Consider the following 144179-nt stretch of genomic DNA (forward strand, 5'->3'; position numbering starts at 1 on the left):
AGTTCTGCAGAAATCAAAATTTGAAAAGCAAGAGCTCAAAACTCCGTGACGTTTTTGATGCTGGTTCAACATAATTCAAGTTACCTCGGGTCAACAGGAAGGAAATGACGTAAATCCACGATTAAATTTGTGTAGAGTCCTCTGGAAAGAAGTAAATGATTTAAGTCTAAATATTTTATGAGCCTAAAGGCTGAAACCGAGAAATATGATTTTGAAGAGCCAAAGCCATCAAAGAATTAATACTTTCATTTCTTCGGTTGCTCTTCTGAAAAGCCATTGAGAGATTATGGCCACACATCTGTGGTTGAGAGAAAAAGCCACTAAATGGGGCAGTGCCATACGACTTCTTCATCTTGTATATGAGCTGAAAGATGACCCTTGTTGAGTCTTCAAGACACAGTCAGTGGAAGACTCAGCTTGTGGTCTGATAAGGACAAATGTTCATTCACAAACTTGTGAATCAGTCATGCCAGAAGGGACAGTGTGGCTGATTTAAGTAGAAGCTGACTGCATTGAGGAAATTTTCAGCTGTAGGAAAACTAGGAAAAGGAGGGCTTAAACACCAGTGTGAGAGAATATTCAACCAAAGATTCTGTAAAGCAGGGTATTCGAAAAGTTTGAGAATGACAGTTTCGCTCTCGGTACTGGAAATGTTTGCCTCTGCACACTGATGTTGGAGGTATGCTGGACAGCATCCCACCCTCCTAAAGTTGTGAGGCTTTATTGAAATTAGGCCTGTAAGAATGACTCAGTAATTGTTATTATATGTACAGCAAAAATAGCCATTCTCCAGAGGCAATTATTCAGATTATCTTTAGATGCTCCTCTAAATCAGACAACTATGAAAGGAGAAGTCAGCCACTCTATCTCAGACACCCGTGATTTACTGATGCTTATTTTTATAACAAGATAAAATGGACGAAAGGTTTTCTGACCTAATCCTCTCTACACAGTGTTGCTTTCCTGGTACCTGAAGAAAATGCCATGAGTCAGTGTGGACTTTATGTGACGCAGTTTCATCATGTAAAAGATTAAAGAAAGAACCACGAAGAGACCAGGTCCACACTGCGCCTTATGTAGGACTAAACTTTGCTCTATCATCGACCCAGTTAGAATTACTTAATGAATTCACTTGATATATTTGTTTAAAAAAAATCCAGGATTATTGGTTTTAAGCATTAAGAGGTTCAGGTTCAAGAAATTTTTCACAACTGACTTCCTGCCAAATGGTTCATGAATGTGCAGACCTGGTCAGACACCAAAGTGGCGGTTCCTCTACGCAGCTTGGTTTGCATCTCCCTGAATGTTATCAGTGATGGCTCTGCACTGACTTGTCTATCAAACTAACCATTTTATGGGTCAGAGAGCTTTTCACGGAGCTGGGGCCACGTGGCACCTTCACAAGCTAGAGTCTTGGGAACTGTTCCTAGTTGTTGTTGATGGTGGGGTGGGAGGTGCTCCGGTCCTGCCAGCTGATCCACTTCCAAACAGCAGCTGAGGAGCTGCAGGTGGGGCCCCAGGTACATATTAGAGGAAGCCCTGGAAGAAGGCTTGGAGTAAAAAGAAGGAAAGGGCAGGCACATGAGGGGCAAATTTGACTTTGGGCGGCCTGTGGTTTCATCATCACCACCGCAGCTCTGCCATGGGGGAAAAATACATTCCTGCCGGATGAGAAGAGAACCTTGAATCTAACTCATCTTACATCCTACGTTACCATTCACATGGGCATCAATATGTAATTATTGAATGTCTGCTGGGTACACACACTTTATCTAGGGAATGTGCAGGGAAAACGATGGAGAATTTCTGGGACATTGAACAGAGAAATGAGTAGTCACAGATTAAACATTAAAAGTGTATGAAAATACACATATCCATGCAAAGTGAATGACTACTGATAGACAAATGGCCGTTTTGGCTTTGAATTAGTGTCCAGATTGAAGATGACACATTCCAACTGAGAACAGTTGATCAGCACTTTATCGTCACAGCAATATAATGAAAGCATTTTATAATGTTTTTCAATAGTTACTGAACTAATTACTGTGACATTAAGCTTCAGAAATAATATGCTCTTTAATAAAGCTCAGGGGTGAAGGTATTTTAGGTCCTCAGAGTACTGTGTTTTTTAAATCCAGAGTATTATCATGACACTTTCTTCCCACCAGTGGTCGCATGAATCTCTGGAACCACTCGGATAGCAGTGACAAACACAAGTCACTTAATATCTGTGGGCTCTCTGGCCTCATAATTATGGGCAAACTCATTGGAAATGAAAATATTAAGGACAAAGTGAACTACAGTTATGGTCCCTTCAGGATTCTGGATCTCTAAAGAGCATAGAATGAGGAGATTTGACTTGGTCTGAGGACTCAGGGAAGATTCAAGAAAGAGCAAGAATGGAGTGAGCACCAGGGATGTGTTGGACATGGTCTTCGAATATTTAAGAAATAGTGATTCTACATTAGGCCAGGTGTTGAAGGCCATCATCTAAACTCTTTTCTGCATGACTTCTTCTGCCTGATGTGGTCTTTGGACTTGAGGGAGCAATTACAATTGTCTTGTAGATAGAACAGTCAAGGGAAGCAATGCAATAAAATGAAAACTATTTAGCATCTTCTAAGACACTGAATTAAGATGAGTGATCAAACAATAGTGTCTAGTAAGTTTTATAAACTATGAGTCTTACAAAAAGGAAAAAAATTCCTAAATTCTGGACAGAAAAACATTATCGGTATTTAAATTACAATGGTCAGCTTAAAAAGAAAAGCAGAGTGGAATGTTTCCTTAAGGTAAATCTACGTGGGTGAACATATGAGGACATCTGACACACACACACAAAATCCAAAGAAAGACTACAAGCTATTTCTCTTAGTAAAGAAGAGAATGAGGTTATTTTTGGTCTAAGTCCTTGGCTTTTTGTCTACAGTGATCAAATGCAACTGATACACTGTGCAACTTTCTGCTCCCTTCATGCAGACTTGGAGCCACAGATTGGTTACAACTAATAGTGTGTACTGATGGGGAAGCGGCATCAAATTAGAACAACGCTGCACTGAAAAACAGGAAGCACTTTCGGAATTATAAGACACACAGGCGACTTTAGTAACATGAGGCAACATACAGTGTTACAACCAGGGGATATCGCACTGCTGGATGGCATCCAGATCCAAGAATAAGGAAACCGTGACCAACTCACGGGATTAAGAGTTGAGCACATCCAATTATCCTGGTCTAATTCCCCTGTGGTCTGAGAGCAGACATTGTATGGTTTCTTGCCTCTTGAATTTGTTAAGATGTGTTTTATGGCCGGAAGTGTCGTCTATCTTGGTGAATGTTCCATGTGAGTGTAAAATGATTATTCTATACAGATTTTTGTTTCTGTTATGTCTAACATGTGGATACTTTGGACTTGAAAACACAGGGCATTGACTAGATCCTTGATATTAATCCAGAACCCGTCTACTTAATCATATCTGCTACCAAATTTTTAAAAAAACAGTAATTATGGTTAAGAGTAGCTATTTACCCCATATTACTTTGACATATTAAACTGTTTTCCCATTTTACTTCATGATGGAGTATCTTAGTCTCCCCAAATTAAGATGCAATTCTGTAGAAGAAATAGATAAGAAAACTATGACTTTGGTGAAAATATTGCCTTGGTTAGTTAGGGCACGTGCTAAATTAAATATGATTTGCAATCAGTGCTCCAAGGATCAAAGAAAATGTTCAATGAGAGGAAGAAAGAAGCATGAAAAATCTATGTATAGTTAAAAATATTGATAGCAAAATAGCCATGAACATATTTCTTTTCTATATAAGTGGAAAATTCTACCAGTGGGTATAATCTTAATTATTATGATGATGATGCAATTTTCACTTCAATAGAAGTTACTGGAAATGTTTTCCAAGAGAGTTCTGGTCATTTTGACAAATGTCTTTTGAGAGGAAATAGTTTAACATTATGTTTTAGCTACTTCATTGTGTTAAGAGGAAGAGTATGTGCTTCTGGAAAGCTGACTTTTAACGTAGGAAAGAAGAAATGACAAAGCATTCCTTGTAAATATCACCCTTATCTGTTCTGACCTAATTTTATTATGATAAGAAAAGTCATATCCAACTCAAGCTAAATAAACATTAATATCATAGTTCAGTGATGACTGTTTTATAGAAATAACAATTCATCATTTTGAAAATGAAATGTGACACTATCTTAAGTGTAAAATAGAAAAAGCTAATGAAAATAGAAAGAAATACATTTGTTCAAGAAGCGAAGCATATTTTAATCATGCAGTGTAAATATCATGTTCATAGTGACAGGGTTTTATCATTGAGGCATTCTCATAGGCACCACATTGTTTTGAGACATAAAATCCACATGAAAGCAGGTGTGTATTCAGTGGGTGCTTAAAGAGTACCTACTATGTGCAGGCACTGTTAGGCACTGAAAATATGATTTTGGGCCAACAGAGTTACCGATATCTTGGGGATTGTAGTCTCCTACAGAAGAAAGGCCAATATGTTTGCTAGTTCTTAAATAGGAGGAAGTATGACTTATTAGAGGAACTTAAAGTTGGTCAGTGTGGTTGAAGCAGAGGCTGCAAGAGTGAATCTGAGGCTGGACAGAGGAATAGGCGGTGGTGTGATGGTAAACTGGTTCTCCCGGAAAAAGAAAAAAAAAAAAAAAAAGCCCTGCCTTGTAGCATTTGCCAATTTCCACAGGATCCATGTTCCTACCACATCCAACTTTAAACTGCCAATGGTTCAACCATCATTTGCAAAATTCCAGAAAATTTAACCATCTGCATGCCAGTGCCAGCCAGAATGAGCCAGCTCCAATGCACGCCTTTTCTCAAACAGAGGCCAGATCATTGAGGGCCTTATAGGCCATGATAAGGAGTTTATTATCTTAAAGAACACAGAAAGCCATAGAAGCAATTGTATTTTTAAAATATAATTTTGTCTATAGTATGGAGAAAAGTTTGGAGAAAAATAGGATAAGAGGTAATGAAATAACTTCTGAGGTTCTTGCAGGAGCCCGAGCGGCTGGTGATGGCGGGTTGGACAGGGTAATGGCGAATGGGAAACAGAAGTAGAAAAACTCAAAAATATCTTGAAGGTAAAATCGACAGGACTTGGTGACAGATGGGGGTGTTAAGGAAGAGGGTGGTGTCTAGTATAATTTACAGGCTTCTGACTTGGAAAACCAGATGGGTAGTTGGGTAGTAAAATCAAGACAGAAAACCCTGGGGGAAAAGACCATGAAGTCAATTTTGGATTTGTAGGTTCTGAGTTGCCTTTCAGGTCTCCAAGTAAGAGGCTGAGTGGGCAGTAAGATACACATATTTGGAGATTAAGAGAGGCTTGGGCTAAAGATAACCTTTTGGGGGTCAAGGGTTCAATTAGGTGATAATTGATACCATGTGTTTGTATTACGGCCTAGGAAGAAAATATAGAGTGAGAAAAATGAGGGCATCTCAGGATAGGCCTTGAGGACTTACCTGCATTTAAAGGTCAGGCAGAAGACACTGAGCCAGCAAGAGGGACCCCATGGCCAGCGGAGTGGGAGGAAAGCCGGACAGTGTGATGTCACAGAAGCCGAGAGACAGGGCTTCAGGATGGACAGAGGGGATAATATTGCTGAATGCGGACTGAGGGAAAAACTTGTCCAAAGTTACCCTGGGGATGGGGAGCCAAGTATCCTCACTCTGTGCTAGTCAGGAACAAAATTTTAGTCTAATCAGATCAAATAGAAAGATTATTACAAAAATACAAAAATGTTGTTGAGACATAAAGACTGGATCTGGGACTGATGAGAACTGGAACTGAAAGACGTTAACTTTTACTACACGTCATTTTATTTTATTATAAATGTCATATTGTACTTAATATGTTATATATAATTATATAGTAGTTTGTATCTGCTAATCCCAAAATCTTAATTTATCCCTCTCCTCCTTTTTCCCTTTCACAACCATAAATTTTTTTCTATGTCTGAGTCTGTTTCTCTTTTGTAAGTAAGTTCATTTGCATCATTTTAAAGATTCTACACATAAGTGATATCGTATGATATTTGTCTTCCTCTGTTTGACTTACTTCATTTAGTATGATCATCTCTAGGTCCATCCATGTTGCTGCAAATGGCATTATATCATTCTTTTTGATGGCTGAGTAGTATTCCACCAACTATACCACATCTTCTTTATCCATTCACCTGTTGATGGACATTTAGGTTGCTTCCATGTCTTGGCTACTGTAAATAGTGCTGATATGAACACTGGGGTGTGTGAATCCTTTTGAATTAGAGTTTCCTCCTGATATAGGCCCAGGAGTGGGATCACTGGATCATAGGGTAATTCTGTTTTTAGATGGGAATGTAATTTGGTGCAGTCACTATGGAAAACAGTATGGAGACTCCTTATTACATATAATTATATTATTAGCATGAATTGTTAGTTTACTATGGGTCAGATACTGCTCAGTACTTCACATATATATTTCTTTTGATTCTAACAACACTTTGAGAATGATACTACTGTTAGCTCCATTTTACAGATGAGAAAATTGAGTGTTAAAGAGGTTAAGTAATTTGTGCAAGTTCACACTAGTGGATAAGGAGCCAGTGCTCAAACTTAGGTTTAACCGATTCTGAAGCTCATACTCCTGATTAATATATAGGTTGGCATGAATCAAGGTAGCTGCTCCCTCCACTGCCCTCCCTTACAGGGGTCCACTTCTGCTTCTCTCTTTAGGAGTCTTCCAATCTCTTCTTTTTTATGTATATATGTATTTTTTTGTTGAAGTATAGTCAGTTTATAACGTGTCAATTTCTGGTGTACAGCACAATGCTTCAGTCATACGTGAACATGCATAGATTTGTTTTCATATTCTTTTTCACCACAAGTTACTATAAGATATTGAATATAGTTCCCTGTGCTATACAGTATGAAGTTGTTGTTTATTTTATTTATATTAGTATCTGCAAATCTCAAACTCCAATTAATTACTTAATTTTAAATTAACCTAAATTAATTAATTAATTAATTTTCATCTATTAAAAAAAAGGAAGTATAGTTGATTTGCAACATTGTGTGAGTGTCAGGGGTACAGCAAAGTCATCCAGTCTCGTCTTCAGGATGGCTGGCGTCCTCAGTTTCAGCTCGCAGACGGTCCATCATAGTCTTAGCCCTGACTCTTCACGAACCCAGTCTCTGCAAGTCTAAATTCCAAACCCCACAAAAGAATCTGATCAGACCAGCTCATCTACGATACAGAAGGAAGTCAGGTGCCCCTTCATGAACCAAACAATGCAGCCAGGGATTGAGGTCACAAGGACAGTAGAGATTTGAGGCAGGGACGGTTCCTTCAGAAGCCAGCTGTGGGCAAACAGAAACAAGATTGTCACCTGGACTACACTCATATTCTTGGTCTTTTGGTATCCTCAACCTTTCTTTTGGCTTCCTTTCCTAAACATGTAAGCATAGTGCTCTCAGTATTAATTGAACACTTTTAATGATAAATGACTGAAATGCAACTAGAATTTACTTAAGCAGGAAATTTTATTATAGAAGATTTATTTTTGCTAATTTTTTAAATTAAAGTATAGTCAGTTTATGACATTGTATCAATTTCTGGTGTAAAGCATAATGTTTCAGTCATACATACACATACATATATTCCTTTTCATATTTTTTATTATAGGTTACTACAAGATATTGAATATAGTTCTCTGTGCTATACAGTAGAAGTTGTTGTTTATCTATTTTATATATAATAGTTAGCATATGCAAATCTTGAACTCCCAATTTATCCCTTCCCTCCTCCTTCGCCCCTGGTAACCATAAGTTTGTTTTCTATGTCTGTGAGTCTGTTTCTGTTTTGTAAATAAGTTCATTGGTGTCTTTTTTTTTTTTAGATTCCACACATAAGTGATATTATATGGTATTTTTCTTTCTCTTTCTGGCTGGTTTCACTTGGTTTGACGATCTCCAGGTCCATCCATGTTGCTGCAAATGACATGATTTTATTCTTTTTTATGGCTGAGTAGTATTCCATTGTATACATATACCACAACTTCTTTATCCAGTCATCTGTCGATGGAGTAAATACTTTTTCTTGACAATCCCTTTCCTTTCCTCTGTTTATTTTCTGTTATATCTGCTATTTACTGGTCGTCTTCCTGTTATTCTTGATTTTCCAACTCAGTCTTCTTTCCCTTGGTCCATCTTCATTGTAGTCTCCAGTCTTCATTGTAGGTTCCACCCTGAGGTCTGTGCTTATGCTAAATAATTTACGTACGAAGCCTTGTCAATACCCATACTTTGAATGGCTACCTAATGCCAATGACTCAGAAACATCTCTAGTTTTTCTCTCTTCTGACTGCAGACCCTAGTATGCACTTGGCCTCTGAACGGTTTCAACATTCTCTTTATCGGTTCTTCCTCCCAGTTAGTGACCCCAGCATCTAGTCTGCTGTCTGAGAAAGAAGACTGCCTCCCCCTGCACCTCCCTTGTCTGCTCTATTTCAGTTTTTGTGTAACTGGCCTTCTTCTCTTATTCATGCTCTTTTTCGCCTGCTGTCAAAGTGGTCTTTCTAAAGGCAACACTGATCATGTTATGCCCCCAAATCATCAATCCTTTACTCTCTGTTGTCTGAAGCATCTGGTCCACTCACTTTAAAGTTGTATCATAGAAGTTTCAGGGATGTGCCTCTTCCTCCAGACTCATTTTTAACAACTTCTCCTTCAGATGCCCAAACTCCAACTACTCACAGCTCCCAAATAAGCCATGTGGTCTCTTATTTCTACCCTTTGTAGGTATCGTATGCTTTGAAAATACATTTTTCTATAGGGCATACCTCCCATCCCTATCTCATAACCAACTTCCACTTTTCCTTTAAGACACAGCTCAGATACTCTTTCCTCTAGAAAGCTTTCCCTGACGTCTTCAGGTATTTGAAGATTGATCCTTTTCCTCAAAGCTTTGATAACTTCCTAAATACACACAAGCCTGAACTATATCTGTTAACGATGCTAATCATATTGCTTGTATATCTGCCTCTCTGACTTGAGTGAGGGCTTATCTTCTTATACCTGGAGTTTTGTCTTGTCCCTGGCACACTGTAGGTTCTTGGTAAAGTATTAAAAGTATTCATTAATTTGTAAAGACAAAAACATAGGAAATCCAATGTTCTTTTTACAACCACATGAATCTGGAGCTTGATTATGATGTCACCAATAGCAGTAGATGGGAACTGGGGTTGCTGCCCAGTGCACAATGGTTCTCTGAATGACCTTGACCGTGTTCCCTCCCCTTTTGCTCTCTCCCCTTTATCCTTGGCAGAGGCTGTTAATCCAAAGGTAGAGATGATAACTGTGGTGGGGCCAATAGGTTATTCCCTCCCTAGACGTTTGCCGATGAATGGAGAGCTGCAGAAACTGACACTGCTCAGAGCTGCGTTATCTGCTGCGAGTGTCCTAGAGAGAAGGTTCATGGGCAACGAACTCTGATGATTTCACTGGACCTGTTCTGAGTTCTGTCCTCTGCAAGGTCTGTACTGCCCTTCCTTCGACTTTCTGAGTGACCCTTTAACACACTCTCCTAGTTCATTTGGATTAGCTGGAGCCAATTTTCTTTTGGCTTCAAATCCAAGAATCTTAACCAAAGCGCCAATTATAAAAGGCCTGTGACTTTGATTGGCAGATCCCCTGTTCTGTGGGTTAATGATTACACTCTCAGTAACCCACACAGAGAAGCTCTTGGAGCAGACAGATTTTATAGCCCTCTAAGAGATTAGATTTCACAGAAACTAAAGTAGACAAAGACACAGTCATCTTTCCCACAAACCATAATCACCTCAATTTAAATCTTGTTTTGTGTTGTTTTTTTCTTTTCAAGTGTCCCATTCTCAAGTTTTTCATTAAAGGAATATATTTTTCTCGTTCAAAAAGCTAACTTTTTTGCTTGCAATTTTGAAATGCCACGTCAAGTTAGTAAAGAATTTTGGCTTAATTTGTTCCTAGAGATTAGGTCTACTTTGCCTCAATGCCAATTAAAATGACAGTCTGACAGAAGGCAGTATCTGACGTTACATGGCGGCTGATACTGAGCAGCTTTGCTTACTAATTAGCCTGAAAGTACACCCTGAAACTCCCTCTACCCAAAGACCAGAGGTTAGAAAATATGGCCTCTTTGTAAATAAAACCTTATACGACAGGAAACCAAAAAAGCATAATTTATCTGGATGAAACAGAAAGGGGAAATGTGCTCAGCCAAAGCGTTCAAGCTGAGAGTTGGCAGGACACTGGGAAGAAAAGATCCCCTCCTGATTTGTTATCACCCACACGCTCAGTGGAATACTTAATAATTAGAGGGAATTAAAGGCTTGTTTTGTAATGCAGTTTGGCAATCCGCATCTCTAAGATCCAAGGTCTTTAAATTTTGTCACGAGGCGTGATTTAACACTGATTTAGAGGACATATCAGTCTGCTGATTCTGCTCCACCACTTCCTGTCAACAAGAATGCTAAAATTATAAAACCCCTTCACGTAACCCAGTGGTTATTTAACAAAGTAATCTCAGCTCTCAGGAAATAGAAAATAATCCATCAAGCCAAAGGGCTTACTGAGAATTCAAAGCTGCATCACAACACCCAGGTACTAAAGCTTACCCTGAGCTCCATTTACACTTCTTTTAGACCCAATTCTAACTGGTATGAAAGTACAGTTTTATTGCTCCCTGCAGGTGAACAGCAAATTAGATTCACTAGAAAGAAGCTAGAGAAAGGTAATAAAAAATAATTTCTGTGTGTAACTGACAGTGAGGGAGGGGGCAAGAAAATTAGCGAAGAAGCAATCATAAAACTACAAAACATGTGCTTGCCATGAGTCATTTCAAAGACTGGCAAATGGGCTTATTCAGCTTAACAGCCCTCTGGGCAATTCTGTATTATTATTATATTTGGCCTTTTTAATGCCTTTTTATATTCTGAAAATATTAGATAAGATACTAACTTTCTAACAGTAATATTTTTTAAAGTGGCAGCTATAAATTTAACTCCTAGATACAAGTGTATATGGTGCACTGAAAAGAAAAAAAAAAGGAAGGTGGAGGTATATCCTGTGGTAGAGCTCATGCTTAACATGCACGAGGTCCTGGGTTCGATCCTCACTACCTCCATTTAAAATTAAACTTTTTTTTTTCTTTAAGAAAAAAGAAAAGAAAAAAATGGAACAGCACCCAAAGAGAAGGCCATGGAGAGGGTAGTTGCACTTGGGTGGGTGCTGATGTGGGAGGTGCCCAGAAGCCGCAGGTGAGAGGGTCATGTGGCGCAGAGGGTCACGATTCCAGTGCTGACTGCTCTGCGGGCGCCCTCACCCCTCCTGGTGCAGGGAGATGCCCCCGTCCTTAAGGACAAGGCAAGGGCATGATGGCAGGTGTCCAGGTCCCCTGGGACCTCTCTTCATCTCAGACTTTGTGACCCTACAGATAGATATTTTTTTAAAAGGGCAAATCTTTAGCATAGAAATCAAGACAAGAAAACAAAATGGAAAAGCAGGTGATGGAGGAAAGGATCTCAGACCACAAAGAAGAGTTCGTTTATAGTCAACGTGGAAGTCTGTTTAAGAAGTTAGGGGAGTATTTATCTAACGTTCTGTTAGAATTTATCGTTAAGACTGCGCTGAGGCCTGGGGAGGGGAAGAGATTGAAAAAGTGGAGCGATGACTCCCAGGAAACAGAATAGGAGACGTGACTGTGGGCTAAATGGTGCAGTAAAGGGCTGGGAGAGGGAAGAGCAGAGGGAGCTGGGAGCAGTAACTGGAATTGCAAGCCCAGCACGTGAATGGCTCCGCAAGAGACCGTACAGTGCCCTGCAGGTTGACATGGAAGGCGGCGGTCCCCACTTATTAGAATTGATTAATCGGCAGCCAACTGTAATCTGGGGATAAAGTAAAATTATTTTAGTCATATATCTGTATTTGTCGATATCCAGTAGCAAATGTTTGATTTTCTTTTAAAAGCACGGAGGATTTATTTTCAGCAAACACTGTGCTGCGCACTAACGGCACACAAAGCCAATGAAGAGATGGCTTTCTCTTTCCAGGTGCTTTCAATGTAGTGAGTGGGACAGTCAGGTGCACGTCATTCGAGCGCAAGTCTGTCCAAAGGAGGTAGGAAAAGGACATTTACTGAGCTCCTCTTTGGTGCCAGCCTGTGTACTGAGCGTTTAGACATATTATTCAATCTGGATTCCCATAACAATCTTAAGAAGAGTTATCATTATCTCACTTTCCACAGATGGGGAAATACTCTTAAAGCTCGGTGACTTGCCTAGGGCCACAAAGTTCTGGAAATTAGGGAAGACAGATTCAAATTCCTGATCCTCAGACTCGTTTTCTCAAAAGCGTTTCTGCTCTAGCCAATTACTTTCTCAGTCTAAGTGTGTTTGCTTGTTGATGCCTCACAAGATTGAGCCACGTGTTTCTGAGGCCCTTGTCTGGTGCGCTCTGCCTCGCAGAGTCAAGGCTGTCTGTTTTGGAGGATGGAGTGATGATGTTAAGGGGGAGGACCTCCACCAGGAAAGGCCTCTCCACCAGGAATGAAGGGTGACCAGGGAGAATAAAGCCCATCTCCGAAATCATTGAGCACTTTGATTTTTTAAATGCCAACATCCATAGGCTTACAGAAGCAAATAACAGTCTTCAAGGCAGCCTTGTCTTAAAATAGTTCTCCGGAACTGAGAAGTTCTGGGGAAAGGACTTAAGACAGAAGGCCTAAAGAGCAGCCAAATCATGACCCGAATGTCCGAGAAACCTTTGTCTTTGATCACCTTGGGCTGGATTTGGTCTGCCTTCCAATGTTTAACTCAGGCCTTAGGACTGTGGAACTGGTTAATCTGAGGAGTGTCTCTTTTGGAATGATGCATTTGAGAAACATTTAGCAGCTCAGATTTATTGTTTAACTGCCTAGAAGAAGTGGGTGTCATGGAGGCATCACAGTGCCATTCAACGGGGAGCACATTTTCAGCATTCCTCGCCTTGAAAAAGAATTGCATAAGGACCGAGGTTTCATAAGACCCCTTGCGTTCACGGGACTTAGCCTGCATCTGGGCGAGGTTTGCTTAACCCACGTCTGAAGGAGTCCGCGATGGAGTGGCCCTCCCTCCCCAAGAGTTCCGCATTTAACTAAAGAAAAGAGTTTGTTTCGAACAGATGTCTAAATGCCACCTGACATCAGGAGACCATACTAAGAGTATGTAATGTGAAACCCCCAAAACAGTCATTTACAAAGATTTCAGATTCTCCTGTAATTGACAGTAGCCTTCTCTGAGTGCCTTTTTGTTCTTGATGGAATGGGTGGGGTGTGGCTTGGTGCCTGGTGGCTGGAGAGACACTGGTGTCAGGAATGTTGGGGACTTCGCAATTTAAACTTAAATGCCTTTTGCAGTTGTTTGAAATAACTTCCATCCCTCTCCTTTTTCTAAATATCATTCATCTTTCCCCCCTTAATATACCCGTGAATTTTAATTTTTTTTATCTACATGCCCTGAACCCTTTGAAGGAGAAGGATAACATAATTAGTTGAATAAACAAACAGTGCGTGGCAGAGTAAACCTCGCTTGATAATTCAGTCTCATGGTTTTTCTCTTTTAATACACTCCATAAAGGAGGGAGATAACCAGTTCTTTATATGTTTTAGACGCCTGTGAACTGCAAGGCGGGTGTTATGTGTTTGAGCAGGCAGGCAAATTGGGTTGAGAGTCATTACCCAGGTTTATCTTGGTATTCAGAGAACATCATAGAGCGATTCTGGTTGACTTGCCTGTCCTTCAAGTCTGTCTTTTGTAGACACCTGTGTTTGTAGACCGCAGGAAGCAGGCTCCATTTAGTTAAGCAGCTCTTGGCCGAAGTGTGTTTGTGTGATTGCGTTGGCTTGGCTTCTGACTGTGAGCGCTGTGCCAAATGTGACTGCAGGCAAAGAATGGGGATGGGTGCTGGGTGCAGATCCTGGGTCACTGTTTCTCCGTTTTGTTGCAAACTCAGGTGTGGGTGATGATGCAATGCTTGTTCCACATACGGATTTCCTTGCTCAGCAAATATGTGTCGGAAGCCTGCCATGAGCCGAGGGTCGCAGTACCATCCAGCGGAACCAGCAGGGCCCCTACCTTTGGGCAGGTTTCTGTGTTTTCCCTGCGTGAGGTGGTAGCAAGCTTTCAGATGCCGTTGCTTTGGCTTTTCTATCTTCCCAGGCACTGACAATGTCTGTGACCCAAGGGAAATGTATGGATCCCCGAACTAGTTATGTTTTGACTTTCCCTTCTATGAAATTAATTACACAAGGAGGCTGTTAGACTGAAGTGGTTCTAATACCTTAGCAGTGTTTGTAAGCAAACCAAAACCGAGGCCTATAAATGCCTCAAGGTTAGGAAGTCAAACCGAAGGGCAACCCACCCTAAACAACGAACCAGGCTTTTCCAAACAAGGCAGACACTTAAGCTGCAGACAATCAAATAATTTCCTTGCTTTGCTTCTTCCTTTTCTCCATAAAAGTCCATCCCTTAGCGCCTGTCGGTGGAGCATTTCTAACTACTTTCAGTTGGGAGCAATCCAGTTGGAATTGATTTTCCTTAAACAAACTTAACATTCTTAATATACTTCACTTTATCTTTTAGCAGTTCTGTGATTTGAACCTGTGGATTTTGCAGGTGGAAGAATTTGCACCTTCATTCATTAAACAAATATCTATTCAATGCCACCACATGCTAGGGTCTCGGCCAAATATTGAGTATACAGCAATGATGAAAATAATAAATTTCCTACTCTCACAGAGTATAGTTGGATGGGGAAGACCAACATTACAAAACAAACAAATACATTGATGGCTGCAAATTGTGGTAAAATCTAGGAGGTAAAGAACAGGATGCCTTGAGAGAGACAATACTTCCTTAAGATTGGAGGACGTCTAAAAACAGACTCATGGATGTAGACAACAAACTATGTTTACCGCAGGGGAAAGGGTGGGAGGGGTAAATTAAAAGTATGGGATTAACAGCTACACACTACTATATATAAAACAGAGAAACAACAAGACCCTACTGTATAGCACAGGGAACTATATTCAATTTCTTGTAATAACATATAATGGAAAAGAATCTGAAAAGAAAATATATATGTATGTATATGTATGACTGAATCACTTTGCTGCACACCTGCAACTAACACTATAAATCAACTACATGTCAATAAAAAATTAACAAAGAAAGGTTGGAGGAAGTCTTTGAGAAGCTGACCATGCATGCTTGTTGTGTACTGTTGGTTTGCTCAATTCCATAAATATGAGAGGTGCCCACTGGAGTTGGGCAACATGACAAAGTGATCTTGTTAACACCTGAAGGAAAGGGGTCAGCCTAGTGAGAATCGAGTGGGGAAAGATTGTATGTAGAGAGAAGAACATGGTGGACCCCAAATGGGAACAAGTTTGGCAGGGTATTGGAAATCTGAAAGGCCAGTGAGAAGGGGGTAGTGGACAGAAAAAAGCCAATGGGAGAAGACAATGGAAAGATAGCAAATCCTTTCTGGCTTATAGGTCATAGTAAAGTTTTGATTTTATTTCAAATGCAATGGGAAACCATGGAAGAGTTTAAAATAAATGGATGAAAAGGGCTTAGATCTTTAAAAGCTCTCAGTTGTAGTAGGGATAATGACAGACTAGAGACCAGTGAGAGGTTTATGAACCTCATCTACACAAAAGATGCTGAAGGATTGGATTTAGGTGGTGGATTAAAAAAATATTTTTATTGGCAGAACTGGGAAAATTTATTGCTGGATTGTATACGATTGGCGAGGGAGATTAAGATGTCATGATACAGCTTGATTATTCACATTTTAAATTTAAAACCTTAATAAACAAAACTGTGCTAACTAGCATTACAAATAACTTTATGTGCTTGGCACTCAGCATTGAACAATGGCAAAATGACTTTCAAAATTACACTGAGCATGGTATGGGCTGGTCCGCAGTTAAGGCTCAGTGTTTCAGTAATTAAATGATTTAAGTGATTAAATAAAGTAGGTAATGTTTCTACTGTTTCCATAATTTATAAGAGTAAATTAACATATTTTAGAAGTTCTTCCTGATTTCTCAAGTATTAGCAGAATAAGAAATACTATAATTGCCAAGGTTTGCATGAAATGCCTTGCCAGTTCGGTAGCTGTCAAATCCAGAACATTTGTTATCATTGGACAAGAAGGACACTCTCCGCTGGGCTGGGTAGCTGGTAGAATGTGACTCTGGGCTGTTGCTGGTCATCTCTGACACGACATGAGGAAGAAAGACTGTTATAATGATGAAACCTTTGAAGCCCTGGGTCCAGTGTCATCAGTTCTGCCAATTCCCAAAGACGTGAGATAGCAAGTTTCCTTTTTGTATTTTAAACTAGTGTGATAGGATTTCTGTCATTTTTCACAGAATATATTTGTACCAGAAAAGGACCTTAGTCTTAAACTGGAGGTAATAACTTAAAGAGAACATTAAAAAGTGAAACCATCACTAAGAAATTAGAATATATGTGTGTGTGTGTGTGTAATGGAAGTGACCTTGTTTTGACTCCTCTACTATTAGCTCTTCTGACTGTAGTGTCCTTATCTAGAAAACTAGTGTCCATTCTAGTTCTGAAATTCTTTTTTTAATGAAATATAGTCAGTTTACAATTTTATGTCAATTTCTGGTGTATAGCTTAATGTTTCAGTCATACATACACATGCATTTTTTCCATATTCTTTTTCATTATAGGTTACTGTAAGATACTGAATAGAGTTCCCTGTGCTATACAGTAGAAACTTGTTGTTTATCTATTTTATATATAGTAGTTAGTATCTGCATATCCCAAACTCCCAATTTATCCCTTCCCACCTCCTTGTCCCCCCTGGTAACCATAAGTTTGTTTTCTATATCTGTGAGTCTGTTTCTGTTTTGTAAATAGTTCATTTTTGTCTTTTCGTTTTAAGATTCCACATATAAGTGATATCATATGGTATTTTTATTTCTCTTTCTGGCTTACTTCACTTAGTTTGATAATCTCCAGATCCATCCAAGCTGCTGCAAACGGCATTATTTTATTCTTTTTTATGACCAAGTAATATTCCATTGTATACATATACCACAACGTCTTTATCCAGTCATCTGTTGATGGACATTTAGGTTGCTTCCATGTCTTAGATATTGTATATAGTGCTGCTATGAACATTGGAGTACATGTATCTTTTCAAATCGTTCTGAAATTCTAAGTACCCATTTGATGCCTGTATTTCAGTATCTAGCTTAAATCATCCATCTTATTTCTTGGTCTTTTTAGGGTAGATAACAATAGTGAGGAAATACAGACGTGTTTCTTAGATGGCAATATAACAGAAACATTCAGCCTAATGTACTAAAATTGTCAGATCAAGATAGGACCATTAAAGTAGATAGATTTACAGTAGAAAAATTAATGGATCATGAACATTTGTCAATTTATTTATAGAGATGCTGTGTTGATACGAGTTTTGAATTTGTGCTGTAAGACAGAGACCCAGCTCCAGAAACTGTGGACAATGCCTAGCTCTCAGGCACATACAAACCAAACTGTGCTGCCCAGATGTTCTGAGGCTCATAGAGGGCATCATAAAAGACAAAAATGGGCCCTGCTTGTCTGGCTTGTATTTCTCTAGAGGACCTACGGGTTACTCATCTGCTATCTTGCTTGATTAAAACAGTGCTTCCTTTACTTTCCACATCATTGTGGGCAGATAAACAACAGTATTTGCATGGCATGTGAAGTCAGCAGGGAAGCCTGCGGAGGGGCAGAGGAGCCCGGAGGCCGTGGGCACCCTAAGACTGCAGGGATCATCATCTCCCTACCCACCGCACCCACGCGAGGCACAACTGTGTGCTTTGACATACTGGCTGAGAAATTCTCATTTAAAATAACATGTGTGATTTTTATATCCCCATTAGTTTTTTATTTTTTAAATTAATGCTTAAAAATCCCTTTTCTTAAATTCGGGCTTTTGGCTTACATCAGTTGGCAGCATCGTTTGGTCCCTAAAACTTAGTGTAACAGGGTTGTTAGCACTTCACAAGCTTGAAAAGGGAGACTGTCAATTTACATCAGCTTTGTACAACAGGCAGACTCATTCATTGTTTCCAGTTAGTGAAAAAGGAGCTTTTCCTTTGTGCCTGCAACCACATTCATAGAATGCCAGAGGTGGGGGATCTCTTTCCATTAACCATTCATTGATTTTGAGATGAACTTTCTTAAGCTTTCTTAAGCTACACGTAGAACACTTACGTGTTCTACATTATCATGGTGGGTCCTTTGATGTTGAGCAAAAGCAGTCATACTGCCTTACCTTGGTCTTTGAGAGGTTAAAACCTGTTGCTTCCCTAGTGCCTGTGACTCACATTTGAAATCAGTATTAAATTTCTTGTTCTGAGTCTATTCTTACCTCATTAAATTTAGTGCTCAAATGGGTATACACTACTGGGAAAATATACGAGGAAAAACTTAGAAGAACTTAGAAGGAAAAGGTTAAAGCGTTAATTTGACTTAAAAAGAACATGCTTTTTACGAGTATTTTTATTTATTTTTAAAGAGTATTCATTCAACATTCACAAGGTATTTGCTTTTGCTTATTTTCCTCAGGTAAGTTGTCTGCTGAAGCAGGCTATTCTCCTGGCTTCAATCCAGAGCTAATTTTGAAAAAAGTCATTTTCTCTGTTGACTGCTGATTTCTGCTGTATTTTTCCAGCAGCATCCCTTCTGTTCTTGTTGCTGCCCCCCCCCATTTTAAAACTGCTCCTGTCTTACGTCAACTGATGCTCCCCATGTGGCTCCGGGAGGGGGCTGGCTAGCTGTGTGTCCAGCTGTTTTTGATTTATATGCACAATCACTCACTCCGCAGTCTTGCCTGAAAATGGCCTCATCAGCCCAGGACAGCACGGGCTACTTCCTGAATGTAAAGACGTACATTTCCTTCTAGGAAATATACCGATTTAAATTTCCACCTGCTCTTCCTAGATTTATAACATTTACTAAGGAGTTTATGCATCTGCCCTGCTTTTCCCCTTAGCTTTTCACTCAGCTTTAAGCAATAAAAGATGACTTTTATATAAATAAAAGCAGGTAGAAATGATTCATTTCCAGGCGCCATGAGGGAATGTGAGAGCGTAGTTTTCTTCTGTTTCACCGAAGGTGGAGCCTTAAAAGTAGTTTTTCCCATTTGATCATTCAATCCCGAAGGTAAGCCTCAGGGAATAGCAGCTGGTCAGCATTTATTTATGTTTTTAAGACTTTTTTTTAAAGCAGTTTTAGGGTTGCAACAAAACTGAGAGGGAGGTAGGTACAGAGATTTTCCCTATATTACCCACCCCACACACAGTCTCCCCATATCAACATCACTCACCAGAACAGTACATTTGTACCAAGGGAGAGCCTATATTAACACATCCTAATTACTCCATCATTTACCTCAGGGTTCACTCTTGGTGTTGTACATTGTATGGGTTTAGATAAATGTATAATGACGTACCTCCATCATTACAATATCATACAGAGTATTTTCACTGACCTAAAAATCCTCTGTGCTCTGCCCGTTCGTCTCCCCCTCTACCACCCCTGACAACTACTAATCTTTTCATTGTTTCCATAATTTTGCTTTTTCCAGAATGTCATCTAGTTGGGATCATACAGTTTGCAGCCTTTTCAGATTGGCTTGTGTCACTTAATAACATGCTTTGAAGGTTCCTCCATGTCTTTTCATGACTTAGTAGTGCTGAATAATATTCCATTGTCTGGATGTATCGCCATTGGTCTGTTGACCTACTGAAGGGCATCTTGGTTGCTTCTAAGTTTTGGCAATTTTGAATAAAGCTGCTACAAAATTTGGCTTACATCAGGCATAAATTTTCAGCTCCTTTGGGAAAATACCGAGGAGGAGGATTGCTGGGTTGTATGGTAAGAGTATGTTTAGTCGTGTAAGAAACTGCCGAACTACCTTCCCCAGTGGCTGCAACGTTTCGTGTTCCCACCAGCAACGAATGAGAGTCATGTCGCTCCACATCCTCGCCAGCATTTGGTGTCCATGTTCCGGATTTTGGCTATTCTAGTAAGTGTGGAATGGTATCTCACTGTTGTTTTAATTTGCATTTCCCTGATGACATATGATGTGGAACATCTTTTCATATGCTTATTTGCCATCTGTATATCTTTCTTGGTGAAGCTTCTGTTAAGGTCTTTTTCAATTGGGTTGTTTATTTTCTTATTGTTGAGTCTGAAGAGTTCTTTGTATGTTTTGCTAACAGTCCTTTATCAGATATGTCTTTGCAAATGTTTTATCCTAGCCCATCATTTGTCTTGTAATTCTCTTGATGTTGTCTTTTGAAGAGAAGAAAAGTTGAATTTTAATGAAGCCCAGGTAATCAATTAGATAAGACATTTCATAGATTGTGTCTCTAGTGTTTTCTCAAAAAAAGGCATCACCGTACCCAAGGTCATCCAGGTTTTCTCCTAAGCTGTCTTCTACAGGCTTTACAGTTCTGTGATTTACATCTTGGTCCATGATCCATTTTGAGTTAATTTTTGTGAACGGTGTAAGGCCTATGTCTAGAGCCATTTTTGGCATGTGGATGTCCAGTTGTTCCAGCACCACTGGTTGAAGAGACTATCTTTGCTCCATTTTATTACGTTTGCTCTTTTCTCAAAGATCAGTTGAGTGTATTTATAGGTCAGCAATTATTTTCAACCAATCTATACAGTTTTCACCTCCTTTTCTTGCAAAAAACTAGTAGCATTTTTTAATGCATTTGATGGCTATGTACATCAATGGTTTTAAGATGTAGCATTAGATGTTTTGGATTATAACTTCAATTTAGTATGAGAGCAAACTGATTGTGACTTCCGTCCCTCCAGCATCTCCATGATTGATGTGACTGAACTTGCTGGCCAGGTGGGGAGCCCCTTCCACCAAAACACCAGCTTCCATCCCAAAGTCACTTGCTCAGCTCAACAGGACGCCCTTGTAAGAGATGAAAAGGATGTATGAGTACCCAGATTCTACTCATCAAATTAAAATCCTTTCCAGTCTATTACTTTCTGTCTTTTTTTTTTTTTTCTTTTAATTAGATTCGCAGAGATTCTGATTCTGAGAATCTGGTCTGGGCCCAGGAATCTGATCTTTTTAAAATTTTATTTTATTTTGGGAGGGAGGTAATTAGGTTACTTATTTATTTATGTATTTATTTTTAGAGAAAGTACTGGGGATTGAACCCAGGGCCTTGTGCATGCTAAGCATGCGCTCTACACTTAAGCTATACCCTCCCCACTAGTCTATTGCTTTCTAATCTGTCATCTTTCATTCCTCAGCCTATGTAGTGGAGGTTTCTAATCTGAAGTCTGTAGACCTCTAGGTTGCTCATAATGGATTTTAGAGGGTCTTTTCAAACAGTATGCAAATTTTAGGTGAGTGTATAATGTCTATTATTCTAAAGGAAGGTGTCCATACTGCTTATCAGATTCTTAAAGGGTTATTTGAATCTGAATGATTAAAGCCACTGTTAATGACTTATGTTAAATTCAATGGCTCAGATAATGTTGATTTTTCACAGAATTACATCCAGCACAGGGCGCAGCTGAAGTGTGAAGTGTTAATCCTCTATGATATGATTTATGTTTACTTATTTGTATTATGTGGATCTTGCATAAATTTCCTCTGATCTTCCTACTGAAAAGCCTTTCTATTGTTCAATATAAACCACTAAGTACACTACCAGGGTGAATCCTTGAACACAACCATGTGATCTGGACACTGGGAGCTGGGATTGACGATCACGCCCTCTGCCATGCCTCCACACATCTTATACATTATTGAATTTTAAAAAATATCTAATCATGAAGATTACTAAAATCTTACCTATGTATTTCCTTTTAATTTCCACTTACATTTAGAATCTAAAAAAAAATGTTAAATCTTGTAGAAACAGAGGGTAGAAAAGTGATTGTCAGGGGCAGGGAGTGGTACAAATAGGGAGAGGTTGGTAAAAGGGTACAAACGTTCAGTTATAAGATAAATAATTTCTTAGAATCTGATGTATTACGTGGTGACTATAGTTGACAACACTGTGTTGTATAAATGAAATTTGCTGAGAGATTAGAAAGTTTCCACACTCACAAGAAGAAAGTTTTCAACTTGATGGGGGAATTCTTTCACAATATATATTTATATTAAATCATCATATTATACACCTTAAATATCTTACAAATTTATTTGTCAATTATACCTCAAAAAAGTTGAAAAAATTAAAAATCTTTTAAGTAAAAAAATTCTTGATGTGGCAGAAATGAACTGTAATATATTAGTATTTCACTCTTGTATTTAAATGCAAACCAGAGAGTTTATCATACTAACTGAAGTCAGTCAAACAGAGAAAGACAAATAGCATATATCACTTATATATGGAGTCTTAACAAAAAATGATACAAAGGAACTTATTTACAAAACAGAAATAGACTCACAGACATAGAAAACCAACTCTTGCTACCAAAGGAGGAAAGGGGAAGGGGCAGATAAATTAGGAATTCGTTAACAGATACACACTATTATATATAAAATAGATAAACAACAAGGCTTTACTGTAGAGCATAGACAACTATATTCAATATCTTGTAATAACCTATAAGGGAAAAGAATCTGAAAAAGAATAGATACATATATATGTAAAACTGAGTCACATTGCTGTACAAAAGAAACTAACACAACATTGTAAATTAATTATATTTCAATTCAAAATGAATAAACAGATAAACCCAAACTGAAACAAGCCAAAAATGTAAAAACAATGAACATCTTATACAATGAAATATGCATTCCATATTATGCAGATTACTAATCTCCACATTAACAGTTGAACAGAGAATGAACTGCTTTAATTTTAAAAGACCTACAAAAGAAGCATCTGAAAATGTATAAATTATTTAAAATCTAAAATTGCTGTTTGTTCAAAAAATGACAAAGGTAGTAAGGATTTTCACCTCTGGAGAGTTAGACTCAGTGTCAGTAAATCTGGTGCTGCCAGATATTATTGGAAAGCAAGATGCTACATTGTCACCTGAAGTTGCTTGTTCATATCTGGCTCTGGGGATCTTCAAATAGCATAGAGGTAGTCCCTCCAGCTCAGAGCTGAGACTTACTTCTAGGTGATATGTGCAGAAAACTGTACCTGCCCTGACCACCTGCAAAGGTGATTGGAGAGCGGATGCCTTAGACAGGCCACAAAAACCTGTCGGGCACATTCACTGGATGACTACCAAGCACCATTGTTCCATTTGTATTATTGCATAGAAGCACTCCAGACATAGTGGTTCGAAACAACAACCCTTTTATTTATGCTCAAGGATTCCGTGGGTCAGTAGGAAGGACTTGCCGAGGTAGCTCTTGCCTGGAATCTGACCTGCAGTATTTGGCTTGGGCCTTAGTATCTGAAGGCTTGACTTGGCCAGACTTCCAAGATGGCTCCCCCACACGGCTGCTAATTGATGCTCTTGGTTGGAGCTCAACTGGGACTGTCACATAACTTCGTCTTTCCATGTCGTGTGAGTGTCTATACTTGGCCCCTTTATGTGGCTTGACTTCCTCCCAGTGGGGGAGGCTCAGGGAAGCTGGACTACCTACACAGTAGTTCGGGACTTCAGAATCCAGTAAGCAAAGGAAGCTGCATTGTCTTGGAACTCATACAGCACTGCTTTTCTGGATTTTGTTGATTATGAGTAAGTCCCTAAGGCCAATCAGTTCACATTTAAAGAGATGGGACAAAGACCCCATCTCCTGGTGGGAGGAGTTTCAGAGAATGTGCAGACACGTTAAACCACAGCGGCTAGTCCTCGTGACAGCCGACTCTGTTGACTGGGAGCCTAGTCCTTGCTACCTGAAGTGGAGACCTAACACTTTCTCATTTATTTATTGATTTATTTTTAAAACTTGTTTCCAACATTGAGAACCACACTGGCTGGAACGTTAACACCATTCCCAGGGATACTGTTGCCGAAGCTTGGCCTCTGCACCCCGTTTACCGAACTGAGACTCGAGGACAGAGTTTTGGATGAAGTAGAAAAGGCAGCTCTATTTCTTTGCCAGGCAAAGGAGGTCACATTAAGCTAATGCCTTTAAGACGGTGAGCCTGCTGGGGAGAGAAGGCAGGGGGGTTTTACAGTAAGAGTTCAAGGGGTGGCACTGGTTTCCACAGAGATCACATACAGGGTAACAATGTGTTGCAAAGTTGTCTTTATTTTTGTAGATGCAGCAGTCCTTATTCTGCTGGGTATGATATTCACCTCGGACTTTGGAACGCTTCTAGCATCCTTGTGCCTAGACAGAGGTGCTTAGGAACGGGGTCTGTGGAAAAGTGCTCTAGAGAAAAACTTGTACAGTTTCAAGTCAGGTTGATACATGTGTCTGGTGTATTAGGCAGGCTGAGGCCTGAACCCTCTTACTGCAGAGTTTTCACGGACAGGGACAACAGAACACAGAGAAACCATAAGGGGCTAAAAGTAACTGCACAGTTGGGGTGAGTTGTGAACAACAAGATGCACAAAGCACCCAACTGCTGTCTCTGAGGTGTTGGGAGCAAAACGAGGGGGATGGGCAGATCACCCAAGTCCCCCCCCCCCCCACTTCCAGTCTAGTCCTGGTGAGCAAAAACAGGAAAAAAACCCTTTAAATTATTATAGAGTTAAGCAGTTACAGATACCATATGGTCACTGATGACAACAGGGTCCTGCTTGGTTACAATACCAGAAGTCTGCAATTGTCACAGAGCTACTGATATATGTTTACAGCTTGTCAATGATCCTGGCTTTTAAATGGCATTTTGTAGATCAGGTCAAGTGATAATCCTCAGGGGACAATTCCTTTCTAATATATCAATCGACCCTAGTCTCTGTGTGCATCTTCTTAACTTATTCTCTTTTCTTTCCAAAGAGAATTCCACCTTGCCTTCCCTTGCATAAGCCGCCAGATGTTGTCCATGTTGAGCAGTGCTCTGACCAGCTGGATTTCAATTAGTGATCAAGCCGTCAGTTGGTGGTGGAAACTGAAAACTGCCGCACAAGGTGACCGAGGAGAAAGCAGGAGAGCGGAAAGGTAATTGATGGGCAGCCAGACGGAATAATGAAGACGTAAAAGAGGAAAAAGAGGCTGGGAAATTGCTTAGGGCAGGTGGTTTGGCTCTTTTGATGGTTCCTGCATCCTATTTTCATATTTATAAAGCTCATACGTTTTACGACTCTGTGGCAATCCAAAATGACATCCGAACTCCTGGCATCAGCTCTTGTGAGACATAAGGGGGGAAATCACTAAGAATGATATGCTCTGATATTGTCACATATATTTCTCAGCAATTCTATTCCATACACGTTACTATTAATGCTGCCATTTGCTAAAGGGAAGAAAAAATGACTCAAAATGATCGAAATGAATCAAACAATACGGAGAATTTTGTCTGCTGCTGAAACTAAGACAAAACAGGGTGAAATTGCAGTTGTAATCTTCTGATAGCTACGTCTTGTCTGTGAGAGCTGACGTTATTAACAGCATTTTTTTTAAAGTGGCAGACTTAAAAATTACTACCACCGAAGCCCCTCCAATCCGATCGTCACCAAGTCTTTCTGTTACTGAGTCCAGACTTGCTCTGCTCTCCGCACAACAGGCCAGTACATCTGGAGACGTGGTGTTGGGGCAAGCAATAGTGATGTTTGTGAAAGCTGGCAGACCAGGAGGCTGGCAGATTAATGTCTTGGAGAACCATCCTCCCCCAGTCAGAATATCTACTCCTTTTATACAAAAAAAAAGGTGGGGGAGGGGATGTGATTGGTTGTTACAAACTTCTTGGTGCAGGAATTCTTTGTTCCTGCAGCCCTCCATGTGGGTCAGCTCATGGTGCTCCTGCAAAACCTCCAACAACGAATAACAAATGTTATTCTCTATTTTGCAACTATGTTCTCTTTACCTGAGTGCAGTGCTCGCAAGACTGAGCCTAGAAAACAGGGCACAGGGTTAAAGCCAAAGGAACAGATATAATATGGAGTCAGGTTTGTTCCTTTCTATTACATTTCTTCACTCTACAAAGACTTACTTAACTTTCTCAGTGTCTTATTATATTGCTGCCATGCTGGGGGGAAACGGTTAACTGAATTCCTCCACTGTGGAGCAATAGTTAGCCTTGGTCCAACTCACCCAGATTCAGAAGGGTTGTTTCCATTTGCTCTCAGCATCCCTAAAGCATTGTAACAAATAAAAAGGACTGCACATCTTCTATGGTCTCCAAATATCATGAGACATGCAGTTGCTACTTTTGACTCCCCTAGAGCACCGCTAATTCTCCTGACTGCAAAACCTTCGAGGTCTAACGATCCCTAAAGCATTGTAACAAATAAAAAGACTGCACATCTTCTATGGTCTCCAAATATCATGAGACATGCAGTTGCTACTTTTGACTCCCCTAGAGCACCGCTAATTCTCCTGACTGCAAAACCTTCGAGGTCTAACGGGTTCTTGCCTAGGATAACTGATAAAGGACTCTGGAACCTCTGAGAACAATGCTAAAGGGAGCAGGGATGACAAAGGGATGGGAGTGGCTAGAAGTCCGCATGGCAGCAGGCTGGAGAGGTGGGAGTCTGAGAGACTGACGGAATACTCTTGGGAAGAGGGTGGGAAATGGGTGGTGAGAAGCCTCAGCTTCAATCACTTAGAAAAAGAAACACATTGTTTTCTTTGTTGCTCTGTACTCTTGATTTGTTGGCCTCATCTTCTCAAATAGGAAATGTTTTTCAAAGGTCCATCTTCTCCAGTGGGGAACAGTCCCCTGAGGTATGACACAGAAGTCTGATCCCAGCAACCCTTATAAGCTGTAAGTTCCAGGCAGGTTCTTCACATTGCAGAGTGTGCGTCCTCTTCTCTGAGAGGGGTACTTTTTATTTATCTCTTGAGGGTACAGGAAATTCCTCTCTAGTCACACAATGATTAGACTCCGTGGCTAGGGAAGGGGTGTGGGGGTTGACATCTTCGTTACTTATATGGAGGGAAAGAGAGATGTGGCCGTGAAGGGCCCCCGCCCATATCATGCAGAGGTGGGTGGGAAGGGGCTTGGTCTGAGAACCATCAACTTTCTCTAAGTGGCTGTAATAGGCAAGAACAAATCTGACTCCATGTTTGATCTGTTCCTTTGGCTCTAACCCTGTGCCTTGTTTCTTGGGCTCAGTCATGCTGGTTCTGCACCTTTTGTAAAAGAATATTGCCTGTAGCCTGAAATAGACAGGCTAGCCCATTCTCAAGGCTCTGACCTTTAAGGGTAGAATACTTTCCTATTCATATAAAGATTAAAAGTTGCAGAATGGAAAATAACACTTGTCTTGTTTACAGGGACACCATGACCTGACCTTCATGGACAGCTGCAAGAACAAAGGATTCTGACACCAAGAAGTTTGCAACAACCAGCCCCACCCCTTCCCCTTTTTAATATAAAAGGTGCCTGAATTCTGACATGGGGAAGATGGTTCTCCAGGATATTAATCTGTCATCTTCTCGGTCTGCTGGATAAAGTTGTTATTTCTTGTCCCAACACCTCGTCTCCCAATTTATTGGTCTCTTGTGCAGTAAGCAGAATGAGTTTAGACTTGGTAACATTGCCTCTTTCCTATCAGCATCTTTGATGTCAACCTTTAAAGAAGCCCAGAGCCTTACCTCACCTTCCCGTACAGCAGACACCATAGGTGAAAAATGTACAATATTGGTGTCTCCTGGCATCCAGGACTCAAAAAGAGTGGCAGACAGCAGCTGCCTGCAGGGGCAAGTCGGGGAGGGTGCTTCCCGGACCAGAGGCTGCACATGGGGAGCAAGCTCTTTGGGTCCAGCTGAACGATCTGCGCTGGGGCCCTGCACAGGGCACCTGCCTTGATGCTGTCAGAATTAGGGTGTGGCCTGGGCCTCTTGCACTGGTGAGAGGCTGGGCGCTTGGCTCTCCTTCTGGCCCTATGAGCCCTTGTTCCACCTTATGCTTAAAAATTCCTATCCCTAAAATTGTGAAAATATTCTACCAAAAAAGTTGAACTTTTGCAGAAGAATTGGTTTACTTCTTGGTCTACGTGTCTAATTCTTGATACCAGCTTATGCATATTCTCTGTAAATATTCTCACTTAAAGAACTTTCAAGTATGTATATATGTTGAATTTTTAAAAATAGCAAATACAGATTTTCTACTTAGGAATTCTTTATTTTTAAAGAAAGCATTTGAGTGGTGTTTGTTGCCTTTTCTTTGTCTAGGGAGCCTTATGCATCAGTTGTACTGAGGTTTTACAGAGAATCCATATCCTGCAAACTGTCTCTGCGGTTTATGCTTCTGAATGAATAAAATACAACTAGTGGGGGTCGCTGTTTTCTCAGGAAAAGTATGAAGAAACTGGAAGAAAGAGACATATACTTTTTATTTAGAGAAAGTTGTGAGAAAATAAGTTGTAAGTCGTAGGCTTAACAACAAATCTAACACAACTTTCGTCTAGGGGCTATGGTTTGGAATTGTGGAGCTTTCCCAAGACTACCAGATCAAAGTGTATTAGAAGAATTACGGTATTTTCTGCCATATGCAATCCGTTGGCTATGTACAGCCTTGGGTTTTTGTTAACCTAGGGAAGAAACACAATTAAAAAGTAAAGCAGATGCTCAGTACTTGGGCCCGTGGGGAAGCATAGGGAAAGCAAGGGTAAAATTTTTATTACATTTGATTTTGAAAAGAACAAAACAAGAATAGGAGAAGTACCATAGGGTTAATTAAAATGAATATCTAAGGCCCAGTGAAGAATGAGACATAAGTGGGGAAACAAGATTTAAGGCTCCTGGAGGAAAATGAAACACTCTGTTTCGGGGTCGGTTTGCTGCGTTTCTGGGGGGGTCTGCAGTGAGGCTTACTTTGGTGTGATCTAGATCATATAATGCAATTCCTTTTATTCCCCTCAGTAACTTCCTCTTAATATTTATGACTTTCTGCATTGGAGCCCCCCCCCCCCACCCCGAACTGGGTTATAAGATTGGAATGTAACTGTTAATTTTAGCTCGATGTCTTTGTGAAATGCATTCGGCTATCCACACGACATTTCTCATTTCTTGCTCCTTCAGCTTTGTGTACGCATAAAACACACCGTAGTGGAACTGCCTGTTGAACGCCAGCACATTCATCTGCACCTGAGGAAGGAAAGGAAACATGGACCCCCGACTTCCCTGGAGCACGCTGCATTAGCAAGATGACACTAAGCTACAGACTGACTCGGGCTTAAGGGGTGCTTATCTGTATTTAAATAGACAATGTCCAAATCGGGTCAAACAGAGGAAAACAGTAGCAAATCTAAAGGGAGAGCTGTCTGCAGGCCAAGGCAGACAACAGGAGTTTAAAAGGGAAGTTTGTAAAACCACAAGACAAGCTCCAAATCTTAGCAGCACTGCTAGCACAGAGATCCTGGGAGGACTTCGGGCTGTGTGTGTGTGTGTGTGTGTGTGTGTGTGTGTGTTTAACTTTGTAGTAATACTTGTTTGGTTTCTCGCTAGTGGGCTTGTCTCATCTAGGTAAAGTAGTCTTCCTTGGCCTCAACTTTTAAAATTTTAAACCAGTTTTGGGGCCACTGAACTCCCTTCCAGGTCAAAGTCATGGACCTCTGGAATGTGGATTAGGTGATGTTATAAGTTCCCTTGGGATGCCCTGCAGTGACCTGACATACAGTTGAGCTGGTTTTTTCTACAGAAGGCAGAATGGTTTAAAAAAAATTTTTTTAACTGGAGTATAGTCTAGAATGGAACAATTCCCTTATTCTTTTCCATTTTGAAAAAAGAGGGTGAGGAACTGAGTCCCTCACACAGTTCTGAAAACCTCAGCAAAGCAGTTAGGAAGCAGAGGCTCCCTGCTCTGGAATAGACTCGCATTTTTCCTCCCAAGGGCAGCTTCTTTAACAGCTGTCTTCGCAGCCGAAGTGCAATAACATGGAATTGTAAAGCATCCTTACTACATAGGATAATTTGCATTGTTTTCATTTCTTTTGAAAGAGCTGTTGGAAAATGTCTAGAAAGAGACTTCCAGGAAGACCCCCACATTGCTTTCCAGAGCCAGTCTAACCCTCAAGTTTGGGTAAATTTCAGGGTTCTCTGTTAGTTCCAGTTAGACAGAGATGGAAGGACCGGCGGTTTTAGGGAAAGGAATAGAATACACTAGAAAAAAAGTCTCCAGGTTTTGGGGACCTTAAAAATGGTACCCATCCTTCTTGTTGAACAGTTCAGTGGCCCAGGAATAGGCTATAAATGGATTAAATATTCTTCTGCCTTTTTAGGGAAAGAAAATAATGTAGACTGGATGGATTTCCATACAAATAATTCCTCAGTGTTATAATTGTGTCCATGAGTTATATTCTAAGCATAGAGAAGTCATTCTTAAAGATGGGATGGATTAGAGACTGGGATGCAATGAATATAGTGTGCACCATGAGGACATGTCAAAATGTGATCATGAGAACATCTTAGCTCCGTTTCACTAGTTAATGATGGAGTAGCTGCATTATTTCCAGAGTTTCACTATGTGCATGTCTGTCTGGATAAGACAGTCTCACAAGAATCCATCACATGTGAACCACACGGCCCTGACTCTCCAAGGCAGGGATACTGATACCCATTCAAACTATGAATGTAACTAATCAATTGGCCCGATCAACTGTAAAAAGAAAACCCAAAGTAAAAAAAAAAAAAAAAAAAAAAAAAAAAATTAATTAATTATTATCCAGAGTAAGAGAAAAAGAATAAGCCAGGAGCATTTCCATTTATATCATACCTCACGCTCATAAAACACGTCCTCCAGTGTCTTTGCCCCGCTGCCATCACCCACAGCCTCAAACAAAGGCTTGTATACCTTAAAAACAAAGACAAGAAATTAGCTAACAAATTTTTATTTTTTTTTATAAATCTACACCATTTTCCCTAACAATGGAGAAATTATGCCTCTGCTTCAAAAAATCTATCCAGAAGGCCTGAATGCTTTTTCGTAGAATATTTAGCCTCTTGAGAAAATACAAAAAAATCCAAGCAATAAGAGTATGGATGGATAGAATTTCATCTTGTTGACTTAGTGAGGCCGACAAGACAAGAGGCAAACAGTTCTGCTCTGAATGTACAGAGCTAATCCCCGCATTTGATTCTTAGGGCTAGTTAGATACATTATAGTGGTTTAATGAGTGGCTGTGGTTTGATCAGCATGCTTCACAGGTTCTTTGAGGTGACAACTGATAAAATTCACATGGCATTTCGAGTGAGGAAGGGGAATTGGGGAGAAACTCAAATTTCAGTGTTATGCCAAGAGCCTCCTGCAATGACACATGAGATGTCGCAAAGCCCCATGCGTTGTTTGTTGGCTTATCTTTCCTGGAGGGCTTCAGAAATCCACAGACAAAGCCAAGAAGATTGTCCTTCCAGTTCTGGGGAAGTTACCTGGCGGGTCTGCGCGCTACCGTCTGCAAGTCAGAAGAAACGCTACCGGAGGATGGGATGTGTTACCCTGAGCTGAGAAGCTTTAGGTGCTCCAAGAGCAGTTAGATGCTGGAGCAGGAAAAGACACAGCGGCCCTCTTTCCTCTCCTGATTTCTGGCTGCTGAGCAAGGGGAGTGGTACAAACCAGTGCACCCAGACTCCCCCTTGTCGTTCAAGCACACATCCCGCCCCTAACCCTGTTTGCCCACTGGCCACTTGAAAGGACTCTAGGTCCAGCTGCTTTACATAACTTTGACATGAGCTCACACTTTCAGAGCAGTGCGCCAGTCCCTTGGGGAACTTGCTTTATCCAGCACTTCAGAAGAAGAAAAAAGAAAAAGCTCAAATGACCATTCCTTGGAGATTTAAACAAGTACTTGCTTGGCAGGGACCTTAAAAAATACCACTGACTTGGATTTGAAACTTGAACTATTTCTTTGGGAGAGACATTACAGCAAGAGATACTGCTTTCTTTCTACCTAATAAATATTAGGTGAAGTCCACACATCATGATGGAACGACAGAAGACAGTCAAGGAACCTGGTAGCATCTAATTGCTCTTGGAGCACCTGAAGCTGCTCAGCTCAAGGTAATACGTCCCATCCTCTAGTACCATGATCACATACCCCGTAATGATCCGCTACTCTCTTCATCTGCTCGAAGTCTTCTGCTTGGGCCAGCAGCCGCAGCCCCTCAGGGTAGAAGCTTGCCGCAGGTCGGGTAGAGGGTCTCCCGGTCTTCTTTGCTCAACTCAGTGCCAAAGGAGTTAAGAGTGATGATAAAAGCACGTCTGTCAGCCTCAAACTGAATTTGCAAGATGTGGAATCAGTGAAATCGAACCGTCTCCTAAAAGCTCTAGACAAATTCATCTCGAAATGATTGGCTTTCTCTTCCAGATCTATGTCTCATTATAATACAGACATATGTTATTAATGTTCCCTTTGCCTTTATTTTTAAACTTGAAATTTTTTTTAATTAAAAAAATTTATTTCATTTTTTAGGGGGGAAGGTCATTAGATTCCTTAAAAAACTAAAAATAGACTTATCATGTGATCCAGAAATCCCACTCCTGGGCATATATCTAGAGAAAAATATAATTCAAAAAGACATATGTGCTCCAATGTTCACAGCAGCACTGTTTACAATAGCCAAGACATAGAAGCAACCCACATATCCATTGACAGATGACTGAATAAAGAAGATGTGGTGTATACACACACACACACTGCGCATACACACAATGGAATACTACTCAGCCATAAAAAGAATAAATAATGCCATTTGTATCAACATGGATGGACCTGGAAATCAGCATTCTAAGTGAAGTAAGCCAGAAAGAGAAAGAAAAATGCCATATGATATCACTTACATGTGGGATCTATAAAAAAGGACACAATTGAACTTATCTACAAAACAGAAACAGACTCACAGATATAGAGGACAAACCTATGGTTACCAGGGATTAAAGGGGGTGGAAAGGGATAAATTGGGAATTCGAAAATTGCACCTCTTTGGGAGTGATGGAAATGTTAGCTATCTTGATTGTGGTAGTGGTTTCATTGGTGTATACATCTATCAAAATCCATCAAAGTGTTCATCTGAAATATGTATAATTTACTGTATAGGAGCCATACCACAATAAAGGTGTTTTAAAAAAGTGTTTTTGTTTTTTTTAATGGAGGTACAGGGGATTGAGCCCAGGACCTCATGCATGCTAAGCATGTGCTCTACCGTTTGAGCTATACCCTCCCCACTACTTCGCCTTTTCTTATGATAGAGTGACTCTGCCTGCCAGAGAAGGATCACACAGCAGTGACAATGGCCTGTGACTCTTGACATCCCACTGAACTTTCATTCCCAGGCCCTCTGCGATTACTCGTGTGTCTCTCTCACGTAGGCCCCCAGGGTCTCAAATGTCTCTTCCATGAAAATGGGAGTAACTCCTACTTGTTGGGGTCCATCAGAGATAGAACAAGACAACGTACAGAGGAGGGCCTGGCAGAGTGTTCAGAATGGAAAGTACATGCCATACGTGTTAACGTCCCTTTCTGATTGTTGACATCAGTGTGATTTTTTCACGTAGTGAAACCCTGTGCTGCTTACGATTTGTTTGTGCTTTCCTGGTTTTGGTTTTCTTCTTTAAAGTCCCAGGTTGGATATCCATAAATCTAAGTCTGTGGCTAAGAATTATGGGGCTCAGGACAAGTGATCTTCCTTTCAGAGCCTCAGTTTCCTGATTTGTAAATGGTGGGGTTTGGCCACACGATGTCTCAGGTGGGTCCCAGATACTCACGGCCTGACTTCTCTGTGCTGAGCACCACTAGGCACCTGAGCTCCCAGCCCCACGTCAGGGCTCTCTACTTCATCCAACCACCAAGTCCTTCCTGAAAGTTGTCTCCAGTCCTCTGGTTGCCATGTTTCCTCTGCCTGTTGGTCCTCCTCCTGCCTCCTTTGACCACTTCATCTCAGTCTGTCCCTCATGGGCACCTCCTCTGCCCACCACGGGAGTTTGTCACGGTGTCCTCGGGCTAAAAAAGCCTTCTCCATCCACCCAGAGCAACCTGCACTTACCATGTTATTTTAAAATCTGTGTGTGTGTGTTTCTCCCCACTACACTGTAAAATCTTTGAGGGATCATGTCTCTCTTGTACATCATTCATTTTTGAATAGCCAATGTCTGACGCATGGGAAGAACTTAACTGTTTACTAAATCCAACAGAATGGTCCACGGTTCTAGGACTTTAAAACTTCTCCAATACTCTCTACAATGTTGCTAATCAAGGGGTGTGTCATGGATCAGGAGCCCTGACATCACCTGGAAGCTTGTTAGAAACGCAGAATTCTACACTAATGAACTCATCTATAAAACAGAAACAGACTCACAGACACAGTAAACAAACTTAAGGTTACCGGGGGAAAGGAGTTGGGAAGGGGTAAATTGGGAGTTTGAGATTTGCAATATTCACTACTATATATAAAATAGATAAACAACAAATTTCTTCTGTACAGCACAGGGAACAATATTCAATATCTTGTAGTAACCTACAGTGAAAAAGAATATGAAAATGAAATATGTCTGTATATGTATGACTGAAACATTGTGCTGCACACCAGAAATTGACACATTGTAACTGACTATACTTCATGAAAATAAAAAGTGACATAAACTACTATGTATAAAACAAGCAAGGGTACATTGTATAGCACAGGGAATTATAGCAATTATCATAACTCAATGGAGTATAATTTGTAAAATACTAAATCATTATGCTGTACACCTGCAATTACTATAATATTGTAAATCAACTTTACGGCAATTTAAAAAAAGAGATGCAGGGTCCTAGGGCATCGTCCAGACCTACCTGAACCAGAATTTGCATTTTAACAAGATTCCAAGCACAGGAAAGCTGAAACAAATTGCTCTGAGGTATGATTTTTGACTAATTAACTAATAACAAATCCAGACCTGTGACAGATTTTACTGGAACTCTTTTGTCAGAACAGGTGTTTCCTATCAGTAGCGTGAGTGTTGGTTCCTTCTGATCCTTTTTGATTATTGCTCTTGTGAAAGTTCTGGGTAAGCCAGAAGCAGATGTGGAAGCAAAGGCAGCTGCCTCTGGCAACTGAATATAACCAGTCCTGTCAGTAATTTTAGACCTTCCAGGGGTAAGAGAAGAAATGCAAGAGGGAGATTGCATGGCAATAAGAAACCTGGAAATAACAGTTAGGGTAGGAGGAGCAATGGAGTTCATTGTCTCAGATGTTCTTCAAGGTACTTTCTAGTTCTCAGATGTTAGAATAATAAGGAGAGAAACAGGGTGGGGCAGTCACCACTGCAGACACGCAACACAGCAGAGGCCATCCCGGGGGGGGGGGGGAAGCTGCACAAAGCAAAGCATGACATTCTGGAGGACTGGCCATAGCTCAGGCACCAGGGAAGTGGCTGGGGAAGCAGCTGGGGAAGAGGGATGGACGGGCAGTCGGGGAGAGAACAGGAGAGGCGCCCCACGCCAAGAAGGGAGGACTCGGATTGATGCGGCTGAACCATTTACCCTCCTCCGTCATTAGATGCTGTGTCAAACCATCTGCTTAGGGATGGTCAGAGACAGGTTATCTGAACTCTCCACACCCTTTCCAACAATTCTTGTCCTTGTCAATATTCATTCCCTCTGCCTGCAGGGCACATACTCCACTCCACAACGCTCCGGGTTGAAATCTACCTGCAGTGGAGGGTCCCATCAAACACAACCTGTTTCATAAGAATCTCTTCTATTTCCTCCCTAATTGTACATGACTTCCTTTGACTCCTTATCATACTTTAATTTCCCTTTTATTATAATTGTCTGTCTACTACTATCTTCCAGTCTAGAGACTCTGTGTGTGTGTTCTCTTAGTGAAAAGAACTATAATTTTTGAATTGTAAGAGGGCTATCCTGTCTTTGACCACCCCTAAGCAGACGGTTTGACATGACATCTGATGATGGAGGAGGGTGAATGGTGTGGTATTAGCTTCCCGCGACCCTGTATCGTTTGCAGATGGTGGTCAGCCTGTGTGGTACAGCGTATGTCTTTTCCTTTTGCTCTTCCCTTCAAATACTCATGCATTTTAAAACTGTAACTTATTTTCTGTTGCTGTTGCAAAAGATAACCATGCCCTGTTGTTGTATTCAAAATCGTTATCGTGACAGAGCTGGGTGGATCAGGTCACATGTTCTTGCCAGTTTCTTACAGGAGACTGGTCTCCCTGGTGGGAGCAGTGGGCAGAGGAGTGGATGGCAATGGAGGAGAGTGAAGGGACGGGATCCAGCCCAGCCTGGTTCATGTGTGTACTGCTCCAGGGGAGGTGAAGCAAACACACTAAGAATAGTTGTCACGGTCTCCTTAACCTTACAGCCTGTCTGACAAGCAGGAATAAAAGGCAAACAATGTACTGCAACACATTTGCCTTGAACATAACTCAGTTTCTTTTTTTTTTCCTCAGGATTAAGTTACAATCTTGTAATTAGGTCAAATGTTCACCTGCAAGCCTGGGGTAATGCTTTTTTCCACGATAGTAAGTCTTTAGCGGTCTCCTGTCAAATGAGATCACATGAGAATATGGATGGAAAACCTTTATAAACTGTAACTGCTCTGCAACTGCACAAATAGAACAGGGAAATAATTACACGATCCGATATATTTATACAAAACTGACAAACCTCTTCTGATCGTATAAAAAAAGTCATAATTGCACACCATGCATAACTGATATTTCTATATAAATATATAAAGATAGCTAAGTGGATTTTTATTTTTAACACAGCTTGAAAAAAATCTAATCTAATAAGGTAGTATCATGGGGATAGGAAAGGGACAATGAGAACACAGCGTATAGGATAATTTTGACCAAATCCTCCTGGTGATAAGCATTCTTTTAATACTGTGCTGTCCTTTTTACATTACCGAGGATCACAAAGACAAAATTCTTATTTATTTCTGATTTTTTTTATAGCACATGCAGTATAATCTTGCTTAAGAATTATCACTTACCTTTATACAAAAAGAACTGTGCATGGTGAATCTAATGTAGAGGTAGCAGCAGAGAAATAGATAAGAACTGGAGACAAGCAACCTGGCTTCAAACCCTGACACTGTCACTTACTAGCTGTGTGACATCAGGCAACTTACTAGCCTTCTCTGTGCCTAAGCTGTCCCTTCTGTAAAAGAGGTACTAAGTTATCCATCTTACTGCGCTACTTTGAAGTCCAAGTGAATTGGTGCATATGAAACACTTAAGAGTATCTGGTACATGATAAATGTTGGCTATTAACAGGGCCACTATATACCTTCCGTAAGGTTATTCATTTTTTTCTTTTTTTTTTATTGAATGGAAGATTCCTTCACTCATATAGTGCTTAATAATTTTCAAAAGTTTCACACACATGATTTCATATAACCCCATAATAACCTGTATTCTCCCTACCCCTGTATTGTCTCTCCCCCTTTCCTCTCCCCGCTGGTAATCACTGGTTTGTTCTCTGTATCTGTGAGTCTGCTTCTTTTTTGTTTTATTCACTGGTTTGCTGTAACTTTTAGATAACTTCCTTCTTTCTTATGGCTGAGGAGTCCTCCATTGTATATATACACACCACACCTTCTTTATCCCAAGTGACGGACACTAGGTTGCTTCCTGATCTTGGCAATTGTAAATAATGCTGCTGTGAACATTGGCGTGCACATACATTTTCAAATTAATATTTTTTTTTCCAGCTATGATACCTAGGAGTGGAACTGCTGGGTCACATGGTAGTTCTATTTTTAGATTTTTGAGAATATTCCATACTGTTTTCCACAGTGGCTGCACCAATTTACATTCCTACCAACAGTGTAGGAGGGTTCCCTTTTCCCCACATCCTTGCCAACATTTGTTATTTGTGTGCTTTTTGACGATAGCCATTCTGACAGGTGTGAAGGTTATTAAATTTAACATAACTCTTTTTTCGCACATTTTGTGGTTATAAAGTACGTGGCCATTTCTAAAGCACAGGAATTATGCCATAGATAAGGTGGCTTCTTTTAGTGTGGCGAGTAGTTAAATCTATGAAAAGAAAGGGGATGCCTCACAGGGTCAGCCAGCTGCTTATGTTATGTGATCGGCGTATCTGAAAGAGACTAGCTCACTTTCTGATAATTAGCATGCTATGAAAAAAACTGCTATTTGTCAATGCCCACTTTCTGTGTAACAACAGACAAGGGCAAACAACGTTTTTGGAGTTCTCCAAAGAGTTTTCACTTCAAGGGCAGCTTTGGCTTTCCAGGTTTCAACAGGCGATAGCACGGCGTCTCTAACTGTAAAATTTTAATAATTAGACGTTTTGAGGGGAACTGATTTTATCAAATGCAGTTTCAGAACATTAGGTTAAAATATATGCAGATAAAGTTGTTTTTTGCCCCCCTCTTCTTGCTTAAAGGGTCATCCTTACCAGGCTTTTCTTGAAATCAGAAGTCACTGAACTATTTAAATATCTACCCACCAATGAAGCCACTGTAACAGATCATCTAATGATCAAAGATATTCTTTAGATATATAAAGATAAACCTTGGTTTCACAGGGCAAAGCAAGAGCTTTCTAAGCCCAGAATGCTATTTATTTTTCTTTTTTAAATATCCAGGTGAATTAGGAAGCTAGCAAGAGAGATTTATGTAAAATGCAGATGTAAACTCTACCCACAATTCCCTCAGTCCCTTCCGATCTCTGGCCTGAGTCTCCCATGCGTGTGTAGATCAACACTTGCAAGCAAGAGGGCCTCTGGGCACAGATGAAATCTGTGATGATAAAGAGGAATCTAAAAGAGTGTAACACCAATTAGAGAGGTAGGAACGAACGGTGGCATGTGGCAGGTTGTGAGGATTAAGTGGGCATGCCAAGTGGGCATCACCACCCAGAGAGTCTTCCTGCCAAGAGCTGGAATGAATGCTCAAGGGTTGCTCGGGGCAGCCTTTTTTAATTTTAGGATTTACATAAGGAATGCTACCCACAGTGGTGCCCAGTTGTGGGGGTTCCCAGCTGCCCAATGTTCCCTCATTGGAGGGAAGTTGGTGATTATTGTAAGAGTATCTATTGTGCACCACCTGTCCACAGCATACTAAATTTTCAGCTAATTACAACCTACTTTCTTCATACTACATCAAAGTGAATTATGATCAAACTTCTATAAACATTATTCTTTTTGAATTCCAAAATAACTCTTCCATGTAGAAAACTAGGAAAATATTACTTTTAACTGGAAGACATCAAATGATATATATATAATAAAATATATTGCTTTTTTTCCTAGATAAAGGAACTTCTCAGATTAAAAAACATTGGTAGGATTATATAAATAAAAAGTGTGCAAGTACATTATTGGACATAAAAAAAATTCAAGGACTCTTTCTTACCTCAAGAATGGGACACATAATTTCTGCTGTGACATCACCATGATTCTTACAGAATTTATAGAATGCCTCGATGTAAGACTTAAAAAGAAGAAAAATTATAAAACAATAAAATGAATGTATTTTCCTTTTGGAAATTTCTAGATCAGCTTTTCATGGCTTATTAAGCTTCTTAATGGAAATTGAATTAACTTCTCCCATAGGGAGATATTTTATAATAAATTTGGTGCAGACTTTCACATTGAAGCATACTGCTCAGCCTAAAAAAGGAACTCCAGAGAAGAACAGAATTGCACCGACCAGAGCTTATAATGACTTAACAAGCACTTTTTTTGGGTGGCTCTCGCATTGTTTCACATGGCTAATTCCTGCTATTCTAACAAGGGTGCCAAACTTTTTTATGAGCTCAGCAAATAAAGTCTAGATTAGGTCCTATGCTGACATGTAATCTCTCTTAGTGCTCAGGAGACACGTTTGGGAGGGCACTGAGCATAGAAATATACAAGAAAAGGCAAAGTCCGGGGGGTAGAGTCAGACAGCCCGTGTTCGAATCCCAACTCTCTGACTTGCTAGCTGACTGCTGCCAGGTAAATCTTACCTCTCCATGCTTCAGTTTTCTCATCTGAGGAATGGGGATGGCACATAGTTTTGCTGGGGGGATTGAGTTAACGCCTATAAATGCTTAGAATAGCGCCTTCTGTCAGCTCTAGCTCAGGGATGCCTCCTCTAACAACGTAAGTCTCTTTATATGAAAAGGAAAGTTGCCTGAAAATGCAATGCTTTTGAGAAATGTCCATGTTTCAGCATAGATGTTAAATATATGGCATGGCATATATATTACCCTATATATTCTGTGTTCATTTAGTGTTACTTCGTGGGAGTGTTCAAAGATGCAATGGTCATATAAGTGAAAATGGACAGATTTTGCTCAGCCCATATCACACAGAGCTGCTCAAATGGCGGCAGTGAAGCCCAGGCAGACAGCTGGCCGGATTATACAAAGTGGTGTCTATGATGTAGTGTCCACAAGCTGGTCATCTTGGTATGCTGCATGCTGTCAGCAGATTTAAATTGTATGGACGAGTAGCTTGTGAAATTCAGGGACTCTGAGGGTTGAGGACAGAGAAGGATGCTACATAACACAAGGTTCACTACGGATGCTGGTTGTGCTGAAATGGATTGATGTGGTTACCCCGTTCATCCATCCAGCCACCCACCTTCTATCCATCCATCTGATACCTCATATTCCAGGCACCATGTAAAGAGCTAAGGATACAGGGAAGGATGGGGTCCTCTCAAGAACCTTGACGGTTGGAGGGAAACTGACATACACGTATTTATCCTGGAAGACAGACCAGGACTATGAGCTTTGTTCCAAGTACTCACAGCTCCATCATTCAGAAGTTGGCTATGGGGCAAGTAACATTTGATACAGGACTCTGGTTATGATGTATTATGTAACAAAGAAGGACATAGTATTTGGGGAAGCAGTTACCTTGTACAGTTTATTGCGCAGTATTTCAATATTCAGCTCATCTAGAGTATTTTCAGACATACAGTCTTGAAAGAATGGAGCTGAAAGCAGAAATTAAAATACAACAGCAATTAACCAAAACATGATTATAAACTCTAGCAAATGTCTCTGGAATGCACCCCCCTTCGCGTGCAATGGCAAGCCACACGCTCAATGAGGCTAACAGTAGTGGTGACAGCAGGAGAGATTACTTCGGAAGCATTTGCTCTGTGCAAAGCCCTCGCTAAACACTGGATACCCTTTCACTTATTTAGTCCTCACAACCTTGAACTATTCACTTTCTGGTTTACTTTTTGAAACCTCCCCTCCCTTCGTTTATCTAACAATAATATTTACCATTTGTAGTTTTATTCTTTGCCAATCACTGACTTGTCTTGAAACTGTGTCTTATTTAATTTTCAAAGCTCTGTTATTGTAAGATACTCTTGTTTTTAAAATGAGGCAACTGAAGGAGAACGAATTGCTCCAAGTCACCTGATTGGGGGCAGGCAGAGCCTGGCTTCACACTCACGAATGTCTGCTTCCAGACTCACCCTCTTTCTGCCATGGGATTTTCTTTTAGTATCAGACACTTAATAATGATGTAATTTTTTTCTTTTTAAAAATCTGTTTTAAATGGCAACTATTTGGACGGAGGGTCAATAGTGAATTGCTATTATCCATGTTTCATGACAATAACTGTACGAAATTATCCCATTAGTATTTTAAATGTTAATGCAGTGCCAAATTATAATGAAATTAACATTTGTTTCATCATTGCTTCAGGTCATTTGACAGACACTGCTGAGCATCTCAGAAAAAAGGGCACACTAGACTTCCTAAATCAAAATGCCACCTATATGCAGTCGTATTTAGACAGAAATTTTAAATGAAATCATTTGAAATCCAGGTAGAAAATTAATTTTTTAAAAAAATTACAAGTTCTGTGATTTATCTGCTATGATCAGGTTCAAGGGACAAAGGTCTGGAAGCTGGGAGATGAGCACGTGCTCCTCTAGGCTACAAATGGTTTGTATGCCACCCCGCGTGGTATGCTTCATTTGCCTTGATCTGAAAAATGAGGGAGCTGGACCAGGTGATTCTTTGGTGTCCCTTCCACCTCTAGGAATCTGCATCGCATGACTGTACTCGTGGAGAAAATTGTGAACAGACAGTGCATTTTCTAATGACTGTGATCACACACATATGCAGCTGTACAACTCCTTCCACCTTCATACCTAACGGGGTTTCCACCAGGATGGCATTAAAGAGCTCCGAAGGCGTCTCTGCAATGTTGACGGCTTCCATTTCTGTGAAACGGCCCAGCGGGTGGCACTTTACCAGCATTTCTTTCACAGACTTTTTCTGTAACGCCCCGTTCATCAGTAGAATCACGTTGTCGATCATGTAACTGCACCTGGTTTAGAAGAAGGCGCAATCGTTAGGAAAACACTTGTCTGAGAATAAGAGGCATTCCGTGTGTGAAAAAAAAAAATGCACACAGTCCAGGCACATACTCCTTCATTAAGGAAATATGTGAGTCTCCTTTTATTTTAAACCCTGGGGTCTGAGAGATGTGGGTGGGGTAAATTATCTGACTCTCAGAGGGTACTATAGTTTGAAAACCCATATTCAATGTTACAGTAACTGAGTGGTGGGGGTACGTGATGATGACTTCCGCACAGGGACTGTCAGATGGGAGGGCACAGAGAGCACTGAGGGAGTGAAACTGATTTCTCATAATGGACTATAAACAGACCTAAAGTGTTTCACTTACTTTATGACTGTTTGATCATCTTTTTTAAAAAACATTAAAAAATTTTTTTCTCTTTTTTTTAGGGGGGACAGGTAATTAGGTTTTTTTTTTTATTTTAATGGAAGTACTGGGGATTGAACCCAGGACCTTGTGCGTGCTAAGCATGCGCTCTACCACTGAGCTATACCACTTACTTTAGAAATTGACTATTTAAATCTGTGATGAGCCCCTCTTTAAGGGTTCAAAGTTTTAAATATCTAAAAATAAATTAAAATTAAATATAAATATTTATTAATTTTAATATGAAAATGTTATCAAAAATTAAAATATTCTGTATTCTTTTTCCTCATTTAAGAGTAGATGGTGACATTTCTAGACTTTTCCCCCCTCCCAGAACCTCAAGGGCACATAGGCTCATACTTTATGTGATTTCTTTCTTCAGTGTAAGCTCTACCCAGGATATTCCAAGCAATTAGGTTGAGAAATGAGAGAGACATAGACACTTCCTTCACAGAGAACACAGAGCAAGGGAGGTACTGCACAAAGAACCCCCTGGCACGAAACGGCAGTGAAGCACACAGGCTGTGAAAGGAGATGACAGGGCGGTGTGGGAGTCAGAGCTGGGCACGAAACCAGTCTGGGATCAGGCTTCCTCGGGAGTGACATTCAAGCTGCAACTTGCACAACAAGCAGGAGCTGTCCAGGCAAAATCAGCTGGGAATTAGGGGGAAGCATGCTTCCAGGCAGAAGGAAGAGCAGCCCAGAGATGAGAGGGCAAGGGGTGAGGACGCTTTTCCGCCTGAAGCTGGGCACTGGAGGTGGGGCCGAGGCTCAGCGTGCAAAGTCCTGAAAGAGGAAGCTGGATGTTGACGGCGATGGGAGATACTGAATGCCTTTAAGCAGAGCGGGCAGTTATAATCTACATAGAGGGAGTGTGCATTAAAACAGGAGAAGAGGTGCACCAACCCTTGTACACTGCGGTGCTTTACAAAAGTCATATTATTTAATCATGATAATAACACTGCGATGGTAACAGTGTTCTTATCTCCACTTTTCAGATGAGGAACCAGGGGCCCAAAAAGGTAAAAATCTCACCCATAATGACACAGCTAACAAATGAGAGAGCTGGGAATCCAACTCAGTCTGCTTCTGGAGTCTTTCTCTTAACCCTCATATTATGCTGGGTTCACTTGTCAAGGATAGGACACGTGGTTTCTAGGTTAACAGTTAGATGCTGGCACCATTTCTTGAGTGGAGGGCACTGAAGGAAGAGCAGGTTGTAATGGGAGCAGATGTTTTGGACAGAAGGAGCTGAGATGCCTGGGAGGTGATGCCAAGCAGACCTCAGACGTCTGAGTCCTGAAGACAGCAGTGGACCAGAGACATTCAGGGGATCTGGGGAGACTAGCTTAAAAGTGGATGCAGACATCTTGGGACTGCTTGGGACCACATCCCAGAGTGTATGTAAAGAGTTCTGTCCTGAGAACTCTGGGGAACCCCAACAAGTAAAGGCCTTGCTGGAACCTGAGAAGGGATGACCAGAAGGAAGGGGGAAAACCAGGGGAGAGGATTCTAGGAAGTTTTGGGAAGAAGTATATAGAGCATCAAAGGACACAAGAAAATCAAGACAGACCCTGAAGTAGTATTCACAGGATGCAGCAGTGCAGGGGCCATCTGAGGACACAGTGGAAACACATTCCGTGGAGTGTGCTCATGGAAGGGAAAGGGGAAGAGGCAGGAACCCGACCACTGTGTGTTTAAAACGAGTGAGAAGTGAAGAGTGTTAAAAAAAAAAAGAGTTCCAAGTACAAAGAAGGGCAGGAGGGCGGGGGGAGGGTATAGCTCAGTGGTAGAGTGCACACAGGAGGTCCTGGGTTCAACCCCCAGTAAATCCTCCATTAAAAATTCTCCATTAAACAGCAGGTTTCTTCTGGATAGCACAGGGAACTGTATTCAATATCTTGTAGTACCCTATAATGAAAAAGAATAGGAAAAAGAGCGTATGTATGTACATGTAGGACTGCAACATTATGCTGTACACCAGAAGTTGACACAACATTGTAAACTGACTACACTTCAATAAAAAGGAATGCACCCTCCCCCCCCAAAAAAGAACGGAGAAAAAAAAAATTCTCCATTTAAAAAAAAAAACAAACTACAAGGAAGGGGAAGGTAACTATATGGAGACCTGGGGGCCAAAGGAGCTCTGGACTTTCAGTTTGGGGGTTTGTTTTATTCAGATGGGAGAGAAGAGAGTATGCTTAAGGGCTGAGGGGAGAGAGGCAGCTGAGAGCCCGAGGTGGCGGGTCAGCAGAGGGGAGGGACCGCTGATCCATGGGACAGAGTCCTCCAGGTTGGACAGTGATGGGCACTCAACCACCACACAATCCAGGCTGGAAAAGAGCGCCTCTCACTGGATGGAGATGAGCCTCGTCACTCAGCAGCATGTCACTGGAGTCCGGTGTCCAACTTCCCCTGGAAGAACGCATTTCCAGCGGCAAAAGTCCCCTTCACGGTGGAGCTTCCACAGTTTACCCCAGGGAAAAGTTTTATCCAAAGAAGCTTGGAAGCAGGCAATGATCCCTTTATAAAAAGCGCATGACTGTAAAGTTGCTTCACCCCCCAAACAGCAGGACCAAATTTAGACATTAGGGAAGTTTAGAATCCTTTTTATCTCTTGAAAATGATATTAAAAGGGAAGTGCTTGTTTAACTGTCCCTTTATGGCTCAAAAGCTATTACCTGAGAGGGGAATTACCAGCCTTTAATAATCCTTAGCAGACTCCAGATATTTTCATTGTCCCCCACAGCACCCCTGTAATATGAAAGCATATGAGCCTTCAACAGTTCCAATCTGCAGAGGGCTGCCAGACAAACATCAACAGGCAGCCAGGGTCAAGGCTGTAAGAAGTCAGCCCCCACGAAACAGTCAAGCCTATGCCTGGACAATATGCGTGTGGATGTCACGTGCGTGTATGGATGTCACGTGTGTGTGCTTTTTTTTTTTTTTGAACTAATAGAGGGCTAGGTCCTATCTTGACCAGAGCAAGGGCTACAGAGATTGAATTCTGTTTTATTTCAGCTTGTTATCTGAGTGCCCTTTGAGTTTCTAAGCTGGGACCACACCAGCAATTCTCACCATTTTGTTCAGGAAATGAGGTGAGAACTCAGGACGTGGCCCACGGCCGGGGAGAGGGGCCCCTTTCCCATCCCCTTGCTCATCTCCATCACACAGGCACCAGGTATATAATTACCCTTCTTTGGCAGGGCGGGGCAGCAGGCTAACATGCCCAGAAGACAGTTTACTCTCTCCAGACTGTAATCTTGCTAGAACTCCAGGGCCACCCCTCCGGTGGTGAGGAATGCGATCCCCACGGATGTTGCTTGAGTATTATTTGAGCTTCAAGACATCTGGGTGTTCACCCGGTTCAAATGCTTCGTGTTTTAAGTAATTGTGCTTATTAGTAGTAACAGAGCCAGGACTAGTGCCCACTCAGTTGGGGTAATTTTTCTCCTACTCATGGTCTAGACACACGACCTCACTTATAACCCCTTCTAAATACTTCTCTGATATTTAACTCTGATAATGGCACCTGTGAAAACCATCAAGTCATCGAAAATTGTGAGCATAAATGGCTTGATTTCAGAAATTTTAGATTGTAAAAAATAATAATTTAAAAAAATGCAAACACTGCTTGAATGTGCCAGGCATTGTACACACGTTCCCACTCGGGCCTCCCCACAGTTCAGGGCTGTAAGGACCACTAGGACCACCACTTTGCACATAAGAAATGGAGGTTTTGAGGGGTTCCATGCCTTGTCCAAGGTCACACTGATGGGAAGGGGCAGAGTTGGGACCGCAAAGCCCAGGCCCGGGCTCCATGCTGGATTCTCACAAAACAGCTCCAGCTAGAAGATACTTTAATGTTTCCTTTTGGACTTTGCGCCGTCCCTTTTTCTTTTGCTCCGAAGCTTTAAGGATCTTGAAACTAACTAGACTGTGTTTCCTATGTAATAATATCACACTCTGGGCTAACGTGACAGTCGCTGAAGGATCAGATAATGCGGAGCCATAGTATGGTGAGTTAGAGGAACTGTTCTGTGGATAAGGATTTTAAGTACTTAAGTGTCATTGGCAACAGCTGAGAAATGACTGTCATTCCCCAAGCACTCTGGCCTGAGATGGTCAGAGAGAGACAGAGGTCTTCTAAGAACATGGTTTAGGTGAAGTTAAAGTTCAGAAGAAAGGCGTCAAGTTCTCTTTGAAGACACAGCTACTATGGTGGCGGACACAGGTAAAAGCCAGAAGATTGTTACAAATCCTTTCAGGCTTCTCTGGTCAGATTTTGAGATGAGCCATAAAGGCCACTTAGTTTTGTTTTTTGCGAGGGTAGGGGGGCAATTAGGTTTATTTACTTATTTATTTTTTAATGCAGGGACTGGGGATTGAACCCAGGACCTCATGCGTGCTAAGCATGGGTGCTACCACTGAGCTACACCTGCCCCCAAAAGGGTGAATTTCTAAAAGTATATATATTTTTATTTTTATGGAGGTAGTGGGGATTGAACCCAGAACCTTGCACCTGCTAAGCACAGTCTTTACCACTGCGCTATACACACAACTTCTAGTCAGATTTTGGGCTAAGCATATCCATGCACTATTGGGCCCTCCCAAACCAGATTCATATTCAAGGTATATGAAAAGGAAAATATTCGTCTACAGAGTGACATGAGGGAAACAGAGATTTCAATACATTTCTAGAAGATCTAAAACAGTCTTACTGATGGATTATTTTATGTTTTCAATTTTTTCATTAAAGTTTTTTTTTCTTAGGGGGGGACTAGGTTTATTTGTTTGTTTCTTAATGGAGGTACCAGGGATTGAACCCAGGACCCACATACTAAGCATGTGCTCTACCACTTGAGCTATACACTCCTGCCTTATTGATGGATTAGAGCAAAAGAAGTCACTGATCAGAATGTACATATGATAAAGCATCTGCACAGTTGGGAAATTTCCATGAAAAGTGTGAAGCTTGGATTGATTCAGGAACAGAGACAAGGACTGGGCTGTAAGGCAAGGGGTGGGGGAAACTGACTACAACAGCTTTCTAGGGAAGAGAGCTCCCAGGTGGGCTGAGGCAGTAAATGTGAAGAGTGTTGCCCCGGAACAACATGAAACAATTGCTGAAACTGTGTACTAGCTCAGATATTTTAAGATGACATGTGAAAACTTTTATTATAAGTTTAAATACTGCAAAGACATTTCCGGTATATTGTGAACACCAGTATTTAAAATGAAACTGTGAAATCACTCAAATTAAATGATCCAATGAAGAATCTGGATACCCACTTGCTAGAGGCTGAATTTTGTCCCCCTAAAATTCATGTTGAAGCCCTAACCCCCAAGGCGATGCAATATAAAGATGGGGACTTTGGGGCTATTAATTAGGTTCAAGTGAGGTCATGAGGGTGGGGCCCTCATGATGAGATTAGTGTCCCCACAGGAACAGATTCCAGAGAGCTTGCTCTCTCCCTCTGCCAAGTGAGGACCCAGTGAGAAGGCAGCCGTCTGCAAGTGAGGAAGAGAGCCTTCAGCAGGGAACCAACTTGGGTGGCACCTTGGTTGTGGACCCCCAGGCCTCCAAAACCGTAAGGAACAAATTCTTGTTGTTTAAGCCACTCAGTCTGTGGCATTTAGTAACAGAAGCCCAAGGTCGCTAAGATACCCCCACTATTCAATTACAAATACATAAACAGAAGGAAATTATGTTGTTCCTCTTTTTTTTATTTTTCCTGGAAATGTTATTTCCATTCCAATTCTCTGATGAAATTTTACCCTAATGTAGCATTTGTGTCTTTATGTTGAAAGTCTTTCATGCCCCTCTTTAACGCTATAAACACATAATTAAATATAAATCTGTTTTCATTTCTTGTGATCACAGGCTTCAAATGTAAGAAGCAATTTTATGTGAGTTTTTATTACTATTTCTATTACGTGGGCACAACAATATTGTCTACATTTTTAAAGCTTTTTATCTTGAGATAATGATAGATTTGCAGGAAGTTGCAAAGACAGTACAGAGAATCCTGTGTATTCTTCACCCAGTTTCCACTGGAGGCTACACCTACCTAGTCAGGGTCAAAATTAGAACTAGACAACTGGTACTCTGTGTGTGTGGTTTGTTAGTTTATCCCACGTGGAGGTTTGCGTAACCACCCCCAGGGTCAAGATACAGGACTATCGTATCACCCAAAGATCTGTGTGCTACCTCTTCATAGTCACACCCATCTCCCAACCTCTGACAAACACTAATCTGTTCTTTCTCTCTATAATTTTGCTTTTTTTGTGAATAATATATAACTGGAATTGTATATTATGTGACATTTTGAGATTGGCTACTTTAATTCAACTTAATTTCCTTGAAATACATGTAGTACATACATGTTGTTGCATGTAAATGGTCTGCCCCTTTTTATTGGTGAGTAGTATTCCATAGGATGTGTGTATCTGTTTCACCACTCCCCTGTGGAAGGGATTTGGGGTTTCTCCCCCCAGTTTTTGGCGGTTATTAATAATAACTTTTATGGACACAAATATGTCAGTTTCTATGTGGACGTAAGTTTTAATTTACCTGGGATAAATGCCTAGAAGTGCAACTTCTGAGGCATATGGTAAGGAGATGTTTAGTTTTCAAGAAACTGTCAAACTACTTGCCAGAGTAGCTGTACTGCGTTTAGTGGAGTGTGTAAATCTCACCTCTTTTACAGCCTCCTTACCTTCCTTATTTATAATGGAATTGTCTTAAATATTTTCTCTGCATACAGTGAGAACCACATTAGACAAGTAATAATTTTTGCCTCAACCATCAAATATAACTTAGAAAATTAAGATGATAAAGTCTATTGTAATTACCCATCTTTCCCCCTTTTTTGTTGTTCTTTCCTGTTGTTTTGAGAGTCCTTTCCTTTTCTGTTTCAAGAACTTGGTTTAGTCATTCTTTTAGGGTAGGTCTCTGGGCAATAAATGCTTAGTTTTCATTCATCTGAGACTGTTTTGAGTTCCCTTTCATTCCTGAAAGATACCTTCACTGTATATAGAATTCTGGGTTGGCATTTCTTTCCTTTCAGCATTAAAAAAAAAAAAAGTTACACCCGTTCCTTCTGAACACCATGGTTTCTAATGAGAAATCCACTATTTTTCATATTGCTTTTCCCCCAACAGGTGTCACACCTTCAAGGTATTTTTGTCTATGTCTTTCAGAAGTTTGATTAAGATGTGTCTTGGCTTGGATCCCATTGGGTTTTTCTTGTTTGGGGTTCACTTAGCTTCTTGAATCAGTAGGTTTGTGTCTTTTGCCAACTTTGGACAATTTTCAGTCATTATTTCTTTGAATACTTTTTTAGCCTTTCCCCTTTTTGCCTCTCCTTCTGGGACTCATTATGCACAGCACCCAGGAATGAGGGAGAGAGTCTTAAAGGTTTGTGGAGTTGGGGAATCTTAAAGGATGCAGAGAGAAGAGCTGGAAGCTTGAAATCCAGGGATTTGGAGAAATCTCTGTGCCCATCCCACCCCCCACCCCAGTTGCCCCTGCAGACTGGTTCTGCACATCCACAAGCCAGGCAGAAGCAGGAGCCATTCCCATCACATCATATCAAAGGGACATACTATTAGCATAATTTGACTGTGTTGACCTTGATCACCTGGCTGAGGGAGTGTTAGCCAGCTGTCTCCATTGCCCCCTCTTTCCATATTGTACTCTTTGGAAGGAAGTCCTCATGGGCAGCCTACATTTAAGAAGTGGAAAGTATGGTTCCCCTCCTTGAGGATGGAGTATCTACACAAATTATTCTGTAAGGGAGCATTGTCTCTTCTCCCTCATTTATTAAGTTATCCAATCATTTATTTAAACCAGGATGGTCTCGTGAATATTAATTTTACACTCAGTGATAATTCCACACAACATCCTTTATTTTATTGCTCAGATTGCTGCAGCTTTGACACTTTATTGCTCAATCCTGCATTTGGCTCCTGTGTGCTCCTTCAACACACCCCCAATCAAAAATGAAAACTCAACTTACCATATAATCCAGCAATCCCACTCCTGGGCATGTATCTGGAGAAAAATATAATTCAGAAAGACACATGCACCCCAATGTTCACAGCAGCACTATTTACAATAGCCAAGACATGGAAGCAACCTAACTGTCCATTGACAGATGACTGGATAAAGAAGTTAGGGTATATATGTCCAGTGGAATACTACTCAGCCATAGAAAGGAATGAAATAATGCCATTTGCAGCAACATGGATGGACCTAGAGATTATTATTCTAAGTGAAGGAAGGCAGAAAGAGAAAGAAAAATACCATATGATATTGCTTATATGTGGAATCTGAAAAAAAGGACACAAATGAACAAAACAGAAACAGACTCACAGACACAGAGAACAAATGGTTACACCAGGGGGTAAAGGGGGTGGAAGGGATAAATTGGGAGTTTAAAATTTGCACCTCTTGGGGCGTGATGGAAATGTCAGCTTTCTTTATTGCGGTGGTGGTTTCATCGATGTATATACATCTGTTAAAATTCATCAAATGAATTTATCTCTAAAGTGGGGCTCATTATGCACATTTTAATTTGAACACGCAGAAACAGTTTGTACATCATAAACTGTCATGGTAAGAGGAGCCCAGGCTTTGAAACAGATAAGCCTCATTCTAAGCCCAGCTCTGTTACTTAGAAACCAGTTTAGAGGGTGGGTGCAGCTCAGTGGTAGAGCACAAGCTTAGCAAGCACAAGGTCCTGGGTTCAATCCCTGGTACCTCCATTAATAAATAAATAAATAAACAAACAGACCTAATTATCACTCCCCCCAAAAGAAGTTACTAAAAATATTTTTTAAGTAAAACAATTTAAAAACCAGTTTAACAAGAGCTCCATGTCCTTGGTCTTAAGTAGAAATATTTATTCAACTTTGAATGATTGGCACCAGGATTAGTAATACATAGGAAAACATTAGTATGGTGCCTCCAGTAAAGTCGGAGGGTCATATACCCTTAGAGGAAGATAGTTTCCTGTAAACTGGACCTTGGAGGAAGAGGAAGAGAAAATTATAAGCCACATAATCTTTAGCGTAAAAAATCTGCCTTGTTTATACTCGTTCATTAACTCTGAAATTTCTTTTTCTTTGGTATATATATATTTTTCTTTTTTTTATTGAGTTATAGTCAGTTTACAATGTTGTGTCAATTTCTGGTGCCACAGCACAGTTTTTCAGTCATACATGAATATACATATATTCGTTTTCATGTTCTTTTTCACCGTGAGCTAGTACAAGATCTTGGCTGTATTGCCCTGTGCTATACTGTGTTAACTTGTTTATCTATTCTGCATATACCTGTCAGTATCTGTAAATCTCAAACTCCCAGTCTGTCCCTACCCACCCTGCCTCCCCCTGGCAACCACAAGTCTGTATTCTATATCTCTGAGTCTGTTTCAAGTCTGAAATTTCTCTATCCCTGTAATTTTACACTTAGTTCTAGTGAGTAGAATCCTTTCTAAATGTACCTTTTGCTCTAAGAAGACAAGGGGTTAACCCCTGGTGTGGTGTGGAGACCAGAAGCTGAGAAGCTGAGTGGTACAGTCATTAGGAAGACAGGACACCCTCAAGACCGTAAATCATGACACCTGTTGGCATGTTGACCCTCAAATCTGATTTATACCTTCTACAGAACCTGTTCCCATCCTGGTCTGCATCTTGTAACCCTAGAATTACCCTAGTGTGGCCCTCACCTCATGTGATGCTTCCTTCGAGATAACCTGAACTTCAAGAAGTTTAACGTTATCTCTTTGGGAATGTAATCATTCATCTTGGAAACCATGCTGGGTAATCATTTATCGTAACATATAGAAAGGCCTGAACCCCTTTGTTAAGATGGAGGCTCTTCGAGACTCAGTCTGGACTTCTCCCTCTGGGTTTGACTGGATAGTAAGCCACTTGATGAACTTGGAGATTGTAAGAGACTCATATTCTAGGAGCATCTTGACTGAGGTTTGGGTTCATCACAGGGGCCACGTCCTGATATCAGGACTAGTTCCTTCTACCTAAGCATCGAGGTCAGCATCCTTTCATCTGCAACACATAATATATGTCCCTAGTGACAACAATTCTGTTTTAGGTGAGCAGAACTGGGATATGTTTCTTAGGTCACACTTGGACATATGGAAATACAGGAACAGGGACATAAGATGCATAATCAGGAGTGATTGTTCACGGAAAGGACAGGGGAGTGGTGTGTGAAATACATTAGGCGCGCTTCAGTTATTTCCTTCCTCAGTGAAATTCCTCAGTGAAGGGTGCTGATCCACCCTTCACAAGCACAGCAGTTACTTATTGTAATCTGGACAGTATGGTCATGTTGGAAGTATTTTGCAATGTGTTAATTTTCAAATGAAAGTCTTCCTGGAGTACACTGGTAAACATTCCTGCTATACGCCAGGTTTATTCGATCCAGTGCTAATTCCATATACTCAGATGGGGTAGCCCTGCCACTGAATCTGATCTGCTAAGTAGACTGTTGAGATTTAGAATATCTCCATAAACATTCTGCTCCCTCTTGAAATTTGACATGTTGGGTAATATTTCTTACTTCTCTGAAATTTCTCCTGTTTTAAACAGAGGAAGTGAAAATTAAAGTAATTTTTAAAAGCAATTAATTTTGCTGTCACACTTATTTATTTTTTTCCTTCTAGGAAAAAAAAATACTGAAAAATTACTCAGAAGTCAGCATTGCTGATAACAGCACATTTTAGAACAAGAATGCTGATCACTATGTATTTCCCAAGCCCTTGGTAGCTCTGGAATGTTTAGAAAACTCTTTTCTCTAGTACTTAAGATTCTCTACAATCTTGGTATAATCCATTTGTTTGGATTAAAAGTTCTTCAAACTTATTCGTCCTTTTCTACACATGTCTTTGTTCCCTACTCATCTCTAGAAGTGTATAAATCACCCCTTCTGCACCAACGGCTGAAAGCTGAAATCCTTCTCTTCCATCCTTGAGGGCCGTGTTCAAACACCACATTTATCATTAAGCTTTTAAAATGTCTCCAGCTAGAAGTAATATTTTTTCTCTCTCCATATTTTTGTATTTATATCTATCCAGGTGTGAAATTAATTTTCAATACATATTGGCCATCACAATTGCGGACATGAGAAATAATTAGCTCATTCATTCACCCTGGATTCCAAGCACTAATTCTGCCTATTCAGTTGTGTACATGTGATTTTACATGTTCACTTCAAATGTAATTATTTACAGATAATTCTTACCCATCTTTATTAGGTGTAATGTCCTTAAAGAGGGGGACTTTGGTACATTTTTTGTGGCCTCCAAGAGGCCTGAATCATACTTGCACAGAATAGGGACACAATGATGATTTTTTTTCAATCGTTGAATAAATTTTTTTTCTATGTTGATACAAGTATTTAATCCCGATATTCACCAGGTAAACAGAACTGAAGGAGATGACTGGCACTTTTTCTAGGGGTCATCACTGCCTATTCCTTGCTTTTTCTATACTTTTCCACTGAGGAGAATAACATTAGAGAGATTGCTCCAACGCTGCCCCTTCTCCAGCCATGTGTGTGAATATTGCAGACATTCACAGGAAAACACCAATGGAGTGATTCTTCTCGCCCGTTAGTTAAATGTGCTGTGTCTATCACAGCCTGTTCTCCACCTGGTCCAGAACAGTGACCAGTGCATCTTATCCTCATTATGTTCAAAACACTGGTTATAACAGAGTTGGGAGACTCTTATTTCTTCTGATGAAAATCTAGAACCCATGTGGCTGTTGACAAAGCAATCTCATTTCTGGGAATCTATGGTAGAGAAATTCTGGCATGAGAAAGCAAACATACATGAACAATGAGGTCTCTTACAGCATTACTTGAAATAGCAAAGAAATGAAACAAGCTAGGTGGACAGAAGGGGGATGATTAAATAAATTAGGGTACACCCAACACAATGGGGTACAATGTATGCTTTAAAAATGGTAGATCTATATGCACGTACGTAGAAAATTCTTAATGGATTACATGAAAAAAGATAAATTGTAGGCAATATATAATATCTCACTGTTCTAAAAACAAAACCAACCATCTATATTTATATTTGTTGGTTTAGATATAAATATATGCATAGATATATGAAAATTTTTCATGTAGAAAAAATTTTGGGAAAGTATGCGTAAAACTTATGAGTGTTTATCTCTAGGCTTTGGGAAATGGGTACTGAAGTATAGTCTTTACTTATAAAATCTCTGTTCCGTAGTTCTAAAAAACCACCTCATAGGATTGTCGTGAGAATTAAGTAAATTTAATACATGGAAAGGGATTACAAAATTGCTGGCTTGTAAAGAGAAAAAAAAAAACACCACCTGATATCACTTATATGTGGAAACTAAAAAAAGGACACAAATGAACTTATTTACAAAACAGAACAGACTCGCAGACATAGAAAACAAAACTTATGGTTACAGGGAGGGTGGTAGTGAAGGGATAAAGTCAGAGTTTAGGATTTGCAGATACTAACTATTATATATAAAATAGATAAACAACAAGGTCTCACTGTATAGCACAGGGAACTTTACTGAATACCTTGTAATAGCCTATGATGAAAAAGAATAGTAAAAGAAACGTGTATGTATACATGTGTATAACTAAATCACTATGCTGTACACCAGAAATTGACACATCATTGTAAACCAACTATACTGTAAATGAATGAATGAATGAATGAAATTGCTGGCTTGTAATGAGCACTAAATAAAATTTTAAATAAAAATTCTTTTAAAAAAATACACACATGTACTTTATTTTCAATTTAGAAAAGCAAAATAAACAAGATAAAATAAAACACAACTAGGGAAGTGGCTATCTGGGTCAGTGCCAGCATGGATCTCGATCTCTCCAGGTTAAGGGACAGCCTCACGTCTTCCACTAAACAACTGCTGGGGAAGGAGCAGTACTTTGGAAAACAGGTAACTGGGATCAGTCATGCCCCCTGGTGGCTGATTGCTGACTAGCCAGAATGTTGACAAAGCCAAGAACAGGTCCACCTTGACCCCAGTGCACTTACCACTCAGAGGGGACCTGTTGCAGCATCCTCAGCTCTTCTGCATCCGTTACCTTAACACCCTTAACCCTCAGACACTACTCTTGCTGATGCCAAGTGGCATCGGCAACCCAACAGCGGGACAGGCTAAGCCTGTGTTTCTGCTCTCTCTGCTGGATTTGCCTCCCAGGGTCCCATCCTTCAAGCCTCAGTCTGAGCATCACCTCCTTTACGCAACCTTTTCTCACTTTCACAGGTGATTAGACCCTAACGTGTAAAGTCAGCTACAGTCTTGAGTACATGTATGTGGCTATATTCTATGTGTGGATTTATTGACATACTATATATATGTGCGTATGTTTTCGATCAGCCAGTTTCATGGATGTGCAGTTTTTGTACAGTCACACAGGGCTCCACACTTAGAAGGGCCCCGGGGTTAGCTTAATTCTCTGCTGTTGTCCTGAAATTACTAAGCGTTTTATAACAAGGACCCTGTATTTGATTTCTGGGCCTCACAAAATACGTAGCTGGTTCTGTTTTTAGTGAAGCTCACAACTCTGTATTGCACGTAATTATTATTATTCTAGATGAGGAAACCAAGCCTTTGAGTGACCAAAGACCTCTTTTCAGGGTCCCACAACTGGTACATCGTAGACTCAGCCTACCTGCTCGCTGTGGGAATTTCTCATTGGCATCAGGGTCACCAGAGGGCTTAAAGGAAGTGTAGACTCCTAGACCACATTCCAGGACCCACTAAAACAAAATTTTTAGAGGAATGGTTTGGAATCTGCACCTTAAGTAACTCTTCCACTGGCTTAGAGAACAAAGTCTGTATTCAGTTCATCTCTAATCTTAGAACCTAGCATAGGCCTTCATTCATAGCAGTCAATAAATGTTGTGCTGATCAAGTGAAACCACTCAGTTACAGACAGACCAAGGATCGCTTTTGCAGAAGAGCACCACTGTTTTTCAGTTCAAGTGCTTGAGAGTTTTACACGCAGAAGGCTTTATCAGCCGCTGGAGCTGAGACATGTTTGCCCTGCACTCACTCCCCATGAACATTCACATGGACTCTCTGGATATAAAGCCTTCAAATTGGGGCAATCAGTTCCAGAAGAACTTTTCTAGCCAAAGGATCAGAATCACAAATGCACAGTGCTGTCAAATAGTCAGCCTCATAATATTACTGGGAATTTGATTCCTGAAATCAGAATTTAACAAATTAAATACTAGGCAGACTTGGAGGTAAGGAAGATGCGAAACACATCTGAAATGTTCACAACCAAATGGAAGTCTATATAGTCATTTAAAAACATTAGAAAGATTTTTGACATGAAAAAAATGCTGATGATATATATTAAAAATAAGTTATTTTTACAGAGTGACTTTAATTCTTCCAAAATGTATAGAAAGAGTATAAAATATGTTAAATCATGGTGAGATTAAGGATGGCTGACTTATTTATATAATTTTATCTAACTTAAATGGGCTACTGCTTCTCTTTGATCAGAAATAAAAACAAAATCCTTTATCTTATTTGCAAATTCTTTCCTCCTTTAGCTTAAAATTCCCAGGAATCATTAACTGCCTTCCCCCACTCGTCAAAGATCAAGACGCTAAATTCTGTTAAGTCTACCTCTCAAATGCATCTCCTCTTCTTTCCTTTCCTTTCAATGCACTGTCCTCTCCTTTCCTTCTCTACTGTTGATATTTCCAGTCTAAAGCTTTTAAAATCGCTTCCTCTATGGTTTCTCTGCTTCAGGTCCCTTTTCTTCAATGCATGTTTCACCACATCAACAGATTCATCTTCCTAAAATACACATCAGATCATTCCCCCTCACTTTTCAAGGCAGTAAGAATTGAAGAGTAAAAATAAATAAACAAAAAAGGAAAAGCAGCACCTTTGAAATGCTAGCTGGAGTGCCCCGATGCCACATCTCAGCATCTGTACGCACTAGCTACAAGGACGCGGGCACCTGAAGCATGCAAAAGGCAGCACCCATTCTGAAAAACTCTCCTTGATTGGCTGTCACTTACAGAGACTTAGGCCAGATCCCAAAATTGGGCCAGGCTCTTGACTCTGGCAGCCAGTCCACACTCCTGCTCTAGGCTCCAGCCCTACCTGAGATGACTTGTCATCTCCAGATATGAAACATTTTAATGCCTCAGATGCAAGACCATTCCTTCAATCTGATGCCCAGTCGAACTATTGATTCAAATTCTACTTTCTCTGAAAAATCCTTTAAGATCAGAATTAGTTTTTTCACCCTCCAGAGTCCTCCCACTGAGTGTTCAAGCCTCTACTACAGCTGTTGCTTAATTCTGTCTTATTTGTTTGCCCTTTGTGGACACATCTGTCTGCTCCATTGGAATGTAAGTTCTCAGTGACTCAGAATTACGTTATTCAGGGCTTTGATGAACAAGTGATGGGGCAAACAACTAATCCACTTTGCTAAGGACTTCTCCAAGAAACCCTTTAGAGGAAACCAAGCAGTGGAACCCCTCACCACACAAACAGCGCGAAGCCTGCACAAGGGATGTAAAGCATCACTGGGAGAGCCAAGAACTTTGATTAGCTTTTATAAATGATTCCTTAAAGGTTTGTTCTCTGAGTGGTCCTTCACCTACAGTTCTTGGCTGATACTACTGGGAAGTATTGAAGATTATATTTCCTTCGTCATACTACATTGAGAAAATGTATAACCCTTCTACATTGAGAAAAATGTATATTGCCTATATTGAGAAAAATGTACTTATTTAAAATTTCTAATTATTTAAAAATACTAATTTTGAATACTAAAAGATGGCTAATCTCAAAAGATAGGAGAAATCGAAATGCTGCTGGAAAGTGTTGAGTAGGAGGGAAGAAAAACAAAACAATCCAAGTCTATATTATATAGTCTTTTCATTAAAATGTTACTGGATTCATCCCTTTGTTTCACACCACTGTGTGTAATTATAGTATGCAAAACCTCCAGATCTCCCTGCTACTAAGCATTTAAAAATATCCATTCCAGATGCTCAAAGCAAGTTTCACATATACAGTAATTATATCACACAAATGGGCAATGCTTAGGTTATATTTATTTTACCAACTTAAATTTAGACCTTTTCTATCAGGGTTGACTGACTTCACTTTCATAATGATGCCCTCGGCATTTCCTAGTAGGACAGGAAGTAATCCTACTGATGGAAGTTCACAGGTGTTAGATAGACACTTAACTTTGCAACACATTCTAGAAGAGAAGTAAGAAAAATGTTTTCAGAACTATGAGACAACTCTCCTGCGTAGGTACACCTTCTGCTATGATAACATCTCTAGGCTCTGCAGAGTACACCTGGATGCTGGCGGGGCTGGCTGGTCACAGGGCAAGGTGGGACAAACCATGGATTGAGTAGTTGAGTTCTCTGATCCCTGATGGGGAGAGAATGCCTTCCCTGTACTTAACTGTGGTGAAAAAATTCATGAGAATATTTGTGAAACTGACCTCCGAGTCACGTAGTTGAGGCACCATAATGGGACATTTTTAATCAGGAGTGCACACCAGAATAACCTGGGCGCCTTCCAAATGCAGGTGGACCCCGCGCCAAGGCCAACTAGGTTAGACTATCCTGGGACAGGGATCAGGAACACATTTATTTTTCAAGGACCCACAGGTATTTCTGATTTACTTGCATTTTTATTACCTACTGAGCCAATGCAAGATCATTAGCTTTCTAGACTGATGGGCCTGGGACCTCTTAATAATACTGAAATATACATAAATCATTGACCCTCCGTTTCCCTAATTTGAAAACTGGAGACGTAAACACTTCTTTGTAGGACTCTGATGTAGAGATGCAGGTGAAACATCTATGTCAGAGTAAGTTTCTTCATGGGTCTGATAAGTAACCTAAATGCCTGAAGGTCATGAGACCAAAGAAGTGTTGGAGACTGTGGCTAATTGGAGAATGCAAGCCTTAACTAAACAGATTAAACAGTATATGTTGTACACACTGACCTAGGCACACAAAAATGTATCTGCGGGCATGACATCTGGTTTTTACCCTGAACATGTTGGCCAGTAAATAACCAATTGTCAAGCATTATATAAAATACAAAATTCTGAATTGTCTTAAGTATGGAGATTCCTCAAAAGACTAGGAATAGACTTACCATATGACCCAGGAATCCCACTCCTGGGCATATATCCAGGAGGAACCCTACTTCAGGATGACACCTGCACCCCAATGTTCATAGCAGCACTATTTACAATAGCCAAGATGTGGAAACAGCCTAAATGTCCATCAATAGATGACTGGATACAGAAGTTGTGGTATATTTATACAGTGGAATACTATTCAGCCATAAAAACCGATAACATAACGCCATTTGCAGCAACATGGATGTTCCCGGAGAATGTCATTCTAAGTGAAGTAAGCCAGAAAGAGAAAGAAAAATACCATATGAGATCACTCATATGTGGAATCTAAAAAAAAAGAACATAAATACAAAACAGAAACAGACTCATAGACATAGAATACAAACTTGTGGTTGCCAAGGGGGAGGGGGGTTGGAATGGACAGACTAGAATTTCAAAATGTAGAATAGATAAAGAAGATTATACTGTATAGCACAGGGAAATATATACAAGATCTTGTGGTAGCTCACAGCGGGAAAAAAATGTGACAATGAATATATATATGTTCATGTATAACTGAAAAATTGTGCTCTACACTGGAATTTGACACAACATTGTAAAATGACTATAACTCAATAAAAATTTTAAAAAAATATTCTGAATTGCCTGGAAGTATTTTTCTAGCTCTGTGTAAGGTATTACTAAATACATGATTATGTATCACTTCAACAAATATTCAGTGTCCATTATGCACTTGTGAGTCCAGATAGAGATACTGAAAGAACTTATTCAAGGAGTTCACAGCCAACAGAGAGAGAGACAAAGAGGCAGAGAGAGACAGAGAGAGAGGCAGAAGATAAATTAAAACATGTCCATCACTAACACTGCTAACAATACCAATACTATCAAAACTGTGTTTCCATGTCCAACTTTGCATCAGCATTCTACCCCAGGGCTTTGTGATTATCTGTATTCTTATATACAGTTTTTAAACATTGCTAATAACTAGAATTATTTGGAATTTTTAGTAACTTTTTAAGAAACAGTATATTTTAACTAGATCAACATGGTAATTTGTATGGAATAAGACAGCTTGCTTAATTAATGCTCAGGCTCCTTGCAGGTTTCAGATTCTGCAATTAGGAAACAAATCATGGAATCATCATGTAAGAAGGACCTTTGACCAAACGACTCAGAGTCATTCTTACAGCTTGAGTATTTCCTAATATATTTAGGGCAGATTTCCATCATATGAGACTGTTTCTCAACCCCTAAAGTACAAAACCTGGCAGCTTTCTGATTCATTTAAAATTGGACGCTTTTCTCTCATCATCAAGGGTCAGATTTTCTGAACTCATCTAAAATCTGAGCAAAATCGTTTTATAAAGCCTACTGCTAACATTTATTTCAAATCACGACTCCTCCGCTTTTCAGATTTGTTTCCTCATCCTTAAAATGAGGATGGTGAGAACCGAGCAAGACCTGTCAGGAGCGATAAATGAGCCAATGTCTGTAAAGCACTTAGCAGAGGCTTGGGCTATAGGAACAGTCCATAAATGTTGTCAAGCATTTTGATTGTCATTCCTACTGCCACACAACCAGGGCTGTCTTGTCTTTCAGCTTGTTAGGTAGTTAGATAAACGGGGGCACTGGGCAGATAGGTGGAGGAGGAGGAGGATGGTCTGGAAGACGGCGGTCTACCCACCTCCAGCATAAAGGGGCTTCACTTCCTCCAAATGAGTGCCCGCAAGAAACCGGTAAGAACTCGACAGTCGAAAACTGCAGGGTCATGACAAGGACCTAATCGTACGTGGCCCAGTGCTTGTTGTAATATAATTAGCATTGCGGTTTAGGCTCCCCTCTACAGGTTTTTCTGTGTGCATCACGGGTAAGGACATGTGCAAAAGGGGACAAACATGACTAAACCCTCCAGGGGCAAAAGCCGTCAATCAGTCAAGAGACCACCTCTAAGCGAGGATGTAAGAGAAGGGGACAAACAGGGACCAGTGCTGTCTGCCCTGGGATCAGCCCGCCTCCTGTTCTTGGAGGCATGCGTTCCCTTTGCTAATAAAACCTTTAAAATCTTTCACTACACAATGCTCCGTCTCCCATCTGAGTTCTTCTCTTTCGGGTAAGACAAGAACTGGGGTCTTTTTCCTTCCTCTTTTGGGGTAACACTTTCTTGGTGCTGCGACTTGGAACCTCCCTCTAACCTCATCTCTTTATCTTGCTCTCCCTTCCCTCCTGTCTCAAGCTCAGGAACTTCTAATGCCTCCATAATTACCCGTGCCAGACATTTGTGCAGGAAGCATCACTATTCGCAAAGCCTCTCTCTCAGGCTTAGATTAGGTTAGATATGAATTCGGATCTGGCTCAGTCCAAAGCTCGAGCATGTTCTACTTCACCACAACCATTATGGAAAAGAAGGAATCCTGGGAGCAAAGCTGGCCTTTTCTTTCATCTCTTTTACATTTGGGGTTTTGCTTAAGGTCTTTATTTTTAAGAGTTTTGCAGATACCAACAACACACACATACACATGAAAAATACTCTGATGTGATAAAGCCCAACTTCCTTAGCCTGCCACTGAAGATTCTGTAATCGGGCTAGAATTTCTTTCTCTAGCCTCTTTTCCTCATTTCTCTCCTTCCTTTTCTGCACAACCTACTTCAGCCAAAACTGACCATTTATTCATCATGCATGCTTCAACCCCAGATGCTCAGCCCTCTCCTGAATCTCAAATTCTACCGCATTTCCAGGCGAGGCAACAAAGTCAGCCCTTCAGGAAAGGCTTTCCAGAGTCCTTCTCAGAAAATGCTTCGGCTTTGGACTGAGTCAGACCCAAGATCTTCACCCCTGACTAGTTGTGTATTGGTGGATTCTTAAAAAAATGTTGGCATGTTTCTTGCCTATAAATAAAACCCTAGGCTACAGCGCTGATAGGAGGATTGATCGCACAAGCAAGGAACAAAGGCAATCTAAGCCTCAGTCTCTGTCTCAGCACATCAGCGATTGCTTCCTGCCTTGAACTACGATCATTTCTTCCACTCGCTTATTTATGGAAATGGTACAGAAACAGCGAGAGAGCTATTTGGTGAAAACAATTTGATCTGAATTCCTCGTCTCATTCCTTGCACCAAAATAAATTTTAAGTGAACCGAAGTTTTAAATATAAAAAAGGAGAAAACAGCAACAAAAGAATGGAAGAAAAGACAGGGGAATTTATTTATTTGGAGTGGAGAAGGCCTTGCTAAGCAGGACACAATAATCCAGAAGACTGTACAATGAAAGACTGACCATTACAGCTAATTAAAAATTTCAATGTTTCTACAGCAACAGAAAAAGAAAACAAACCTGTAAAAATTAAATTATTTCACATTAAGACAAAAATTTTGCAACACAATGAAAGGCTAACTTTCTTAATTTACAAAGAGCCCGTACATATCAACAAAAAATGCTGAATATTTCAATAAAAAAAATGGACAGTGTTTGGGCAGGTAGCAAAAACATGAATTGTGAGTGTGAAAAGATGTTCCATTTTGCTAATAAAGAAATATAAATTAAAGGAAAGAGACACAATTTTTTTAACCTATTGGATGAGCAATCATTAAAAAGATAGTATTTGATGTTGACAATGGTATAGGGTCACAGGCCTTCTCACGTACTGTTTTGGGGGTGCAAAACCCCCAAAATGGCGTTATTTTCATTGGGTTCAACTTAGCAAAATTTACCAAAACAAAAAAGCGACATTCTTGGATTCACAACTTCCACTGCTAGAAATTCAGCTTAGAAATAAATTCGAGACCTACCCAGTGATAAGCTAGTTGCAAAACTGTTTGTAATGGAAAAAAGTTATTAATAGACGCCTGGTAAATTGAGTCAGGATGTAATACCAAACACAAACGCCTATGCAGTTATTAAAAGAGAATGATGTCGATGAGAATATTTCTAAGAAATAGTAAGTGGAGGAAAAAAGTGTCTCCATTTGTCGACATTTGAAATGTGGAGCTAGGGTGGGTTGAGTGTGTATCAATACGCTACACGATGCAAATATTTTTTCTAGAAAACTATGGAAGAAACTGAGAAGTGCTTATTTGGGAGGAGAGGAACTGAGTGAGGAAGAAGGGGACATGTGAATAGAGGGGAATTTTCCTTTTATGCCTTCCGCAGCCAGCCTAGGGCCTGGGTCTGGTATTCCTAACTTTGTATATTAGATCTAAATTGTGTATATATAATAAACAGCTCAAATACTGTGGGTGTTCTTTCCCAGCTGTCAGGTAGGGCAACTAGAGAGGTCTGAAGTTTTGAGCACTAGACAGCCATTATAGAAAACAGTATGAAGATTCCTCAAAAAACTAAGAATAGAGTTACCATATCATCTGTCAATCCCACTCCTGGGCATATATCCAGAGGGAACTTTAATTGGAAAAGATACATGCACCACAATGTTCATAGCAGCACTATTTACAATAGCCAAGACGTGGAAATAATCTAAATGTTCATGTAAAAATGACTGGATAAAGAATATGGAATACAACTCAGCCAAAAAAAATTTGCAGCAACATGGATGGACCTAGAGATGATCATACTAAGTAAAGTAAGTCAGACAGAGAAAGACAAATATCATATGATATCACTTATATGTAGAATCTTTAAAATGATGCAAATGAACTTATTTACAAAACAGAAACAGACTCACAGACATAGAAAATAAACTTGTGGTTATCAAAGGGGAAAGTTGGGGGGGTGGAGGGATAAATTGGGAAACTGGGATTTGCAGATATTAAATACTATACATAAAATAGATAGAAAACAAGGTCCTACTGTACAGCACAGGGAACTACATTCAATACCTTGTACTGGCCTATAATGAAAAAATATGAAAAGGAATATATGTGTGTGTGTGTGTGTGTGTGTAACTGAATCACTATGCTGTGCACCAGAAATTAACACATCATTGTAAAACGACTATACTTCAATTTTAAAAGTTTTGAACACTGGAAATAATTCATTAACTGGATTAATAAATACAATTTACTGTTGTACAGAACTTCAAACATTTTTTAGGAAGAAGGGACTTCACACTTAAAGACTGGAACCACTGCTAGTGGAGCAGGATGGACGTAAAGCACATACGACTATGATGGGTGCTCCTTCGGCGGCTGCGAGGGGAAGGGATAGCTCAAGAACAATTTGGGATATTTCAACCCCAACCGCACAAGTGATCCGAAAATGTCACGTGGCATCGCCCTTCAGTTCCAACAGCCGGAACACTTGAAGCATCAGCATTACTTATGTTTTTAAAAGAAAACACTGCTTTATATGGAAGCCACCGCCGCCTACAGAATCACGTTGATCAATAAATGAACTCTACTTTCTAACGCTGAAAATGCGGCTCTGGGAGCTCATCGATTGTTCAGATTTGAATGTATTCAAACTCACAAACAATACTAAAGGTCTCAAGCCTCATGCCAGCCTAACACCCCACCGTACCTGTCGGGGGGGTCGTTTGCATAATCACACTGGGGAGGAGTAGGGCTTCCTGTTACCACTTACGTCATGTATGTGAAAAAGGTGCTCAGGGGCTCCAGGGAATGATTCCGAAAATACTCAAACTCTCTGCATAGCTTTTTCCTCATCTCCGTGTCAATGGTGGAAACAGTAAGCGGACTTGTCTGATTGGCCAAGAAGTTGCCATAATCCGTGGTCTGGAGATGAATTTTCAGATCTGAAATGAAATGAAACCCCAAATCAGGTCAAACTTTGAACAAGCATGAATAACCTTTACAACATTCATTGAACTTATAATAACTTTATGATAAACACATATCTAATTATTATTATCTTATTAGACCTTAACATAAGGTCTATGTGTGATTTAGACTTGCGTGTTGATCTCTAGAGTACTAAGTTTCTTATTCAATTCAGTGTTAATACAGATATTTTAGAGCAACATAACAATTTTCAATTACCTAAAAAGTCTAAGTTTAGCACAGCTGAAAAGAACATGAGATACCATCTAGCCAGAGACTGCAAACTGGTTTTACCTGAGCTGACTTTAGTCGTTTGAAAACTGCCCAGCTAGATGGAAAAGAAAAATTTATTACTAATATTTACTGTGGGTGTGGGAGATGGAGTGGGCAGCCATCAATATCCCTTCATCACCAATGAAGGTGCTGAGCTTCAGTGAGGCTCAATGGGTGTTATAACAGCAGAGAAGCTTAAACTAGGAGATAGCTCTCTTCATTCTTAACTTTCAGCATCCTTTCAATGGGACCATGCTAGACAACCTTTAAATTGACAGATAATTTAAACGGTTTCCAATCTCATCTATTGTCACTTTATCCTGAACAAACCATTTGTTTTCCAGCATCTATATTTTTGTTAATACTGACCCCATACTCCATTCTCTAGCATCCTCCGACTCTTTTCAGATAGCTCATTATAAAGAATGCCAACATTAAAATAAGTTACTAGCAATCGAGTGCTCATTGTGTACTTGGCATTGTATCAAACGTGTATTATCTCATTTAATACTCACGCCAACCCTATGAGTGAGGAATGATTTTTACCCCCTTTTACAGATAAGAACCCTGAAGATCAGAGAGGTTAATCAAGATCACATTGATAAATGGATTCAAAGCCAGCCTTACACCTTAAATATCTGTATTTTATTGCCAACAAATTAAATTAGATTTATCAGTTGTTCCAGAAATCCTTAGCTCTGTCTGGCAGACTGATTCAATCGGACTGATCTGGGTCTCAAAGTACTTGGAGAATACTTCCAGGACAGCACCTCTCCCAGGATATTACAAAGACTTAACATGGTAACTCAAAAACGTGGTTCTGCTTTCTTGGTTATGTCTTTTATCTTTTGGTTCCTTGAATAGTACTCAACACTTAAGTGTTCTTAAATATCTGAATATCACAAACGTCTTTGGCATCCTCTAGCACACAACTGGAGCCAGTACAGTATCCTGGCCCTTCTTGTCTTTTTCCTTTAGACATTTATCAAGCATTTATTACGAGCTGTAAACCACAGGAGACCCAAAGATGGCCAAGACATATTCCTCCTCTTCAAGGAAACTCACAATCTGGTAAGGGTGGAGGCACAGCAAACAGATGATTCAAGCAGTAAGTTCAGTGATGAAGATGAGAACCTTGATTTATGGGAACATAGAAAATGAGAGTAAGATTCATAGGGATGAGAGCAAAAGAGCCTAGGAAAGTTTCAGGAGGGTTAAGTCAGAGATCAGCCTTAAGGTGCCACGTAAGAGTGCAAGGAGCACATCCCATGAACTGGTGCAGGAGTGGTAGTGTTGCTGAAGCATTAAGTGGGTGACACAGACAGGTGGGACATGAAGCCAGCAGTGAGCAGGTGTTGTCCCCAGGAAGGTGTGGTGTGACATCCTTAATTCTGAGGATCACAGGGAGCGCCTGAGGGCTATGAACTAACTGCTCTGGTAACTGGGGGGAACATGGGTTCAAAGGCTCTCGGGTGGTTCTGAGTCTCTGAAATTCAGCTGACAGGCATTCTCTCTCAGAATCTGGATTAGATCATGCATCAGAAACACTCTTCTTCTGACTCCAGAATTTATTTGCTCAATTACCTATTTAATTAACTTAATTTAAAAAATTATACTCTTTTGCCATGTCTTGTTTGGCTTCTATTTTGACAGTTCAGATTTTTATTCAGTATGACAGTTTGCATTCTCAGCACGGAGGAATATTTGCCAACAGAAGTGACACAAATGGTATTTCTTCCAAAACCATGATATTTTGTTCATGGGACATATGTTTCTTTTATGCAAAATAACTTCCAAACCTTTCAGCTGCCAGTGAGACTCTGAAATGAAATGTCTCAAATGTTTCAGACCCTGTAAGGGATCTTGTGATACTGTGATCCGTGGAGAACCAGTTGGGATTAACAGGAGCCCTGTCTCCCCAGCCCCAAGACGATCCAAGGGACACTTGCATTCAGATTCTAAGAAAATCTTAGGACCTGAAATATTTGCCCTGAGATAATATCATTATCTGTCAATAACAACCATAGTGTTTATCATTTTAGAGTTTTTAAAATAGGATCACATTTAAGAGAACTCTGGGACAACATGAAGTGCGCTAATATTTGCATTATAGGGGTCCCAGAAAGAGAAGAGAGAGAGAAAGGACCTGAGAAAATTTTTGGAGAGATAATCACTGAAAGCTTCCCAACTTGGGAAAGGAAACAGTCACCCAAGTCCAGGAAGCACAGAGTTCCACACAGGATCAACCCAAAGAGGAACACACCAAGGCACATAGTCATCAAATTGACAAAAACTAAAGAAGGAGAAAATATTAAAATTAGCAAGAGAAAAGCCACAAATAACACACAAGGGAACTCCCGTTATCAGCTGATTTTTCAGCAGAAAGTCTGCAGGCCAGAAGGGAGTGGCACAATATATTTAAAGTGATGAAAGGGGAAACTTACAACCAAGAACACTCTACCCAGCAGGGCTCTTGTTCAGATTTGATGGGGCAATCAAAAGCTTCAGAGGCTAACAAAAGCTCAAAGAATTCAATACCACCAAACCAGCTTTACAACAAATGTTAAAGGAACTTCTCTAGTCATCAAGCCATAAGAAAAGAGAACAAAAAGGAGGGGGGAAAAAAAAAAGATCTACAAGAGGTTGCTTTGGCAGTTTGGGGTCTTTTATGGTTCCATATAAATTTTGGAATTGTTTGTTCTAGTTCTGTGAAGAATGTTGTGAGTATTTTGACAGGGCTTGCATTGGACCTGTGGATTGCTTTGGGTAGTGTGGCCATTTTGATAATGTTGATTCTTCCAATGGAGAGCACAAGATATCTTTCCATTTCCTTGTATCATCTTTGGTTTCTTTCATCAGTGTTTCACAGTTTTCAGAGTATGGGTAATCTCTTGGTTAAATTAATTTCTGGGTATTTTGTTGTCTTTTGATGCAATGGAAATGTTTATGCCAGTTATAAAATTCTCATTTTTGAAGTGAAAAAAAGAAAAAAAAGTGAATGAAGGGCCACAAATGGCAAAATATCCTTCATTCTTGTGAGTGAGTTGTATTTCATTACATACATATGCTGCATCTTCTTTATCCACTCATCTATTGATGTGCATTTAGGATGCTTCCATATCTTGGCATTTACAAAGAATGTTGCTGTTAATAGCAGGGTGTATGTATCTTTTTGAATTAATTCTTATTTTGTTGTTGGCTTTATTCCTTTGATAACTATGTAAGTTTAAAAAGCTAAAGCTCTAAACATTCTTAGAAACAATGAACAGTACATATATATAAATTTAAAAAATATGTGTAATATATTGTGTATATGTACTTACATGTATATGTGCAGTCAAATTGTAACAATGCTACCTAATAAAACTGAAGAATGAAAAAAAAAATAGGATCACATAATTTTTTCCTTGCATTTCGCCAAGTGCTTATCTAAATAGCTATGATGAATAACACTTTGTGGTCAAATACACTTGGAATAAACAAGCTTCTTAACTGTAGGAACCAAAAGTCTTTAACACATTAATTTGAATGATTTCTTTGGAAACAGTATGGTACAGAACCTCCCAAGCCACCAGAAAACAATAGAGCCACCCACAGAGAACATTTTGGAAAATTACACTCTTTTTCATCCAAAGTAGTGTGGCAAGTGGCATTTTTTTTTATTCAAATGAGGAACTGTGAGATCACTACCAACTAAATCAACTTTATCTGCCTCAAACACAATAGCATAGAGGAAATAGATTCAGTTGTTAGAACAAATATCAGAGGATATCACCCAGAGAATCATCAATGTACATGTGCCTGCATGTGTGCGTACATTCGTAATGGGTCATAATGTAAAAACACGTCTTTTGTGGGTTGCAGTCACCGAGTTCAGGGAATTACCTGAGATCACTTGGCTAATGAGGCAGGACGACTATCTGGTTGTCACTGCCTCTCTAATAATTTGTTGGGCAGATTATTTTTATCTGTGCAGCATCCTGTTGGGACTCTATAAAAATGGATACCCAGACCTTTCACCTCCCAGGTAGCTTATGCCAAAGAAGTACTTTCAGAAGTACCTGTAAAGGATGCTCTGAGCAGCTCCCCTGCCTCTTCCCCACCCTCTGCTGGTGCTGAATTTAGGGAAGTTATCCTTCAGATCTTTCTGAACTCAGTTTCCTCATCTGCAAAATGGGTATAGAAGCTACATTTTAGGTTTTTTTTTTTAATTGACATAGTTGATTTTACAATGTTATGTTAGTTTCGTATGTACAGCATGGTGATTCAATTATACATATACATACACATTCTTTTTCAGATTCTTTTCCACTATAGTCCCATGTCCTATTTAATATAGTTTCCTGTGCTATACAGGTCCTTATTGTTTATCTCTTATATATAGTAGGGTGTATATGTTAATCCCAAACTCCCAATTTATCCCTCCCTGCCCCTTTCCCCTTGGTAATCATAGTTTGTTTCTCATGTTTGTGAGTCTATTTCCGGTTTGTAAATGTGTTCATTTGTGTCTTTTATTTTTTTTTTTGATTCCACATATGAGATTTCATAGATACTTGTCTCTCCTTTGAATCTACATTTTTGGGTTGTTGTGGGGATTTAGAAAGACAATGTGGGTGAAGAGCTTTTTATAAACCTCACTTGTACCCAACTACTTCCAAAATAATTTGATTTAATTGGTTAAGATGTTGATTTTTATTCTCTAAACCTGAATTTTCTTAAAATATATATTAGAGTCTACCATCATATCTTTTAATTACTCAGATTTTAATAAACCTATTTATATCTATAAAACCAGACACTTCTTCCTCCATTTTTGCTAACATACTACCTTTCTTATGGTGATAAAACTTCAAGTCCTCTTCGGTGTTTTATTAACCCCAAATCCCCTGCTTTGTTCCTTAATATCTTCTCAGATTTCCACTCTTTATATCCCGAGTTTAGAATGAGCACCTGGCGCCTAGATCACCATGGCAATCTCTTGACAGATTCTCCCAGGCTCCCTTCTCTTCATGTATTCCATGCCTCAGTGTTTAATCTTTCCTAAGAAATATTTTGACCTTATGATGATCTTATAAGTAGCTTCGAGCTACTGGGTTTTAGGCAGATTAAAAGCAACTTTCATAATATTTGGAGAGTGTTTTACCACTGATAGAATGATTTTTAATATACATTATCCCTCAACCTTAACAATAATCCCCATTTCACAGATGAAAAAACTGAGGGTCAGGGAAATAACTTGTTCATGTTTTCCATGCTTCCATGTATTTGACTAACAATTCAGACATGTCTGTTGCCCTTGTTCAATACTCTGAAGCTCCATAATTAGACCTTCAAGGTCCTTCACAAATTTCCCAGCCTAAATTCCTGCCTTATCTCCAGGTATTTTAGTACTGCAGCCAAATTGCTTTCCTTCGCACCCATCCGATTTTATTTATTTTTTCTTTGTGTAGTTCATTAGTTCTCCCTGAGGGCCTAGAATACCTTGCCATCTCAGCTCTACTCCCCACCCCCATCCCCATCTCATTGGCATTTTTCCAGCCTGCTGTTCTTCCAGATGTGGTTCCCTATAGGCTTAAACCCTTCTTATAATTTTTATTGTTTTCATTTATTTATAGAATGAGTGTGTCCAAGATAAACTAGTGCTCTTTGAAGGAGAACAGAAACAACTATTTAGAATCATACACCAAACACCATTAACCATAACGGAGAAATGAGGAGAAAAGTCTAGCAGAGGAGGGTAAACTCCTTCCTGTTGTGTATACACTGCAGTTCGGGGTGGGGGTGGGGGGTTCTTATGACTTCCCAGGAATTCTTATGATTTACAGTTTACAAAACATCTTCAGAAATTTCTCATTCCCCCAGTAACTGGGAGTTAGGCCAGGGAGATACCAGATAAGAAAGCACCACGGCTAGAAGTTAAGCAGCTGGCTTAACATCCCAGAGCCGGAGAGTAGGAGACCCGGGACTTCAACTCAAACAGGCAGACACTGCTAATGTCTATTTTTTGATTCTTCCTATGGACAAAAAAACAGCCTTAGGCCTGGGCAGCTAGGAGACAGAAAGGTGTAAGGTGTGGTTTCTACCCTTAAAAAATGTCTTTAAAAAATCAGTTTTATTGAGGTATAACCAGCAAATAAAATTGTAAGATATTTAAGGTGTACATCATGGTGATTTGATATTCATTTACATTGTGATAGGACTGTCCTGTCTAGTTAATTAACACCTCTGCCATCAGATACGTTTATAGTTTCTGCCCTTGAGAAGCTTACAATCTGGGAAGCGACAGATTTATTTTATTCATTCAGGAGTTAAGCCCTTAACTGTGATAATTCAGGGGGCTAGATAAAGGAGACAAACGTCCTGCCCCATGGTGACATACCTGTGCAAATGTCACACAGAGCTAGGTCCCTTACCAAGTATCGCAGAGCACAACGTTGAGGCTTGTCAGTTTTACCCCAATAGGGAGACAGGAGGAAAGGGTTTATAGAGAAAGCGACTGTGAAGTGGAGACTTTAAAGAGGGATGGGTGTTCTCCAGCAAGCAGGATGGAGAATGGAATTTGTGACTGAAGGAATAACTGTATTGGGGGGAATGGTAGAGCACGTGCTTAGCAGGCACAAGGTCGTGGGTTCAATCCCCAGTCCCTCCTCTAAAAATAAATAATTACTTAATTACCCCCACCAAAAAAAAAAAAAAAAAAAAGATAAAAAAAAGGAATAACTGTAGAAAAGGCAGGAAGGTTCTGAGGAAATGCTTACCAGGTAGGGATGGGACAGAGCTTTGAACTTTTAAACTCAGTGAAGTTTATCCTGCCTGATGAAAGCCACTGAAGGATGTCTGAATAGGAAAGTGACAGAACTGGACATGCATCTTTAATATAAGTCAGTATTGTATGTACATTTTTAACATACAAGGAAATAAATGCTATAATTAGAAGTACAGGTGATGTCTGAGGGAGCTCGGAGAAAGCCCTCTGAAATAAATCTTTCTATGTGAATTACTTAACTTAAAAACAGGTAGTGGGTATAAATCCAGGTAAACAGTGAAAGGCCTCCTATCTCCCCCCACCCACCACTCATTACCAGCCCCAGGAACTACTATTTGCATTTGGAAACGTTCACAGTTTCTTTGTATCCAATCATACAGAAAATACATTTGAAAAAAATGGATCTGCCTTTTACAGTAAAAGAGTATCTACCATGCTACATAGTTCTTCCCCTGGCTTTCCTCATTTAATATCTCCCCACCATCTTTCTTCATCAGTAGTCTTCTTAGAAGCATCCTCGTGTTTTCTCTCTTTAATAGCTGCAGAATATCCCGTTAAGGGAATGTTTTATAATTCATTTAACCAGTTCCCTCGGATGGATGTTTGATTTGTTTTTCATCTTCCCCTATTCCAAACAATGCTACATGACGCCCCAGGCCAAGTGTATATGCATCTGGAATTTTCAGGCCCAACTGCCCTCATGAAGGGTTCTTATTTTTCCAATATTTTTAGTCTCAAGAGTGGGAGCCCTTTTAGGGCAGGGACAGTATCTTTTTCATCTTGACTCCCTCGGCTCTAAGTAGAAAGTGCTTAATAAATGAATTAATTCCCACTTGAAGGCCCAGTTGGAAAAGAATGAAAGTCATGTCCCCTGAAAAGGAAGTAATTATTAGTGAGATGCAATCAGCTTCTCCCATTCCTTTCCCAAAAGTTACAGCAGAGAGGACGAGGTAAAGACTCACCACACCCTGAGAGCCTGAGGACACTTTTAGTACGTATTTTAGAAAAGGCTATTTCTTACCAAATTCTAGAGCTTTGAAGTATTATTTTTAATTGAAGTATAGTTATACATATATATTCCTTTTCATATTTTTTCATTATAAGCTGTTATAAGATATTGAATATAGTTCCCTGTGCTATACAGTAGGACCTTGTTGTTTATCTATTTTATATATAGTAGTCAACATCTATAAATTCCAAATTCCCAATTTATCCATCCGCCTCCTCTTCCCTCTGGTAGCTGTAAGATTTTTCTAGGACTGCAGATCTGCTTCTGTTTTGCAAAAAAATTCACTTGTGTCATTTTTTTAGACTTCACATAGAAGTGATAACATATGATATTTGTCTTTCTCTTTCTGACTTACTTCACTTAGTACAAAGATCTCCAGGTCCATCCATGTTGTTGCAAATGGCATTGTTTTATTCTTTTTAATGGCTGAGTAGTATTCCATTGTATAAATACAGCACATCTTCTTTACCCAGTCATCTGTAGATGGGCATTCAGGTTGCTTCTATGTCTTGGCTGTTGTAAATAGTGCTGCTATCAATATTAGGGGGCATGTATCTTGTCAAATTAGCATTTCCTCCAGATACATGTCTAAGAATGGGATCATATGGTAAGTCTATTTTTAGTTATTTTTAAGAAAACTCCATACTGTTCTCCATAGTGGTGCACAAATTTACATTCCCACCAACAGTGTAGGAAGTTTCCCTTTTCTCTACACCCTTTTCAGGATTTATCATTTATGGATGTTTTAATGATGACCATCCTGATGGGTGTGAGCTGATACATCATTGTAGTTTTGATTTGCATTTTAGAAAACTCTGAAGTATTAATTTTACTACTTTTTCTTTTCCAAAGAGAAAAGAATACTTACAACACTCTTACTTGTATTTTTTTAAAAATCTGATGGAAACAGCAGTATTGCCATGAAAAGATATGAAGGAACCTCCAATGCATATTGCTAAGTGAAAGAAGCCAGTGTGAAAAGACTACATACTGTATGATTCCAACTGTGTGACATTCTGAAAAACACAAAACTCTGCAAACACTAAAAACATCAGTGGGTGTGCCAGGGGTGGGGGTCAGGGGGAAAGAGAAGACGCAGAGCACAGAGGAATTTTAGGGCAGTGAAAACACTGTGTATTACGTAGAATACTTAGTGGATACATGTTATATACATTTGTTCAAACCCACAGAATGTGAGACACCAAGAGTGACTGCAGTGTAATCTGTGGACCCTGGGTGATTATGATGTACCAGGTGGTTTCACTGATTGTAACAAATGTACCACTCTGGTGGGGGATGCTGGTAACACGGGACGCTGTGCATGTTTGGGGATGGGGGTTATAGAGGAAGTCTTCCTACTGTCTCCTTAATTTTGCTGGGAACCTACCACTGCTGTAAAAAAATTTTTAATTAAAAAAAAAGTAAGTCTTAATTCTTTTAAAGACTATTTTATGTCTTTTTAACATTATTATTCTGGTTCAAGTCACTTTTCAAGAACTTTTTTTAAGGCACTTTTAAAGAACTTTCTATGTGAATACACAGCCCCCAAGCAGGACCAGAGACACAGGCCGTGTGAGCCAGCTTCCCTTTCTTGTACCCAGGAAGGTCTGAGTCACAGAGGGTCCTAGTGACCGATGCAGGTGACAGTTAGTCAGGGTCAGGCTTTGGAGCATATGAGTATTTCTGACCACACTTGCACAATCATAAATACTAAGACTTTTCAAAGCTTTTCCGGACAGACTTCATTTTTCTGTCTTGCAAGTTTCCCTGAAACCCGATGTGTTCCTAGTGTTTCTAAAATGAGCTGTTAATACCAGGACAGATTCAATCCCCAGGACCTCCACGATAAAGTAAGTAAATAAATAAATGAATAAATCTCCTCCCTCCCTCCCCAGCTCCAAACAAACAAGCAAAAAAAAATTAATAAAGACTACAGGATTTTAGAAGACTAAAGGTAAATTTTATCTTTGCCAAGTTAGCTATTCTTTAAAGAAAGTGCCGGCTTCAACACATGGTACTGCTATCCTGACCCTGTTTTATCCACTCTTCTTTACCCACCATTTGTGTGGTGCATATTTTGTGCACAAGTAAACAGAAGCCCTAAAAGTCCGTAACTTCTATCCCAATAAATGTCCTTGATTTCTTCTCTTCCACTCTTAAGCCAGCTGGGAAGGTGGCTGGGTTTCTCAGCGCACTCACACGTGCCACAGTTGCTTTGCTTTTCAGCAAATGGTTTACTTCCCAACGTTCTATGAAATTCAGGCAAGGCAGACGTTATTTTCTATATCAACACGGAGCTGAGAGCAACAGGGACCCATGCATGTATCTTCAGTTAATGCTCAGAAGCTGACATTTTGGTGGAAAAACAGACGCTGATGTCTGTACACTCCCCCCGACAAGGAGCCGCATTAATTAGTCACCGCTCTGAGCCTCAGTGTCCTCGACTGTTAACTGAGGACATGAAACCCTTACTTTATTTAGACTGATTTTCTCAACAGTCATTATAACCCATAGTTTGATGCTTCATATTTGATATTCCCAGGGGTCTCCAAACAGTGGATTGGCAACAGATTCAAATGTAGTTGTGAAACAAATGGTTGAAAAAAAAATATTATAAGGAGGAAAGAACGGTAGAAACCGTGAGACATAATGATAATAAAGCAATGGTGTATATAGCAGGGTTTCTTACCGGGGGTGCAGGGTGACTTCCGGTGTCCGCGACCCCCTGATGTTATGTGTAAAATTCCATATGTATCCACCTGTGTGTAATTTTCCCAGAAAGTTCTTTCTTCAGGTCTTCAGGAGGGTCTGAAACCTTCCCTTTTCCCCCACATTGGAGCTGAGGGTGGTTTCTCTCTGAATTCTTCAGTGAGCTGGCTGAATCTTGTTTTGTATCATAAACATATTTTATTTATGGTTTGTGTTTAAATTTGCATTCCTTTGCCCCTTTAAAAGCTGACTGAGAACTATTCAGAATTCATTCAAATGGCTTCTCTCAGAAGCACTCAGTATGGCCTGTGTTTCGTTAATTTTTTCTACCTCAATTTATGCCGATTTTTCTACCCATGATTAACATTCTCCAGGCACCAAGCTCCTAATTAAATATGCTGAAGTGATTTAGGATTTGGGATTATTCTGTAATTATTTGTAGCCAACAAAATCAGTTATCCCTAAAAGATTTTTTTCTAGCTGAAAGGAGAATGTCTCTTGGGAAGTTCTGCCTTAACTCTGGCTTTAACTGGTCAGAACCATAAACAAGAGACCTCAGGGCTCTTAGCCTTACTTAAGAAGCCTGTAAAGTCACCTTCAAGGTTTTTGCTTTGCTTTTGCCTTCTAATACTCTTCCTGGCAGTCTTGATTCTTACTGCTTTCTTGCTTTTTCTAGAATAATCTGGAAATTCTAAAGCATCTTATTATTTTTTTAAGATAAAATTTTTTTTAATTTGAAGTATAGTCAGTTTACAATGTTGTGTCAATTTCTGATGTACAGCATAATGTTTCAGTCCTACATATGCAGACTACATTCTTCTTCATATTCTTTTTCATTATAGGTTACTACGAGATACTGAATATAGCTCCCTGTGCTGCACAGAAGGAATTTGTTGTATATCTGTCTTATATATAGCAGTTTAAAGCACCTTATTATTGACACATGTTGATTTTATAAGTATGTTTCAAGATAAGCAAGTGCAGCTGTTTTTACCATGAAAAAAACTACATTATAGGTGTGAAATCTTTGGTAAGGTTTTGAAAATATTGTAGCTTAAAGATAATTCCCAGAGAGAAGGGGGAAGTGGGGAGGCATTCGTCAAAGGATTACACAAGATGAATGAGTCCTAGAGATCTACTGTGGGCCTACAATTCACACACACACACAATTATTAATAATATGGGGCAAGAGGAAACCTTTGGAGGTGATGGATGGGTTTACGGCACAGATTGTGGTGATGATTTCATGGGTGTATATTTATCTCTAAACTCATCAATTTGTATACATTAAATACGTACAGCTTTTCGTATGTCCATTACACCTCGATAAAGTGTTTGTTTTTTTTTTTTAAAAGGGTAATATCCATTTGCAGAGTGCTTCACAGTTCTTAACACATTCTCTCATGTATTGCCCCATTTATTCATCCGAGTAACCCAGCAAAGCAGGAGTTACTAACCACACTTTACAAATAAGGAATCTGAGGCTTGGAGGCTTTGAGCCCCTGGTTACCTACTTACACCCGGCAGAGGTCAAAGTCAGAAGTTTTAAATCCAGGGATGGCCTCCCCACATGCCTGTCTCCTGGTCTCTTGATTTTTATCTTAAACTTCATTAAAGACAAACCTCAAGTATATATTCTCATATTAATAGACACTGAGAAACGGGATAGAATAAAATTCTCCAGACCAAGGTTTTTGTTTTTGGCCATAGATCCTTGGACACTATGGTGAATTCCTTCTCAAAATAATATTTCTAAATATGTAGAATGAAAATACATACAAAGGAATACAGGAAATCATTGAAAATGAAAATATTGAATTTTTATTGGTGACAAAGTGCTAACCACCGTGATGCACTGCCTATATTCATAATAAGGGGAAATGCTAAATTTCACTTAGAGAATATTGAAAATGGAGATGTAATTTTTTTTCCCTTTGTCCAAGTTTGTAGACCCCTGAAGTCAGGACCCTGGGAATAGAAGCCCGCCCTGGACTCAGTCCGGGAGAACACAGCCCCTGGTCCACACTCCAGCGGGTGGCATCAAGCCCTTTTTCTTTTTTGAAATGATGAGAAGAGCAGCACTTACCTTCCAGGGTCTCACACTGGACCAGGTTGACGTAGTCCTGCTGGGTCAGGAGGCCGGCTTTGCACCCTCGCACCAGGCCCTCCAGGTAGCCATGGTCCACGTTAAAGCAGAGCTCGGCACCCTCAAGCATGGGGGAAGTGACCACCGCTGAAGCAGCTCGGCGTCTCGGTCACCTCGAAGACTGGCCCCGTCTGGAAACAGTGCCAGCAGCGATCAGGAGTTCTCTCTCAGCTGATTGTCAGGGTTTTCAAGACTAGTTTCCTCCGCCTTCAGTGACTGTCCACACAGCGTGCCCAGCCCTGTTTTTCCATCAACAGTGAATCAGCTAATAACCCGGGTGAACCCAGGAAGCAACCCCCTGCAGGGAGAGGGGGGGTCAGGGCTCTGCCCTCCCCCTCCCAGGGCAGCTGGCCCCTCCCCGGCTGTGCTGCCCCTGAAAGTTTTGAAAACATCCCTCCCCCATCTGACCTTGTGAGCTTTCAACTGTAAATTACATTTGTCCTAAATGTCTTGAGGACTATGAGTAGGAAGAAAGAGAGGGCTTAAAAAAAAATTAACTTCTGTAAAGGCAAGCAGGCAGTTTGAAGAACCCTGAGAAGCTAATAAAGCAGAATTGGTGTTTGTAAGACACATGGCCAGTAATGCTGGAACATGGCCAAAGACGGGTAGCTGGTCCCCTCCCCACCCCCCATCTTGGGGCAGAGACCAGAGAACAATCCTGACAACAGACACAGTGTTGTGGTTCTACAACAACAAGCAAATAATAAGCACCTTGTTAAATTCCGACCCTTCAATAAGGCACTCTGCATTTTGTTTTTACCATTTCAATCTTATGTTGCTCAGATGAGAATCTGCCCTGATAGTATTATTACCCAAATCACAAATAAAGAGCCAACTCTCAGAAGCCGTGAGGCAAAACAAAATGCACAGTGTAATTAAGCCAGGACTTAACTGTTGTGTCACACAACCAAAAGGAGTGCTGGTTCTCCCCAATACTTAGTTCAAAAATTGTATCAAATATTCCCAACATGATTTTGCATATATAGTATTTCACTTTCATATATATTGTGTCAAATTCTTAACTAAAGTGTCAGAAATCCTCCAGTCTCTTTCTCAGTATTTCCAAACTGGGAGAAGCTAAATAAGATGCAGTCAATGTAAATTCTGTTTCAGTTGCTGAAAATTACAGAGAACCAGTTTTTCAGCACAGTGCCCAGCACTTTGAAAGTATTCAACACACAGTAGAGGTTCTTATTATTATCTTTATCATTATCCACCCCCCACCCCCAATTACAGACTCGGGCTCAAAACTCAAATTCCAACTGAAACCTCAAAACATACTCAAACTCAAACATACCCAAACTCCTGGGGTACATTTTTGGTTGAATCATAATGAACTTACCACTTTTGTGGATTAAAAGTGCATTGCAGATCAGCAGTTTATACAGTTCAATTTAATGCAGATTTACAATTAGATTAATTACTAAAACAAACTCATTGTTCCCTAATCATTCTACTATTATTTATTCACGTGAGGTTCTTTATGTCTATTGTATGTGTATAGTAGATGTTTTATGTAACAGTGCACTATCACACATCTCTTCTCAACACTGGGTTGAATGATGTTGCAATGGTGGCTTAAAGTGGATCATGGTGAGAGTATTTCACCATGAAAATAGGCAATTGCTGCAAATCAGGGCTTGATTTGTTGTTGTTCTTCACCTGGACTTAAGAAAGTCTTAAGGAAAATGTTACTAATGCAAATTAAACTTGAAAGTGTGTGGTATGTCTAGTTACATTGTGAATTTCAAAAAAAAAAGAAGAAGAAGAAATAGTCTTTCAGTATTCAAAAACCATTATGTGAGTCAGCAAAGAAGCCACTCATGTTACATATGTCTTCACTGTTTCCTTTTTGTCCTATTCATTAATGTAAGTAAAAGTCAACAACAGCCGTGTTGGAACTACACTTGTTTGTCAACTGCAGTGGTAGATTGACTATAGATACTAGAAATGAATAAAGATGAGTGAAAGTGTTGCCGGAGATTAGGTTCTTGCCTTGTGCAGGAAAGAATTCAAGAGTAAGACATGGTAAAACAAAAGCAAGTTGACTTAGGGAGATACACGTTCCACAGACAGAGTGTGGTCCAACACACTCAGCAGGCAGAACGGCTTAGAAGATGCACACTGCATAGGCAGACCGTGGGCCATCTCAGAAAGGTGAGAAGGAGAGAGACTGAGAGGTGTGGGGGTGTTTAGTTTAAACTAAAAGCAGATAAACACTCCATAGACAGAATTCAGGGCCATCTCAGAAGGCAAAAGAGAGCAACCACGAGGTGCAGGGTAGTTCGTTTTTATGGACTCGGTAATTTCATATGCTAATGAATAGGAAGATTATTTCAACTATTTTGGGAAAGGGGTGGGGATTTCCAGGAATTGGGCCCTGCCCACTTTTTGATCTTTTATGGTCAGCCTAGGAACCCTCATGGTACCTGTGGGAGCACCATGAGGCTCAAGGTCTACTGGAAGTGGAATCTTCTGCCATCTTGGTTTCAACCAGTTGGTCCTGTCCTCAGTGGCTGTGTCATTCCTTCAATGGCTGTGCCCTGCCCCCTTCCCTCCTGTCTCAAAAGCATACTGTGAAAATCAATGGACTATATGGAGTTTACAATTAAGAGTATTATTTTATTGTTATTTGTAAATTGAGTGATACACATTCTTTATATCAGTAAAATTTATGATAAACGCATACACATATTTTGGATTGAGAACCAGTTGTTAAACTTGTACAGCACAACACAAAATCTTCATAGTTTTGCTTAGAACTAGCCCTGAATGTTGACATGCTCAAAAGGGAGTGGATTTTGTGTGTGTGCAAAAAATTTCAAGTTGTCATATTTTATATTTACATGTAGAGACAAGTTCCAATGTTTCTTTAAAATGATAGAATGTTAAGCCTGGACCAGATATAGTACTTGTCTCCTTCATAACATCTTATTGTTCAGCGACCCTATTTAATTTCTTATTACAAAATCTGTTCTAGGGCAAAAATTTTAATCCAATTAGAAAAGTACAGAAACCAGTCACCACTCCTAATATTTAGATAAAATATTTATGTAAGCATAGCTATAAAGCAAAGGTAAAAAGTTCAAAACCCTGTTTATTTTAAAATATGAAGGGCCTTCACTTACTTTAGTCAAAATTCTATATTCTGTCTAGCAGAGAAGTGAACATCTACCTGAGAAAGTTGATTTTTTCCCCCTTACATCTTGTTCAGTCTTTATTGTTTTCTGCTCACCAGAGTAATGCATCCTTTTTGCAAAGATTTTTAACTATTACAGAAATAGATGAGATGAATGTTCCTCTAGTACACTCCTAAGAGGTAGCCACTGACCATAACTTGGGTGAACACTGAAAGAGGTTATTCAAACTCCAAGCTATTTGCTTTGGAGTTTAATACTTAATTTTTCAAAAGGTCATTTTGGTTTTGAACCACAAGAGGTCACCATAACATTATAGCAGGCATCTTTTTATTTGACTTACCTGTCAAAAACCACGATTCAGCTGAGTAAATCTGAAGGTATAATTGGTTTCATTCAACAATTCATGAACCTGGAAGCATCCCATCCAGCAGGTTGAAGGGGGCTCCCAGAAGTGGTACAAGACAGTAGGGTTTTATAGAAAGGATGGTGGGACAAGGAAGTCATTAATACGAGAAAAGAAAGGATTATTTGGGGCAAGACATCTTCCTTTTGGAGGGAAGGGACGCAAGGGTTTTATCATACAGATTGCCTCTCCTTCCTCTGGGGTAGGGGTGTGTGCAGAGAGAGCCCACGTGCTGACCAGAAAACCCCAACTGCTTGATTCAGATTACATTTCTGTGGAAGGCTGGAACCGCAGTTAGGTTAGGTATGAAATCTAGGTTTGGCATCTTGAGCTTTTGCACGAGTGACATCTCTTTAACATGCATTACCTGTACACTTTTTCATTTAAAAAAAAAAAGTCACATTGAAGTTTAAACAAGTGACTTCTGGTGGTTTGCGTGGATGTTTTTAGATCTCTCACCAAGTAGGGGAGTTCTACCCCTCCCTGTGTCTTACTCTGCTTCCCAAACCATCCCCGGTCTTCATCATAATGCAAATCCTTCTTCTCTTCCTCCAAAACAGCAAATGATTTTTCACCTTTGCTTTTGTTCTTTCACAACCTGGTTCCACTTACCCTACATGTTCACTGCAACTTCTCTTGTTTCAAGGACCTGCTCTTGTAAACAAAAAGAACAAAGTTCCCCAGAGGGGTGAGTCACAACCCACTGTAGTCACCCACCAACAGTATCTCGGAATTCAGGAACTTCAGGATGGAAAAAACAAGCTGTAACATTCTGTGTTTTGGATTAAGTCCCTAGATAGTTAAGGTGCATATTTTAGGAAGAATTTCAATGACCCCAGCTTCTTGCCTTTTCCCAGACATAGAAAAGCACTGACTTAAGACATCTGTTCTTTGTGATGAGTAGTAATCTTTTAGCAAGATGTATGCTTGACTATGCAGTCTTCCCCCACCAAAAATTCATGTATGTACTGGTTCCTTCCCTACCCCTTGGAGCATTTCCTCAGAGCCATCTGAGGGGCTGTCCCCAGCCTATAGTCCTCAGTAAGGTCCCCGAATAAAACTGAAACTCAGTGCTCTTAAGTTGTGTATTTTTTTTTCTTCAAGTGGACAGTTTCTTGAGAGATGTTCTGTGGGGGTAAAGAAAACGGTGAACGGTTAGACAGGTTATCCCGTCTTGGCCAATCAAAATGCATATTAACACACTGAATTCTCTGAGAAAACCTTTGGTGATTAAAGTGGCTTAACATTAAAACAGCGTTTTCCAAACAACTGCCCAGGCAATGGCTTCCTTTGTTTGGGCAATTAATGTCTTTAACAATCTGAAGAAGTAGTCTTCTTTAGAATATTATTTGAGAAATTCTTATTTATAACATTAATCATTTTTTAAAAAGTTATAAAATTCATATATCACAGTATTGTATAAATATTCATTTTTCACTTTAAAAAAATTTTACATTTATGAATTCACATGTATTTTAAAATGTAACAGCCTTACAATGTTCTCTTCTCCCTCCAAATAGTTCCTATTTTTAATTTTTTCTGTCTTGATGGCGGTGATCCCAGGACCCGTGTTGCTACAGCAGTAGGTTTGTTTGGTAATCACATGAACCAATGATGGAAAATTCACCAGTGGGAATAATAAATAGCATTGTTATGCTGAGACCACTATTTCTAGAAGAAAATAAGAACTAAGAAAAATGAATTATGAGATAGAAAGGTCATTAATTTACACTTTTATAAAGGTTATTATTACACATTATATTTGCATTATTAAAAATGTCACAGAAGAAAGATTTATAATCAGAAAAGGGTTTATACATATGAACCTTATAATCTTAGAATAAGAAGGGATATTATCAAAGATAACTTGATAAAATGTCATACCAACTGAAGAAATAGGGAGGACCTCATGGCTTTTTGTGGCTAATCATTCAATTTCCAGATTTCTCCGAGAACTAGAAATATCTATTTCCTAGTAAAGAAAGACATGCTTGCATGGAATTCCAACCAGCTAGATATGTTTCTGCAAGATACAGGGGTTTTTTTTTTTTTTAAATGGCTTTTTTTTGTTTGCCAAATTCTCTTAAAAATTGTTACAAAAATGGCTTTTTACATATTTTAAGTTATCTTTCTTTATTCTGGAAAAGAAATTTCTTGATGTAAGAGGTCTCTAAATGCCGCATATAATAGAATTATAAAACATATAGGGAATTACGGAGAATTTAGGAACATCAAAACTGCCCTCTTACCTTAAAGAAAGGGAAACTCAAAGTTTAAAAATGTATGGAGTTTTTTTTTTTTTTTTTACTGACATCACAAATGGCAGAATCGGAGATAAAACAAAGATATTCTAAATCTTGGTTTATAAGTTATTCTACTATTTAAAAGGAGATTTAGAAACTATCCATAATTTTATACAAATATGGAGTTATTACTCAAGTGACTTTAGAGCTAAGTTCTGAAATGGGACTATTCCATAGAGGGAAAAACCTGTACTTCTCCATTTCCACCACTAGACGGCAGACTACTAAATAACACACAACATGGGGTCTCAAGGGTCTAGAGGGGTAGATACAACCAATGAGAAAGAGCGGTGAGTTGCAAAGCCACAAAATGTAGGTGGTTAGAATGATTTGGGTGAGTTGGGATTTACTTGAGGAGAGTAAGGCCAACACTTTCCCCTGCTTCACTTCTCAAGCAATGAGAGCAGGTTCTAACGACGCTTGAACTCTGGGATATAATTTGCTTTGGTGAGCTTGCACCTGCCTGGTGAGTAGCGGTCGAGACAGTGCTTGATGGGAAGTTAGAGAGGCTGGCTACACACTGCATTTCAACATCCGAATGGATCCAGTGCAGGAGGCCTTTCTCAGTACAATGCAAAGCGCAGAAATAAAGGGAAAAATTAAAAGACTTCAACACATATACTTAAAGTATCTATGTGTCGAAGGGGATAGTGGTGTCCACCACAGCGGAACTAATTCAACAACAAAGAAATAATCAAATTGTGGATTATCTATGTGATGGAATGCTAGTCAGTCATTTAAAACCGTCGTCTAGAAATTTTGGCGGGGGGTGGGGGAATATAAGGATACTGATAGGTGGAAAAAAAGTTATATTGCATTCTATACATCATGATATTTTTTGGAAATAAAAATATATAATTAATGGAAACAATGACATTTATATACATTCATAAGTTTAAGTTATTTTTAATGGCTAGCTTTCTTTTTTGCTGTTTTCAAAAATATTGCACTAAGCAACTGTTACATCTGAAATTGGAAAACAATGAAACTAAAGTAAACGTAACAGGAGGGTTGGTAAAGCAACTTTTTTGCAGGAATCGGTAACTGATGCTTCTGTACTGGTCCAAGCCATTCAGAGCTTGCCCACCACTTTCTCTCTCCCTCCTACTCTCTGTCTTTGTCTCTGTCTTTGTCTCTGTCTCTGTCTGTCTCTCTGTCTCTCTCTCTCTCTCTCTCTCCCTCTCTGGGTGTTTTCTTATCCCTGTTTCCCTGGAGGTGATGGCATTTGGGTGGGGTTTACAAATTTACTGTGGCCAGTTTTGCCATGGATGAGTAATAACATTGAATGTGGTTATGATTCTTTGGTTTAAATGTATGACTTTGCGATCTGAATGTCTAAAACAATATTTTCAAATTGTGGTTTATAGACCATTTTGCATTGGTTTGTTAAAAATGCAGATTCTTGAGCTCTTTCCCAGGCTCCGTGCATCTGAAACTTGGGGGATGGTGTTCTGGAATTCATATTTCTAACTAGCTCCCCGAGTTATTTTTATGCACATTAAAATTTGAGAACCGTTGGTCACGCCTGGGATCAAGCAAAAGGAAAATGCGACTGAAAATAACAAATTAGTGAACTGCTTTTAAACTCTGGGTGTTTATTAGATCCCTCATCTGAGCTATTTTTCCAGCTGATGGCTATATATTCAGTATTTTAAAAGGCACAAACATATAGGGACAAATCAATGATAATAATTTAATAACTTAAGAGCTCCTCCCTCCCCAAATGGAAATTTACTATTTTATTAAAGCACCCAGCATGCAAGTGGAAATTGAAGTAAATAAACCAAGAAGCAATGTCTTAAAAAAAAAAACCAAAATGAAACAAAACTGGATTTCAGAGATTAAAAACTTCACATAGTGGACCTGACAAATTTGGATACCAGAGGAGCTGATGACAGGGGACGAGATTAGGTCTTGAAAGCTTTTGCATCTTGGCCATAGGCTCTTCTCGGGCGGAGGGCTGTGTCCTACATTCTGAGACAAATGTTTGGAAGGAAACCGTGACCTCCAATTTCAGTCCACAGCAGGTTTTCCCAAAATGCTGGAAAGAGAAAATTGGTCACAGACTCACAGTCGGAAAGAAAAACTTTGCCAAGGAGGCAGCTGACAGTGTCCTAGGAAGAGAAAGTTATTTCCCTGGAGAAAGAGTCTTGTGTGGGGATAACAGATTATGAGAAGAATCTCTCATCTGTGTTGTGGAAATGCCCTGAAACCACAAGTCAATCAAGAACCAAGGTTCTTTTTTTTTTTTTTTTTTCTGTTAACTTCTTCTGGAGCCTTGTTTGAATTAAACTTTGCAGCAGGGAAATCCAGGGCCTTTTTTAGGAAATAGTTAAGAAAGGTTGATTTATTTAAGTTAGAAATTGGTCTCTAAGCCACTGGTTTTTGAAATGTTTATGATAAACTGTGCAGACATTCTTGGAATAAAAGTTTTGATTTTTGCTTGTTAAAAAAGCTCATTTAAAAAATAGTTTGTCTAATAGAGAACAACCTTATGGTTACCAGGAAGTGAAGGGAGTGGAAAGGGATACTTTGGGAGTTTGAAATTCGCAGATATAGCTACTGTATGTAAAATAGATGGACAAGTTTCCACTGTAAAGCATAGGGACTATATTCAGTATCTTGCAGTAACCTATAATAAAAGAGAATATAAAAAGGAACATATGTATGTATATGTATGACTGAAACATGCTGTACACCAGAAACCGACACATTGTAAATGACTATACTTTCTTTTTTTTTTTTTTAACATTTTTTATTGATTTATAATCATTTTACAATGTTGTGTCAAATTCCAGTGTTCAGCACAATTTTTCAGTTATTCATGGAGACTATACTTTCAATTTAAAAAAAAATGCAAAAAAAAAAAGGTCATCTGGGTATTCAAATACAGTTTTCTTTGCATAACAATTGTCTTGGTACTTGATTATCTTTGGCAGCATTGAGAACTGTACCTTGAGAACCTTTTCCTACAAGGAGATCACTGACAGAGGGCCCAGCCAACCGTGCCTTGAAATCTATCTCTGCATTTTTGCAGACATAGCCTCCCTGGTGCTTAAGTGTGGTGGGCCCACTCAGGGAGACCTATTCCTGAGAGTCAGGGGACACTTCTCAGCTGACTTTGTTGTTTGAAAGCTGCTAAATTCGGGGGAGATTCATTATGGAACACTAGATAACTAATACAACGCCTTAAAACCATTCACTTATGTTAGCTTTTAGTGTAATTTGCAATTACTATATATAAGATATCACAATAATGATATTTACTGAACATTTATAATATTCCAGGTACTAAGAGCTTTACATGAATGAAGTCATTCACAACCACCTTATGACACTTGTGCTGTTCTTATTTCAGATTCATAGGTAAAAGGACTTGGGGTACGGAGAGGTTAGGTAACTTTCCTAAGGTCATAGTGCTGGTAAGTGTGTTAAAAAGGACTTGAACCTAGAAAGTCTACTTTCAGAGCCAAGCGCTCCTGAGGTGGCAGCCAAGCTGTCAGTCTGGGGCTGTACTCATCTCAAGGCTCAGCAAGGGTCGGAGAATCTGCTCGCAAGTTCACTCCTATACGGTTGTCACCAGGCCTTGGTTCCTCGCTGTTTGTTTGCTGGCTGGATGCCTCCTTCCTCACCGTGGGAATTTATCTCTTTATTGAGTTAACGAATGAAATCACACTATATAGATTTGTAGGTTTTTTTTTTTCCCATCCAGAAATATATTGTAAATATGTTTCCCTGTAATAAACCTATTTCTAATCACCATTTTTAAAAGGCTTTGGATGCAAACTGTCAACTTGAGACAGCAGAATTCCTTTAGGCAAATCAGCTAAAATATCACAGAAGAACTCTCTTACTTTAGCTTGTTTCTTTAATTTATACGCTGATAGGGAGACTTCACTCACGTGTTGGCTGTTGACTTCTTTGATTCATTACTACTAAAAAAAGCCAAATGTGTGCTTCTACTTCACAGCAGAGAGCTTACCTGCCATTTACTACTATACACTAATGACAGGGAAATGGGGTGCGAGAGGATGGCCGTGTCCAGGGTCTTGGCTGAGTCCCTTGGGACGCACCTCGTCAAGTGACGGTCCTTGGCTTCGCACAGGAAAGAATTCAAGAGTGAGCAATGGTACGGTGAAGGTAGATCTATTCAGAGAGATACACACTCCATGGGCTGAGTGCGGGCTGTCTGTGAAGGTGAGGGAGCAAGAGACTGAGGTGTGGTGTTGCTAGTTTTCATGGGCTTGGTAACTTCATACGCTAGCAAGTGGGAAGGGACTGGGATTCCCAGAAACTGGGCCAGTGCCCTCTTTTTGACCTTTTATGGTCAGCCTTGGAACCGTCATGGAGCCTGTGGGAGTGCCATTGACCACACTAATACGTTACAGTAAACGTATAATGAAGCTCAATGTCTACTGGAAGTCAAATCTCCTGCCTTCTTGGACCTCAGAGTCTATTGGGAGTTGAATTCTCCACCATCTTGGTGCTAATTGCTATGTCATTCTTTGAATGGTTCTGCCCCGCCTCCTTCCTTTCTGTCCCACCAATACTATCTTCTTCTCTTATAATTATAAGATAAATAACTTGTAAAACTTGACATTCAACAAAAACTAAATGCTCTTTTTTTTTCCAATGCTAAATGGAGAGCCATGCAAGTTAGCGGAAGTGATTCACTACTGTAGCAGAGACAAGACCTCTTTGGTAATTGAAAATTGCTTACTAATTTGTCTGAATTATCACAGTTTTTTGTTTTTTGGGGGATAATGAGAAGCAGTCTACCAAGGACAGCAGGAAGGTTTCCCCCATCTCTGAATTTCACACAAAGGCATCCTACTCAGAGGCTCTTTATTATTGGTTTATGGGAAGAAAGCTCAGACAGCAGCTTTGGGCTGTTGGTTCCGTGTTTTGCCTTGTATGTGAAATTGGTTTGAAAGAGCCCCACGCTAGTTGTCATGACAAACACAAACCCTGCACTTTGGGGGAAAGGAAGTCAATAAACACCTTCAGACTGATGTTTCAGGCATGAGATCACTCCAGCGAGAATTCATCCCAGTAGGAAGGCTCTAAAGAGAAGGAAAACTTGAAAAACAAGACAACTGCAGCTATTCCAAGAGGAACTCATTCTAAATGAAGCGAATTCTTCATTTTATCTGTTAACCATGCCTTTCAGTTTTATCTTTTTATTCTTAAACTATAGAGGAAGGTATAGAATTGTTGGACTTCCCAGTATATAACTCCTTGGGACACCCTTAATCTCTTGTTTTGTCCTCTTTCTTTTACTGACATGTATTAAAGACTGACGATGGACTAGGATACAAAAAGTGTATAATTTTATTTTTCGTGTTTTGCGCAAATATTGTTCATGTAGAAGAGAAGTGGAGTTTTCCCTAAATTGCAGTGTAAGTCTTTGAGTTATTGATTTGGCATAATTTTTTAAATCCTTTCAGTGCAAAATTCTTTAGGGGTTGGATTACAGTTTGTGGAAGGTATCTTTCACAAAGCAAGTTACTTAATTAAATCAGTTTGTGAACTAGAAGCCAGAGTGTTATTCTGGGAAGGGTCTATGGGTTCAGAATCTCTATTGCCCAGGACTCAGTGCTCCCTTCTAACTCTGCTTTTTAAGAACTGGGTATAGGAGGGAACCCGGCCCTGAGTGACAGAGCAGTGTGTTACATATTGTTATGAATGTTATGACTGACTGTTTAATGAGAATTTGTGACTTTGGGGCAATGAGTGGAAGATGAGGATGAGATAAGATTGTTTTTTTTTTTAGAAGCTGGAGGTTCAGTTTATTTAATGCTCTTCAGAAAAACACCACTGGAATAAAGTTTAGTGCAGAACCAGACGTTAAACACCTTTTTTCATTTACTTAACTGGTGTGTTACAGAAAGCCATTTATAAGCACTAAGCACATGGACATAAAAATAAAAGTTCATTTGTAAAACCAGCCTTAAGTCTAAAATGTATTTGAACAACCCTATTACTTCAATTAGGTTACAATATGTAATTTAAATAACTATAAACTAGTTAATTAACATGTAAATAGCATGTGGTCCCAAACACTGTTTGAGTGGTCTCCAGAACAATGAAAAATTTATACACAATAAAGAGAAATACACACCGGAGACTGCAGTGGGACACCACTCCCCACGGGAAGTGATCCTTTCCGATGGGTTAGTTAGGCTGAAAGAACAAATGGATGATGTGTTAACATGTTAACATTTCAAAGCTTGGAGAAAAGCCCTTAAAAGTAACAGTTTTGAATGCGTAAGTAGTTAAGTTTTGTCTCCAGTCACGGGATTTATATGGTCAACAACACTTCCAGGTAATAGGTTGTGCTTTCCAAAGGAGAACTAAGCAGTGGTTTCTATTGACCGTTTTCTGTATTTTACAGGGGTTAAAAACCAGGGACTGTCTTAGCCAATTTTCAGGGAACCTGGTTGGGTTCAGGCTTAGCAGGAGGCCCTTGACAAAGCTCTCCCAGCATGGGGTGGGGGGCACACACTGAGGGCCTGCCCCACGGGACCGCAGGGGCCTGTCACCCCTGCCCGGCACCGGGATTCATGGAGGATGCTACCCATCCACTGGGCCGCTCGCATCCACACTGCCCCCCACGCTGCTCCCTGCGCGGCACCTGAATGATTCACTTCTCTCCATCTGCTCCCTTTTCTTCTCTTTTCCATTCTGTTTATTTTTCCTTTTCTGTGAATTCATTCGTGAGCCTGAGACACGAAAGCACAAGACATTCGCCTGCTTCTCTCTGTTTCCCGGTACTCGGAGCTTTCTGAGGGCTCTTCGTCATGAACAGTCTGTATTATTTGGTAGTTAAATGCCTTTTCCAGGGATGGGTTCATTTTTCTCTTGGCTACACCCCAAGTTATATTTTAAAATTTCCTTCCAAGTACAGTTCTTCTGGGCAAATCCATGACAAATGGTCTGCACACAGATGCTCTCTGTTAAGCTAGACTAAAAGTTAAATGAAATTAGAAAGGAAAGGACCGTGGAAAGAGCAGTAGGCTGGAAGTTGGGAGACTTGACCTCCAGCTCTGGATCCATAACTGTCAGGCAGTTTAGACAGAAATGAGCACTGGCAGGGGGAGAGGAAGGGGAAAGGAGCAATCCAGAGCACAGGGAACCTGAGCTGTCAATCAGTCAATCAATCAATGAATCCATCACTCACGAAACCAGGAAATAAAAACAGGAAAAATGAGGGGGACGGCACCACTTTTCCTCTCTTGGATTGACCTGCTCCCTCGTTCTCAGGAGTGCACTATCTTTCACTATTTTTTTTTTCACTAATAAAAATTTTGCTTATCACACTTTTTTGTCTCTTTTCAAAAATCTTTTTTTTTGGATGACTGAGAACCAAGGTGATTCTTATTTTGTTTCCCGGTAATGCAACTTGCCAGGGGGGGGGCCTGATCTTGTCGTGCCTGCTCCTCACTGAATGTCACTCCCCACACGTCATCTGTATGAAATGTATCAAGGTAATTATATGTAATCAATATATTGGTAGCTAACCAATACATGAAATATGCATTAGAATGATATTTATAAAGTATATAATATACACACATACCCACATATATAAATAATTATGACTACAAGGATGAAAGACATAAAATACAAGGTTATATACTATGTAATAATTACAGTTAATAATACAATATATTGTTACTCAATATTATGTATCATAAACAATGCGACATTTTCCCCCACAGCTTGTTGTCCTCATGTTTGCATAGTGCATCGGGCTGGGCTCTAGACATCTGGGTTTGCCCAGAATTTTTCTGCCTCAGATGCATCACCCAGAGGGTGATGTCTTGCAGCTGTAGGGGTTAGCGGAGTGCAAGACACAGGCTAGTGCTCTCAGTTAATGCCATAGAGCACAGTGAATGCTATACTTTAACCTTAGAGGGTTTAAAAAGTATTACATTTAATGTGCATGTCGTCTGGCTATGGGTGAGCTCCGCCTAGGAGACATACAAGCTTTTTCGAGGGAGGATATCCTTTACAGATTCGTATAACTTGATATGCCCACGTCCCCATTTCACAGATGAGAAAACTGAGGCACTGAGCATTAAGCCCAGGCTCTTGCCTTCGAGTCCACTGTGCTTTTACTATGTCCAGATCTACTATGGGTAAGTGGTCAGTGCTGATCGTGGCGGCCTGACCATCAGCTGGGCGTTCTTCCTTGGAGACCCCGTGAGGTGCGGGCTCTGTCCCGCACTCTCCGTCTGGGGATAACTGGGCAGCCACCGCGGGAGCCACAGGCCCTTCTCCCGGCTGCAGGCATGAGGTGTGGTGCCAGCAGGAAGGTGGTCCTGGAGCCGCCCGCGGCCAGCCCCCATCCAGTGTGAGGGTCAAGGCCAAGGCAGCTGGGTCGTAGGACCTGGGCCGGAGGCGGCGACCAAGGCGGCTGGCAGGATGCAGGGCGCCCAATTCCAAGCCAAGTTCCATCCCCGGGGCCTCAGCAGGTAAAGCACCAAGCAAAGCGAGGGCCTAAGGTTTGGGCTGAGGCTGGAGTGGGGCTGGGCTGGGGCCGGGGTAGGGTCGGGTTGGGGCCGGGCTGAGCAAGGTGAATGCTGACCCAGGCAGCCTTCATGTTCCCTGGGCCTGGCGACCTTAGACAGGCTTTCTGATCGAAGGCCCCTGACCTCCCTCCATCCCCTCTACCCCTTTGAGAGGTAAACCTTCTACAACCCAGAAATGTCTTTCTCAAGGACCCAGCTGGCATTCCTTTGAAATGTAATCACCAGGAAAGACGGGGGCTCCTACTGTCCAGTCTCTGTGGGAGGGCAGGGGTCTAACTTGCAGTACACGGGGGTCCCGGTCACGTGGACAGCGTCTCTCTTACGCCCTCTGGTGACTTCCTGCAGACTCACTCCAGCCTTACAAGTCTCTTGACTTGTTTCCACAATTGAGTTCAGTCCTTCTCCCCTGTTGCAGTAGTTTTGACCTCGATGGCAATAATTTGGAATTCCGTCTTCCTCTCTGTAGGTAACAAGCATCCAGGGCAGTTTCTCTTCTAAAGAGCAGGGAGGGCGGAGGGGAGAGAAAGTTCCAGACCAAAAGGAAAGAAGGAGCAGCATTGAGAAACAGGAGGGGCTCCCGGACCTCTTAGTTGGGGAAACGGCTGCTCACCCCGACAGGGACCCCGCCACCCATATACGGGAGCTGGGCTGTGTGTGAAGGACCTTCCACTACATTCTAGAAAAGGTGATCATAGTTGGTGGACTAGAAACTGGCTTTTGAATCAACCAGTCTTTTCTATTGTGTGTGATTGGAATTTCCTTATCCTTTTTCCTTCCTCAGTGTCCACTTCTGTAAAATGGGACTAATAACAATGCTTACCTCATAAGAATGCTGTGAGGATGGTTAAAGTAATATATGTAAATTATGCAGCACAGTGCGTGGTGCGAGTTCTCATGTAGATATTAGCGCAATTCTTTTTATTGTCTTCCTAGCTGACTGGTAAGAAATGAGCAGGGAAAGCAGGTTGGTTGGCCTGAGAAGTAATTTCCTCAGTGCACCACGTTGGCCAGGTAGAGGAAGGAAATCACAGGGTCCCTTTCCACACTGCCCTGCTTGCTGGGCCACAGCGGTGGGTGGCTCCCCTGGCTGCTCGGGGACACTTCTAGTCCTAGGATTCTGTGGTGACCTCATCATGGTGTTCTGGCCAGAATCTATGCAGAGCCATTTCCTGGCCTCCTCAGAGCTTCCAGTACATGGATGACTGGAGGATTCGTCCAGTTGTGGCTAAGCTTAGAGAAGAACCAAGCTGATCCGGCTGGACTTGAATCAGTGGACATGGGGTCTTGTCAAGATTGAATTGATTGGATGGTGTCTCTGGTCATCGGTAACCAGGGCCCTCTGGTTATCCACCTCTTTATCCGCCCTCATAGCCTCCCCCAAGAGGTAGTCCCTGCCCCTTAGAGTATCAAAGGGTCGTGGAAGCAGAAACTCTCAAGATTGAAAGGGCTTTAAAAACTGACTCAGGGCTCTTCTTTAGCCAATGAGGCATTGCAGCCCAGAAGATTAAGTGACTTGTCCAAATTGGTGGCAGGATTGTGTCTAGAACATAGCTGTCTTTCCTCTCCGTTGTGATCCCACAACAGTAGACAGGTGACAGATCTTTAAGTCTGTATTTTCACTTTCTTTGGAGCTCATTCCAGTTGCTTCTATCAAACAGGGTTGTGATAATATTATTGTTTTCATGTTTCATTTTTTTTCATCGTTTTCAAAAAATTCCCAGTTTGTAGCAGCCGAGGTCACAGTAATAATTTCATTTTCTCTCATCTCTGGGATGATGGAAACTTGCACGATCTACAGAAGTGACTTTGAGGCTGCCCTGTGGCAGAGGGGAGTAGGGAGTGGAGTGGGGGAGGCGGACCTTCCTTGGAGATGCGTTCTCCCATGCCTCATTCCATCCTTAACGTTTCCAAAATACAGGAGATAATTTGCAAATAATATGTGTTTAGTGAGTGATTCTTTCATTCAACATTTATTGCTATCCCTTCCAAGCCAGGAAATGCACAAGATACAGCTGCCCACATCATAAAAATAGTCACCATCCTCATAAAAAGAGTCACCATCCATGGCCATCAAGGTCTTAGAAGCAAAGCTGCAGCTTCAGGAATTTGTTATGGGATGTTTGTTATTCAATGTGAAACCACTTATTTCCACTACTCTAAAAGTTGGCTGAAAGCCCACTGTTTCCCCCAATGCCAGATCACTCGCATTTTTTCACACATTGGGGCTAGAAAGGCCCCTTAACAGTACAGAATAAGTTTCCTTTATTGGAGCTAGAGTGTAATTCCTCAGAAACAGTAATCCGTCAGACAGCTGATGATTTACCTCGTGAGTAAATGAATTTTCCTGCAGTTTTGAGGGCACAGTGATAAATTAGTATTTGCAAAGTGCTTTCATCCATGCTAAGAGGTAATGGGTTGGTCCGTAAAGCAATAGAATTTGAAATGCCTGTGATTACCTTCAAAATCACACTGGGAGTGCATGTGAATGAAAAAAGCAGAGTTGGAAAGAGAAGAGGGGACAGAAACCATTTAAGATTACTAAATTGCTAGCTGTTTTGATAAGGTAATTGGCCAGAAAATTAAATGCACTGTATAGAACAAAGGTGTTTTCTGTGAGCCGGGATAGCCAAATGCCAGTTTTATTCAGTCAGCACGGAATATAAGAAATAAAAAAGGATACAAAAAAAAAAAATTATGGGAAGAAAAAACTCAGCAATAAAAAATAAGGCCATTTAAACACAGATTGATACTTGCGTTTGAATCGTTAGTATTGAGTATGTGACAAAGAATTACCTTCTCCCAGCGTCCTCCGAGAGTCTATTCCATTTGCTGGCATCCTTCCTTGGGAGAAGTTTTAATTAAAGTGGGAAAAATGCCAAATTATGATGCAAGGAGACCTGGGTTCTAATCCTCAGTCCACAGTTTAACCAATCGGCTAAGCTGATCTTCAAATGTCTTCATTTGTAGAATGAGGGGTTGGATTCAATCATTCCCATTTTACAATCTTTCCGGTTGTAAAATCATAATTCTAAGTCTGGCATTGTCTCAATATTTCTTGAATAGAGATAGAAAGTTAAAGTTTGACAGGATTCTTAAATTTAGATCGACGTTAACAAGGAAAGTTTAAGATCCCTAGCCTTTGAAATCCTAGCTGACTTCCTGGATTTTCTGGGAGATAATTACACATCACTCACATACATCCCAGGTTAAAATTCTGTTTGCTCAAGTTGGGGTAAACCATGGACAGCTTGCAGGCTGCAGGGTAATCCTAACACCGCGCCCACCAGTCTTCTGAAAGCTGCCCTTACACCGGCACATATATAATATAGTGCTACATATATAACAGTCCACTTTCTCAGTGGTCATCTACAAAGAAGTGACCTTGGGTGAGATGGGAGAGGTGCCTGGGGCTGAATGCTCACCGTCAAGTAACCCGAGGAAGACCACTCTTTGTACCCTGTCTCCTGATGTGGTTCCCTCCTTCTTTGGAGAAGCTATAAACAGGATTAAGCTTCTTTTTTATTCTCTCCACCTGGTTTGGTGGTGGTTGTTGCGGAATAATAAAAACACAAGAGTTGGAGGAAGGAAAGAAAATGGTAGCTGGAGGTCCCAGAATTCTTCAGGGAGATTTTAGAGAAGTGAATTTGAAGGGATTGGATTTTGATCTCATCTATTCCAACTACAATCTGGGTGGCCTTGGGAAATCACTTAACTTTTTAAATATCACCCAGCTGGAATTTTGTAAGATAGGATTTTTTAAAAAAAACATACAATTCCTGGCAGATAACAAATATGAAACACGTGGTAGCTATTGTTAGTACAGTGGTTTGTCTTTCTTCTAACTAACTACTTTTCTATCACGTACTTCCATTTCAAAAGAGGATGTGGGGTGGTTTTCAAAAATAATAAACACAATTAAACAACAATAAACAAGGAAAGTGGATGGGGGAATAAAAAGAAAAGATGTAAAACATCAAATTGGATAACTTTGAAAATCATCACTTCAGAGGATAACAGATTTGGCTTTTCTTCCAACAGATATGATATCAAGGCCCTTATCAGCAAGGCTGTCAGGGTGGAGCAGAAAACCACCAAGAAACCCTTTGCAATAAAAGTGATGGAAACCAGAATGAGAGAAGGCAGAGTGGTGTGTGAATCTGAGCTCACCATCCTGTGGCGGGTTAGCCGTCGTGACAGTGTCCAGCTCATGGAGATCTTTGAGGTCCAGGGTTGAGTTTCCATCGTGATGGAGCCTGATGGCCAAGGGAGGGGAGCTCTTCGATTGACTCCTCACCCAAGGATCCACTACAGAGCAGGATGCTGTCAGGACCCTCCAGATGGTTGCTGATGGCATTAGGTATTTGCACGCATTGAGAATAACTCACAAGGACCTAAAGCTTGAAAATCGCTTATATTATCACCCAGGTGCAAAGTCAGAAATTTTAATCACAGATTTTGGTTGACACAGTCTGGGCACAAAAGTGGTGCCTGGACAATGAGGGCACTCTGCAGGACCCCAGATTACATAGCCCCTGAGGTTTTGCTAAGGAAACCGTATCCTGGTGCAGTTGACACGTGGGCTCTTGGTATATTAATCATGTATGTTTCACTTTAGTGGATTCCCGCCTTGTGATGATGAAAGCCATATGAGGCTTTTACAGGGAGATTCTGAATGGCAAATATAATTATATGGGAGAGGTAAGTGCTCAATTTATTCCTACTGAGTTGGACTTGAATAATTCCTCGACCTCAGCACTATTGCCATTTAGGGTGGGATGATTCTTTATGGGGGGTGGGGTGGGGAGAAGGGAGGATGTAGGAATGTTAGCAACATCCCTGGCCTCTACCCAGCTGGTACCAGTAGATACCCTGCTGGTAGATACTGGTATCTATGGATGCACTAGATACACACCTCCCCCCTGCTGACAACCAGAATTGTCTCCAGACATTTGTTAAGTGTCTCCTGTGAGGCAAAGAGCCATTGGCCTCAAGGTAGCAAGGGCCTCGATGACTGAGTTGTCTGTGGTTAGCACAGGACACTGACAAGCCAAGCCCCTTTTGGGACATAGTGTTTTCTCAGTGAAATGTTTAACCTCACAGTTGGCGTAAAATATTTATCCGTTGTTTCAACTTGGAACTCCCAGTGTTGATCATTGTGTTTAACTTTTTGTTGTTTTGTTTAGGGAAGGAAAGTTTCCAATGCTTATGTGTGGGATGCCGGGCAAAACAGGAAATTCATTTCATGTTGAAGAAGTGAACAAATTTATGTTTAACTATAAAGGTTTTTTTTTTTTTTCTTCATAAAGAAAAGTATTGATAGTTTGATTATACATATTTCAAGTGTGACTTCTATATGTAAAACTAAAAGCTACATAACAAGTTGAAAAATCACACTTTCTATTCTCTGACAGATTTACTATCTTACGGTACATGTACATGCTTTAAGAAACTCAGACAAATTGGTAATTGAGAACTAAGATTTACACAGGGAGGTAGGAAAGGGTGGGACGAATTCCCAGACAGTTGAATGTCACTGATTATTAAAAACTTAAAAAATGAATAGCCTCATTAATGACCAAAGAAATGCAAATGAAGGTGACAATATCTTTTCTTTGGCTTTCAAATTGATAAAGATAAAAGAAATACTCAACTTAATTCTATTCATTGCTGCTAAAAGTGCTAAGAGGTTAGCAGTCTTGTAGATAATTCCAAGGGGATGAGTTGTAGATTTCTTGAAAAGTAATTTGAAAATACACATCTAGAACTTCAAAAAGTTTACTTATTTTGATCTGCTTATTCCACTTCTGAGAATCTAAGGAAATAATCTCAGGTGCAGCAAAAGTTTCATTCTAATGATGCTCATCTGGGTTTCCTACCAAACTGGAAAATTGAAACGAATCGTCAGAGAATGTTTGAATACATTATGAGACATTCATATGATAGTCCCTAAATTATGCATGTCTGAAAATTATACTGGTATTGGGAAATGTTTCCAATATACTGGAAGGGGGTAAAAAAAAGGCAGAATCCAAACTGTGTATGGAGTATGAACACAATCATGTGGGAAAATGCATGTGTAGGAAAAAGTCTTGGCGGAAATACAATACGATGCAATACCTTGTTAACAGAATTTATCTTCTGGTTTGCGGATTATGGATCATTTTGGTTTCTTCTCTGTAATTTGCATCTATTTGTGTTCCTGCTTTGTTTTGTTTACAAAGAGCACATATTTCTGTTTGGGCTATCTGTTGCTGCGTAACAAACCATCCCCACACCTGATGTTGTAAAATAAGGACCATATTATCATGAAAGGAAATTAATTTGTATTGTCTTCTTAAAAGTCCTTCTGTCTATAAGTGAAATTCCAGGTATCGTTAGAGCAGGCAGATAGCTAGATATGAGCAGAGAAAGGGGAACACAGACCCAAAGGCAGGAATTGGGCAGAAAGGAAGGGCACAAGCCAGATACAGGAAACCACGCATCATGTAAGCACCAGGGGCCCCTGGGCAGAGAAAGAAAAGCAGGAACCTTTGGGCTATTAAGGGGTCCCAACTTTTGGGGTGATGAGTGGCCAGAAAACTGACGAAGAAAGGTGAGAAAAGGCAGGAATCTCCAGTGTCTGAGGGTAACCTTTTGCTCATTACGCCCTCATTTCAATAAAAATTAGCCTTGCAGATCAGAGGTACCCATCATGCACTGACATCATGACAGTTCAGATCCAGACTGAATAAGGACAAAAATCCCTCCTCTCTTTGGAAAGGTGGAATTGATATGAACATCAGGGGATATGACCCGAAACCCTTCCTTCCCCAATGAATATTCTGTCCCTTCATTTTTATACCCTATGTAACCAACTTGCCAAAGAAACTCGGGGCAGCTGCTCACCTGAGCCTGCCCGCTCTCCCCTGGAGAGTGTACTATCCATCCTTTAATAAATCCTCACTTTACTTTTTTAACCACTACATCTTGTCTCTGAATTCTTTCTGGGATGGGACAAGAACCTGGAACACCAGTTGCATCCACTGGCAACAGTATGACACATTGTGTGAATTGCTTCTTTTCTCTATAAGGCAGGTGGAAAAGTGAAATAAATAGATAAGAACATCCAGAGATGTAAGTGCTGTATTGCCGATGGTGAAGAGGAGAGGTATGTTTAATATAAATAGCAAATATTTTACTAGACACTTGGCACAACTGTACTGGAGCCCCACTCATGTATATGCAAAAAGTTAGCTATAGTGTTAATTTTTTCTTATTTAAATGGAGGTACTGGGGATTGAACTTAGGACCTCACACATGCTAAACATTCGCTCTACCATGAAGCTATACCCCACCCCCTAATTTCTGTTGATTTTTGGTGTGAAATACATTCTTTTTCATGAAACTTCAATGACCATTCCACTGTGTTATTCTTTTTTTTTTTTTTTATTTTTCCAGTGAATACTGCTTAGGTTACATTAATTTGTTTTGTTTTGACGTTTAATCTGTATGTCTTCTTTCTAAGACATTGTAGGCTCCTTGAGGGCTGGGACTCTCATATTTTTCCACTCGTCCTCAATAATATATCACAAAAAGCTAAGCATAGAGAATGCATTTCATAAAAACAAATTGCTTTTTAAAATACTGAGATTCTAATCTTTGTCTCCATGAGTAAATGTGTCTCAACTATCACTGCATTGAATATAGAATACAAATTTTAAATTTATCATTAAGGCAAACTATTAGGTAATTCATGAAATTATTAGATTCATCCTGGAATATTCAGGTGGTTTGAAGGCTACATTTATTCTACTCTACTGGGTTTTGCAGGATAGAGGTGAGGGTTCCCCATTCCAGGTGCTCCCTGAAATGCAAGACACAGCACATGGTAGGAAAGGGGTGGGAGAGAGCAAAGCTTTTCTCCCCACCATGAGAGTGAGGACTTGGCTTATGTGCTTGGTCACCAATGCCATCCCAATGGCTTTGGCAAGGTGGCAGGGCTCATGCTGGGGACTCATCCACAATGCTCCTGGAGACCCATCCACAATGCTCCTGGAGACCATTTGAACCTCTTCCTTCTTCATGACAGGAATCATGCTCAGCTCTGGGAACACCCGCATGAAAAATGCTCAGTGTCCCTGCGCTTAGGGATCTCTTGGTCTTGTCTGAGAGACCAAGTTTTACTCTGCATCTCTTCAAATATAAGGACTCTGACACATAGGAACAAAGGCTCAAGGTCCATGGAGCAAAGAAAGAGAGTCTTTCACTGCATAGGAAGGTTGGGTCAGATTTCCTGAAGGAGGGGACACGTGAGCTGTGACTCGGAGGAAGTGTAGGAGCTTCTGAACGGGAGGCGAGTACTTTCTACATAGAACAGCATATGCAAGAGCACATAAAAGGGAATAAGTTGACTAATAAAAAATTAAGACTTTTAGAGCACTTGTGTGCCTGTGAACACATATTTGTACGAGTCTTTTGTAAAGCAGTGTGGTGTGAAGGTTAGGAGCACAGTCCGGGGCCGTGCTGGCTGCCCTCCACTCCCCAGCTCTGCCATTCTCTGACTGTGTGACTTGGGGCGTGCTCCTTAATTCTTCTATATCTCAGGTTTCTTCCTTTGTCAAATGGAAGTAATGACAATGTCTGCCTAACAGGGTTGTGGTGAGGATCAAAGGAGCTAATAGATGTAAAGGGCTTAGAATAGATTTATAGTATTAGTTACTAAGTTAGTACTACATTATGACTATATTATTACTACAGTATTACTATATGAGTGCTACATTATTACTGTATTAGTACTACATTATTACTATAGTGCTATATATGTGTTAGCTATTTCTGTTATAATTACTATTAATATGGAAAATATTGGGACTGGAAGTTTGAATTTTCTTAAGTAAAATTTTGTTTAAGTTTGAATTTTGCTTATACGTATATATATGTAGATAGATAAACTTTACTTATCAAGTGTACATTTTTCATCTTTGAAATGGAATAGTGAGGAAAGGGTAGCATTAGCATTTTCATATTAATGATAAATTACAAATTCTTGCCAATGCGTTGAGAATCACATATTCTGGCCTCATTAGATTCCATTATATCACAGGAAACATTTTTTGGTGTGAAATAAATTGATAATAAAACAAGCCTTATAATCATATTAGCTAGTCGATAAGGATAAACATTGGTGTTAAAAACATATTTTAAAAATAACCCACATGGACATTAATAGAAAATGGTGTCCAACTGCTTAGACTCACCTGTGATGTTGTACTGTTAGAAAAAAGCATATTGATGAGCTCCCTTGGCTGCTGTGTTTTTTTGGGGGGGAGGTTTATTTATGTTTTAATGGAGGCACTGGGGATTGAAACCAGGACCTCATGCATGCTAAGTATGGGCTCTACCACTGAGCTACACCCTCCCCACTGATACATCCCTTGGAAGTAACAGATCTGATAGTTATGCTCCCCAGCCATGACCCCAGTTTCTTTCTATTTCATTATCTCCACTAATATCTCTTATTTTTTCTTTCCTATATTTCTTTTTCACTCAGGTTATTAAGGAAGAAAAAAGAACAGGAGAGCAGAAGATATAATACTTGAATTCCCTTTCATTCTTTTTCCATCATGATGCCAATAATGAACATGACACCCTATCTCAGTTAGGCCGTAATTCTAGTAATTTGGTTCCCATTCCTGTAATTTAGTTCCTAAATACTTACACTTACAAAAAAAAAAAAAAGTGGCACCCAATATTTTTAAATGATATTTTTATTTTAAAAGTTTTTTTACAGAAAATTTTAATGATTATGAATCTTTCAAATCATACTTCATTTTCTGCATATCATTTTCTTCATCTCTTCTGTGACTTACCTTAAATTGAATGTGTCTGTGTCTTCTTTTAAACTCCATCACAAACAGTGAGTATTTGTAAGAGTCGGGACAGTGGTGCATCACATTTACACTGTGCAGATGTTGCCCTCAGCATCAGGGGCGGTAATCAGAGTGGGAAGTAGCTGTCGGCGTCCCTGATTATGTCACACTGCTTGACCTTGATCTCATCAACGGAATTCATGGAGTTGAGGAGAAAAGAACTATTTGCATACAGGTTTTTACAAACTGAGAAATAGCTGGATTTAATATTATTTTTATATTGCTCATTTTATGGTTTGTGAGGGTTACAATATAGGAACTAGATCTAAATGTATGTTATGTGTGGAAAAATGGGTCAACCAATGATTTAGAGTTCATAGGCCAAGTCAATTGTTTGTTACTTTTCTTATCTTCTTTTTTTGAGGATGAGCTTTACCCAATCCTCTTTTAAGTTTCAGTGTTTTCTTTATGAATAGAAAACTAAAAGCATGCTTATTCTCATGTCAAGAGCCTCTTTTTTTCTTTTTAATTGAAGTACGGTTGATTTACAATGTTGTGTTAGTTTCTGGGGTACAGCATAGTGATTCAGTTATACATATATAGGCACACATATATTCTTTTTCATTATAGGTTATTACAAGATATTGAATATAGTTCCCTATGCTATATAGTAGGACCTTTTTGTTTACTTTATATATAGTGATGTATGCCTGTTAATCCCAAACTCCTAATTTATCCCTTCCACTCTTTCCCCTTTGGTTACCATAAGTTTGTTTTCTATGTATATGAGTCTGTTTCTGTTTTGTAAATAAAGTTCATTTGTAGCATATTTTATATTCTACATATAAATGATATATGATATTTGTCTTTCACTGTCTGTCTTACTTCACTTAGTATGATCATCTCTAGGTCCATCCATGGTGCTTCAAGTGGCATTATTTCATTCGTTTTTATGACTGAGTAGTATTGCCATTGTGCATGTATATACACACCCAATAAACTAGTTGTATTCCATTATATATATATATATATACATATGCATATATATGTGTATATACACACACGTACACAGACACCCCATCTTCTTTATCCAGTCATGTGTCAGTGGACATTTAGGTTGCTTCCAAGTCTTGGCTATTGTAAATAGTGCTGCTATGAACATTGAGATTCATGTATCTTTTTGAATTAAGGTTCCCTCTGGATATATGCCCAGGAATGGGATTGTTGGATCATATAGTAAGTCTGTTTTTTGTTTTTTGTGGAATCTCCATACTGCTTTCCATAATGGCTGTACCAAACTGCATTCCCACCAACAGTGTAAGAAGGTTCCCTTTTCTCCACACTCTCTCCAGCATTTATCATTTGTGGGCTTTTTAATGATGGCCACTCTGACCATGTGTGAAGTCATACCTCATTGTAGTTTTGATTTGCATTTCTCTGATAATTAGTGATACTGAGCATTTTTTCATGTGCCTGTTGGCCATTTGTAATGATACAGTGTTCAAATTCCTTATTTGAAGAAGTCTTTTGGATTTGATAAGCATTGATCTTTATAATTAAGAAAATGATTCTCTATGTGTGTTTGTGTGTGTATTTTTATTTTATTTTATTCTATTTTATTTATTTACATTTCTTCTCAGCCCTCCCACTTGGCGAAGGACTTTATCGACAAACTACTGATTTTGGAGGCTGGTCATCGCATGTCAGCTGGGCAGGCCCTGGACCAGCCCTGGGTGATCACCATGGCTGCAGGGGCCACCACGAAGAACCTTCAGAAGGTCGTTTCCCAGAACCTCATGCAGAAGCTCCTCACTCTCAGAGTCCTGCTTCTGCACAGTCTTCTAAGTCGCCGTCTTATTACAAATCAAGGTTTACGTGGAGCAAGGGAAACTTAATGGTAGAAGAATCACCACTGTCTTCACTTTAGTGAGCGGATGGCCTTTCAAATCACTTTCATTCAATTTTAAGCCAGTTGCATTGACTTCCTGAACAGCATTAGGTCAACAGAGACCATTTCATCACAATAAAGTCACCCTAGGACTCCAAGACACAGAAGCATGTGGTTATTGTTGGGTAGTGGTGACCTTCCCTTTTAACATTTTTTAAGCTATAATTTCTCCCATGTTTATACAGGAACTATATTAATTCTCCAAAATATACTGCTGTAAAAGATGACTAATATAGTAAATAGTACATAATAGGAAATAGGAAGATGAAAAAAATAGTAGGAAATAGTAGATGAAAAAAATCTCTTAAGAATTGATGAATTAGATAAAATAATAGATTATAGGAATAAAGGATGAATATATGAGGGAATGATGAATCAAAGACATGGCAGGGATGGTTAGATACAGGGAATAAATGTACTTACCCTGAAATTACTGATTTATATTTATGACCAGTGTATGGTGTTAATAACCACTGGGTAACACTCTAGACAGTTACAAGTGTCTGTTAACTTCATCTTTAGTCTGCAGGTATTCATGGAAATTGTTAATTATGGGGACATATAAAAAGCTTAGCAGGCAACAAAATAAAAATAAACCAGTGGGACTACCTCAAACTAAAAAACTTCTGCATGGCAAAGGGAACAATTAATGAAACAAAAAGGCAACCTACAGAATGGGAGAGAATGTTTGTAATTAACAAAATAAAAAAGCAACCTACACAATGGGAGAGAATGTTTGTAAACCATATATCCAATAAGAGGTTAATCTCCAATATATAAGGAACTCCTATAGCTCAAAAGTAAAAAAAAAAAAAAAAAAACGATTTTAAAAAGTGGGCTAAGGATTTGAATAGATGTTTCTCCAAAGAAGACATACAAATGACTAACAGGTGCATGAAAAAGTGCCCAACATTACTAATTATCAGGGAAATGCAAATCAAAACCACAGTAAGATATCCCTTCACATCTGTCATCAACAAAACAAGTGTTGGTAAGGATGTGCAGAAAACGAAATCCCTGTACACCGTTGATGGGAATGTAAATTGGTTCAGCCACTATGGAAAACATGGCAGCTTCTCAAAAAATTAAAAATAGAACTACTGTATGATCCAACAATCTCACTTCTGAGTGTTTATCCAAAAGAACTGAAATTGAGATCCGCAAGAGAGATTGCAGCATTATTCACAAAAGCCAAGATGTGGAAGCAAACTAAGTGTTCATTGATAGATGAATGGATAAGAAACCATGGTGTATACATACAACGGAATACTACTCAGCCTTAAAAAAGAAGGGAATTCTGCAGTATGTGACAACATGGCTGAAACTTGGTCCATTACGCTAAATTGAATAAGCCAGTCACAGAAAAAACAGACATTGCAGGATTGCCACTTACGTGAGGTATCTAAACTAGATCAAATTCATAGAATCAAAGAGTAGAATAGTTGGTGGCCAGTGGCTGAGGGAAGGCTGAGGAGGGGAGTTAGTAATGAACTGGTGTAAAGTTTTAGTCAAGCAAGATTCCCGAGATCTACTGTGCAACCTTGTACTTAGAGCTAACAGTAATGTAATGCAGGATAAAACATTTGCTAAGAGAATAGACCTCATCTTACCAACAAAATTCAAAACAAAAGAGAATCTTAAGAGGCAGTATATTTCCATCAGAAACTTACAGCCTAATTGGGGCATTATTCACTGGAAAATGGGATTTTACTGAATCAGACAACAGTGATTTTTCTCTAGTGTTAGCATGCATCGCCCACTAGAGCTTACACAGGAATATATATGTGATCATCTTGCTTCATTCCTCTACTGCTAATTCTTTTTGGATAGCCCAGGTTTCTTCTAGAATCATTTAATCAAATATCTGGATGGCTCTAAATACCCACCATGGAATAAATATAAATGCTGTATTAAAGGAAGAAAACTCCAAAATTTAGTTCTCCAGCCAAGGTGCTTATGGTCTGACCTCTAGTACAAGTAAATTTTTGTAAAATGACGCAAAGAAGATTTAAATTATTATTATTAACTGTATCACTTAATATCACTCATATGAGTGGATAAATATATTAAATAATGATTCATCAGTTGATATCACTTAATTTATTTTGTTAAATACAATAATAAAATGCTAGAGTAATCTTTACTATAACCATAAAATCTGTCTTAATTTTCTATTTTAATTTTATCTTTTAGGTTATATGTGTGGGACACCTATATGTGATATATAAATATGAATATGTAATTAGTGACAAATATTTTTAGTATAAATTGCAGTGTATCACATATGGCAAACAATGGGTTAATTCCTTTACTATAGAAAAATACAGAGTCAAGAAAGGAATAGAAAAAACGGACAAATATTTTGACAGATTGTTCATAAAAATACAAATGGCTAATAAGAATGTGAGGATGCTCAATTTCGCTTAAAAAATGAAAATTCAAACAACAAAGAGATAGTAATTTTTCATCTATCAGATTAATGCAATTTACCACCTGGATGATGAGTGCGGTGCAGGTTGCAGGGAAGCACATACTGTCCTGCACCACTGAGGCAGAGGTGTACAAGCTGCTTCCACTTCAGGGGGGTGCGGGGTGGAGGGGGGGACAGTGTGGCAGCAATATTTATTCAAATTTAAAATGCAGTGGCCCTTTGACCTAACAGTGACACTTCTAAAATTCGCGCTACCCATATTCTTGCCAAAGTGTGCAAGATATACGTGTAAAAGTGTATAAAACATTGTTATTTATATAAACAGGAATCATAAGCAAATGCCTATTAATACGGGAACTTCCTTAAATAAAGCATGTTACATCTAAGCAATGGGCAACTACCATTAAAAATTACAAGGTAGATCTTTATGTCATGCTATATGACACGTTATTGTGTAAAATAAAGAGGCCAGGTGCAGAGGAGTATTATAGGATGGTCTCATTTGTGAGGAAAACAGTTCGAACGACTTGTAAGAATTTGATAAGGATACTGGTTATCTCTGGGATAAAAAGAAGAGGGGGTCTAGGATGAAAGGGAAAGTTTCACTTTTAATTTTATACCAGTTTGTACCTTAAACAATTTTTAGCTGATGTATTTGCTTTAAGTCTGTAGTAAAAAGAAGATCCAGTTGAAAATGCAAGTTGGGGGGAGGGTACAGCTCAGTGTTAGGGTGTGTGCTTAGCATGCAGGAGGGTCCTGGGTTTGATCCCCAGCACCTCCATTTAAAAAAAATGCAAATGGCAGAATGAAAAAATCAAAAACAGAAAAGCTTGAATAAGCAGCCCTAGAGAAATTGGAAACTGGCTGACTAATCAGCTGGGAAAACTGGTTCTTTATGTAACTGGATATTTTATATCTTTTCCAATTGAAAATTTCAGAACAAAAATACAAGCAATGAAAATTCTAACGCTAATACTTTCAGATCTGTTAAATGATTACAAAATAGCTTTAACATGTGGCCAAGTTATTCTGTCCTAACATTTACTGAACACTTACTTTGTGCCAAGAACTATGCCCAAGACATCTAACATGCATGACCTCATTTACTCTTCACAATAAACTTATGATACAGGTATTATCCCTAACTGGATTTTACAGATGAGGAAACTTAGGCTCAGAGATGTGCAGTAATTTTTTCATGGGAACACAGCAGGTCTACAATTAGAAACTCAGAACTCCTCCCACAACCTCTATGTTGGATTACTTCCAGGAGATAATACAAGAGGAAGGCTCTGAGGTCTTAAATTTTGTCCATGTTGACAAAGAAATAGTGGGATACAATATTACCCGAAGTTGTGTAAATATTTGCAATTTCCATAGATAATTTCCTTTCATATCCTTTGCTTATGAGGGTTGCCCAGACTTAGCCCATCTGTGGGCATCCTCTAGCCCAAAGTGAGGACCCAGGGTATAGCAGGGCCAAAAGAGGCTACTGAACACAGGGCATGGAGGTAGGACTGGCTAGGAAGATGGATCAAGTCTCAGAGACGAACAATGATGGGGAGTTTGGAATCCAGGGAGATGATCTGGGGCAGCAGGGACCACATAAGAAGGGTCAGGAACCCAGGCAGAGGGAGAAATGACTCAGATGCCCTGAAGAGGATCTTGACACTGAGTCTCACTAACGTAACCGGGGACCGTTAGTGAGAGAACCCACAGGCTAGAAGGACCGAGAGGCTGACAGCGGCTCATGACTACTGTATTTTTAATCTCTCAAGGGCAGGGATCAACCTTATTTATCTTTGAAACCCCAGCGCCTGGTAGTCTGCACTTAGGAGGCACTTGATGTTTGAAAATGAAACATGGACTATTTCCTGTCTGACCTTGCCCCAGGGGTTTCCCCGCTTAGCAGCCAAAGTTCCCATTGATCTAAATCTCTTGACAGTTTGTAGAAGTCGGTGGATGAGATGGGAAAAGCACAAAATGTCTAGCGACATGTACCATAAGAATTTTCATGAGCAGGAAAAACCACCCTTCTCTTTCCTGCTGGCTACTCGCGGATCCTCGTTAACTGCCCCCAAATCTTTTAAGGGTTTTGAATGGAAGGCTATGGTTAGGTAATAAGTTCCCTTCACTCCAGCTTTTGTAAAGTTCTTACCGACCAACTCAGTTTATTTCTAATTGTTTCTTTGAAAAATCCGTAGTTCTTTCACAGGCTTACTTTCTTGCTGTGTTGATTTGATGTGACGAGGAACTTGCCGGTTATGTTTTAACGTCCCACGGTGGACTTCTTCCCGCCCTTCTCTCTCCACCTCAAGTGAAGCCAACTCATGAGCAAATCAACCAAACTCCTGGCCGTATCATCTTCCTCCATTTTATTTTTGAAAAAAAAATATTTTGAAAATTCTATAAATTAGACATATCAGGTAACTTTGTTGTGAACTCCTGAGAGAAAAATGTAAATGAGCACTTTTTCTTAAGTTTTGACTCTCTTCTACCATCCTCTGGTGAAATTAGGTATTACAGACCAGTTTCTAAATGTTTAGATATGTTTTACTTGACCAGGGTTCATGTGCATTCAGTGAAAAGAACACTCAGATTACTTTATAAAAGGCACATTAAATCTTATATTTCCTTTTACATTTCTTATTACTTTTAGGAAATCACTTCTATATTTTTCTAACAGAAAAAACAAGGTTATCCCAAATAATTATATCAATTTCCTCTTTCATCACTGTCTTAATATCCATTTAAATTTTGTCTTTTATTATTTGTCTTGCTTGAGTTTTCTTACCTTCGTATTTTCTCTCTTACTCTTTCTCCCTGTCTTCTGACAGTTATGTGATTGTTTACTCTTTGCTTGCATATTTTTAAAGTTTGTCACAAAGATCTACTTTGCATGATATAAGTATAAAGTTGATAACTGTATTTTGAGGAGTTCTGCGTTTGATTGACATAACAGGATAATAGAATTCATGCACACAGAAGCTGTATTTTCTCATTCTGCTGCACGTCATACCATTGTGTATTAAAATATGTCAGAAAAATGTGATGGTGAATAGTCTCTCACTGTATAAACTTCTGGAAAGTTAAAATATTTAAGCTCAAGTACAAACATCTTCAACTTAATATGACAAAGAATTACTGATCTGTTTGGAATGTTTTTTCAAAGTCAAGAAGCTTGACTTTCAAAAACTCACTCTAACCAAGAGTTAAATTCACAGAGAAAGGTTCTGAAACCTAAAACGTGGGTTAGTGTGCATTTGAATCTGGAGACCTGAGATGGTGCATTGGCTTCCCAGGGCTCCTGAAACGAATGGTCACAAGGTGGGTGGCTTAGAACGATGCAGATGTGTTCTCTAACAGTTCTGGAGACCAGAGTCTGAAATCACAGTGTCTACAGGTCTGATTCCTCGTGGAGGTCCTGAGGGACAAGCTGCTCCTGGCTCTCTCCTGGCTTCCGGTGGTTGATGACAAACCTTGGCTGCCCCTCGGCTTGTGGCTGCAGTCCAAGCTCTGCCTCGGTCTTCATGTGGCTTTTCCCTCTGTGTGTTCTGTGTCTCCTCTGCTGTCTCATATAAGGACACTAGTCATTGGATTTACCACTTTAATTCAAGATGATCTCGTCTCTAGATCTTTTCCTTGATTATATTTTAGAAGACCGTTATTCCAAATATGATCACATTCTGGGTTTCTGCTTGGACATATGTTGCAGGGTCACCATTCAACCCACTGCAGTTGGGAATTATCGCCTACGTGTCCAGCTGTGAGGTCACATTTGGCGTCTTCCCTTAGGCTTGGCTTTTGAAACCCTTGTCTTCCTCTTTCTGTTGTCTGTGGTCCTGGCCTCGGGACTCCACTTCCGATCTTTCATGAAATGGTGCTCCGAGTATTAACTAGTGGATTTGTTTGAAACAATATCCTATAGAATTCTTCCAATTCTATAAAATTCTATATTTATATTGTATCTCTCAGTATATCAGTTCAGGAAAAAGAGAACTATTTTATTTGCCTCTGAGAAAAAATTAATTCAAAGTACCAGATATTCCAGTCTTTATTTATTTAGTCATTTCCCTATTTAAAAAGTTTTAAGGGGTATCTTACATAAGTAAATCAAAATGAGGTGAAGATCAATTTGAATTGCTTTGTAGAAGAGGAAAGCAGGGAAAAGTTAAAATGAGAGTAGAAAGGATAGGCAGAAGTGAGAAGGTAAAATGATTGCATAAAAATTATAAATAAAAATATTAAAGACCACAAATTGTAGAAGGAAATTTACCAAAGATAAACTTTTTGACTCTCAGCTTTCCAGCAGTCCATTCAAAGACGAAGGCAGGTGTGTGCTTCAAAGTGCCCATAACATTAAAGCAAATTCATTTTAATTAGCTGCTTGGAGGAAGCACATTCATTCCTGACTCTGAGACTCCAAAGAAAATTTCTTGTGGGATCTCCTGGAGAGAATGTTCCGTGTAATTAGCAAGCGCAATACAATTAGCAGCATCTTTACAGAAAACACAGTGAGAAGCTTCAACAAGTTTCTTGCTCACGATGGCTCTCGATATAAACCAATGGGTAATTTGGTGAAAATAGTTCCAGAGAACTCAGAAGCATATGGTCCATGGACAGAGTTCAGTGTTTGTCTGGATTGCTGGAGAGAAGGATTTTTAGTAAAATCAAAAGGAAGGGATAGTTTACCTGTCTTTCAAGTGATAATCCAAACCACTGATTCTCAGCACGATTCTGGCTTGTGCTGCAGGGCAGTGATATCAGGCTGCGCTAGTGACGAGAGCCTGGACACGGCTGTCCTGCTCTGTCAGCTCAGGGCACTGTCACATGCTCCAGCAGGCGGCCACTGGGGCGGGCTCACAACCGGTGTCCCACTCCTGCTGGAGAGAAGTTTCCTCCCCTCCTCGTGGCAGCAGGATGAGGCCACAGCCTTGGGGGCCACCGGGATTTTCTCCAGGAATTGGAGCCTGCCGCAGTGCCCCGAGGAAAGGGCAACCCAGGTCCCCCAAACTCCACCGTTAATGGTAGAGATGATTTTATATTTGAAAAATTTTCAAATGTCTGTGGCAAAATATTCACTATGGATGTAAAAAAAAAATTCAATAACATTTCACAGAAACTTTACTATTTAAAATAATTTTTTGGGGGGGTGATTAGGTATTTCTTTATATTTAATTGAGGTATTGGGGATTGAACCCAGGACCTCATGCACACTAAGCTTGCGCTCTACCACTGAGCTACATCCTCCCCTTTACTAATACTGATTTTTCTTGGTTAACTTCCTCTAAAACAACCTGGCACAAAGAACAGTACATTGTATAGAACTAATGGCTTTATGCTAGCTAAAAGTTGGGGATCATGTGACAGGAACGATGACTTCGATTTTAAAAGATCACCAGCCCTTCTTTCCAACAGATCTCAGACGACTTGCTATTTCATCTACTGAAAGCATACCTAGTTTAGGGCAACATAGCCTCTTTGCTTACATTTTAAAAAATGATTAACCTATGATTTTATTTTATAGAGGATTCCTTACCAGTTATTAACACATCTTCTTGATAAAATAAGTGATTTAGCAACAGATACAAAATAATCTTCTCTCGCAGGATCAGAGAAAAGCCAGTTTCATTTCCCCATCGCTGCAAAGGTTTGGGGTGGATGGAAGGATGGTCCCTTTTATGTTGGGTCCTTGACCGCACACACCGCCCTATCCCCTTCAACACTAGTACTTTCAGCAAAACAAAAAAGAAAGAAAGGAAGAAAGAAAGGAAGAAAGAAAGGAAGAAAGAAAGAAAGAAAGAAAGAAAGAAAGAAAGAAAGAAAGAAAGAAAGAAAGAAAGAAAGAAAGAAAGAAAGAAACAAAAACGGAGCAGAGAGCCCGAAACAGGGGGCTGCAGGAGCTGTTCTGTGTTTGTGAAGCCGTCCAGGGGATTAACTTGCAGGGTTCAGTTGGACGGTTCTCCTGTGGATCCAGAGGCCGAGTTCTGCTTGTTCTCACAAACCATCTAAAGTTAGATTCACGCCCCAGACGATTCTCCGGGTACCAGCTTGGTGTGGCGGCTCTGTGTGCAGTTTGGAGCAGCTTCACAAGTCCTGCCCGCCCAACGCCAGAACTGCTTCAGGTTGGAAGTGATTAGTGCGGCCAGCGCTGGACGCCGGGTGTTAGCAGCACCTCGGCGCAAGGAACGTTTCCTGCCGCTATAAATGCCATCTACTCATACCTACTGGTGTGGGTTAGGGACAAGCACAATAGCAAGAAGGGGGTGGATGGTCTGGGAGAGAGCATTTCATGGCTTTTTCGGAGAGATTTGGAAACAAAAAGCAAAAGAGGAGGGAGTCGAGGATAAGTGACTTCTCAGCACACCCCAATGTCACTAAAGAAGCCAAGGGGCTCTTCTTCCCCCACCAGAGCCACTCTGAAGCAAAGCCACCTTCCAGGGTGGAGGAGGTGCCCCAGAGCGAGTCGTGAACGCAGCGTGGGTTTGAGGTTTTCACGAATCCAGGCTCCTGCCAAGACAGGGGACCCGAACTGGCACCTTTCTGAGGGACGGCTGGTGTCCACTGGCATGACAGACAAAGGAGGAGACACCAACAGCTGAGGGGAGAGGCTCACGGCTGTCTGGCAGGAAAGCCAGGGAGGAAGGTGGCACTTTGGAAATGTGACTGTGCACAGAAGCCAACTGCAAAATGTCTCAGATACACGGTCTTCTTAATGGACAGTGCATTGCCCCAGTGGGAATTATTCTCCATGAAAGACCAGTATTACAGAAGCAGCTGTTGTCTATGTTCAAATATGGGTTACTGCAAAACTTTATTAAACAAACCTTTGTAGCTGCTGGATGGAAAAAGACAGAAAGAAAAAAGCAAAAATCAGTCCAGAACAGGGTCTTCAAAATTCCTACCCATTGAAGCCTTCAAGTAGGAAGCAAGCCTTTGAACACGATTTTATAAAAAGCCTTTCTATAACTGGCAGGTAGGTTGAAATATGTATCATGAAAATTTAGAAGATGCAGACTTTGATACTTTGCTTCCATTGGAATATAGACGTCTTTGTGAGGGACGGTTTAAAACCAAGACAGCCACTGGACACAAGTGGAGAAATACATCTAATTTAGAAACAAACATATAATTACAAGGTTGCAAAGCTTAGACACAGTTTCCAACAATAATGAAGCATGATTACTCACACTGATCTTATTAAATATATTTTAATAAAAGTAAAATATATTTTACTAACAAATAATGACATTTCTCACACATACATTGCCTAGTCTAGTTCTGCTGCAGGACAACATTAGTATAAGTTACTATGAAAATAAAAGCTGAAGGAGATTAGTATAATCCCATCACCTGGGTTCTGAACAGCGAGGACACTTGGCCGGCCTCTGGTGCATTGGCTGAGTTGTCGTTACAGACTCATGATTATTTTGGAAGAACAATGGATGCTTCTGTTTCTTCATTCAGACCCATGACTCTATCCAACACATGACGCTTCTTCTTTTTCATTTTTTATATGCAGCTTTCCTTGTTTATTTCTCAGATTACAATGGACATTCGTGCTTGTACAAATCTGTAAACCACAAAGAGAACATCAAATTACCTGTAATAACAACTGCCCAGAGGTATCTACTGCTCACATTGCCGTCCTTTATAAAAGTGTGCACACTGTTTCTTAGTACGTTTTTTTCTCTATCTTTATATTGTGAAAAATTTCTATCTCTTTACATGTTCTTCCACACACTTTTTTTTTTTATATTGAAGTATAGTCAGTTTCAATGTGTCAGTTTCTGGGGCACAGCATGTGTCAGTCGTACATACACACTTTTAAAAATGACTACATGGTGCTTCCTCATGAGGATGTATTGTAACTTATTTAGCCATTACTTCACTTTGAGTGTTCGGGTTGCTTCCAAAACTTTTTTATTGTAAATAAAAGGCATAATGAATCCTTGTAACATCCTTCTTTCCATATTTGTTTTTGGGATACATCTTCAGAAGGAACTTGCTGTTTCAAAGGGCATGCATTTTTTTTTAACTCTCTACAAAGTGTGTATAAATTTATACCTCTCACACCCATGCCGATGTATTGGGTATTGGTATTTTTAAAAGAATCTGGCCTACTCAAATAGGTTAAAAAAATGGCCTCTTGATTTAATTTGGCTGTCTTTGCTTTTCAATTGCATATGATCCCAAAGATGAATTTGAGGAGAGAGAACAGAACTAAACATGTGAATTCAGGGGCAGTGTGTTTTGTTATTTTGGTAGGTTTTTTTATTCAAACTCCTCCACTTTCTTTTAAACATCAAGTTCATACCGTAGAGCACAGGGAACTATATTCAGTATCTTGTAGTAACCTATAATGAAAAAGAAAAAGAAAGAAAAGAATATAAAAAGGAATACATGTATGTATATGTATGAAACATTATGCTGTACACCAGAAATTAACTCAATATTGTAAACTGACTATACTTCAACTAAAAAAAAAGTAACTCTGAAAAAAGATCCAGCGCTGAAATACTTTATGCTATACTTTATTGAAAAATTGTACAAACTGGCCTAGTTTAATGAGGTATTCTTGGTATCTTTTGACCTGCCCTCTGCTGCCAACGTCAGAGCCTGAGGAGCAGAGCAGGTAGGTCTGAGGCCTGGCGAAACCCGGCCTGAGAGACCATAAGTGTGATAGGTTATGGTCTTCAATTTGAGGCAGGGGCAGGGATAGACTTCATTTGCTTTCACATTTCTGTGAGCTGAAATACTGATAAAAGAAAGGAAACTGGCCTCCCTGAAATCTGTAGACCTGACAATTTGTTTATGCTTTGAGGGAGGCCGCAGCCAAGTGGCTCTGCTCAAATTTGAGAAGACAGTGTGTGTCTCATGGGCACTTTCTTACCAAATAAATGGAAAATGTAAAAACCCTTATTACCAATAGCTAACAACTTCTCACAAGCAGTGAAAATAGCATTTGCTTTACTGTATTTTGTTGACATATCTGAGAGAGTTCCATTTACAATTAAGAAACCAATTCCTCCCCTTGAAAAACACACAAGCAAAAACACAAGCCAACAAACGGAGGGTTGTCCTCCACTGAAACGTGGGTACCGCCCCTAGGGATACAGACAAGAGAGCTGAGGTCTGCGCGTGCTTCTGCCCAGGCACGTGCGGTCACCACGTTCCCCTGGCCCCAGCGCCTCTCTCCGGGGCTCCGTTCAGATGTGAGCCGCGGTCTTCCAGAAGTGACAACGCAGTCAGGCTGTCAAAGCTCGAGACGCCAAAGCCTCAGCTGAAGCAGCTCGTAGGAGGAACGATTGTTCGTCGTTGTACCACCAGCAGTTTTTGTTATTCTTTGGCGATAGGCCTCTGTCTTGTGAGGCAACATTTGGGCCATCGATTTTTCTGTTCAAAGGCAGCGTAATTCTCCCGCACTGTTGATGTTTCTGCTCTAATCTGTTCAGATTTGCTTAGCATCTACCTTATTCCAGGTACTGCGTTCAGCGTGGCAGCCTCAGAGATGAATACACCTGGGCTCCTACCATTCCAGGACCGGGGAAATGGGCACATGTAGGGCAAAAAAGCCCAGAGACTCATATGTATAGAGCGTAATGTTAGCAGAGACACACAGGACTTCTAACACTGCAGGCATTCTGGTCCCTTCCAAATAATGGCTCGTGAGATCTCGGTAGGACTGGGGTGCTTAACCTGGACGAGCAGATTGTATTAATAACTCTTTGACATTAGATGGCACCACAAGGCATTCATGTGTTAGTATTTTGGAGGACTGCAGCGAGATTAGTTCAAACAGGAGCTTCCGGTGGAAAAAATTAAGGGAAGTGCAGTTTACAAAGTCTACATTTTTTTTACCCTTTATAAAATCTCTGTATGTTCTTCAAGAACTAATGGATCATAGACACATTTTATATGATTACAAAGTAGATTTTTCATTTAAAAATGATATGTAGATATTATTACCATATGGCAAAATGTTACATTCTTCATATTTTCTGGGCTAATCTTTGTTAAACACTTGTCTTTCTTTTTTTAGGTACAATTTTTTTTTAAATTGAGTTATAGCCAGTTTACAATGTTCTGTCAATTTCTGGTGTACAGCACAGTTTTTCATTCATACATGAATATACACATATTTATTTTCATATTTGTCTCTTCTTTTAGTTGAAGTATAATTGATATACATTATATTAGTTGCAGGTGTACAACATCATTGGACATTTGCAAACGTTGCAAAAGATCACCACACTAAGACTAGCTACCATCTGTCATTATCCAAAATAACACAATTTTTTTCTTCTTGTGCTGAGAACTTTTAAGATTTACTCTCAGCAATTTTCAAATATTCAGTACAATATTACTGACCATAATCACCATGCTGTACATTTATATCCCTATGATTTATTTATTTTATATCTGGAGGTCCTTACCTCTTGGCCTTCTTCACCCATTTCACTGTGCTCTCCTCCAGAAACTGACAGTCTGCTCTCTGCATCTATGAGTTTGACTTGTTTTGTTTTGTTTTTTTTAGATCCCACATGTGAGTAAAATCATACAGTATTTGTCTTTATATGAGAGCACTTACAGTCTTCTGTATCAATAGTATAAGTGAAGACTGTCATACTCCTAGTAATGAAGAAGATGACTTCCAGTGAACCTATTTAACTTCAGAAACCTTTGACAAAAGAAGAGCTAATACTGGGGAGAAAAAAAATAGCAGAAAAACAAAATTACAATATAAAAATATTTGACTAATTAAAAAATCTTACTTAATAAACAAACCATTATTGAGTGCCCCTGTGTATCAGGACCCAGGCTAAGTGTCTTCCAAACATAAATATCATTTAGTCTTTAAAGGGAAATTTTGAAACAATTTTCATGGTTCTCATTTTATGGTAGAGAAGACGAAGTCTCCGAGAAGTCAAGTAATTTGCAGTAGATTGTGTTAATGAATGCCAGGATGGTTAAAGTAATGTCAGACTGTCGAAGACCAAATGTGTACTTTAATGTGAACTTCAATATTTAACCCTGAAAAATTCTTCATGTGCTCTTCAAGTGTCTCTCCCTGACCACCTAGCCTCACTATTTCTGCTGCTTCTAGTAACTAATAATCATCAGAACACCTTCATTCATCTTCCAGTTGTTTCACTTTTTCTCTTTATCATTCCATGTCATATTCTGGGTAATTTCCCCAAATTTAGCTTCCAATTCTGCTAACCCTTTATACTTTGTCCAATCTACTGTTTAATCTTTTCATTAAGCTTTGTTCCAATAATTACAGTTTTTAAAAATTTCTTTGCTCTTTTTCATAACCTCTTGTCTTAGAGATCCTATGTGGGAAGCAATTTAGGGCAGAGGTTAAATAAAGGTGAAGGTTCTGGACTGAGACTGCCTGGTTTGCATTCTGACACCTTTGCTTCTGAGCTGTGTGATCTTGGACAGATTACTTAACCTCTCTGTGTCCCCATCACCTCATTTATAAAAGCATGATAGTACTACCTACTCATAGGGTTACTTTGAGCACCACATGAAATCACAAATGTAAAACAACCATCACAGCACTTTGTATGTAGTAAGTGCTAATAACTGTTAGCTTTGTTGTTATGCCTCCTTTAGTTTCGGGTTGCTCCATGGTCCGAAGTTCATATGAGAAGTAACCTCTGTCATCTGTTGCATCTTCGGGCTTTCTCCACGGTGGCTCATTCCTCTGGGCAGTTTGTGATTTTTGGCTGTGAACTTAACCAAGTGAAAACTGTTTTTTGTGGACATCCCACTGGTGCCCTGGGCTGTGAAAGTGTCCTTACGCATACGCAGTTCACGTAGACCATCCACAGGAGGTGACAGGCAGTGTCAGGTTCCCCAAAGCAGCAGGAGCGGCTGAGAGCAGGTGCTGCCGGTGACGCAGGTGCAGAGTGGCTCTGCTCATCTGTGCTGGATCTGATTATTTTGATCTTGCTCTTCTTCCTGCCATCTTAATGGCATCACAGTCCTCTCGGTTTTTCAAGCTACAGACCTCGGAACCATCTTCAGGATGCTTTCTTCATTGTCCCCTGCCAATGCGTGTCAAATCCAACTCCAAAATGCCTCTCAAATTCACCCTGCTGTTGTACTGTGCTCTTCCTTCCTCAGGCTCAGGCTTCACCAGTCTCACCTGGGTCACTTAGTACCTTCTAACCAGTCTCCTTGGCTTCAGGCTTGTCCCCTTCAAGTTCATTTTCACATCTATGGAGGCAGCTTTCCCAAACACAGACCTGAGCCCACTGTTCCCCTGCAGTGATGGTGGCCCCAAACCCAAAGGCTCAAGGCAGCTCCTTTGCACGTGACAAGGCCCTTCACAGCCACATAGCAACATCTCTGGTCACCTCCTTACTGGCCAGTCCTGTGGGTCCTACCAGGATGTTATTCCAGGGAGTGGACAGTGCGTAGGTCTGCGGGTTTCTGCTACCCAGCTCAGCTGCAGCGCATACAAGGGCAGTTGTTAGGCTGAACATCCAAAGATGAGCTGGGGCAGAACCCATGGACCAAAGCTGGGTCCTCAGTCCAGACGGACAGGGAGAAATAGACAATGTGCAGACCAGAAGAAACAGATGCTGACCGGAAGGGGGGAGCGAGGAGCTGGGGTGGAGGGAGGGTGAATAAGTCCCACACGGGTCTGTGTGGAGTGAGCCCAGTGGGTCTCCGAGTGGCATCCAGGCAGGTTATTTTTGTTTTGAGGCAGGGGAATTATTAGAAGGCCTAAGAGGAGCCAGTTCCCTTTACGAACCTTCCTTTCACTTTGATTGCTGCTCCTCTAACACACGGGGCATCTCCGCTGGGTATCTGCATCCTAATTACTAAGTTATAAATGTTCAGACATAGGAAGGTTGGTCATGAACTTGAAGTTGAAAGGTCATAGATTGGTTGGACCCAAGACAGGGTAAAAAGGCATCTGTTAGCGTGTGGATATGAGACTTTGTGCTTCATGAGCACGAAGGGCAGAGAGACACAGTCTGGCAGAGGGAAAGTGACAGGCAGAGCTCAGCAACCACGGCCGTGGTTCTCCGCCACCCGACTTGCAGTAGTGCCAGTATTTACCGACAAGCTTTTGGGCCAAGAGACAACTGAACAGACAGTCATAATAGAGAAAAAAAGAGCAATACTTGTGACGTTAATAGAAATATATGATAGTACCAAGGAGTGATTAATTCTTCCTTGGAGGGTCTGCAACAAGGATTAACAGGGGAGGTGACACCAAACAAGTTCTCAAAAGACAAGTTGGGACTTACAACTTGGCAAAAAGAAGGCAGGGAATTCCAGGAAGAAGCAATGTGCACGTAAGGGCACGAAGGCAGTAGGGATCACAGCTGGTCTGAAGATCAAAGCGATGTTGTTACCGAGTCCAGACTTGCTCTGCTCGCTGCATGACAGGCCAATAAATTGGGGGAGAAGGTGTTGGGGCAAAGAATAACGACTTTATTTGGAAAGCCAGCAGACTGAGAAGATGGCAGACTAATGTCCTGGAGAACCGTTTTCCCCAAGTCAGAACTCAGGCTCCTTTTATACCAAAAAGAGGAGGGGATGTGGTTGGTTGCTTGCAAACTTTTCGGTGTTGGAATCTTTTGTTCTTGGAGCCGTCCACATAGGTGGGGTCATGGTGTCCCTGTAAACCTCCAATAAGACAAATGTTATTTTTTATTCTGCAACTTTTATTCTTTATATGAATGGGAAAGTGTTACACCCTTAAAGGCCAGAGCCTTGAGAATGGGCTCTTCCTGTCTATCTCAGGATGTAGGCAACATTCTTTTACAAAAGGTGCAGAACCAGCAGGACTGAGCCTAGGAAACAGGGCACAGGGTTAGAGCCAAAGGAACAGGTCTAACATGGAGTCAGATTTGTTCTTCCCCATTACAAATGGAGTGGGGATGGGGTGAAGGCAGGCGGTGGGTAGCGAGAGCTGTGGTCGGGAGGCCAGGCTGTGGCTGGATTGTGAGGAACCCTGGACGCCAGACTGAGAAATGTGTGAGGTATCTTTCAGGATGACAATGGGAAAGCAGTTTACTTTGGCCATTTAAAAGCAGGATGGTGATTAACGCCTCCCTGGGAGGTCCACTTCCTCTGGCACATCGCTGGTGGACTCTTCCCTTCTGAGGTTCTCACACTAGAAGACACTGTAAGGAAATTCTTCAGTGTGACTAATTAAGAGGGTTTCAAGTGTAACAGCAAACTTTCTGAGTCCTCAGTGGAGTCCTTCTAGAAAGAGGCAGGGGGTGGTGTAGCATGGTGGTTCAGCACAAAAAATTTGGCTTCAGGTTTTCTGGCTTTGAATCCCAGCTCCACCTTGCGGAACATACTAACTCCTTAAAAACTCAAGTTTCCTCATCTGTGAAAGGATATGAAAATAATGTTACTCACCTCGGGGAGCTGCAGAAGGATTGAAATAATGCTTGTAAAGCACTGAGCCCAGTCCCTCCAGCACAGGGAAACCCTCCATAAATATTAGCTAACAAAAGGTCCAGCTATTATTGAAGATGTCTTTAGTGCACATCCGAATCCTGCCCCCTATGCCTGGAGCTTGAATCAGTCATTGTTCAACTGGGGTGCTACCTCATTAGGAATTCACTCAAGTTAGAAATGAGGCTTGTTTTCTGGGACCTTATTAAATATTCCTTCCCAGGCTCCACACGATGCAACTCCAGTGGCTGATGAACAATGGCTACTCTGCTCCTCTGTCACCCTGAGGCCCAGAAGTTACTGAGACCATAAATCTGAATGCAAGTAGTTTTGTCTCAGTTGTTTTTGTGACAGTTAAGAGCTTTGAAAGTCCCATTTTTTGGTGACTGTGAAGCAGAGAGACTGCAGTAACTTTGGAGCAATCCCTACTCTTGTCGTCAGGATAATGAAAGAGTGAAATGAGCTGATGTGCACGTAAATGGAGAATCATGGGAAAATCCTTAGAGGACTCAAAGAAAAGCTGTAATTAGGCAAGTGAAGACTGTGGACAAGAAAGGCCATAAGAGAAGACCTTTACAAGAAATGACTGGTAATGTTACCCCCCAAAAGGAAAAGACCCCAGTCCTTTGTCTGACCCGGAAGACAAGATTACAGATGGGAGACAGAGTGCTCATCTCCTTGACACATTAGCGCACATTTTCTGACCCGAACTAAGGATGTGAGAGGCAGCAGTTCCATGAACTAGAAACCTTGAGGGACATTATGGTTTCCGGACTCACTGTGGGCTCCCAGCTTCTGAATCTTCTCTACACTGTTTCTGTCTTCTGAAATGTTCCCTTCACCGCCTTCCCTTGTCTCATTCTAGTCTTTCTTCCATCCTCTATACATTCATCCCAACTTTGCCCACGGAGATTTCAGTCTCCTCTGATCTCGGAGCGGTTACTGCCTGTGATACCCGTTCTGTGGTTAGGATTTACTTCACTGCATTTTTGTTTAGTTTTGGAAGTGTTTGCCCAGTCTCCCCTCATTTATGGCACCCTGCCAACTCTCCATGAAGTCAGGAGCCAGACTAAAGCCATTTCAGTGATGCACGTGAGAAATCTTAAGAGGTAAATAAGACAATGAGTGTGGGGAAGGAGAAACATGATGGATTTGAGACACTGAACCTGTCCACTGAGCACAGATATCTATTTATTTTTATTGAACAAACACTGATAGTGAGCTTACTATGTGCCAGTCCTGTTATAAACACTTGACATACAATAACTCATTTAATACTCATAATGACTCAAGAAGATGGACACAATCTTCTCCAAATCCCATTCATGAACACCATTTAGTAGTATTATTTCCCAGCTGACACGTGAACTCCAGGGTGCCTTTCTTCCCATCCTCAGCCTCCTAACTTTCTTGAGACTAACTTGCCTACACTCAGAGGGTGGCCAGGAAACTCTTGTGCCTCTTCCCTGGCCCTGGTTACCTGAACCAGTATCTGTCTTCTAGGAAAAGAAGAACCTAAACTATTTATCTTCTCTGCGGAGACTCCTTGGATATGCCTGTGTCCCCCAGTTCCCTCCAATGCTAAGGAATGGGTAGTGGGGGACCTAATTCTTATCATAATCAAGTTCTCTGGTTACCCCAGAAGGGAAAGGGAAAGACTCCAGTTCTTGTCTTCCCCAAAAGAGAAGAATTCAATTTCGGAGATGAAAGCGTTGAGTAGCGAAAGATTTTAAAGGTTTTATTAGCAAAGGGGAAGTACAGCTCCAAGAATGGGAGGTGGGCTGATCCAAGGGCGGATGGCAATGGTCTCTGTTTGCTCCCTTCTCTTATACCCTCACTTAGAGTTGGTCTCTTGATTGATTGACAGCTCTTGCCCCTGGACTGGAGTGTTTAGTTTTGTTCATCCTCTTTTGCACATGTCCTTACTCATGATGCACAAAGAAAAACCCACGGTGGGGGGGGGGAGTGGTCCTAAACCACAATGCCAATTATATTACAATGAGCACTGGGTCTTGTGCGCTTAGGTCCTTGTCACTACTGCCCAGTTGTGGCTTTCGAGTTCTAACTGGTTTCTTCCCAGCATGTATTTAGAACAAGTAAATCCCCTTTATGCTGAAGGCAGGCAGACCACTATCTTCCGGACCATCCTCCGCCGCCTCCACCTTATCTGCCCGGCACCCCCACTTGTCTAACCACCTAACAGTCTTTGCTGGACAGGGAATCCTTTTCTGACCTATTAGATCTTCTTTTCCAAATTCATCCTCCAAAGGCCTTTCTGCCCATAGTGGATAAGACTGTCAGCTTTGGAATTAGGCTGCTTGGGTTCAAATCCCAGCTTGACCGCTGACTAACCATTTGGCGTTCATCTGTAACATGCGAATAATTACTACTACCTGATTGGTTGTTGTAAAGATTAAATGAATAATTGCATATAAAGAATTTAAAACAGTGCCTAATGTAAAACATCCAAAAGCTTTTAGATATTGTAATTCTTTACTATGGTGCCATTAGATTTGTCTTGCTATCAAAACAAAGTTTAAAGTTTCTTCAAGATATTGATAATTCTGTATACTTCTTTCAAACCCTCCCCAGACCCAAGAACATCACTGAACCTGTAACAAAACATAGTGAGAAGCCCTGAAGGAAAATGAAAGCCTAGATTTTGAAGCTAATCTACCTGGATCTTGGGCTCAGATCCACCGTTTACTAAGTCTTAGTTTTCACATCAGGATAATGGTTGATTCCTACACAATAGATTTGCTGAGGAAATTAAATTATATGTGTGCATATGTATGTGTGTATGTATCTGTATATATGTGTATGTGTGTACATCTATATTGATTATATATACACACATACATATTTATTCTATATATATACGATATGTAAAATTTAATAAAGAACAGCTACTTCATGATACAATAAGGTTACATTTACTTCTATACAGCCCTGAGGTCAAGAAGGAGTAAATATGAAAAAATGGCTACACATTTAGATCTACGAATATGGTTTTTAGCTGAAGAAGATGTTAGTTCTGTCAGAGACCTCCAGTAGGCAATTTGGAATGTAGAAAAGTTTTAATTATAGTGTCATGGAAGCAGATAGTCCTGCTTAAAGTGACGGGTTGGCAATATAACCAGGCTCTCATGCTGATTAGAGACACATTTTGAGACGAAGAGCTTATGAAATATGCTTTGTCTTACTATTCAAAGCCTATTTGGTGTAAATGATTTGATTTTCTGCTCTTTGAGACTCATTAAATGATATTATTTAGGAAGAAGTTTGACAGGTCATACAACTTAATAGGAAAAAAACAAACAACCCAATCCAAAAATGGGCAGAAGACCTAAACAAGCAGTTCTCCAATGTAGACATACAAATGGCCAATAGGGACATGAAAAAATTCTCCATATCACTAGTTGTCAGAGAAATGCAAATCAAGACTACAATGAGGTATCACTTCACACCAGTCAGAATGGCCATCATTCAAAAGTCCACAAACGATAAATGCTGGAAAGGCTGTGGGGAAAAGGGAGCCCTCCTACACTGCTGGTGGGAATGCAGTTTGGTGCAGTTGTTATGGAAAGCAGTATGGAGATTCCTCAAAAGACTAAAAATAGACTTACCATATGATCCAGCAATCCCACTCCTGGGCATATATCTAGACAGAACCTTCATTCAAAAAGATACATGCACCCCAATGTTCATAGCAGCACTATTTACAATAGCCAAGACATGGAAACAGCCTAAATGTCCATCAACAGATGACTGTATAAAGAAGTTGTGGTAAATTTATACAATGAAATACTACTCAGCCATAAAAAAATAAAATAATGCCATTTGCAGCAACATGGATGGACCTAGAGATTGTCATTCTAAGTGGGCTGGGAAGAGAAAGAAAAATACCGTATGATATCACTTACAGGTGGAATCTAAAAAACAGACACAAATGAACTTACTTACAAAACAGAAACAGACTTACAAACATAGAGAAAAACCTATGGTTACCAGGGGGGAAATGGGGTGGGAAGGAATAAATTGGGAATTTGAGATTTGCAGATACTAACTAATATATACAAAATAGATTAACAATAAGTTCATACTAAATAGCACAGGGAACTATATTCAACATCTTTTAGTAACCTATGGTGAAAAAGAATATGAAAATGAATATATATATATTCATGTATGACTGAAGCATTATGCTGTACACCAGAAATTGACACAATACTGTTAACTGACTATACTTCAATAAAAAAAAATATATATATGAAAAAAATATTTGCTGCTAACTAGAATGTATTGTCAGGACAAATGTCAGGAAGGGAAACAAGTAATTTAGCTCTTGTGAATCCTCCAAATGATAATGTTGTGGTTTTTTTTTTTTCTGTAAAGTTTGCTTGGTAATAATTGCCTTTCTAAATTAAATTAAATAAAGCATAATTATATTTATTGATGAGAAAGTATTAGTTTATAGCAATCTACTATTATATTGAATATCTAGAATTAAATTCCTGACAACTCTAGGAAATAATGTTTTGAAATGAAAATAGAACAATAACACTCATCTATTTATTTATCAGTTCTGCCTGAGCCAGTGAGGTCCCGAGGTTACAGGCAGAGGTTTTTATTCCTGGCTGTGGGTTTGCTCATTGAATGAAATTTAGATACCAGTAATATACCCACAGTTTCTCCTTTATTTGACTTTTTTTCCTTGACTTTAATTTCTTTGATTTAATAAGAATAAATGCAAAATGAAAAAATCCAGTGCATGACCAATCAAAAAAATTCAGGGTGGAGGATATAGCTCAGTGGTAGAGCATGTGCTTAGCATGCACAAGGTCCTGGGTTCAAGCCCCAGTACCTCCACTAAAAAAAAAAAACAAGTTAATTAAAAAATAAATAAGTAAAACTAATCACCACCACCCCCAAAATATCAGAAACATGGTGGGAGATCATGCCTTCTTTTCAATCTTCTGTCTTTCCCATATATTTCTCACTATTTAATTATGTAAGCACATATCCAAATACTTTTCTTTATTACCCGTGGTAAGAAATCAGTGAGGGCTGTATTCTTTCACAGCCAGAGAATGTAATTTCAGTCCAAAAAATTTACTAAAGATGTCAAGGAGCTTTGAAGCTTAGTTAAATATCCTCTAATCTGCAGGTCATGCCATCCAACAAAAAGAATACATGTGTGCAGAAATCACTGTAGGAGGTTTTTACAAGTTGATACTTTTGGTAAACAACCCATACTCTAAAGTTGACAGAATTATTTGCTATGAGGGACTCTTTGTCAGATTGAGTTTCAAGTAGCATAAAGCATTTGGCAAGGTTCTGATTTGCCCAGGTCCAGGAGAGATTGAAAGCAGGTGCAGGGCGTCTGTTGTTCAGGGACTGTCCCCGAGACCTCTTTGTGTTTCCAATCAATGGCTCCCTTGTAGTCAAGACTACAGTGACGCACTCCGAGGCCAGGGAGAGATGTAATCACAGCCCTGAAGTTGGAGGAAAGAATACAGGTTTGTGGAACCCAAATTAGTCTCCCAGATATTTTAGCGATGCTTCAGGTCATTTGTTTTCACAAATAGCTTTTAAGTTCCTGCAAGTATTAACCCAAACCAAAATAACCCTATTGTTTTCCAGCCAAACTGTTTTCTCTCTTAATAGGTCAGTTACTCTGTTGCTTGTGTTAAGAATAGGGCTCTAAATATTCACTTAGAACTTAAGCAGTTTTCAGGGGGAAAGTGCAAGGGAAAATTATGGTTTAAAGAATGTAAAAAGCTACTGAACTATTTCTGCTATTATAAATCTCACCGTGAAATTATTTCTTTAATGGGCTGCCAAATGAGCCCAGATGAGACCAGGAGGAGCAATAACTGGGGAATCTTTAAGTATTTTGCTTCTATTGACTAAACAGGAATATTTAGTATGTAAGGAATATTCCTATAGGACTACCTGGCTTAGGACTAGCAAATGCTCCTTTTAATTAGCTGAGAGATAACACCCCAAATTGATCTTAGTTAACATTGCTTGTCTTCACATACCAACTGGAAACTTACTTTATTTAAAAAAAAAGTATTATTACTTCAGTCAGAGAGGCCTTTAGAAAAGGATCTATAGGAAATGAACTGACCATAGGCACCTTGTTTGGGGTTTGCGGGAGATGGAAGACACACAAATTGGAGGAGAATCAAGCAGCATGAATCTGAGGAAAAAGCAAGGACAAATGAGCACTGTTCACAAAGCATGGAAACAAATTAGCTAATTAACTAGCAAATTTGCAGTTTCTACCCAAGAGAAAAGGTCTTTGGCTATTAACACACAAGCAGGCTGAAGAGATTCTGGAGACACAGATGTGAATAAGAATGCCAAAGATGGTCGAGTTTTACCAGTAAACAATCTGATACGGGAACGTGATTAAGTTGTTTCCACGGATGGGGTGGGTGTTTGGCTTTTTGGTAAACACCAAGTGTTTCATGATGAAAAAATATATATTTTTTAAATAAAACCTTTTTAGCTGAGAAGGGTCTGTCTAGGAAGAGGAAGATAGAAACGGTTTAATGGGGTTTGGAGTAATGTTTAAGGGGTTCTGTTTATGTTGGACCTGGTTATGGTTGTACTTACGTTGCTATTTATATGCCATAAAATCCTCATAATTCATCATTTAAGAAGATGATTAAGATGGTTCTAATTATAATAATACAGAAGCAAATAATTTCCCTCAATGTCAAGAGAAAAATAGGAGTCGAATATCTTATTTCAACGATTTTTTCTCCAAACTCCATCACTTGCAGAAACCAATTTAATAGGACTCAGTGCACTTTAAAAAAACTTTGCTTTTGGGGTGTACAGTTCCATGAGTTTTAACAATGTCTAAAACCCTGTAACTATCACTGAGGTCAAGATACAGAACAGACAGCTCCACACCCCCCAACCTTCCATCCCTTCCATCCTGCTGTGTGTGTAGTCACCCTCTCTCCACACTTAATCCCTGGCAAACACTGACCTGGTTTTGGCTCCTGTAATTTTGCCTGTTCCAGAATTGTTATCAACCCAGGTTCTTTAATCAATAGAAACTGACCAGAGGCCAGACAAGAAATTCAGGCGAGGCTTTACTGGGACTCATGATACAGCATGAGGGAGTGAAAACAAGTGACAGATGCTCTTGCTTGCTCCCCAAAGTATTGAGCTGGTTCCTTACATGGGGTGCAGGTGAGGGCAGGCCCGTGGGTTGGGCTGGAGAGGTGGCTCAGGTGGTCCGTCCACCTCCTTGGTGGTGCTGTGGGCAGGGATCATGTGCGGTACCCAGCTTTTGCTTCTGGCACCTCAGAAGTGGCAGTTGGGTTTTGGCCCTTTTGTATCTTATTGTTCATATTTTGCCCCAGCTGAACATGTATGCAGTTATTTTTAGTCCCTTAGAGTTTCTTTGTATTCTGTTGCTTGAGGAAACCATTGTCTACATGCAAATGCAAGGACTCCAATAAAGGGTCCCAGGTCCCAGATCCCAGCCTGTCTCAGAATGTCATATAAATATAATCATTTACATACTATTTATTTATTTATTTTTCTGGTTTCTTTTTTTTTTTAATTTTATTTTATCGAGTTATAGTCAGTTTACAATGTAGTGTCAATTTCCAGTGCAGAGCACAATTTTTCAGTCATACATGAACATACATATATTCATTGTCATATTCTTTTTCACCATGAGCTACCACAAGGTCTTGTATATATTTCCCTGTGCTATACAGTGTAAACTTGTTTATCTATTCTATATATGCCTGTCAGTATCTACAAATTTTGAACTCCCAGCCTCTCTCTCCTCCCCCTCCCCCCAGCAACCACAAGTTTGTATTCTATGTCTATGAGTCTGTTTCTGTTTTATATTTAAGTTCATTTGTCTTCTTCTTCTTCTTCTTTTTTTTTTTTTGGTCTCATTAGAATCTCAAGGAGATCTAGGTGCTTTCCAAAAAAGAAAAAAAAAAAAACTACTATATACAGAATAGATAAACAACAAGTTTCTACAGAATAGCACAGGGAATTATATTCAATAACTTGTAACAAACTGTCAGGAAAAAGAATATGAAAAAGAATATACACATGTATATCTGAATCACTATGCTGTACACCAGAAATTAACACAACATTGTAAATCAACTATACTTCAATTTAAAAAAAAGGGAAAAATAAATCAAAGATGTTGTGGTTGCCAAGTGTATTAATTACGCTTGTTATATTGGCATTTAATTATTTCAGAAAAAAATAAATATATCATGAGTATCAGGTATGATTCCTAGACTGTGAATGTCCTCTTGGCCCCTGAGAGATAAGACGAGCTCAGGTACGCCGAGTGAAAATAAAGGCACCTGGCTGTAAACCGATATAGAGCTGAGGTGCTTTTGAAACAAGAAGGGATGGTTACTCTGTAAAGGGAAAGTTCTATTTTCTGCTGGCTTCTGGTGGAACTGATCATCGAGATAGCACTTGGTGAATGAACAGTCTCTGAAACCTTCAAATGTGCGGGTGAGGGTGCATTTTTAGATGAAATTGCCACTCCACTGACCCCTCCAATTGAATCTGCTGGCATGACTCCCTTGATGGATTTCCAGGCTGTGCAGACCTTTGTCAGTGTGGTCTCAGCGAAGTACCAGATCTCCTGGGCGGAGGAAAGCCCTTCACTGGTCGGGGGGCACATGGGGGGCTGCACTCCCTTCTGAACCCTTTGAAACAAGTTGGTTATAAGTCTCACAGTATTTCTTGAACAGCAGGCTCTTTCTTTACACAGAATGGCTCTTTTCTGTTCTCTGCCAAGTGCCTTGCTTTGTTGAGGGATCAAAAACATTCCCATCAAAGGGAAGCGATGGTCTTGAAGTGGTCCAGGGCCTCATGCAGGTTCAGCCTATGTTCACTCCCCTTGCTCAAAATAGCACCATGATACACTTATTTGGTAAATGGTTTTGGATAATGATGTTATCCATGTTAAAAAAGTATTCAATTTTTTGTCTTCTTAAAGGGTTGCAAAGTAATCTTTCTGTTTAATCACAGCGAAGTAGGCTCTCTGGCATCAAAAGACGTATCTTGATGGGTAAATCCTACTGTTATAGAGCAGATATTTCTAAGACTTGGAAATATTTTACTGAATTCCATTAAAAATGTTTTTGAGTACATTAATATTAAGGGATTGCAAGTACATATAAATTATTTAAATACATGTGGTAAGACAATGTCTTGAAATATTAATGTTTGTACTCGACCTTTCCCCCTACTTGTTTATGGGTGACCTTTCTTCCACATTCATTCAAGAAGTAAGATTGTTTTACTGGGAAGAAAAGATTAATAGTTCATCCATCCTTATTATTTTTTAAATTATCCAAGTCACACTCTTGATAATTATCTGGAAGAAGGATGTGAAGTAAACACATCCATCGTATGAATTAACAGTAGATTTGTAAAGAAATGGAAGAACCAATTGCTCCACCCACATTGTCCTCCCATCCTTTGAGATCAGAAGCAGGGTTTCTAGGAAGAAGACGGAGTTGTAGATGGGGAGCAGGAATCAAGAACTCGCCTTGCAGGAGATTGGACAGAGGGGAGAGGAGAGAATGGGACCTGGCTGGAGCCCGCATAAGGAGCTGGTGCAGCGGACACTGTCGGGGACCATGGGTGCTGAGCAAGGCTGGCAGACCCTCGAGAGAAGAACAACTTGCTGCCTGGAGGAGGTCACCACGTATCTCCCTGCCCAGAGACTTGACTGATCCCTGTTGATTCCAGAAACTGTGGACTGTCTCAGCGGTCCAGGACACATTTCAGCTCCCTGCAACAGAGAGTGGGCATCCTCAATACTCAAAAGGGGATGGTAATGTTTAAGAGGAAGTTTCAACTCCGGAGCTTGGGTGAGACCAGCTAGAAGTGAAACCAAGAAAGAACGAAAGATAATTAATCAGTTATTGAAAATAGGCAACCTAATTAGAATATCCATGTGAGACAGGGTGAGTGTGGTCATCACTAAAGCAGCAAAAATTCAAAATTTATCTCTGGCATCTCCTGCTGCCCTAATCCCTGTTTCTATTCCTACCTTGGAGCCTGTCTCCGGTTTGCATTGGATTCACAGCTAACACATAGCAAAGTTATCAACTGACACATTTTGGGTAGAGATTTGCATTTTCAGAGTGGCATGTTAAAGATCAAAAATTTTCTTGACCCCAAGGTGTGTTTCATGGTGGAATTAAAAGTTTTAGGAGGTTATAGAGGAAAACTTGATTGAATAAGAAAAGGGAATGACCTATTGATACATGTAACAATATGGATGAATCAAAAAAAAGTTATGCTGAGTGAAAGGTATTGGACCAAAAGAATATATGTATATGTCATGTGATAGTATTTATATAAACTTTAGAAAATGCAAACTAAATTATTGTAATAGAATGCAGACTAACAGTTACTTGGGAATTTGAGGGGGTGGGATGGGACAGGACGGGGAGATTACAAAGGGGCACAAGGAAGTTTTGGGGGGTGATGAATTTGTTTGGTATCTTGAGAGTAATGATTGTATACATATACCAAAACGTATCAAAATGTACATTTTATATATGTTCAGTTTACTGTATATAAATTATATTTCAAAAAGCTTTTAAAAAAGAAACAAATGGATAATCTTGACCGAGTAAGGAGCTGCTTATACATTCCTTGAACCACAGCAGACAGCTGCCTACTCCACCTACCCACAGAGTTGTTATCTGAAAACTGGGTTCGCCTCTTCAAGGGTGTTGAGTCAAAACACACAGTCAAGCCAAAGAGCGGGAAAAGGAAGGATTTATTATTTGCAGCAAGTAAGGAGAACCTCAGGGATCTTTCCCAAAGCTGTGTCTCCCCAGTAGCAAAACTGGGGAAGTTTTAAGCTAAGGGCACATGCATACTCGTGAAGGGGCTTGGGCTGTCCCAAGAGTCGAAGCTTTAGTTGATGGAAGTCACAAGGGTCAGAAAGGTTGACATCATCACCCCTTAGGTTCCAGTGGATCTGGTGGTTGAGCGTTTCAGGCTAATCTTTACCATTGAAACAGCACTGGGAATCTTTACAACTGACATATTTACAACTTGGCATATTATCTTTGCTCTTGTTACTTCTCTTGCCCGATAACAGTCATTCATTTCTGCATTCCTCTGTCCCGTTAGCATCAGTAGGTACTGAGACTTGTTCAAGGATAAGCACCATGGCCAGGCTGAGATCACAAAGCGACTCAGGCCCAAAATGGCTTGTCTTCAGTCAAGAAAGCATTCTAAGTGAAGGAAGCCAGAAAGAGAAAGAAAAATACCATATGATATCGCTTATTTATGGAATCTTGAAAAAAAAAAAGACACAAATGAACGTATTTACAAAACAGAGACAGGCTCACAGACACAGAGAACAGACTCATGGTTGCCAGGGGGTAAAGGGGGTGGGAAGGGATGAATTGGGAGTTCGAAATTTGCACCTCTTAGGGAGGGATGGAAATGTTACGTATCTTGATTGTGGTGGGGGTTTCATAGGTGTATATACGTCCCTCAAAATTCATCAAGTTGTACATGTGAAATATGTGTTTGCTTTACAAAAATTACACTACAATAAAATTGTTAAAAAAAAAAAAGAAGAAAGCCACGCCTGGTTTTCTTTGTCTGGTAACCCCCCTGCCCCCCAACTCTATCTGCTTACAAAGTCACTTTTGGAAACAGTTATAACCTTTCCTTGGAGGATGCAAAGCTACAGGATGGGAGGTAAAGGGGCTTACAGAAGACCACGTGGTTTGAGCTGCCTCTTCTGCTGTGTTGTTATCCAAGATGCCAGAGTGCTGGGAAGTGCTCTGAGAAGCCGGGTGTGTGGAGCTGTCCACCCCATCTCTGTAGAAGTATCCCCTAGCCTTAATCAAGTAGCCAACAGCTGTTTCTGACACGTGTCCTGGGGAAAAATACATTATCATTTAAATTAGGGCATTAGACTTGGCCCTAGCCAAAATAGAAGGTCCTTGGGATCTTTCATTCACTTTACTTCTCTTTGTACTATTTCTATGAGTTAGTTGCTTAATAAGCATCCTTTTTTGTGTATTTAGGGTCTTGTTTAAAGATGTTGAGCTCCCTCTCAGATAGGGAGCCTTCTTTTAAGGTGTTTGGGGTTGTGGTGATACCCCATTGTTATGTCATGTTTGGATTTCAAAGCCCTTTAACCCCGCTGGCCCCCCTGGTGGCTCCACTCCCTGCACCTCTGGAGATGGAGCAGGTTCCTGTGTTGAAGGTCACAGCCGGCCAGAGACAGCCCAGCAGTGCGCTCCCCGGGAGCTCACCTTCCCATAGGACTTTGTGAGGTGTCTGGGGGAGGAACCCTCCACCATCACCCCCCACCTTTTCCCCAGCCCCTCACAGGTACTGGAGTTCATCTTATGTATAAGCAAATCAAAATTTCCTCAACATTGAGCATTGTCTCCTTCCATGTGTAAATCGTAAAACTGAGACGCTTAGAATATTTTTCACTAGCGATGTCTCAGATTAGCATCCAGTGGCTAAACATTCTGTTGTCTCTACGGGGTTAATTACTGAGACCCTGCACTGAAATCACACTGAGTATCAGCCTCTTCCTACCAATGAGCTTAATAGGTATAGTCCATGCAAAGAGTATTTTATGGAAATAGGATTTAAATAATTAAAATAAACCCCTATAGTCTTTCCTTCCTAGAAGAGATAATGAGTCATTTTTCTGCTCATCTTTATATATCTGTCAAAATACCCACAAAACATAAAAAGTCAGACTTCATCAGCATCCCAGATACCTCCATAGATTTAAGCCCCTAAACAATCCCTTCCTCCCTCCCAGCAAATTAAATTACTCCACGCCTGAGAGCACAGCCCTGTTTCCTTTGCTTATTTTTGTCCCAGAGCACGCCTAATCTCTCCCTGCCTGTCTCTGCTCTAATCCTGCTTATGAACCTTAACTCTCTGAGGCCAGGCAAGGATGGAGTGCAGAAATTTAAGTGTGTTGAGATAAAGCAACTTCCTAAGGTTTTTTTTTTTAATGCATTTTTCATATATTTTGAGGTATCTGCTCACCTTTGCTTTTTTTTTTTTTTTTGATAACTCTCTTCTGGGAAGCGTGCAAAGCAAACCATCAAAAAATCAATGAATCACTGCCCAGAAGCCACAGAGTACCAGGGCTTGAGGTCAGAAGGGGGCGGAGGGAGGGGTGGACGGGAGAGGAGTGGGTGGGCAGGTGTGTCTCCCAGTGGAGGGCACAGTGGCTTGTCTAGGCTGTACCATGAGAGGGAGGGTGCTGGTAACGGATTGTGAAATCATTCTCCTGAAATGGGAGAAGGGGCAGTATCTTGGTTTTGTGTTAAGTCAGCTATCTATGGCATCTTTGTGCAGCTCCCAGAGGTGGGGGCGGGGAGGCAGGAAGAAGAGGAGGCTTAGCTCTGAGAGTGAGGGGAGGGGATGGGATGGGAGGTAATTTCGCTGACACATTCTATGATCCTTGTCATCCTTTTTCTCTCCATTTTTATTGAGATCTATAGGATTGCTCGTTTGATATTCTCAGAGTAAACAGATCATTTTTCATCCAGAAATGTAAAGTTATGCTTATTATTTCTACTAAATATATATTTCACGGATAAAGCAAATATCCTCTCTATGTCGCCTGCCAAAGGAAACAATCTCCTGGCTAAGCAGTCAGCTGAGTGGATTGCCTTTCATAGGGCTGATGTCCAGCCAGTTCATTCTAATATTTCAAAAGCATAGTGAACCCTACATCCCACCACCAATATCCAAAAGTAGTTCTAAAACTAGCACAATTCTACATTGGTAACAAATACAATGTACCCTCACAAAACAATTGCATTTACTGTGCATCTTAAAAAAAAATAATAATAATAAACAAAAGTAAAATTATTTGAGAGTCAAAGTAACACAAAAGGGATTTCTTAAACAATTTATGACCTTAAAAATATCAGGCACAAAAGAAGAAAAATATAGTTTCTTGTTGTTCTTATGAGAGTCAACTAACAGAGTTTTATTTTAGGTTTTAGTGGACTTTACAACTAAAATTAATTTCAAACATAGGCAAAACGGTTAAATATATGAAGTTGGGTAATGGTTTTCTTAACTCCACTTTTGATAATGAACTTTAAACAAATTCTGACACATTTAATTTTCATAACTTTTTCTCAGTTCTCTATAAATAGACTTTTCTTAACATATATGGCAAAGTAACTTGCCCAGGAGGTTTTATGGTGTTGGACTTAGGAAACTAGAAAAGTCTTTTAAGATCAGAGGAATAAGTGGTGAAACTTCAGGCATGGTGACAGAACGTGGGGAAGCTCTTGTGGGGCCAAGGGCCATCACCACTGGTAGTCACATAGGCATGGAAACAGTGGACATGCTGTTGCTAATTTGATTGTTTTTTAATTGTGCAAGAAATGAAACTGAAAGCAGTGACAAGATTATCCAGGCACTCTTTAGGGATGAGGGAAGCCTGAACTAGTAGCCAGGGAGGGTGTATAAACATGAAAAGAAGACTGGAAATTTGGACATCTCTCCAAGCTAAGAAGATAGAGATCATTTTTAGAACTGGACTGCCATTTGAATGGAAACTTGACCAAGTAGCTTAGAATTCATCTTCTTGTTGGGGAAGGTATAGCTCCATGGAAGAACGCGAGTTTAGCACTCACTAAGTCCGGGGTTCAATCCCCAGTACCTCCATTAAAAAAATAATAAATATAAAAATAAATACCCTCTCCCCCAAAATAACAGAGTATGGTGGTTCCTTAAAAAATTAGAAATAGAATTGGTGGAATAAAATTTTTAAAAAAGAATTTAGCCTCTTGCCTATCCAGTCCCCACAGTCAGCTCTTAATTGTTAACGTGATCATGTGTGTGTCAATCACTGCATGGGGTCCCAATTTTCCATATTTGAAAATGTGGATGTTGGACAAGTTGACCTCTGAGTCCTTTTCTGATCCCACTTATCAATCTGGAGGACATGATCCTGATTGAATCTGTCATGCACAGGAGATTTCAGAACAAGCGGTGTGCTAGAGCTGGGCTGCGTGACTTTGGAGAGCTCATCTTTCCACCTCCACCCTCAGTGACATCAGGTCGGTGTCTTGAATGCCTCCAGAGTGGGGGTATTTACACCACAGAAATTGACCAGGCTGCTAAGCGGTGCTTCCTTAACCCGCCACCCAGGGGAGATAGTTTAACATTTACCAGCCTTCACTGAATAACATAATGCACATGCAAAGTATTTTGGACAGTGGTGGTACATTTTTACAACTTTTATAGGAGAGTTAACTATTTTTGAAATACATTTTCATGGGAAATTATTACTTTTAAGAATTGAAATGTAAAAAAATTGAAGTTCTGTATTCATTTATTCTCTCACTGAAGGATAAAACTAAATGTAAATTCTATTATCAGGGTTTGTGTGTGTGTGTGCATGTATTTTGACAACTCAGTCAATTTAGTTTTTGTAAATCTAATTCAGGCTACAGATGTCCATGGTATCAAAAGAAATAAGATTAAAAAATGTAAATAGAAGGATTTAATTTTGGGTCTATATAATGCCTAGAAACAAACAAATAAACTGAATATTTTCACTGAATTGGCAAAATTTAAAGGTTGTTCTGACTTAGCTGATGCTAATTCAGAAGCTAGAAGCTTCTCTCTAATGTCTGATCTTACTACTGTCCATTTGTTACCGAGTCCAAGCTCATACTTCTGGGCCAATAAATCAAGAAAGGAGTTGTTGGGGCAAGAAATTGTGACTTTATTCAGAAGGCCAGCAGACCGAGAGGATGGCAGACTAGTGTTCCAAAGAACCATTTTACCCAAGTTAGAATTCAGGCTTTTATATTAGAAGGGAGGCAGCGTGGCTGGTTGCTGCAAACTTCTCAGTGCCGGCCAGACCCTGGAGAGGGTGTGACAATCCTTTGTTCTTGTATCTGTCCACAGAGATCTGGTCAAGATGTTCCTGTAAACCTCCAACAAGACAAATGTTATTCTCTGTCTTGCAACTTTTTACCTCTATCTGAACGGAACAGTGTCGTAACTTTAAAGGTCAAGCCTGGGAGGTAGAGTCCTGAGAATGGGCTACCATATATATTTCAGGCTACGGGCAATATCTTTTACAAAAGGTGCAGAACCAATATGACTGAGCGCAGGCAACAGAGCACAGGGTTAGAGCTAAAGGATTCGATCCAACATGGAGTCAGGTTTGCTCTTCTCTGATAGACATTCTCTCTTCTTTGATGTCCTATAGGGCTTAGGGTTTGCACGACCAAATCTAACACTGAGCTATACCCTGTTTTGTATTATTTTCTAGTATTTTAATGTATGAAATGTGTTTCTCCAACTAGATAGCAGTTTCTCTGAGTGCAGCAGCCACATTTGCTTTTTCTCTGTCTGCATTATCCATCCTATAGAGACACCTGGCTGTCAAGACTGGCTACCAATTAACTGAGCAAAGTCAAGGAGTGGGAATGGTGTCAGGGGCGATCCTCTATCCCAAACAACCTGACCCCAGATTCGCTCAGATTCTCTCCTATTTCCATCCCACTCAAGCTCATTTTCTGCCTCCTGCTGGAACTCTCACCCATGGTCTTTCTCTCTTCATCCGGGTGGTCCAGTGACTGAGGACAAGGACGGTACTGTACACCTGTTCGTATTCCAGTATCTTACAGCAACCATAGTTTTAGGTCTTCCCTGCAAATAACAGAAACTAATTTTTCTTAACTTCAACTAGAATTATACTTACTGATAATATATGAAAGAGCTTAAAAGCTTGAAGAAAAGGGATGAAGATCCAAGCCCGGGATACTCTGCAGCAGGAAGTATTTTTGAGAATCTCCCGTAGAAACAGCCACTGCCATCGATCCACTCCACCTGCTTTTCTATGCTTGTATCACCCCACCCACAATTCAAAAATGTCTGAACAGAGAGTGATCAGACCAGCTTAGGCTCCATGCTCACCATTGCCTATGCCTGGACAGCGAGAAGAAGGGTCTGACAGCTCCTGGAAATCTTTTAACTTTTTTAGATGGAGGGAAATCTTGAAATTTCCTGCTCCTGCAAAGCTACACGGATGTCTTAAGAAAGAAGCATGAATTCTGGGTGGCTGCCAAATGACAACTGCCCGCTAAAAGATTCCATAAATATTTGATGCTTTGTTGTTGATAAGTGAGCAAATAAGGGGGTTAAGGTTTCTTTTCAAATGTATTTAGTAGGAAAGAGTATCTTTTCATAAACTTTGATGATAACTTTTTATACCTTTCTATATAAACACACACACACACACAGACACACACACACACACACACACACACACACAAATGCTTATCCAAAACTACAGAATGGGAAGATAGAAATATTTTCAATGGGTTTCCTATTTTAACATAAAATAAGTATTAGAGACCTCTTACAAATCTGTCATTTCTGTATCCAAATGTGGCATGCCTACATGGACAGCACTGAGACGATCAGCCTGTTTTCTGGAGACACAAGTCTCATGGCCAGGGAAGCTTTGACTTGCTTTCTATGTTTATTGCTGAGATTATGTTCTTAAAAGTACCCCAAGTTGTAGGAGCAATCACAAGGCCCTGGGCTAACTGAATCCGTTGCCAACAATTCCGGGGCCTGGAGGTCACGTGGCTTCCACAATTTCTGCTGCCCCGGTCCCTGCACTGTGCAAGGACATTCAGTCTGTTGTGGGCAAGAGACTCTTGTCACAGAAAGAATTCAGAAACAAGACACAGAGGTCAAGAAAGCAAAGCAAGGGTTTATTAAAGGATAGATAGTACGCTGTCAAGGAAAGAGAGTGCAGAGCCAGGTGAGTAGCTGCCCTGAGTTTTCTTAGCGAGCTCATTATATGGGTGTAAAAATGAATGGGCAGAATATTCAATGTTGGGGAGGAGTTTGGGGCCGTCTTTCCTGATCTTCATCCCAGCTCCACCTTCCTGGGTAGAGAGGAGGGATTTTTTTTTTATCCTTGTTTAGTCTCAATCAGGAAGTTGGGTGAGGTCATAATAAACAAAAGGTTACATTCAGATGATGGGGATTCCTGTCCTGTCCCACCCTACTGCCTCTAGGACATTTGTCAACCCAGAAGGTATGGCTTTTTATCGTTCTGGAGGGTCCTGTTTTTCTTGGTCTGTTCAAGGACCCCTGTTGTTCACAAGCTGTGTGGTTTTCTGCCGTTTGGCCCATGTCCCCTTTTCCTGCTCATATCTAGTGACCTGCCTGCTCCAACAAGTCCAAAGGAGGTTTAAAGAGTGATTGTAGGACAATCCTGGGAGAACCAGGCTTGGTAGGATGGTCTGCTTGTGGCATTCACACACTCATTCCTTTATTCATCCATGCACTAGATATTTATTTAGCGCCTTGTATTTCCCCAGGCACTGGGCTCATAGACACTAGGGACATACTAGGACTAATACTTAACGGGCACAAAACTGGGGCCACATTGGTGGTTTACAGCCAACATCTGTTCTGATTGGTCGGAACCTCTCTCATGCGGGTTATGAAATACATTGAGCATCATCCCTGGGTCTGAAGATGGGTAAGATATAGTTCCCGCTCTCAAGAAGCTTCCAGTTTTGTAGAAGGAACAGACACATATGCAGGTGGCAGCAATGTGGTACAATAAGTGCTATTCTTGGCCTGATCATATATTTTTTAATTTGGTCAGTTTCAAGCTTCTGGACTTTACTTATTGTAGCTTGCATTTTCATTGTAAAAATTAAATCCAGCCACAAACAAAGTAAAAGAATACTGTAGTTACAGCCAAGACATTGCTGCAATGCTCTGATCTCTTCTAAGGCCAAGTCTCTTGCTCTGATAAATTCTTGGAAATGATTTATTTTCCCAGGGCTTGTGCATTCATACAAGCATAATTAATCGTGTAATGAGAGACCAGAGCAGAAAATAGCAAATGAGCAGCCATGCTCCTTCTCTTTCCCAATTATTTGTTATGGTAGATTTCCCTGCAACTCTAAACACAAATATCTACCGAGAACCTCCTAAGTGCCAGACAATAGATATGGGGACTGGAAATATAAATATTTAACACGTATGGTCCCTTCGAGAAATTGCAAATAACTTAGAATGGCTAAAGGCAGAGTATATGTGCTGAGAAATCTGAGTCCCAGAGAAGTTAAATAATTTCCCCAGGTTTGCAGACTTTACCTTTTCAATTAATCATTTAGTAATTAATTTTTAGTATTATGAGCAAAACATAGTCAAGACAAACCAGCATGTTTATTTTTTCCTGCATTTAATTCTGTTGGAGCCAATGCCATTCTGGATTTCTCTGGTGTGGAGAGGGGAGTAGATAAGGCTGAATTCAGCCTTATCCCATCTGCAAACTAATATCTTTCAATGTGACCTTAGCTCAGTTAATGAATGAAAAAAGAGGAAGAAAAAGGCTACCGCATCTTTTTAGCTGACTACGTTAGAATGATCTGGTCATTAGGATTTTGGCTTCTCATCTTTCACTTTTCACCTGGGGCCAATACCATCCCACCAGCACACACGTCTTTTTGTATTATCCTGCTGTTTAATTTTGTCTGTGATTATTTTCCAGGCAACTGGAGCCCATGGCTGGTAGGGGATATTTCATGTGTCTGCGATGTGCATTTTAAGGAGCTGCTGGCGCAGGGAGAATGCCCATAGGGAGCAGGTAGAAGCTACTTTGCAGTCCCAGTCGCCACGTGATGATGGGAAATTCTACGTGGTGGTGTCTGAAAAGGAGTTTGGAAAGTGCAGACTGTGCATTCACACTCAAGTGAAAAGCTGCCCAGGGAACAGTCTTTTAAAGAACTTCCAGTCTTTTAAAGAAGAAACAGCCTCTGTCTTTAGCAGGGTCGTTGGTCAGAGGTAATGGAAGGTTTGCAAGTAAATTTCAAATTAATATGTTGAATTTCAAATCCCACTGAAAACTAATTGCTTCAAGATGCTTTCTTCTGTCTCATATCCCAGCCTTTGGGTGAAAGGGGTGTCTTCACTCTTACAAATCAAGATAATTGGCAAGTCTCCCTGCTTTAAACATCTAGAGACTTATCTGCTGGCTGTGAAAAAATAATGAGGATTATTGAAAGCAGTCATCATAATTAAGATTATTCAAACCCTACTTTTCTCTTATAATCCAGGCAGCTGATATTTAGTTAAATAAACAGAAATATAATTAAGTTAAACAGTCTATATTTTAAGCAAAGGTGATCAAAAGGTTTTTAGGGTCTTTTAAAATTAACCTCCACATCCATTACTGGAAATTCCGTGGTCCTGTCTGCTTGTTGATTGCCTGCCACTTACTAGGAACTGTCAGAAAAGAACAGGAAGGAGCGAAGGGACAGGAGAAGGTGATGCAGCAGAGCGGGGGGCCCCAGGACACATTCTAGAGCCAGGCTTTCCTTGTCCAAATCCCAGCTCATCGTGTTTGAACTACGCGATCCTGGGAGAGCTCTCCATTTGTCTGTGTCCTCTAACATAAACTTGATACAATAATAACAATAAAAACAACAGCAACAATTTCACCTGGTTTTATGAATAATAAGTAAGTTAATATTTGCCAAGCACTGGGTCAGTGCCTGGCATGCAGACGGTGCTTTATAGGTATTTGTTAAATACAGCTGTAGTGGTTACAGTGATCATAGCTAACGTTCGCTGGCTCCATATCCGTGCCAAAAACCGTGCTAAACTTTTTGTGTAGATTTGCTCCTGCAGTCTTCACCAAACCCCTGTGAAGTTGGTTTTATCATTATCCCTATCTGATAGGTGTGGGGACTGAGGATTGAGGTGATCGGGTAACTTGTTTAAGATCACAGAGGTGTAAAAGAGTGAGCAGCAACGTGGCATCTGCTTAGCTGAAGTCTAAAGCACCTGCACCCTCCTTCAGCTTAAAGTTGAGTAAAGAGGATATAAAGTAAAGATAAACTGAGGGGGGAGGGCATAGCTCAGTGGTAGAGTGCGTGCTTGGCATGCATGAGGTCCTGGGTTCAGTCCCCAGTACCACCATTAAAATAAATAAACAAACAAACTTAACCCCCCCAATTAAAAACAAAATTAAAAAAATGTGAATTGATAATAAGCATTTTTATGAATATAGGAAGTAATACAAAGAACTGGGGAAAAAACCCTACAATGGTTCAAACATACCTCATCTCAACCATGAATTCACTTAGTACATGTATAATCTGTGTGACCCACCTCTGCCTTTTCTTCCTATATTCCTTTCTTCATTTTAGTGAAGAGAAATAAGATGGTGGCACCTTTAACACACTTAACATCTTTGGGGGAAAAGTGGCATTTAAAAAAAAAAAAAGTCGCATTTTTAACTTCACGAGTCATTTAGATGGCATCCTTGCAACGTTTTATAAAACAGACTTGCATCTTGGTATATGGGGGAAAAACCCTTCCACAGTAAACAGGAAAGAAATCCAAAGTTCTGTTGTAATAGTTAGGGATGTGTTCACCTCCTCACCTCTGTCATCCAAGACCCAGGCTTACTTCTTCTTCCTTTTATTTCACTGTTGTTAGTGTGTTATGGTGACTTTTCATGGTCTCAAGATGTCCACTCCATGGAAGCCACATTTTCCTTCAAGGTAGGAAGCGAGGAAGAGAGTAAAAAGTTTATCAGAAATCCTCAAATGTCATCTTATGTCATCGTGATGTCATTGGTTGGAAACCAATGACTATTTGACCTGTAAAGAATTTTTAAAAAAGTGAATTCTTTCAGTCTCTAGAATGAAGGTGGGTGGAGGAAAGGGGAAGCAGGTTAGCTAGCCAGCTGGGACCATCACAGCCACTCAAAATGCAGTTGATTTTCTAGTAAAGATGGGAGTAGTTTCACTTAGATAATGAGACTGACATGAATTAATTGTGTGTGTGAGAGAGAAAGAGAACAAATTGGCAACACAGAGCGGTCAATTACATCTCCTCTGTTAAAACAAAACTTAAAATAAGAAGCACAAACTAAACCTATCTACAGAGTATAAGAAATTGACACATTATTATAACTAATTTTAAAGAAGTTTGAGACCTATAAAAGTTGTGTCTTTCTGATTTAGTTTTACTGATACGAAAACATCATTTGTTTGATCCGAGAGTTTTTTTTTCTCTCTGCCTTTCTGTTAACAATGTACTGAAAGTGTAGAAAAGCCAGTTTACTTACTCTTAGCTCCCTAGTGATCCAATTCAAGCTTCAACTACCTAATTGGATTAGAAGAGTTTGGGGATCTCAAATCACCAGTGTCTAGTTTAGTCTAGATCCATCATTAAAGTTTTGTTAGTATTCTTGTGTCTTGGAGAAAGCGTCTCTGTAACCTTTTCATAAGGAAAACTTGACTTTGACTCCTGAGAACATCTCATCCATTAAGCACAAGGATTCCTCCAACTCTCTCTATTCCTTATATTGGAGGAGGACGGACGACTTGCCCCCATCAATGTCCACACCCATCCTCGCTGT

The 144179-nt window shown here is 40.1% G+C and overlaps 2 protein-coding genes and 1 long non-coding RNA gene across 3 annotated transcripts; 1 reads left to right on the forward strand and 2 right to left on the reverse strand.

Moving 5' to 3' along the window:
- Positions 1–24300: 24300 nt before the first annotated feature.
- Positions 24301–27319, reverse strand: LOC116660423. The gene is made up of 2 exons (XR_004315926.1): positions 26566–27319; positions 24301–26427 (listed from the first exon to the last, which is right to left on the reverse strand). It is a non-coding gene; the product is annotated as an uncharacterized LOC116660423 (long non-coding RNA).
- A 962-nt stretch (positions 27320–28281) lies between these two features.
- Positions 28282–79030, reverse strand: ATP6V0D2 (ATPase H+ transporting V0 subunit d2). The gene is given in 9 exon segments (XM_032469882.1): positions 28282–29267; positions 30895–30972; positions 32213–32287; positions 32289–32390; positions 39507–39584; positions 40999–41078; positions 42255–42433; positions 65566–65737; positions 78606–79030. Coding segments are annotated over 9 exon segments (1056 nt in total). The 5' UTR covers positions 78736–79030; the 3' UTR covers positions 28282–29105.
- A 13775-nt stretch (positions 79031–92805) lies between these two features.
- On the forward strand, positions 92806–104820 carry PSKH2 (protein serine kinase H2). Its single transcript, XM_006193945.2, is given in 9 exon segments — positions 92806–92853; positions 92855–92988; positions 97084–97297; positions 97299–97503; positions 97506–97657; positions 97659–97700; positions 97702–97743; positions 104534–104696; positions 104699–104820. Coding segments are annotated over 9 exon segments (1122 nt in total).
- The last annotated feature ends 39359 nt before the right edge of the window (positions 104821–144179 follow it).

This window comes from Camelus ferus, chromosome 29 (genome assembly GCF_009834535.1).
Source record: "Camelus ferus isolate YT-003-E chromosome 29, BCGSAC_Cfer_1.0, whole genome shotgun sequence".
Taxonomy (NCBI): Eukaryota; Metazoa; Chordata; class Mammalia; order Artiodactyla; family Camelidae; genus Camelus; species Camelus ferus.